General features: G+C 48.9%; 31 protein-coding genes across 31 annotated transcripts in view; 17 read left to right on the top strand and 14 right to left on the bottom strand.

Moving 5' to 3' along the window:
• MYCTH_2135843 (uncharacterized protein) overlaps positions 1–2,346 on the bottom strand; it is a 2,573-nt gene extending 227 nt beyond the window's left edge. The window contains exons 1-6 of the mRNA XM_003666518.1: positions 1,222–2,346; positions 1,102–1,144; positions 999–1,039; positions 773–924; positions 541–666; positions 1–447 (exon numbers count right to left, since the gene is read on the bottom strand). The exon at positions 1–447 is cut by the window's left edge and continues 227 nt beyond it. Of these exons, the coding sequence (XP_003666566.1) occupies positions 19–447; positions 541–666; positions 773–924; positions 999–1,039; positions 1,102–1,144; positions 1,222–1,285 (855 nt within the window). The 5' untranslated portion in view covers positions 1,286–2,346 and the 3' untranslated portion in view covers positions 1–18. The remainder of the gene's footprint in view (positions 448–540; positions 667–772; positions 925–998; positions 1,040–1,101; positions 1,145–1,221) is intronic.
• A 270-nt stretch (positions 2,347–2,616) lies between these two features.
• Positions 2,617–5,445, top strand: MYCTH_112686 (uncharacterized protein). The gene is made up of 3 exons (XM_003666517.1): positions 2,617–2,801; positions 3,024–3,704; positions 3,999–5,445. The coding sequence occupies exons 1-3, from the start codon at positions 2,734–2,736 to the stop codon at positions 5,194–5,196; spliced, it is 1,947 nt and encodes a 648-aa protein (XP_003666565.1). The 5' UTR covers positions 2,617–2,733; the 3' UTR covers positions 5,197–5,445.
• Positions 5,446–5,736: 291 nt separating this feature from the next.
• MYCTH_2311356 (uncharacterized protein) lies at positions 5,737–7,028 on the bottom strand. The gene has a single exon (XM_003666516.1). The coding sequence runs from the start codon at positions 6,772–6,774 to the stop codon at positions 5,929–5,931; it is 846 nt and encodes a 281-aa protein (XP_003666564.1). The 5' UTR covers positions 6,775–7,028; the 3' UTR covers positions 5,737–5,928.
• Positions 7,029–7,569: 541 nt separating this feature from the next.
• Positions 7,570–10,549, top strand: MYCTH_2311354 (uncharacterized protein). The gene is made up of 4 exons (XM_003666515.1): positions 7,570–7,983; positions 8,086–8,322; positions 8,387–8,907; positions 8,967–10,549. Exons 1-4 carry the CDS (start codon positions 7,758–7,760, stop codon positions 10,536–10,538), a joined length of 2,556 nt encoding a protein of 851 aa, XP_003666563.1. The 5' UTR covers positions 7,570–7,757; the 3' UTR covers positions 10,539–10,549.
• Positions 10,550–10,945: 396 nt separating this feature from the next.
• MYCTH_85534 (uncharacterized protein) lies at positions 10,946–13,328 on the bottom strand (the record flags this gene model as incomplete). Its single annotated transcript, XM_003666514.1, has 4 exons — positions 10,946–11,121; positions 11,198–12,964; positions 13,020–13,183; positions 13,249–13,328. 4 exons carry the CDS (start codon positions 13,326–13,328, stop codon positions 10,946–10,948), a joined length of 2,187 nt encoding a protein of 728 aa, XP_003666562.1.
• A 446-nt stretch (positions 13,329–13,774) lies between these two features.
• Positions 13,775–15,220, top strand: MYCTH_2311349 (uncharacterized protein). The gene has a single exon (XM_003666513.1). The coding sequence runs from the start codon at positions 13,962–13,964 to the stop codon at positions 15,105–15,107; it is 1,146 nt and encodes a 381-aa protein (XP_003666561.1). The 5' UTR covers positions 13,775–13,961; the 3' UTR covers positions 15,108–15,220.
• MYCTH_2311348 (uncharacterized protein) lies at positions 15,221–18,270 on the bottom strand. Its single transcript, XM_003666512.1, has 4 exons — positions 18,013–18,270; positions 17,467–17,916; positions 15,678–17,410; positions 15,221–15,620 (listed from the first exon to the last, which is right to left on the bottom strand). Exons 1-4 carry the CDS (start codon positions 18,102–18,104, stop codon positions 15,334–15,336), a joined length of 2,562 nt encoding a protein of 853 aa, XP_003666560.1. The 5' UTR covers positions 18,105–18,270; the 3' UTR covers positions 15,221–15,333.
• A 1,187-nt stretch (positions 18,271–19,457) lies between these two features.
• Positions 19,458–21,044, top strand: MYCTH_2311342 (uncharacterized protein). Its single transcript, XM_003666511.1, has 4 exons — positions 19,458–19,590; positions 19,667–19,881; positions 19,979–20,672; positions 20,732–21,044. Exons 2-4 carry the CDS (start codon positions 19,695–19,697, stop codon positions 20,835–20,837), a joined length of 987 nt encoding a protein of 328 aa, XP_003666559.1. The 5' UTR covers positions 19,458–19,590; positions 19,667–19,694; the 3' UTR covers positions 20,838–21,044.
• A 1,496-nt stretch (positions 21,045–22,540) lies between these two features.
• MYCTH_2311337 (uncharacterized protein) lies at positions 22,541–24,379 on the bottom strand. Its single transcript, XM_003666510.1, has 3 exons — positions 23,768–24,379; positions 23,516–23,662; positions 22,541–23,364 (listed from the first exon to the last, which is right to left on the bottom strand). Exons 1-3 carry the CDS (start codon positions 24,269–24,271, stop codon positions 22,561–22,563), a joined length of 1,455 nt encoding a protein of 484 aa, XP_003666558.1. The 5' UTR covers positions 24,272–24,379; the 3' UTR covers positions 22,541–22,560.
• A 790-nt stretch (positions 24,380–25,169) lies between these two features.
• Positions 25,170–26,540, bottom strand: MYCTH_2311333 (uncharacterized protein). Its single transcript, XM_003666509.1, has 3 exons — positions 26,010–26,540; positions 25,722–25,889; positions 25,170–25,652 (listed from the first exon to the last, which is right to left on the bottom strand). The coding sequence occupies exons 1-3, from the start codon at positions 26,309–26,311 to the stop codon at positions 25,319–25,321; spliced, it is 804 nt and encodes a 267-aa protein (XP_003666557.1). The 5' UTR covers positions 26,312–26,540; the 3' UTR covers positions 25,170–25,318.
• A 3,014-nt stretch (positions 26,541–29,554) lies between these two features.
• Positions 29,555–30,299, bottom strand: MYCTH_2311331 (uncharacterized protein). The gene is made up of 2 exons (XM_003666508.1): positions 30,217–30,299; positions 29,555–30,160 (listed from the first exon to the last, which is right to left on the bottom strand). Exon 2 carries the CDS (start codon positions 30,139–30,141, stop codon positions 29,641–29,643), a length of 501 nt encoding a protein of 166 aa, XP_003666556.1. The 5' UTR covers positions 30,142–30,160; positions 30,217–30,299; the 3' UTR covers positions 29,555–29,640.
• A 2,429-nt stretch (positions 30,300–32,728) lies between these two features.
• MYCTH_2311330 (uncharacterized protein) lies at positions 32,729–34,425 on the top strand. The gene has a single exon (XM_003666507.1). It carries the CDS (start codon positions 32,877–32,879, stop codon positions 34,236–34,238), a length of 1,362 nt encoding a protein of 453 aa, XP_003666555.1. The 5' UTR covers positions 32,729–32,876; the 3' UTR covers positions 34,239–34,425.
• A 994-nt stretch (positions 34,426–35,419) lies between these two features.
• Positions 35,420–37,642, bottom strand: MYCTH_2071908 (uncharacterized protein; the record flags this gene model as incomplete). The annotated part of the gene is made up of 1 exon (XM_003666506.1): positions 35,420–37,642. One exon carries the CDS (start codon positions 37,640–37,642, stop codon positions 35,420–35,422), a length of 2,223 nt encoding a protein of 740 aa, XP_003666554.1.
• Positions 37,643–39,982: 2,340 nt separating this feature from the next.
• On the top strand, positions 39,983–41,686 carry MYCTH_2084292 (uncharacterized protein). The gene is made up of 3 exons (XM_003666505.1): positions 39,983–40,787; positions 40,880–41,118; positions 41,179–41,686. Exons 1-3 carry the CDS (start codon positions 40,536–40,538, stop codon positions 41,249–41,251), a joined length of 564 nt encoding a protein of 187 aa, XP_003666553.1. The 5' UTR covers positions 39,983–40,535; the 3' UTR covers positions 41,252–41,686.
• A 23,596-nt stretch (positions 41,687–65,282) lies between these two features.
• MYCTH_2311326 (uncharacterized protein) lies at positions 65,283–68,115 on the top strand. The gene is made up of 2 exons (XM_003666504.1): positions 65,283–65,855; positions 66,394–68,115. The coding sequence occupies exons 1-2, from the start codon at positions 65,563–65,565 to the stop codon at positions 67,994–67,996; spliced, it is 1,896 nt and encodes a 631-aa protein (XP_003666552.1). The 5' UTR covers positions 65,283–65,562; the 3' UTR covers positions 67,997–68,115.
• Positions 68,116–69,245: 1,130 nt separating this feature from the next.
• MYCTH_2130467 (uncharacterized protein) lies at positions 69,246–69,644 on the top strand (the record flags this gene model as incomplete). Its single annotated transcript, XM_003666503.1, has 1 exon — positions 69,246–69,644. The coding sequence occupies one exon, from the start codon at positions 69,246–69,248 to the stop codon at positions 69,642–69,644; it is 399 nt and encodes a 132-aa protein (XP_003666551.1).
• A 154-nt stretch (positions 69,645–69,798) lies between these two features.
• Positions 69,799–71,609, bottom strand: MYCTH_2311323 (glycoside hydrolase family 61 protein). The gene is made up of 3 exons (XM_003666502.1): positions 71,297–71,609; positions 70,762–71,115; positions 69,799–70,606 (listed from the first exon to the last, which is right to left on the bottom strand). The coding sequence occupies exons 1-3, from the start codon at positions 71,346–71,348 to the stop codon at positions 70,320–70,322; spliced, it is 693 nt and encodes a 230-aa protein (XP_003666550.1). The 5' UTR covers positions 71,349–71,609; the 3' UTR covers positions 69,799–70,319.
• A 494-nt stretch (positions 71,610–72,103) lies between these two features.
• On the bottom strand, positions 72,104–73,194 carry MYCTH_85556 (glycoside hydrolase family 61 protein). Its single transcript, XM_003666501.1, has 2 exons — positions 72,736–73,194; positions 72,104–72,664 (listed from the first exon to the last, which is right to left on the bottom strand). The coding sequence occupies exons 1-2, from the start codon at positions 73,127–73,129 to the stop codon at positions 72,381–72,383; spliced, it is 678 nt and encodes a 225-aa protein (XP_003666549.1). The 5' UTR covers positions 73,130–73,194; the 3' UTR covers positions 72,104–72,380.
• A 2,211-nt stretch (positions 73,195–75,405) lies between these two features.
• Positions 75,406–77,911, bottom strand: MYCTH_58125 (cellobiose dehydrogenase; the record flags this gene model as incomplete). The annotated part of the gene is made up of 9 exons (XM_003666500.1): positions 75,406–75,494; positions 75,719–75,761; positions 75,847–76,046; positions 76,138–76,216; positions 76,282–76,331; positions 76,413–76,506; positions 76,656–76,777; positions 76,880–77,725; positions 77,860–77,911. The coding sequence occupies 9 exons, from the start codon at positions 77,909–77,911 to the stop codon at positions 75,406–75,408; spliced, it is 1,575 nt and encodes a 524-aa protein (XP_003666548.1).
• Positions 77,912–81,133: 3,222 nt separating this feature from the next.
• On the top strand, positions 81,134–82,200 carry MYCTH_72822 (uncharacterized protein). Its single transcript, XM_003666499.1, has 3 exons — positions 81,134–81,250; positions 81,339–81,499; positions 81,605–82,200. Exons 1-3 carry the CDS (start codon positions 81,228–81,230, stop codon positions 81,997–81,999), a joined length of 579 nt encoding a protein of 192 aa, XP_003666547.1. The 5' UTR covers positions 81,134–81,227; the 3' UTR covers positions 82,000–82,200.
• A 240-nt stretch (positions 82,201–82,440) lies between these two features.
• Positions 82,441–84,120, top strand: MYCTH_109373 (uncharacterized protein). The gene is made up of 3 exons (XM_003666498.1): positions 82,441–82,704; positions 82,759–83,428; positions 83,492–84,120. Exons 1-3 carry the CDS (start codon positions 82,612–82,614, stop codon positions 83,932–83,934), a joined length of 1,206 nt encoding a protein of 401 aa, XP_003666546.1. The 5' UTR covers positions 82,441–82,611; the 3' UTR covers positions 83,935–84,120.
• A 534-nt stretch (positions 84,121–84,654) lies between these two features.
• On the top strand, positions 84,655–87,803 carry MYCTH_2311306 (uncharacterized protein). Its single transcript, XM_003666497.1, has 4 exons — positions 84,655–84,852; positions 84,911–85,177; positions 85,259–87,220; positions 87,314–87,803. Exons 1-4 carry the CDS (start codon positions 84,759–84,761, stop codon positions 87,571–87,573), a joined length of 2,583 nt encoding a protein of 860 aa, XP_003666545.1. The 5' UTR covers positions 84,655–84,758; the 3' UTR covers positions 87,574–87,803.
• Positions 87,804–89,282: 1,479 nt separating this feature from the next.
• MYCTH_2121130 (uncharacterized protein) lies at positions 89,283–90,637 on the top strand (the record flags this gene model as incomplete). Its single annotated transcript, XM_003666496.1, has 5 exons — positions 89,283–89,859; positions 89,889–90,072; position 90,145; positions 90,208–90,459; positions 90,518–90,637. 5 exons carry the CDS (start codon positions 89,283–89,285, stop codon positions 90,635–90,637), a joined length of 1,134 nt encoding a protein of 377 aa, XP_003666544.1.
• Positions 90,638–92,870: 2,233 nt separating this feature from the next.
• MYCTH_72833 (general substrate transporter) lies at positions 92,871–95,270 on the top strand. The gene is made up of 4 exons (XM_003666495.1): positions 92,871–92,999; positions 93,054–93,659; positions 93,727–93,929; positions 94,023–95,270. The coding sequence occupies exons 1-4, from the start codon at positions 92,996–92,998 to the stop codon at positions 95,100–95,102; spliced, it is 1,893 nt and encodes a 630-aa protein (XP_003666543.1). The 5' UTR covers positions 92,871–92,995; the 3' UTR covers positions 95,103–95,270.
• Positions 95,271–96,404: 1,134 nt separating this feature from the next.
• On the bottom strand, positions 96,405–97,743 carry MYCTH_2311300 (uncharacterized protein). The gene has a single exon (XM_003666494.1). The coding sequence runs from the start codon at positions 97,617–97,619 to the stop codon at positions 96,633–96,635; it is 987 nt and encodes a 328-aa protein (XP_003666542.1). The 5' UTR covers positions 97,620–97,743; the 3' UTR covers positions 96,405–96,632.
• Positions 97,744–98,374: 631 nt separating this feature from the next.
• On the bottom strand, positions 98,375–100,082 carry MYCTH_2311299 (uncharacterized protein). The gene is made up of 3 exons (XM_003666493.1): positions 99,835–100,082; positions 98,972–99,293; positions 98,375–98,906 (listed from the first exon to the last, which is right to left on the bottom strand). The coding sequence occupies exons 1-3, from the start codon at positions 99,842–99,844 to the stop codon at positions 98,387–98,389; spliced, it is 852 nt and encodes a 283-aa protein (XP_003666541.1). The 5' UTR covers positions 99,845–100,082; the 3' UTR covers positions 98,375–98,386.
• A 225-nt stretch (positions 100,083–100,307) lies between these two features.
• On the top strand, positions 100,308–102,997 carry MYCTH_2311298 (uncharacterized protein). The gene is made up of 3 exons (XM_003666492.1): positions 100,308–100,425; positions 100,511–101,743; positions 101,802–102,997. Exons 1-3 carry the CDS (start codon positions 100,410–100,412, stop codon positions 102,719–102,721), a joined length of 2,169 nt encoding a protein of 722 aa, XP_003666540.1. The 5' UTR covers positions 100,308–100,409; the 3' UTR covers positions 102,722–102,997.
• Positions 102,998–103,128: 131 nt separating this feature from the next.
• On the top strand, positions 103,129–103,992 carry MYCTH_2311297 (TAF10-like protein). The gene is made up of 2 exons (XM_003666491.1): positions 103,129–103,392; positions 103,452–103,992. The coding sequence occupies exons 1-2, from the start codon at positions 103,195–103,197 to the stop codon at positions 103,857–103,859; spliced, it is 606 nt and encodes a 201-aa protein (XP_003666539.1). The 5' UTR covers positions 103,129–103,194; the 3' UTR covers positions 103,860–103,992.
• Positions 103,993–104,421: 429 nt separating this feature from the next.
• Positions 104,422–105,284, bottom strand: MYCTH_2311295 (uncharacterized protein). Its single transcript, XM_003666490.1, has 4 exons — positions 105,116–105,284; positions 104,990–105,005; positions 104,686–104,865; positions 104,422–104,613 (listed from the first exon to the last, which is right to left on the bottom strand). Exons 1-4 carry the CDS (start codon positions 105,156–105,158, stop codon positions 104,580–104,582), a joined length of 273 nt encoding a protein of 90 aa, XP_003666538.1. The 5' UTR covers positions 105,159–105,284; the 3' UTR covers positions 104,422–104,579.
• A 1,524-nt stretch (positions 105,285–106,808) lies between these two features.
• Positions 106,809–109,585, top strand: MYCTH_2071661 (uncharacterized protein; the record flags this gene model as incomplete). The annotated part of the gene is made up of 5 exons (XM_003666489.1): positions 106,809–106,868; positions 107,007–108,079; positions 108,236–108,351; positions 108,449–108,683; positions 108,808–109,585. 5 exons carry the CDS (start codon positions 106,809–106,811, stop codon positions 109,583–109,585), a joined length of 2,262 nt encoding a protein of 753 aa, XP_003666537.1.
• Positions 109,586–128,057: 18,472 nt separating this feature from the next.
• MYCTH_2072228 (uncharacterized protein) lies at positions 128,058–128,612 on the top strand (the record flags this gene model as incomplete). Its single annotated transcript, XM_003666488.1, has 2 exons — positions 128,058–128,267; positions 128,526–128,612. Coding segments are annotated over 2 exons (297 nt in total), but the record flags the coding sequence as incomplete, so codon positions are not given.
• Positions 128,613–131,941: the final 3,329 nt, after the last annotated feature.

Raw genomic sequence — 131,941 nt, 5'->3', positions numbered from 1 at the left:
TGTCAGTTTCCCGGGCTCTCAGCAAACATGCTCGATCTCCTGCGGGCCGCCGTCCTTCTCCCCGAGCTCGGTCCTGAGCACGCGGCCAAACAGCTCGAGGAGCACCTCGAAGCAGGCCTTGCTCACGGCGGGGTCGTAGCGGCCCTTGCTGAGCTCGTCGCGGATGAAGGCGTGCTGGGCCCAGGCGAACTCGTGGAAGCTGAAGGTGACGCCGGCCTCGCGCATCTTGAGCCGGATCAGGTCGCGCCCGGCGTCGGGCACGTGCGTGTCCTTGACGCCGAAGATGAGCGCCACCTCGCCGCGGATGCGCGACAGCTGGTCGATCGTGTGCGGGCTGTCGGGCGAGGGGGCGGTCGCCGACGAGTTGGGCGCCGTATAGGGTCCCAGCGTGCGCGTGTGGATGTCGGTCGGGAAGTAGCAGACCGAGGCGGTGATTCGGGGATCGAGCTTGGGGGGGAAAAGCAAGGGTTAAGTTAGCTCGGGCGTGCGAAGAGGCAGAAGAGAAGAAGTAAGAAGAAGAGGGGGGAGAAGGGGACATACACTGGCGCGCAAGGCGAGGTGTCCGCCTAGGCACATGCCGGTCGCGCCGATACGGCCGGTGCAGGTGGGCAGGGAGAGAAGGTAATCGACCGTTCGGTTGGAGTCTTCATCGTAGGATTCGAGGGTCTAGAGAGAAGAGAAAAGAAACAAAGGGCGGGCAGATCTTGTCAGCTTCTCGCGTCGTTGCCAACGTTGCGGACAGCGGTAAGGGATCATGCGTCTGCCAGCAGACCTTGGTTATCTTCCACTTGTTTCCCTGGTCTGTTCCCGGCACGTCGTACGCCAGGGGTTCGGGGCCGGTAAAATCATGGTAGCTGCTGGGAGCTGCGACAATGTAGCCCTGGCCCGCGATCTGCCTCGCAAACCGAGCAACAGGGCCCGTCACTATGCCGCCACCGACCCGCCATCTACGGTAAGCCGTCGGCCGCAGCCCTGCCGGGAAAGGGTCGTCGTCTCACCCTGGTAAATCTCGCTGAAGAGGACGACTCCTGGGAAGCGACTGCTCGGACGGCGTAAGTCGACTGATGCCTAACCAGCATCGCGGTCCAATGGGCCACTCACGCGTTGGGATATCCGGGGATGGTCGGGTGGAACACAAAAATTCCTTGATAGCGCTTTTCATTAGCTACAGTCTCTATAGAAGTCACACATATCGGGCCTCAAGATCTGAGCCGGGCATACTCATCGAGCTCTCTTTGCCATTGGCGGTGGTCTGCACGTCGGCAAAGCTCTCTTTGATCAGCATAGCGGGCAACAGTTATCTCGGCAAATTGGCTTTCGATTCGTTTCCGTTTTCGTTTCTTTCTACGAGGAAAAAAAAGTACAATCAGCCAGTGATAGCCAATTTATGAAGTGCTTTTGTTGACGGATTTTTTTTCTTTTGAGGAATATTCACATCTTGGAATCAACAGCACAGATGAACAAGTTCGTTCAACAATCTGGTAATTCTGCCCCTCAGCAACTTGAGTTCCCCTCCATGCCCCGCCTCGCCCGCCCAAAGTTTGTTCAGGGGCAGCGGTGAGTGCGGGGCAACTAAGCCTTATCTTATCGCTCCTGCTTGCATGACTTCATGACACTGGCGGTGGCGGGGAACATTGAAAGGGCTTCCGCAGGCTTCCACGTCTTCGTCCGGGGCGAATAGCTCTCGCAGAAAGAATGAGACGGGGTTGATCTCAGGGTGCAGTTCGCCTGAAGCAGCTTGGTACTAGCCTACAAGAAGCCATGCATGACGCATTGGGCATCCTGGCGAAGCGAATCAAGAGACAAAAAGATTTTCTCGAGGGCTGTGCTTCAGGCACCCAAAACTGCAATAAAAGCCCGCCCATGACGCTGCGAGATCGCCAGTGGGTCTTGGCCCAGTACTTTGGGGTACAAGTTGTGATTCATGCAGCAGCGCCACGCAAAGCGTGCCCCCTTGCGACCGCTGTGCCTCAGGCCCGTGTCGTCGGTAAATCCAGCGCCTTGTACAGTAGCACTTGGTGGAAATAGGGTCGCTACTGGGAACGATTCTATGATTGAGACTCTGTGGTCGACGTAAGAGTTGTGTATGATTGTCCTGAAACCGCCATCTGCGCATTTTTGCTACCCCACGAACCGAGGCGTTCTAGAACCAGGCACTCGTTGCTTGGGCATGGGGATTTCTCTCCCTCTCTGTTACTGCAAAGCTGGGAGAACACGCGAGAAAACTTGTCAAGCACTTCTCTCCAGCCCGTTTGATTCTGAGGTCGTGAGTTTTCTTCCAAGGCCATGGAAAGGTAAGGGTCTGTGCACAGCGACGGCGATCGAACCGGATGACCTGCTGGGCTGCGTACCTAACGTTCTAAGGGCTTGGAAACACAAAGATGCCCAACAAGGAGCACCCGCTGCTGCAAGAGCCTGGTGGAAGTTTCCAGGGCTGCGTGGAGGGATGTAGGGTTTGCGCGAGGTTGCCATGCCAATCGAGAAGTATCTTGCTGTACCTCCCAGTAGTGGGGTTGGAGAAACCCACCGAAGGTCGTGGAAACTGCGACCAAAGTCAACCTGCAGTTAAATTCTGAAAGCTCTTCTGCCCCTCCTTCCACTTCCACACTCTCAATTCACAGACTCGATTTTCAAATCACTTTCTAATTCCCATCTTTTCTTCTGGGAAATTCAACGAGCGTTCCGCAACTCTGTATTTGATTTTCATTCCCTTTCAGATTGCGAACACACAAGATGGCTCCCGCCGTCGGTATTGATTTGGGCACGACCTACTCGTGCGTGGGTGTTTTCCGTGAGGACCGGTAAGTTGAGACCTTCGAGAAGTCTTCGACATAGATCGCTCCTTCTCAGCACCCCTCGCAACCCGGATCGAGTCGGCGTGGTCGGATCTGTCATACGTCACCCCGCATGCTCGATCGATCGCACCAATTGGTCCCTGGTTGCTGGGGTCGGGTTGGCCCCGCGATCTTGTCGACATGGCTAGCATTGCCGACGACATGACACTAACCCTTGTTTGTTAACAGGTGCGAAATCATCGCCAATGACCAGGGCAACCGGACAACTCCGTCCTTCGTCGCCTTCACAGACACCGAGCGCCTCATCGGTGATGCTGCCAAGAACCAGGTCGCCATGAACCCTCACAACACCGTCTTTGACGCCAAGCGCCTGATTGGTCGCAAGTTCACCGACCCCGAGGTTCAGGCCGATATGAAGCACTTCCCCTTCAAGGTCATTGAGCGCAATGGCAAGCCCGTCATCGAGGTCGAGTTCAAGGGCGAGACCAAGGTCTTCACCCCCGAGGAGATCTCCTCCATGGTCCTGACCAAGATGCGCGAGACTGCCGAGTCCTACCTCGGTGGCACCGTCACCAACGCTGTCATCACCGTCCCCGCCTACTTCAACGACAGCCAGAGGCAGGCCACCAAGGACGCCGGTCTCATTGCCGGCCTCAACGTCCTCCGCATCATCAACGAGCCCACTGCTGCCGCCATTGCCTACGGTCTCGACAAGAAGGCCGATGGTGAGCGCAACGTCCTCATCTTCGATCTTGGCGGCGGTACCTTCGATGTCTCCCTCCTCACCATCGAGGAGGGTATCTTCGAGGTCAAGTCCACTGCCGGCGACACCCACCTGGGTGGTGAGGACTTCGACAACCGTCTCGTGAATCATTTCATAGCTGAGTTCAAAAGGAAACACCGCAAAGAGGTTAGTGTTTTTCACCCGTTTTTGAGCCCGTTGATCGTGTTTTGAGGAATTGTTGCTAACGGTGTTGGCAGTACGTGATACCTTTTCCCGGTGTTTTGGTTCCCCTTTTCCACTTTTCCCCTTTTCCCTGTCTGGGTCCACTTCGCTGCATATATTGCTTCCCCCCTTCGCTCCTTCCCATTTCACTGCACTGCAGTCAATGCACATGTCTTCCGAGTGCAGATTTAGGCGATTTCGAGAGAATTCGCCAGTCGGGAGTATCATGGAAAAATTGGTACTAACATTGTTTCCAGTCTCTCCACCAACGCCCGTGCGCTGCGGCGTCTCCGCACCGCTTGCGAGCGTGCCAAGCGCACTCTCTCGTCGTCTGCCCAGACCTCGATTGAGATCGACTCTCTCTACGAGGGTATCGACTTCTACACGTCCATCACCCGTGCTCGCTTCGAGGAGCTGTGCCAGGACCTCTTCCGCTCGACTCTCCAGCCCGTTGACCGTGTCCTGACGGATGCCAAGATCGACAAGTCTCAGGTCCACGAGATCGTGCTCGTTGGTGGCTCGACTCGTATCCCTCGCATCCAGAAGCTGATCAGCGACTACTTCAACGGCAAGGAGCCCAACAAGTCGATCAACCCTGATGAGGCTGTTGCCTACGGTGCCGCCGTTCAGGCCGCCATTCTCTCTGGCGACACCACGTCCAAGTCGACCAACGAGATTCTCCTGCTCGATGTCGCTCCGCTGTCGCTCGGTATCGAGACTGCTGGTGGCATGATGACCAAGCTTATCCCCCGCAACACCACCATCCCCACCAAGAAGTCCGAGGTCTTCTCGACCTTCTCCGACAACCAGCCCGGTGTGCTCATCCAGGTCTATGAGGGCGAGCGCCAGCGCACCAAGGACAACAACCTGCTGGGCAAGTTCGAGCTTACTGGCATTCCGCCCGCCCCTCGTGGTGTTCCCCAGATCGAGGTTACCTTCGACCTTGATGCCAACGGTATCATGAACGTCTCCGCTCTGGAGAAGGGCACCGGCAAGACGAACAAGATCGTCATTACCAACGACAAGGGCCGCCTGTCGAAGGAGGAGATCGAGCGCATGCTTGCCGAGGCCGAGAAGTTCAAGGCGGAGGATGAGGCCGAGGCTGCCCGTGTCTCTGCCAAGAACGCCCTTGAGTCGTACGCCTACTCGCTGCGCAACACTCTCAACGACTCCAAGGTTGATGAGAAGCTCGACGCGTCTGAGAAGGAGAAGCTCAAGTCCGAGATCGACAAGATCGTTTCCTGGCTCGACGACAACCAGCAGGCCACTCGCGAGGAGTATGAGGAGCACCAGAAGGAGCTTGAGAGCATCGCCAATCCCATCATGATGAAGTTCTACGGTGCTGGCGCTGGCGGCATGCCCGGCGGCATGCCCGGTGCCGCTCCTGGTGGCTTCCCCGGCGCTGGTGGTGCTAGCAACGACAACGACGGCCCTACCGTTGAGGAGGTTGACTAAACGGGTGGTTAACATGAGGGCCGGCGTTTCTGCTTTTCTTTGCGCTAGTAGATTAAATCCGTGTCGGCGAGATGCCAGATGCTCTCTCTCTTGGGATGCGGATTATCGGGAATGGGTTAACTCCTAGATCTGGTTTTTCTTTGATGATCATGATAAAGGGGGAAAAGGGAGGCTGCATGGGCTGTACTTTAGTTACGATTCCCGTTTTCCTTTCGATGAATTAAAGGAATTCTTCAAGACATTCATTCGCCTTGGTTGATGATTTGCTCCATGTGACTGTGTGTAGTTCCATGTCCCCTACATGTATTTGACTTGCGAGGCTCCATTCTAGACTTCGTTCTTGTTAACTTTCTGGAATTCACGTTTTTGTACCTGATACTCCCGACTGGCGAATTCTCTCGAAATCGCCCAAATCGGCACTGACGAAGAAAACTGAGAAAACACGGGAATGGGAATACTATCGTTACTAAGCTGTATGCTTTTGGCGGTTGGTAGGTTTTCTAGGAGAAAGCGGGCGGGATCTTGAAAAATTCGGCAGCGTATGTATATAAGTCGTGTGCTCGATGAGATTGAAGGAGAATGACACGGGTGTGAAGAAGGTTTACCTCTGAAGGGGGGGGGGGGAATCAAAATTTTGCGATTGGGCATCTAGTTGCCGAAGAATGCTTTATCAACCGTGTGACTTAACACGCTAGATAGGTAGAGACTCGACCACCATTTTTTTAAGATCCATCACTCCCCTTTCTTCTCACTACCACCGCCGTCCCTCCCTTCTATCCCGATCGCCTCCCGAATTCGCCTCCTCCTCTCGGCATCAACCCTCTGGAACTCGGCATCGTCCACAATGGGCGGGTCAAAGCTCTTCTTGAACGCGGTGCCCGGCGGCACCCTCTCCTCGCGGCTCTCCCAGACGTCCTCGCTGCTGGGCTTGCCGCCGCCGTACTTGGCCTCCTCCTTGGCGCGGTAGTGCTCGCGGATGGCCTCGGCCCGCAGCTCGGGCGGGTAGGACTTGGTGCGCATGCAGAACCAGAAGTCGTCCCACAGCTCGGAGCAGGTGCGCACCGAGCCGTACCGGTAGACGGCGTTCCACTGCGACCCGGGCGTGTGGCAGTGCCAGGCGTAGTCGAAGGCGTCGCGGCAGGACATGGTGGTGGGGAGGACGTGCTCGGACATGGCGAGCGACTGGGGAGAGCGTGTCTTCCTCCGCGGGGGCTGGGCTTGTTCCGCGGCAGGTTCGGCCGCGGGCTTGGTGGATGCCCATGGGAGCCAGGAGGAGCGTGTCGATTTGGAATCTGAAGAGGCTTGCGACGGCAACGACGACGGCAATGACGACGGCGGTGGCGGCGGCGGTGGTGTTTTGTGTTGGGCGGAGGAGGAGGACTGGGCGTCCTTCATGAGCATGTCCATGAACATGGCTATTTCGCGGTCACCTGGGCTGGACTCTGGCCCAGATGGTGCTGCCTTGGCCTGCGGTGGTGTTTCTGCTACGGACGAGCTCGGAGTGGTCGAGGTTGCAGGCGGAACACTGCTTGAACCCTCGGTTTTGACCGACGGGGAGGACCGCCAAAACCAGCCCATGCTGACGACTTCGAGTTCTGCGGGTTCCTTGTGCTCTGGAAATGTGAGTCGTTATTCTTAACAGAAGTTGGATGGTTCAGAGAACTGCTCAAGTGAGGGGAACGTGAGGAAAATGAGGGGCACGTCGCTGTCCAGCTTGATAGAGCGTTGCGCCAACTGTCGTGTGGTCTGGGGATGTCGAAGGCCCCTGCAGCTGCAAGCGGCCGATAAGATATTCCCGATCGGCGAGACAGGGCGCCTGGCAATGCCCGCAGCGCACGCAGCAGTGGGGCGCCGCGGCTTGACATTGTTGGTTGGCTGGATTGTGGGCCAGCCATTGCACAGTTAGTGGTCGTTCGAGCCCAAAATCGGGTAAGTACGGATCGTTGCTGAGCAGGACACGAAGCAGCTCAATGTCTATCGCCGGTCACAAACGGAAAAAAGGCTAAGAAAGATGCGGCCCTATTGAACTTCATCAAACATCTGTTTACCTCTTTAAGTACCTCACTCTCTTATCGCTTTTACATTGCCCCTTCCCTCCCTCTCCCTCTCTTTCTTCCTTTCCTTGTGCTTGTTTGAAACGCCGGCAACTTCGTAAGTTGCTTGCTGACAGGAGTTGAGTTGTATATAATATCAACACTGGAGAACAACCGACCGGCTATTCACCCGAGAGCTACAGACTAAAGCTGGGTACAAGAAAAAAAAGAAAATTAGGCCAACAAAAAAAACATTCAGAAAGTAATAGGAACGAAATTTTACGTACTATAGGATTTAAGAGTGCAAAGAGAGCGAGGGGTCTGCTTTCGGTTGACTAGTGCCTAGTCCATTTAGGCGGAGATCAGTGGTCAGCGATGACCTCATCGGGGACAGGCGGCTCGTTCTTTCCCGTCTGCACATAACTCACCTCAGGCATCCCCTGGGAATCTCTCGCCAGATCGCTCAAAAGCACCGAAAGAAGCGAGAGAAACACCTGGAACTCGTCTCATCCGCCCTGCCATGAAGCAATGACACCGGGGCGTGTTCCGCTTCGGCCACTAGCCCGGAATGGCTCAGCACCGCCATTCCTGGCCACGGCAGCCTCTGCATTCAGATACCAGTCCCTCGTGGCCGCAGGACTGAGCCCATGGAGGTGTCCTGCCAGAAGATGGGAGAGCACGTCGGGAGCCGCTGGCAGTGGCAAGACCGGCCATATTGACACGCACCCCAAGGAGTCCATCCTCTTCTTCGATAGTAAGCCCTCTAGCAATTGGCGAATTTTTCTTTCCTCCTCCTCCCCCTTCTTTTTTTGTGACTCGCTCCTGATTCAAAGTCAATATTGACTGACGCTGCTAGACATCTTTCCCTTGAAGCTCACGTCCGTACTGCTCATGAGAGCTTGGGAGACCAGCGACATCCTCGAGCGATTCAACAATGCTTCGTTGAGCTTCCTCAACCCTATCGGTCTTGTAAAGCGGGCGATTCCAAGAACTGCCCCGATCAAGGTTACCGAGATTATTCCCCGGCTCAAGGAAGGAGGGGCCTACGTCAAGTTCACCTACCCTGACAACATGTCTGCTGCTGAAATAGAAGGTATTCATGCCCGAGAGATACCCGGGCTCGTACCTCGGTGGCACTATTCTTACCAGCTTTCCAGATGAATTGGTGAGGTCACTCGAAAACAAGCCCATCAAGCCCTGGTTCAACCCTTTCCGCAGCATCAAGGCGCGTCTTGTGCTCGGACGGCCCTGGCTAGAGGACCTGCATCGGCTGCCAAAAAGCCGACTCAAGGTCGAGTTTGTACCGGCCAAGGACTCGGAACTGCCAGCCGAACTGTCGCAGGAATCCCTTTACAGCCTGTTTCGCCGATATGGGAAGATATCCGACATCATTTCTCAGCCCTCGGACTCCAAGGTCTTGCCCAGGTTTGCCTATGTCGACTTTGTCTTGGTCCGAGACGCTATTCTGGCCCGAAGCTGTGTGCATGGTTTCGTTCTCCAAGAGGAGGGCAGCAGGACCGCGACCCGCCTGCGGTTATCGTACGAACAACGGGTGAAGCCGCACCACATCTGGAACTGGATCACGAGTCATCCGCGAATCGTCATACCCATAGTTGCTGCCTTCCTGGCCGCCTTCACAGTGGCCGTCTTTGATCCTATTCGCGAATTCTTCGTCAAGGTGTGCCCGTGAATCTGACTGCGGGACCTACCTGAATCTTGTCGCTGACTTTGGCGCAGATTCATGTCCAAAAGTCATTCGAGATCACCAACAGTAGATTCTACAAATGGTTGAAGCGGCAGACCTGGGATATCTTCACGTTCCGCAAGCACAAAGATGACGACGCAGGCCTCAGTGCCTTGTTCGCACATCGGAAAGATCTGATTGACTCGTTACAGAATGCCCTGCTCGAGACCGTCGAGACATTTATCGTTGTGCATGGACCGCGTGGTTCTGGCAGCCGAGAACTCATCATGGACCAGGTGCTCGCGGGACGGCGCGACGTGCTCCTAGTCGACTGCAGACAGGTGGTGGAAGCTCGTGGGGAGGCGGGGACCATCCGAAAGCTTGCCAACCAGGTCGGGTATCGGCCTGTCTTTTCCTGGGCCAACAATTTGAGCAGCATGATCGATCTTGCGATCCAAGGCACTACAGGTGTCAAGACAGGCTTCTCCGAGACCCTCGAATCACAAATCGCAAAAATCCTCCAGACAACCGCCGGCGCTCTCAAAGACGTGGCTCTCGCAGGCAGGAAGAAAGACGATAAGGACGCAGCCCTTACGGACGACGCGTACCTCGAGGCCCACCCCGAAAGGCGCCCCGTCGTCGTGATCGACAACTTCCTGCACAAGAGCGATGAGAAAGGCATCATCTACGACAAGATCTCAGAGTGGGCTGCCGCCCTGGTGCAGTCCAGTATAGCCCACGTCATCTTCCTGACCACCGACACTTCCTATTCCAAGTCGCTTTCAAAGTCGCTTCCCGATCGCATGTTTCACCAGATCACACTCGGCGATCTGACTCCCGATGTTGCAAAACACTTTGTTGTGTCGCAACTGGAACTGGATGAGCCTGGAAAGAAAGAAGAAAACGGAAACCCACCGGCCGTTACGGGAAGCCAACTCCGGAAGGATCTACAGGAGCTCGACCAATGCATTGACGCCCTGGGCGGTCGCTTGACCGACTTGCAAGTCCTTGCCCGCAGACTCAAGCTTGGGCAGAGCCCCAAGAAGGCCGTCTCGGATATCATCGAGCAGAGCGCGTCCGAGATTCTGCGCATGTTTCTGCTCACCAACAAGGGCGCCAATGAACGCGAAAGGAAGTGGTCGACCGAGCAGGCCTGGTATCTAATCAAGGAGATCGCCACCAAGGAGAGCCTCCGCTACAACGAGGTATTGCTGTCCAGCACCTTCTCCTCGTCCACCACCCCCGGCGCCAGCAATGCCGAGGCTGCCATTGAGAGCCTCTCCAATGCCGAGCTCATCACGGTCAAGTCGCACCACGGCCGTCCCTCCACCATTCGAGCCGGCAAGCCCGTCTATCAAGCTGCCTTTAAGAGGTTGCTCGAGGACGCCGTGGTCAGGGCCCGTATGGATCTGGCGGTCTTGAGTGAACTGGCAAAGATTGAGGCTAAGAATATTGACAAGGCCGAGGGGGAACTCAGCTTGCTTGGAAGCTTGCCCTCGCAATCTTACCAGGCTGAGGACCGGGTCAATTATCTGCTGGCGAAACTCCAGAGCAGTCAGCAGAAGATTGCAGCATATGAGAAAGAGATGGCCGTGCTGAAGGAGGTTCTCGCTGAGGAGGCATGAGAGTGGAGCAATTCGGAATCACTTACCTTCTTCTCATGCAAACAGTGCGAGGGATGTTCGAGATAATGAAGCATACTTGTGTGTAGTGTCGTTCAGAGTCACGCGGGATACCCTTCTCAATTCGTATTCTATCCAGGGTTCGATGGGATGACCACGCGATCTTATTCCCACCGTGTGGTCTCAAAAAGTTTCCACGTGTGAACGAAAACTTGGCACTTCGATTCATCAGTGAGCCAGGGTTGTCATGGGTTACCAACCCCCTCACAATTCGCCCAGTATGAGGGCCATACCCGTCCCTGGCAGGACACAAAAACAAGCGCAAATTACTCCTCCAGAAATGACGTTGTACTCCTGACAACTTACACATCGGCCTGCGCGTGTTTCGAGGGTTTGAGTGTGCTCGTCCCCTATTCCTCCCCACTGCCCACCTCCTCCCCTTCGCTCACCTCGACCTCCTCATCCGCATCCTGGTCTTCCTCGGCCGCTTCTTGCTCCGGCGGCGGACTTACCGCTACTTCCTGCCCCTGGGCGAAGAAGATGCGGGCCGGCTGGTCGTAGTCATTCTCTATTGTGTATTCGTTGTCTGGGGGGAGCACCGGTCAGCATCGTACAGGTGGGTGGTGAGCCGAGGCCTTGCAAGAACAGGAAGAGCGACTTACATCTGGGCACGATGAACATCCCGCCCTTGCTGATGCGGAAACTCGTCTCCTGAACGGTTACCCGCACCCGCCCAACGTGCATGAAGAAGATCATGAAGACCTTGCGGGAATTCTTGAGCCGCTTGACGGCTCCCGGCGGCAGGTCGACCACGCCGGCGCCGATGAACCCCTCACTAAACACCTTTGCGTACCGGAACTCGCCGCCCACCACCTCGGTCGTCTTGATCGCCGCGGAGCTGATGGCGAGCTGCTTGTCCATGACGCTGACGAGGTCGTTGGGCGCCGGCGGCTGGTATTCGTACTCCGGCTGCCAGACAACCACCTCACCCGTGACCGTCCCCGGGTCTAGCTCCCACGGTTCGGCGGGTCCGTAATCTTCGTCATCGAAATCGCCGCCGCCGCCGCCGCTACTCCGCCTCCTGCCTCCCCTTCCGGGCGCCTTCTTGCCACCCCGGCGAGATCTAGCCCGCATCTCCGGCTCCGGCTCGTCCACCCTGTACACCTCCTTGACGCTGGGCAACACAAACTTGCCCTTGTGCTTGCGCCCGACGAAGGCGTCCTCGGCCTCATCCTTGTCGAACTCGACGCGCTCATTGCGCCACCACGCGAGCGGCTTGAACGAGGTGCGTCCGGACCGCGTCCGGTGCATGGACGAGTTGGGGTCGCCGGGGACTTCGCGGCGGCTGATGAGCAGGCCGCGGGACTTGGGGAGAGGTGGGCGGCGGGCGACGGCAACCTGGGAGACGTCGCCCGGCTCGACGGATGATCTGCGCCTGCGGCCTCTGGGCTTCGGCGCGGCGGCCGCCGGGGGCTCGGGGGTCTTCCTGGCCGGAGCGGCTGCCTTCTTAGGGGCCGGCTTCTCGGCATTGGGCGCCGCAGACGCGCGCGGACGCTTTGGCTTGGGCTCGGACGACGGTTCCTCTGCCGCCCCTTCTTGATCCAGCGAGCGGCGCTTCTTGGCACCACGGGGAGGAGCCTGCGCGGGGGGAGCTGAAGGTTTGCCGGCCTTTGGGGGCCTGCCGCGCCTCCCTGGCGTCGGCTTCTGCGGCTTCGGTGTTGGTTCCTGCTCCTCCTCCTCCTCCTCTTCCTCCTCTTCCTCCCCCTCTGGGTGTTCCTCGTCGTCTTGTTGGTCCTCCCCGTCCTCCTCTTCCGCAACAGGTTGTGCAGTCTTCTTCCGGGGTTTTGCAGCCCTCGCTGCTGCGGTTTGCTTCTGTTTCGGTGGTCGGCCCTGTCTCTTTTTCGGGGCGGGAGCAGGGGGATCCTCAGTCTCGTCCTCCGCTGCTGAACCGTCTTCTTCCTCCTCTTCTGCCTCATTCTGCGCTGGATCTGGTTCCGGGGGGTTGTCATAGTCGTCGCCGTCGTTCAGCATGGCCATAGATTCCTCTACAAAGTTATTAACTTCGTCATCTTCCCTGCCATGATCGCTTTGTTCCCCTTCTCCTTCCTCCTCGTCATGCTGCAGGGGCTGCGGGCGATGGCCATGAGCTTGCGGCCGCGACAGTGAGTGCGGGCCTCCGTTTGCGACGCTCTGAAAGTCGAGCCGGCGCTTGGTTGAGGCTTGGTCGCCCGTGGGCTGGCTACTAAACCTGAAGTCGTCGGTTCTAACGGCGGCACCGCGGGCGGGCGACGACGAGTTGCGTGCAAGGAAGCGGTTGCGCTGGGCGGGGGAGTTGAGCAGCGTCTTTGCTGGCGAGCGGACGCGCGAGAGCGGCACGGGCAACCTATTCCCATGACCGTTGATCATCGCCGCCGGACCGATTCCAGATGCTGTAGCACGGTTAGTGACCGGAGGATCTTTGACCGTGTCCTGCCGCGCCCGTACTTGTAGTGATGTCCATTGCCTCCTCGCCGCTCCCATGCCCGTCTGACCCTTCCTCCTGCTGATCCTCGTTGTCGGACTTGCCGGGTGACGAGAAGAGGTTCTCGATCGGTTCCATTCCATGTTCGTCGCGGACACCTGAGTCTGGGACAGTCACGCCGGTTTTCCTGCGACGGCGTCAGCGATCATCGTCGGCCAGTCCCGTAAGCTTGAACACATCCCGATGACGTACCTCCCCACTACCCCGAGCTCGTAGATATGTTCACCCTGTGGCGCGAGGGTGCGACGCGCCAGGGACGGTCGGGGCGCCATGACGGCGGTGTTGGCGGTGTTGGCGGAATTCTTGCAGCCGAGACGCGACGGGCGACAGGGCTCAAGCTAAGGACAAAAAAGGCGGTTCGGAAAATGCGCACGCGCTGGAGCTCGGAGTGGGTATCCAAATGGCCCGAGTTTTGGGCCAAACAGCTGTCGACAATCGTATGCAGACAAATGGAATCGTGCGCCCTTTGTTGTTTACTTCATTCGGCCCGGGAGACGGGGACGCCCGGAGTCGCGTTCGCGTTGTCTTTGCTGCGGTGTTGCTTCCGTTGGCTCTGGTGGATCTTGGGTCGGGCGCTGTGATTAACTGGAGTGGCGGCACCGAGCGGCAGGTGCGATTGGCCAGAATTGCTGACTGATGGCCCGACGCGCTGCAGCACCAGCGCACACGCGTCGAAGCTTGGCCCCTCCCAAGAAACCGTGCTCACAGCGAGCAGTGAGTAACTACGTGGGTTTGGTCTTTGCAGCAGTCTGTCCCGGACGACACTTTCAACCTCTTGTTTTTCTTTCAATCGGAGCTTGGTTCAATAGAAGGTACAGTCAATCGGAGCTTGGTTCAATAGAAGGTACAGGGAAAAAAAGAAAAAGAGAAAGAAAGAGGGAAAACACAACATTATGGACACCGCAATGGGCGATTCACAGCACGCCGAGGACATGGCCATCGAGACCCCTCCGTCGTCCATCTTCGTACCCCCTTCCATCAACGAATCAGCCCTGCTCGCGGGCGACTCGTACTCGTACTTCTCTCCGGTGCCGACCTCCCTGCTGCCGCCGCCAGGCTCGCCGCCCTCCGCGACGGGACCCCCGTGCGCGCTCGGCGTCGACGAGGCCGGCCGCGGGCCCGTCCTCGGCCCGATGGTCTACGGCGTCTTCTACCTCCCGATCCCGCTCTCCGACCCCCTCCTGCGCGCGACCCACCACTTCGACGACAGCAAGGTGCTCACGCCCGCCGTGCGCGCCTCCCTCCTGCGGACCCTCTGCACGCCCTCGACCGACCTCCACGCCTCGTGCGGCTGGGCCGTCACGGCGCTGTCGGCCCGCGACATTAGCGCCGGCATGCTGCGCCCGGGCCTCGCCGCGTACAACCTCAACGCGCAGGCCATGGACGCCACCGTCGAGCTCATCAGGCAGGTGTACGCGCGCGGGGTCAACGTGCGCGAGATCTACGTCGACACCATCGGCCAGCCCGCCGCCTACCAGGCCAAGCTGGAGCGCGTCTTCCCCACGGCCAAGATCACGGTGGCCAAGAAGGCGGATAGCCTGTACCCGTGCGTCAGCGCCGCCAGCGTGTGCGCAAAGGTCACGAGAGACGTCGCGCTCGAAACGCTCTGGAAGGCCCCGGGGTGGAAGGCTGGACAGGTGGTAGGTGGGGGTGAGGAGGGGGAAGAGAAGGACGGAGTGGAGGAGGAAAAAGAGGAGGAGAGGAAAGAAGATGAACAGCAGGATCAGGAGGAGGAGCAGGAGCAGGCGGGAGAGGCGAGCATGGCTTGGGGCTCGGGATACCCGTCGGACCGGAGGTGCGTCGCCTGGCTGAAGGCTAGCATGCATCCTCTCTTCGGATGGGGACCCGAATGTCGCTTTAGCTGGGGGACGGCAAAAGACATACTAGAAGCAGCTCCAGCAAAGGGCGGGGGCGTCAAGGTGGATTGGCCGGCCAATGAAGACGACGACACCCATCGGTTAACCGACTTTTTCGTCTCGGGGCGCCACGAGAAAGCCGCGGATGAGCTGGGGGCTTGGTTTGGCACCCCGACCGGGCTAGAGGCCTTCTGATCTTGTTGGAAACATGTCTGTACTCGTAACCTTTTCTTTGCTTGGGTTTGGGATGGGATCTGCTGGCATGGGCGTTGGAGGAGTTCGGGGTAACAAAAGATTTTATATGGGAGTCGACAATAATCGCTTCAACCTTCTACGGAATAAAAAAAAAAAGGAGAAAAAGGACAGCCAAAGGACAGGACAGCTATATGAACAACAGTCTCGCTCCACTTCCAACTCTCGTCTAGATCTCGTCTTCGTCTTCCGTCGACTGCGCCCTCCTTCCCCGGCTATCCAACCTGTCCAAGTTGATCCCGCTGCTCTGCTGGCTGGCTGGCATTGCGATGGCTTGTCTGACCGTCTCATTGCTCTCCAGCAACTGGCGCAGCTTCTCCTTGCCGATCTCGACGGCCTGGTTAGACGCCGCGTTGGCCATCTGCATCATGGGACCCAAAAGGTTCAGCGTGTAGGCGACGTAGGTCCCGCCGCCCATGATAAGGATGAGCATGAAGAGGACGGGGTTGCGCAGAACTGGTCATTGTCAGGATACGATGCATTCCCGGGCGCAAATGACGGCGGAGGACTTACTCATGACAATTTCGTTCCATCCGAGGACGAGGAGGATGACATAGAAATAGAGAGGCACCTGGGTGATGCCCCCAATGGCACTACGTTTGGCCTCCACGTAGACACCATCGGCCATCTTCTTGAACCGAACGACCAAGTCTTGCCGCTTGCTCTCGCTCAGCACCGTCATCTCTTCTTCCAGACTCTTTCCTTCCTCCTCGTCCACGCCGCCGATGGGGACGAGATCCTCTTCGTCCTCCGGGTCGACGCCGGCAGGCTGCGGGCCGATAAAGCCCGGCAGGTCCGGGGGTGCGTACGTGGCGGCCAGTCGAAACCTGGCCAACAGCGGGATCAACCCCAACGTGGATTCCCGGGCCCGGGTATAAACACCCTCGATGTCGTCCGTGGGTCGCCAGATCCGGGGCACGCCCTCTTCATCGTACCGGAACTTTTCCTCAAAGTTCTCGCGCAGCTTCATGAGGATATTGCTCTCCATCATCTCCTCCTCGATCTTCTCCCTGAGCGCCACCCAACTCTTGCGTCTCAGTCGCCAGAGGCCGACCTCGACTTCCTCCGGGCTCGCCTCGAAGCTCTTGGCACGGTCCGTAAAGCGCGTCTCGGCCTCGGCCACGATGCCGCGGAAAGCACCCCACACCCGGTCCCAGAGATCCTTCTCGGTCGCTGGCTTCTCGCCGTCCTCGGGCGCGCCAGACCCGCCCCTACCGGATCCGAGCTTGTTGAACTCGAGACCGATGGAATCGCCAAGCCGAGACTTGACCCACCTCTCGACGCGGATGGCCAGCCTCCTCATCTCCTCCTTGCGCAGGCGCGCGCTGACCTGGTCGAGCTCCTTCTCGAAAAGCCGGTACTGCGGCTTGAAGTTGGTCCACGCAACGCCCTGGATCAGGAGGCTCTGTGCCTCCTTCCGGAAGACTTCAAGAGCCTTCTTCTTCTGTGTCTCGACGATCTCGGCAAACTCGTACGCGCCGCCGGCCTTCTGCCCGGCCTTGACCACGTTGGTGACGGCGTTGCTGAACGCCGCCACCCCGCTTTTGTGCGCCGCCGACAGCTGGGTCTGGTACAGGGTCTTGAGGCGCGTGTCAATCTTGCCCTCGAGCTCCCCGCGCTTTGTGCCGTACACGCCCTTGTGGTACCGGCTGGCTTGCGTCTCGAACGCCTTGAGGCACTTCTCGCGGGCGCCGGCGCCAGTGGCACCAAGGTCGGGCAGGACGGTGTTCTTGCCGAGACGGGCAGCCTCGGCCTGCTGCTCTTCGAGCGGAATGATGACGGTGTCGAACCCGACGAGGACTTCGCGCGAGATCTCGTCGCAGCGGAACTGTGCGAGGAGTTCTTGCTGGGTGGGAAGGTCGAGGTCCTTGTTGTTGACGATCTGGTCCCACACGCCTTGGGCGTAGACGGACAGCCCGTCGGCGGGAATCCTCCTGTGGTACTCGGGTAGGAACACGCCGCCGACGAATTCCTGATCCTTGGCGGAGCGGTGACCGGCCGTGAAACGGGTGCTGAGCTTGTCGACCTCCTCGTTGAACTTGTCGGGCTGGAGGATCTTGTGCGGGAGGGCGGCGAAAGCAAAGTCGAAGTAATCTTCAATCTTGGAGTTCTCGAGCCCCTGGGGCTTGGAAATGCTGGACCAGATCCTGGTAAGGTCCTGGATCAGAGTGTCGCGCAGATTGGCCAGGGGCGTGTTGCCGATGTGGTCGCGAATGACGAAGAAGAGGAGGGACCTTGTCTGGGACCTGCGGCGTCGCGTCAGCAACCTTCTGCATCGAGACTTGCGAGCAGCGAAACGTACTGCCGGTCCTTCAGGAACAGCTGCAGGTTGACCTCGAACACTGTCTTCAGCAGACCCATGTTTGCACCCTGATACAGACCGACCTGGTGCTCCCAGATGTTGACGATCAGGACCTCGCTCGTGGCCAGGGCAAAGAGGGCACTCTTTCGCTCAAAGTCCTGGTCCTCGCCGCGCTCGCGACCGTCGGTGCCCTCGACGTCCATGACGAGGATGTTGTCGGCCACGGCGGCCCCGTCCCCGTTGGCGCCGACTCGCTTGTTCTTGGCCATCCATATTCCCTTGGTCGTCTGGCGGCGCGCCGACTCGGACATGACGCTGAAATCGGTCTTGAACAGGTGGTTGAGAAGGGTGGACTTGCCCGTCGACTGCGATCCGAAGACGGAGATCAGGTGATAGTTGAAGCCGGCCTCGGCAACGCGGGTCTCGTTGAGGTAGTCATTGAGGTTGGTGCTGCAAAACGATAGAAAGTATGGTTAGCAAGCTGCCTCGAGTCGTTCCGGTCGCTCCCGCTGGGCGAGCGAACAGCGTGGCGGATCTCGCACGAACTTGAATGCTTTGTCCTCGTCGATGACCTGGATGCCGTGCTCGTACTGCTTGGCAGTCGGCCCATCGCCGACTGCCGCAAAGTGGCCGTTCATCGCCGCGGTGGATCTCTCGAGTCTGTTGGTGTGCAAGGCAATGTACGGAGTTAGAGGAAACGAAGAACTTGGGATGGCTCGTCCTGCGCTACAAGAAAGTCCGGCGCTGCAGAGATGCCATGATGCAGCGACGGCCGGGTGAAATGCAGGGGGTGGTGGGTTGCCGTAATTTCGGCCAGCTGCAACTCGGAGCTTGTGACAACCCCAGCAGTTGCTGCCCCAGCGATCCGGGCGCTTGTAAGGGGAGCCGCTAAACCCAATACGATCGCCCACAGCACCTTACTTGAGTTGGTAGTGCCTACACATCCCAAGGTAGGTACGCAATACCTCAGTGGACTGTTAGAGAGTTAATCCCCAATCACTGCTCCAAGTTGTCTCCGAGCGGGACCAGCGCCCTCTGGGCTACTCTTCGGGCAGTAGCATGGTCGGATGACGTCTTTGACAATGCTACGTCACGCCTTGCAACCACATGCTCAAATGTCCCCGTCACTTCAGAGGGAGCATCAACGCTGAGCAACTCGATGAAGTAGTCATCCAATGCAACTCCTGCAGGCTTCCACCATGACCACGTGGGACTCTCATTCACGTACCAGATCAAGCTAAGAGTCACTGGATGCATCCTTTCCGGTTGGCCGTTACCTCGCGCCCACGGTTCCCTTTCAGGTTGTGGTTTCCACTCCCCGCCAATGGTGTTTGATCAAAAAGTAGAAACTGGACACATCTCTATTAAAGGTTTCGTCACAGAAAATATAGAGACGAGCTTCGATGTGACGCCCCTAAGGCTGTCGTGGCTAGAGACCAGAAGCATGAGCTTTCTGGGAGTAGTTGATGTGATCCAGACGTTTTTCGCTGTCACGAACTGATTCGGCTGCCTTGCCTAGCGATACCGAGGGAAGGGAGTGCCAGCAGCCATTGTGCCGCCATCAAGGTGCTGATTAAGTCGATAGCACATTTTGGGACCCAACACTTAAGGTTCGACGTCAACAGAATTGAATGGAACACTGAAACCCTCATGGTAGCTGGAATTGCCGAATTTTGCTAGGTTTCAATGATCGGAGAATGGAACGTACACGTTGACCTTGAGCTGTTCATCCTCCCTATACAGCCGGGATACGGTGTAGAAAGCGGAAAGCAGTTATCATAGGACAGTACCCATGATAACTTTTAGCCTTGGGTGTGTGAGGCCAAGACGATGGTAGGTACTTCAGCAATGGTGCGCTGCGGGTTTGTGCAACCGAGCCCCACATCTTTAAATAGATCCTATTAAGGAAATAACTCCCTAGCTACTCCGTATGTACATACTGTACATACCTACTTGGGTAAGTAGTGCAGGTTAATAATAGGCAGCTTTCGGTAAACTGGTCATGAACCTTCCAAGAGCTTTGCCTCCTCCACCCGAGCCAAGCATCGACAGACATCTCACTCACCTGACCGGCTCATGGCTTGATTTCCCACAACGGCCAGAAACTGAATCTAGTAGCATTCTGTAAGCCGTGCTCTCTCGAAATCATTAAACACAATCTGTCCAACAAAAAGGAGCGTTTTGGCTGACGTCATTGAAGGATCCCGCATCATCGAGTTTTTGCAACAATGCTCCCCCACGTGGACGCGGCCATCCTCGAAGCTCTAGGTCTTGAAGCAACCAGCTCCAAGTTAGTGTCTCACGGAGGATCCGGCTTTTCCTCCACCCACAAGTTGGTGGCTACCAAAGATGGCCAGGAGTTCACCTTCTTCGTCAAGACGGGCTCCGGGCCTGAAGCCGAGATCATGTTTCGAGGTAATTATTACCTTTTATCGGCGTGATCCCCATCTCCCGCACGCCGTTCGTCCCGTCACCCGTGTGTTGTAGCCTGTCGACTAACGCCCCTTCCAAGGCGAACACGCCTCGCTGAACGCGCTCAACGCCGCCGACCCCTCCCTCCGCCTCGCCCCCCGCTCCTATGCACATGGAGCACTGCGCTCCTCCCCGGGCAAGTTCTTCCTCGTCACCGACTTTCTCGACTTCAACTCGTCCGCCTCGAACGGCACGGGCCTGTCGCTCGCTGCCAAGCTCGCCAAGCTCCACACGACGCCCGCGCCCATCCCCAAGGGCTTCTCCAAGCCCATGTACGGGTTCCCCGTGCCGACCTGCTGCGGCGCCACCAAGCAAGACAACACCTGGACCGAGTCGTGGGCCGAGTTCTACGCCGAGCACCGGCTGCGGGCCATACTCCGAGAAGGGGTCCGGCAGAACGGACAGGACAAGGAGCTCAGCGAGGCCGTGGAAAAAGTGGCGGCCGTGGTCGTGCCGCGGCTGCTCGGAGATGGGCATCTGAAGGGCGTCATGCCCGTCGTCGTGCACGGGGACTTGTGGAGCGGTAACCACGGCCGGGCAAAGATCGGCCAGACAGGCGGGGTTGAGGAGGTCGTGTTCGACCCGTCGTGCGTGTACGGACACTCGGAGTATGAACTGGGCATCATGCGCATGTTTGGCGGCTTTGGAAGCAGGTTCTGGAAGGAATACGAGAGCCTCGTCCCCAAGGCCGAGCCCAAGGAGGAGTGGGATGACAGGATCTCCTTGTACGAGCTGTACGTTTACCTGTCTGATCTCGCGGTGCGCGGAGTTCGCGGTGCTGACGGACGTGCAGATACCACCATCTCAACCACTATGCGCTGTTTGGCGGAGGATATCGCAGTGGCGCCATGTTCATCATGCGGAAACTCATCTCCAAATACGGAGGTGGTTCCGGCTAAGTTGTGAGATGAGGAAGCCGCTTCAGAGACGACTAACCATATGTTATAGCAACGATAAATAATGAGCACAATACGACATTTGGACGATATTATGTCATGGTGTGGCTGAGTCTTGATAATTAATAGGTACCTTGTGAATCTAACTGGCGATTTAAACCTGGTAGTCACAGCTTGTTCCGCTTTAATTAGGTAGCGGTTCTTTTGTCACCTCAAATTGTAGGGGGTTCAAGTAGACCAAGGTCACCATATGAACGCGACTTGGGTTTGTTGCTCCTATTTCAACTTCTCAACCACCCTAATTGTCCTCGCCTCTGGAAAATCTCTTCATAATACAGAGAATGGAGGCAACGGCGAGACCTAATTATTTGATTTTTGAACCTAAATGGTTTGCTGACGCATCATAACTTCGCTCTCATGGTCGTATTCTTGATTACCGAGCCTCCGAAGAACTCATTCTCCAGCCTTAGAGTTCACTTCGCCAGTCGACCATTCGCCTCTTCTTGTGGTTCGTGTTTTACCTACCTCACTCAAAACTTGTTGACTTGTTCACATGTCAACCGAGCCCATTATTTATCTTTCCAGAACCCTAGTTACAGAAAACGTCTACTTTGTGGGACGACAGATGTTGTCAAACGACAAACAGCTTTTCCTTTCTGACATTAGAAATCACGTCCTCTATCTTCCTAAGCTTCAAAAACATGGGTTTGGAAAGTCTATTTGTATGCCTATGCCTCCCACCCCGAATGCTTGCGTGGTACGTCTGGACATCACCTATCCGGTTCTGGGTTAATAGGGTCCATTTTCGACACATTTATGATCAATCCTAATGAGTGCCTTGTCATCTGCTCGAATGTTTCTCTCGGAGTCAGTTGGCGACTGATCACATTTGCTTCTTTTTGGGTGTCTGATTAGCTGTCCAAAGAATGAGCTCGGTTGCCAAGCTTCAAGTCGATAGCAAAGAAGGAATAATTAGACTCCTGAATCCAGTCATTTATCAACGGGCAAGTTCAGAAACTTGAGGATTTGGAGAGCGGGATTCATCATCACCACAACAGCCTCCTACGTGGTCGCATTAATTACCCTCAGTCTTCGTTAGGCAGCGCGAGCTAGAAACAAGCGGGCATGGGCAAGTGTGTACTGTATGTACTGTACATATATGCCTCCCTAGCCAGGATGTTGAATTTGAAGAGCTACTCTCAGCGTGGGTCCTATGAAGCAATGACCGAGACGGGTTGTCAGACGATCGTTTAGACCATTTTGTTTCAGCGGAGCACAAAACTACACTACAAACACCTGACGGTGGCGGGTATGTATATTCCTTCCCTGGCTTCTATTAATAGGTAATTAGAGATCTACATCGATCTTTATTAGTAGATTTGTTCCACAAACACTGCCCTAACTATATTAAAAAGTAATAAGGACAGGGTTGATACATTTGTAGCAGCATCACAACAAGGGTCCTACGCTAGGTAGCTTTGCAACCTTGTTGGTGTGTCCCATCACGAGGCGGGCTCTCTGAGTCTTGCAGCTCATGGCATTGGACTCTTCTCGACGGAAGCAATGCTGTCTGAGGTGGGCGGAACAATGTTAGGTTTCGGATAAGACGGCGATGCCGCAGCTGGGGACAGCAGGGGGTCAACGCTCGCGAGCATGCCATCCTGGCGAATCATCATGGATGGAAAGCGGATGTTGATCTGCAAAGTGTTAGTCCCGTAACGCCATCTTACAGAGGAACGAGGAAGGGACTCGCGTCGTTAACGATGTGGGCGTACTTCAGCCCGACTACTTCGGCGATATACTTGAGTCGACCCTTTGCCCACATCCGCTGTTCTTCTGTCGTGAAGTCGTGATTCTTGATGGATGTCAAGGACCATATCAAAAACAGGGCCGGCAACGCCTTACAAGGCCCCTCTTCGCCGCAGGCAAAGGCGGAAAGGCCAGGGCTCCGGAACCTCTTGCCGTTCATGTTCCATCCAAGATGGTAGGGTACTGAAGCAATGATATCCGGGATGATGTCCTTGCAAATCCGCTTCGCGATCTCGTATTCCGGTGTGGTGCGGTAGTCGGCCGGCGCGTGGATCCTCGCAGCAACCCGGATGTGGAGCGAGGCGAGGAGGAGACGCGAGGATCGTCCGATGTTCCAGGCCATTGCGGTGACAAAGTCCGGGTAGACATCGACGCGCCCCGGAAACACCTCAATCTCGCCAAAGCTGGTGCCTCTTGTGAGGTCACCGTCCTCTGGCACCCAGCACGCAGGCCAAAATTGGAACTCGGCCGGAATCGAGGCAAGCCAATCGGCAATCTCGCGATCCAAATTCTGGATATCCCCGGCTAACTCGTACATCTGCGCAAGGGACTCGGGCGACCTCGAGGCGTTGGCTAGGAGCTGGTTCGCTCTGGCCCTCAGGTCACAAAATCCCAGGGCGAAACGCTGAGACCTTGCCAGGAGGGACTTGGTATCTCCTCCTGACATCCACCAGTCGGTGCCAAGGGGTAGCGGCAACCCAGATGACACAACGCGGGAGGCCTGCCTGTGTTAGAAGCCAAGTGGTATGCAAGAAGCTCACTTTTTCCCTTCGAATCACCACCTCTCCGCAACCCCCCCTTCCCCCTCCCCCCTCACGTTTCACTTTCTCTTCATCCGGAGACGTTCAAATAGGAGAAAGGGTAAAAATTACCAGGTGTTGCCGCACGGCCGTGAACAGAAGATTCCCAATCCGGGTCCGGCACATCTCTGCCCGGCCACGTGTCTTGACGATGTGGACAGCGCCGTCAATATGGGAGCGCCAGGCTAGCGCCCTGCTCTCCTTATAGGCTGTTATGCTCTTGAAACAAAGACAGAGAGAGTCAATACACTAAGTTCCTCCCAGGGTTGAAATAAAACGAGAGAGGGAAAAAAACACGAGGAAGCCGTCACAGATACTACTTACCTCATACAAGGACAACAACAAAATTGCCGCTAGTGTCGAATCGGTACTGGCCAGAGCCGGGTGACCGAGGGCCTTGTGCGTCTGAGCCAAAGCCAGAGTGTGCTCTCTCAGTGAGAGCTGGGCGAGGTCGACGCCGTCGGCCCTGGCCCGGTTGCCCAGCAGGGCAAAGGCGCAGGCGTTGAAGGCATAACGAAGGGCGCTTTCTGGGGGTTCGGCATCCATGAGCGGGCCCAGGTACTCCATGAAGCCATGGGCGACCCTGCCGGCAGGCACGAGGATGAAATTGGAAGCAAAGTGACAGGAGGCACGATGGGCGAGCGGGATGGTAAGTGCCGACTGCGGGGAGGGGCCCGGCCGCTGCTGCTGTCGTTGCTGCTGTCGTTGCTGCTGCTGCTGCTGCTGCTGCCGCCGCCCCGACTGTGGTTCTTCGTGGATGAAGACTAACGGGCGGGGACCCGTGGGCTTGTGTTGTCGGGGGCCGGCGGCGGTGCGCAAGCGGCGCATTGTCGACCGGGTTTGGTCGCGATGGACGAGCTCAAACTCTTGCCGGTACCCGCCGCACTCCCTCCTCAACTTCTCGCATTGTTTGCATGTCGGCCTGCCCTCATCGCACTGGTCGATGGCGGTTAGAATGAAAACCATGTCGGGCGACGGCCGGTGCACTTGCTGCACCGCTGCCGCCATGACTTGTATGTGCAACCATGGATACGCTCTCCCGTCGCCACGGCAGAGCAGAGCAAGCATAAGACGGGAACAGGGCACCGGAACAGGGAACCAGAACTCACCTTGATGCGGCGAGCTCGGCAGGTCCGACAGCCCCGGGAGGGCTTCCCGCCATAGACCATCTCTAATTAGCGAGCATGTATGATGCAAGATCTACAGCTGCTCTATCCGTGGCTTGGCGACTCCCAGCCGCCTGCGTCGCACAATCCGGTCCTCCTGCTCGAGCTCGCAATCGTGTCATCGGCTGCCGGAGACGTGGATTTTGTCCCACAGGCCGCAACGGTTAGGACGTCGGCATCCCTGAAACACACTATACCCAGCCCCACCCACCACCGCGGTCCAGGGCTGTGCGCGGAGCCCAATCGGCTCGTCCCCCTGCTGCTAGCGGCTCCCGCTTTTCAGAAACCGGAGTCGAGGGCCGTGGATCATTCCCGACAAGGGGCGGAATTGGGCCGTGGCTGAAGTTGCGACGAGGCGGCAAAGCCTGTTCACATACTAGTAGGGGCACAAGGCCAAAGCTCCGCACCTAGTGTAGAAAGTGTACGTACGGTAGGTAATCCGTACATACAGTACTCTGTACATACCACCTCTGTATGTATCTACACAGTACCACCCCCCGCCGCCGCCCCAGATAGTCAGAATTAGGACTTATTCAGCACCGGGAATAGCCATGCTGTGAAACGCCACGACGATTACGATTTTACTCGTAATGCGTAAAGCTGCTCTTGGAGCCAAAGACTGGCCGAAGTTGGCTTCGAGACTTCTTAGTCCTGCCTGATCGTTTGGCGCCTCATGTTCCGGGTTGTCCCATCGCTGTGTATTAGGTCCCTAGCCCGCCTTCGAGTATGGTACTCGAGTATCGTGGCAACGGCGGTCGAAGGCGGGGAAGTCGAAGACACCCTTCAGTTGCTCCCTGACTCGTACCAGCTGCGCCTGCGCCTGTCTCACTCGCTCCGGCATCGTCGTCGTCGGCGAAGAATCAACCTTGGCGCGGACGTAGAGTATCCAGATGTTGCCGACAGACGTAAGCCCTGCTGGATTCGGAACCTGGGTTGAGACAATAGGATCCGTCTTCAATGCTACCACAAACATGCGAGTCAAAGCGTATTCGACGCCTTCAGACCACCAGCAGTACGACTCCTCGATCAGGTCCGAGGTGGGCCTGGATGAAAAAGAGTTAGGAGAAGAGGGTAGGCTCAGTAGAGGGCGTGGTTCTCCAGGGCGTACGAACCCAAAGCTGTTTTCGGCAAGAATGGCTGGGGCTCTCGGGTCATCGATGTCGACAAGCCTGCGCTGGGCGATAAAGGGGGGCCGTTGTGGACTTGGTGGATCAGGCATGTCGGCCCATCTGAGAGAACAGGGTTTCCCGGCAGGGATGATGACCGGTGGAGCCTCTCCCCTGGCGGAGCGGTCGAATGGGTTAGTTAGCAGCAGCATGAAACCGATTTCGAGAAGACACGCAGCGAACAGGCTCGGCCCGGCCCGGCTGCGATCCAGTGCAAGCTGTGCGGCGACCTACCCTTGACTGCGGCTGAGCGCGTTCAGAACCTCTTCCGTGATGTCGGTGCGCACTTGTACAACAGAAGGTTGCTTGACCAGAATCTGGTGTAATTCCTGCCACTGGGCTGTCGTCGGTCTCCGTTCCTTCTGCAGTTGCTTGACCGTGGAAAGGCCTCGCGAAGTAGAGTCCGTAGGCTTGTAGTGTTGGATACGCGTGAAATAGTGCCGTTCGTGAGATTCGGTCACCCCGCGAAGAATCGCCCGGGCTGTAGTCCCATCCTCCTTCAGGACGGTAGCAGCAAGAAAACTCTCGTGTGTCATTCTTGGGCAAACGCCGTTGGGAGCTGCTGCAAGTTTGATTTGGAGAATGATGTTGACGGGGCTACAGATTCGTCGTCTGGCGCGAATAATTTACGCTGCCGAAAAAATGAATGCCTGGTCGATCTGTTTGTTGTCTGGAGGTATTGGCCCTCTTTGGCCAGAGGCAAGGTTGCCGTTAGTTGACTGGAGAGGTTTGATGTTCATCTCACTTCGTCGGAACGGAATCCATCATTGCAGAGCTCGATGTGGTTCTAACACTGTGAGTGATCACGTGATGAAGTGCAGGCACCTGGGGACCACCGGCACCAACAACTGGCTTGTCAATCGATTAACTAGTTTTTGCCCATAAAAGTTGTGTGTCTGCTCAGAAGGGTCCAGAACTGGTAGCCACGAGGACAGAAAACCACACTTTCTGAACAATAACGAAGACTAGAACCTGTCGTTATTATAGGGAGGGCGAAAACCCGATTCCGGATTTGGTAGTTCACTCTCTTTATGGGGCAAGTTGCTGACTCAGCAGAACTTGGGTCACGTGTCAAAAACGCTAGATCTCTTACCCACACAGTTTTTCGCTTTACCGTTTCCCAAGTCACTTTCCCGACCTTGCAATGCCTTGTTCCGCCAACGCGTTGCGAATTTTATTCTTAGCCAACCAAACGCGTTTGCGACCCTGCTCTGGTGATGGTTGCCTGGGCATGCGGGGTAAAGGGATGACCCCACTTTTCCATCCACAGCATCCGGCGGCATTCGCCGAGTGGCCGACAGCTGGTAAGAGGTGTTTCGCTGCGTTCTAGACACTAGCGATTGCTATAGCGGAAAGTTCCAAGGGCTTGTCAAGAATGTAGTCTTTGCAGAAGAATCGGTCGCTCAGCAGTTGAGTCTCGTAGCCAGCTTCGGCTCCAGCTAATAGCAACCAGGTCGTGCACCTGCGGGATGTCCGACCCACCGCCCGCAGTCCCGCGAGCACCAACCAGAAGCCGCATATCTTAGAAGCCACTGCCAACAGATGCCCGTGACGGCGAACAGCGAGATCTCAGTAATTGACAACAAAACGCGTTTGGACCCTGCTCCAGCGGCGTTTGCAAGGCGCAACGGCTGAGTTGCCCCTGATGCAGGTAAAGCACCCCACTTTGTCCCAGGCATAGTCGCTTGCGAAACCAGTTTTACATCCGCACTACGGAGTATATAACGTAATCCACCATCAAGCGGCTCACCCCCATCGAGTGGCGCACTTTTTTAGACTTGACCACTACAAACGGCCAGAATTCCACCAAAAATAATGAAATCAATTATAACTACCCTGAATCGCTTGAATGATCTATTTCTCTAGCCTCTTGACACGTCCTTGCGTTGTGACCAGTCTTGCGGCAGATGCCACAGAGCCGCGAACCCGTCCGACGCCTCTTTGACGACCCTTCATTTTCCTCCTCGACGCGTCCTTCCTCTTCAATCACACCCTTCTCTGCCATTATTGCCCTAGCCTGACTCCCTTTAATGGCCCCTCCGTCTCGTAAACGCGTCCGTTTGGCTCTCCGGCGCTTAGAAAGCGCTTCGTTAGCCTCTTGCAATGTCCGTACCTCGGCCTCGAAAAGGACAACCCGATGGGAAACCGCTTGCATTCCTTTTGAAAGCTGGTCGACGGCGGCTAAAATCGGAGTCGAAGAGCTCGACTGATGTCTCGTAATCCGAGCTTTAATAAGGGCTGCAAGAGGGCGTCTTGAAGACCCAAGGTGTTGGTGTTAGAACGGAGTGGCCCTGCCAAGACCGCCCCTTGAGGACGAAGGAAAAGGAGACAGAAGACAGATTGAATTGAAGCTATCGCCACTCCTACCATCACGGTCGATCTGATCATTCTTGCAGTTATGCCTGCAGTGGTTCTAACAGATTTCGTCGGCGGTGTCGCTATAGCCAACGCTTGATGGCCAAGTTTCGGGAATGGCCTCGACGCCGCTGGCGGACAAGATATGAAACGCCATATCCAACAGTCGCTTGTTGTTGGCTTGGGACTCGAGGGTTCTCGATGACGGCGTAATTCCAAGGACACCAAGGTATCGAGGAACACCAAAGCAAAGTTGTATAAAGAGAGGTCAAACGTCCCCCAAGCCAGCTAAGAAAACAGACTCATCATCAACAGCTCAAACATACATTCAGAACTTCACAGCTCAGCTCCAACTCTCTTCAGACATCGGCTTATACATTTAAAACCCTAACCGCACAATCCCAAAGCCCTCTTTACCCAGCCTCTCCGCTACAGCCACTTTTCTTAACCCCTTACATTCAATCAAGGTAAGAATGTGGGCTTCTCTCGTTTGGCATTTACAACGTTGCTAACACCAAGGTGTTCTCTGCCTTGCCTAGGTAGCCACAATGTACAACTATTACGTCTACCTCTACACCTGATCAGGTTGCTCCACGAAAGTCGGTACAACGCAACGCCCCAGTAGGGACTGCAGTGGAGACTGCACTATGACCCAGTCGAATACCACCACCTCGCGAAATGCGACGGCTCTATGCGCCTCTCATGGGAATGTTGGATCGAGCTCGGCCTCCAGAAGCGCTGGTTCCAGCTGCGGCGCCCAGTCTGGCGGCAGTCGTCGCCTCATCACCCGCTCCAATGCTCATATACGCCGGTAAATCCATACAGTGGTGGACTTTCATGAAGGGAAGGTTGAGTGGCTTGAGCTCGAGCGCTGGTCGCTCGTTCGTGGGGCTGGAGAGAGTATAAGGGATGTCGTGTTATTGATAGACTTTTCTCTTGAAATGGAAGGTAGGCCGTTCTGTCACTATATTGTGTGCAGCTACTGCTTTTGTGTGCATTATGACCTTAACACAGTATCTACTTACATCGAGAAAAAGCCAGCAGATTTCCCTCCACCCATGTAGCGAACACAGCCTGCGCCGCCCGAAACACACGCAGGACATCACCGCCTACTCGTCGTCGATATACCCTAGTGCCGGTAGTATTTGGGTCTTAGGGAGAGGCCAAATCTCACTCGTCAGAACCACGGCCCAGCCAGGCCCTAGGCAGGCTGACTGGCGCCCACGGCCCTCCGTCCAGAGGAAGAAGAGAATGTCACATTATTGGAATTGCTACTTCGGGGTCTACAGACTTGTTAAAAGACCTAGGTACAGAGAAGAGTCTGGTCACTGGAAATAGGATAAAAAAGTCCGGCTGCCCTTTCCTACTGTCCCTCTATCCAAGCTTCTCTTAACCCCCTGTTACGCTCTGGCGATAGCGGTCCTTGCCCCTACCTAGGACCTAATTGGTATTGGGAGTACTCTTACAGCGCGGCCTAAGCCTGATCCTGAGCCTGATCCTGAGCCTGATCCTAAGCCTGAGCCTCTTCTAGGTGCGCCTCATCAACAAAAATGGACGCGATGGTGCGCACTTTGTAATCCTCGTCAGCAACCTCGACGGCGTGGAAGTCAAGGTAGTTATCGATAGGCTCCGACGCGGACGTCAGCTCAACTAGAGCCGAAGACAGGTGTTCTCCGGCTGGAATATGCCGCAGCCAGTAGAAACAGACGTATTTGGACTGAAATAGCGGCTCCGAGTCCCTAGGGCTGCGGACACCAGGTTGCGGAAGCACACGTCTGATCACAGAGGGCGCGATATCGTCACCAAAGAGCATGTCGCTCAACTGGCGGATGGCATACGCGACGGCGGGTTTGCCCTTTCTTAGGACGGCCGAAGCGCTATCGGATTCCGATAGGGGGTTCATGGAGGGAGCAAGATGCTGAAACGCCTCTCGGTCGATCTTGACCAAAACCACAGCTGGCCCGGTCGGCACGACAAAGTCGGACGGCTCAATCCTAATGGAAACGGCCATTTTTTAGGTTTATTCGTTCCTAAGTCCGTGTATTAGCGCCAGATTCGATGATATCTTATCCAAAACAAGACTGACCTAGGCTGCTTGTCAAAGATACTTCTGCCAGTACCTTGTGAAGGTAAGGGAGCAAGCGGCATGGCAAAGACCCTGGGGGACGCAGTACTCTCAAATAGTACTGAGGAAGCGGGGTTCCACGCCCGCTTGTACGCGCCAAACAGGGTCCCCAAATTATGCCGCTCAGAGGGCTCGGATGCCTCCGCGGCCGCATTCCGAGTGACCTGGCGCCCAACAGCATAAGGCTCTGTGGCGTATACGGCGGACTGTGACGAGGCGGGTATGGCCTGGAGGCATAGCCTATGTCGCTGGTTAATTACTTTCAAGAAGAGAAGCAGCCAGGCGATTAGATACAGCCTCTGAGGCGTCGTTGGGGTCTTGCATTCAGGTTGCCACCCACCAAACATGGTGCAGAAACAGCAACTCAAGGGTACGTGACAACAAAAGTACGGCCGAAGCAAATTTATTATTCCCAGTCCAACCACCCTTGGCACACTAAACCCAACCAGCGGGCCCAGAATGAGAAGAGACTCCCTCCCTTCCTAATTCCCCTCGGCTCGGACAGCCGACAGCCAAGATATCCAGCGGCAGCCCGACCTCAGCTCCTGGCGTATACCAGTCCGCCATCGTCCCCATCTCCCTCTCCGGCATCTTCCTCTCCACAAACCCCTCCATGGCCTCGACCTGCTCCAGCGGGAGCAGGCCCAACTGCGCCCTCCAATCCCCTCCCTCATTCCTCCCAAAGAACCGCTCGTCCAAAACCCGCCAGTAGATGCCATCAAACGCCCAGCGTCCTGCACGCCGCGTACACCACCCAGAAGTGGCCTGTCTCCTAGCTCCCGCGCATCCGCACGGGCAGGGGCACCTCTCCTTGCCCCAACCGGCCCTGCGCGGCGGCGGCGTGTTCCCGCTCCCTCCCCTCCAGCGCGCGCAAAAGCACCTCCAGCCGCTCCGAACTCTCCCCTAAAGGCAGGCTAAGCTAAAGCTAATACCTGCTGTCCTAGCAGCTTCCTTCCCCTCCACTACACCGTTCATCCCTCTTAAGTCACGCTTCACGCTTCTATTCACTGCGGCGTACGACATGCTGGTTAGCGAGCCTCATGTTCAGACGCTGTCTCCAGGAGCCGAGGCAGCGGCCTGCTCTGGCGCCAACCACCAACAACTAGGGGCAGTAGATAGTCCGAAATCATGGCTCGAGAAGTTAGAAGAGAAAATAAAAGTCTCGAGGCGATGTGATCGTGATGGGCGGAGAGGAGTACCGCGTTGGGAAGATGCTAGGCCATGGGTCGTTTGGAGTTTTTTACGAGGGTTACAAACTCTCCGAAGAAGGCTTGGTCTAAGTGGCTATCAAATTTGTAACTGACCCCCCTCGATTCACAATATGCGATGCAAAGCAGAGACTGATACGTGCTGAAGCCAGGAACTAAGGAGGTTTGGCAACCCTCAGCTACAAGACGAGTATCGTTTTTACAATACTCTTTCCGGCGGCAGTTAATAATAACCAATGTATGGTATTCTAAGGGTTTATTATTTTGGTCCCTCTGGCCTTTATAATGTCCTTGTGATAGACCTCCTTGGCTGTTCTCTAGAGGACCTCTTCTAAGAGCGTAAGTGGAATTTCACACTTAAGATAGTAGCTATGTTAGCCAAGCGTATAGTATGTGTATGTCTAGCCCTGGGGTACTAAAGGAGAGCTAGCGCCCGTGACCGCAGGCTGACTAACTCCATAGCTACACCCACACCATAACCACTGACAGGATACTGTGGTCTACCCTATCGAGAGGATGGCTTGTCTGCCTAAGGGGGGCTGGGCTGATTAGCGACGCAGGTCTCTGATTAGGACAGTCACCCTCAAAGACGGTGAGCTGTAGCTTAGAGGTTTCGGCCATCGTCTTCTTCAACAACCAAGTAGGGACCGTCGGGTAACAAAAGAATCTGTCAGCAGTTCTTAGCAAATGTCTGAGGTATAAAACACTAGCATGTAGCAATCATCCCATAATAATACACCAACCACTCGGATGAAGCCAAGACCGCCTGATGAGACGCCGCGGGTGGCCCTCGCAAACAGGATATTTGGCGGTGCCCTCGTTTCCTGAGGTTGGCTTTCTAACTATTAAACGCCGGATTGTGCTTAGCACACCCAGCCATCAACTCACCACGGCCCGCTATGTACCTAGGTTGGCGTCGTCGCAGTGGACTTTCCGGCCGAAGGCTCCCTTATCCTTGTCTCGAATGTTAAGCCAGGGACGGGGAGCTACGCGCCTGTGGTTCCTTCAAGAGTCATATAATTCATCCTCTCGTGATCGAAAGAAAATATGTTGATGTTTGCGAACTCATCAGGAGAGGTAAGCGATGGTCCATCAGAGGCAGCAAGCATCGAGACCCCCCCCCCCCCCCCCGCAAGTTGGGCCCCAAGTTGGTTGCCGTTGAACGGAAAGAGATCCATAAATAATTATTAATTAGTAAGGTAATTACCCTACCCCGCGTCAGCCGCTGTTGCAGACGTTGCGTTTTCAGAAAGCTATCATTGACATCTCGCTGGTCGCCACTCTAAGGAAATAATAATAATTCCTCAATCGAAGAGCTGACAAAAACAAGCGCATGCCTAAGATCTCGGCTACTTATTATTAATTATTGTCGCTCCTGCCTGGCTTCCCAACCTCAACGCACAACTTTCCAAAATGGCCCAGCCTGCGAAAGCATTCGTAGGTCCCATGATTCATTCCCTCTCGGCGTCCGAAATCGAGGTACTCCCTTATGCTCTGCTTGCAGTCAACAGTGAGGGGAAGATTACCTCCCTCCTTCGGGACGTCAACCCACAGCGGGCGCAAGACGCGCTTAAAGCTCTTAACTTTCCCCCGGAATTAGTCACGATTCATTACCTCGGTCCGGGTCAGTTCCTCATCCCCGGTTTCGTAGACACGCACAACCACGCCCCGCAATGGGCGCAACGCGGCTTGGGTCAGGGGATGCACATCCTCGACTGGCTCGACGCCATCACCTTCCCCAACGAGGCCCGGTTCCACGACCCAGAGTACGCTCGCCGCATCTACTCCAGCTGTGTCGACGGTTTTCTCCGCCAGGGCATCACGACCGCCTCGTACTACGGCTCCATCCACGGGGAGGCCACCAAGACGCTGGCCCGTCTCTGCCTGGAGGAGGGCCAGCGCGCGCTCGTGGGCAAGTGCAACATGACGCGCAACGCACCCGAGTACTACCGCGACGCGTCGGTCGAGGATAGCCTGCGGCTCACCGAGGAGTGCATCGACTACGTCAGGTCGCTGGATCCCGCGGGCAACCTCGTCAGGCACGTCCTCACCCCGCGGTTCGCCATCTCGTGCGACGCCGAGGTGCTGCGGGGGCTCGGCGACATTGCGCGCAACAACCCGGACCTCCCGATCCAGACGCACTTCAACGAGGCCGAACAGGAGATGAAGGCGACCAGGGAGCTATTCCCGCAGTTCGCGAGCGAGGCCGATCTGTACGAGCACTTCGGTCTGCTGGGCGAGCGGTCGATCCTGGCGCACTGCTGCCACATGACCGACTACGAGATGGAGCGGGTCAAGGCGTTGGGGTGTGGCGTCGCGCACTGCCCCATATCGAACATGACCGTCGGCGGCGGCTTCATGGCCGCCCCCGTCCGGGAGTTCCTGCGGCGGGGGATCAAGGTCGGGCTGGGCACCGACAGCGGCGGCGGGTTCTCGAGCAGCATCCTAGACGCGATGCGCCAGGCCATGATCGCCAGCTACGCGCGCGAGGTCATGTCCAAGGGACAAGACAAGGGCTTGTCCGTGGATGAGGTGTTCTACCTGGCTACTCTGGGCGGTGCCCAGGTCTGCGGCTTGGGTGACAGGATTGGAAATTTCGAGGTGGGCAAGGACTTTGACGCCATCGTCGTCGGGACTCAGGGGAGCGAACAGGGAATCATGACCGTGGTGGAGGAAAATGATAGCCTCAGAACCGTGTTTGAAAAGTTCATCATGACGGGGGATGACAGAAATCTCATCAAGGTTTATGTCCAGGGACGGCCGGTAAAGGGTTAATAGGTACTTAATCGAGGCGTAAAAAGGGCTGCGGCTCAGCCATGATGCGGAATTGCCCCGTCGTCGTCCATGAGGCATTTCAAGTGTGCGTTATAGTGGACTTTGGCTAATTAATTAGGTCAAACAGGATATTAATTATTACCAACAGGCAACATGAAAGAAGAAAAACAGTTCTTGCCGCGAACAGAGGGGTTTCCTACAGCGTCTAACAGCGATTAGTAGCATAATTATATAAGTCATATTACTTGCTACGGCACAATCATAGGTACTACTGGAAATGATTGTCATGACATGTTACTACCTAGATCACTATGGCTAGCTCCGTAGCGCTTCGAAAACCCGGGGTGGGGAGGGGTGGTTGCTCACACAACATAGGTAATATGTACAGTACGGAAGACTGGATATTATTAATTAATCAACCACACAGGGGTTCAGTGCTGACAGGCAGGTGGTCTTAGACACAAAGAGATAAGATAATAACCGTGCCCTTTCAGCAACCCCTGTCATGGAATAATAGAGAGAGAGAGAGAGGAAATAAGAGAAGGCGGAATAATGGTCAAAGTTCTGAAGGTCACCTTAATTACGTAGATTAATTAGACCACGAGTTCTCATTGCTACCGACAGCATTGGTAGAAAGATAATTGGAAGCAATAGCCTAGAAATTCATTAGAAACCTGCTTAATAGGGAAAAGGTGGTTTTAATTAGCGAAATCGCCCGATCAGTGGAAAGCGATATGAGTCCTCTTCGCCTGGAGGGAGGTTGTGTTCTATTTAGGTCCCTAGGTAATTAATCATGTGCATCCCATCCTGCCAAATAGCCACCCTTCTCTTGAGCAGCGTAATATGTTTCCAATGAAGGGCATCTTCCAGCCACCTGGGTCAAGATATGGTTACAAGTGTAAATAGCTGCCTCCCGTCGGCAGGTTAAATGTCATAAGACTTTATCTCAGGTTATTATGATACAGAGAAGACCCATAGTCACCACCCCCACACTTGACACTTCCGCTCTACTGCGTAATATACCACAAGAGAAAGAAGAATGGGGGGAGGGTGGGGTTAATAGAACCTGCCGTGTGAGCAGAGTGTGGATAGTCCGCAGGCTACGCACCGGCAGGCTGCGCATCTGTAATTCCGCTAAGTGCTGGTCGGGGCATACCGCGCGCTCCGGCCATCCTTCTCCCTCAGACAAGATTCACGCTTCTGGTCTCACAGCCGTAAAAGAAGCCTTTCCGGTTGGTATACCCAATGGCGACGCCCACACGCCGATAGGATTCGGGTCGGCCCCAGTCGTGGTCGGGAACCAGCAACAGCATGGCGAGCTCTCCCAGCTCGAGACACACAATTTCCCTCTCGTCGCCTTCCCGAACGTACGGCGCGGGATGCTGGTCCGGCTTGTCGTCCGCCGGGATGGTGTAGTCTAGTTGTCCGACCACCTCACCGCAGTGGGCATCCTTGGAAAGGATGGTTCCGTTGCCCTTGTTGCGGGCGTAGATGCTGCGGCCTGGGAACGCGCCAAAATCGAAACAGGACCGGCCGTCACGCTTCCGCTCAATGCCGTCCCATGAGACATTCAGGGCATCGTCGGATATGAAACGGCGAAAACGTCCCCGGACTTCGACCGCTTTGACGCCCCGGCCTCGCTCCTCGACAGCCCGGCCGCGGTTGATGAAGTCGGTAGAAGGGTCCCCGGTTTCCGTCCGAGCCAGCGCGTAGCTGGCCTCGGCAGCTTCGACGCGTCGAACCGCAACGAACTTGAAGTGTGCCGACGGCCTGAACGGCGCTTTCGTCTTGGTCTGCACCCGGAGGGGCAGGGACGCCCACGACCAAGACGGCGCAATGTGCCGCAGATTGTGTCGAGGTTCGACCGCGCTCGCCACAGACCAGGCCAGGTGCCTGGCAAAGTTGTCTTTCCACAAGCCGGCCAGGTAGTCCTCGGTAACCACGGCCCCGCCGTTGGCCGCCTTGGCGTTGTAGAAGCGGACGGCGAGGCCGGCGATGGCCAGGAACCGGTCCCTCGGAGCGACCAAGTCGCGGCGGGTGTAGGCTTGAACGATGTCCAGCCACTCTTCGTGGAGCAGCTCCTCGTCGCCGGACCTGCAGAGCTCCAGAAACCGCTGGGGACAGCTCCGTGAACAGGGATCGGCGGGGGAAGCAGCCCAATCAGACTCGCCCAACTCGGCCACCTGACGCTCCAGGCAGGACCAGTACCACCGCTGGCCCGCCCAGTACACGATCCGTGGTGATAGTCGCTCCTCCTGTAGCGTCCAGGCTCGTAGCGATACGGGCGACTCGAGCCGAACCCGGTCCAGGGGCATCGGAGTGTTGTGAAGCCACCACAGGTCGCGGAGCCGGCATGCCCCGCCTCGCTGTGTCCAAGCTAGCCTGTCGTACAACAGGCGGTCGGTTGCCTTGGTGCTCGAAGAAGCAACGAGCGTGAAGGCGGAGTTTCCGTAAACCTCGTGCATCAACGAGGCCTCCGTGTCCCAGTTGGTCCCTTTGGGGATGCAGACGTTGTCGATCCAAACGTAGAAGACCCCCAACGACGCCGATATCGCGATCGCGTCTTGCATCGTCTCTGGCAGTTCCCGGACCGAAAAGGGGTTCAGCCGCTCGGGGACAGGTCGGCCGTTGATCGTCTTGGTGCCCGCACCCTTGATCCTTGCCCATTCGGCCGCCGGCATGGTCGCGGGGTCGCCCCAGGAGTAGCTCAGCACGACGTAGTCGACGGGTTCCGACGGCCCTGCTACCAGTTGAACAAGGTTATCGGGGAGGATCCTGAGGAGCCAGGTAGGGTTCCGGTGGGACCAGCGGTATCTCGAAGAGCACTCATGGTTCCGATGGCAATCGTCGACCACTCTGCGTAGCGCGCTGAGATCAGGACGCGGGCCCGGGGCCGCCCTCCTCGAGTTCCGGGCGACTGCGCGAACGTCGTTGGTCAAGTGAACGGTCGCGGAATAGAGCACAGCTTTTGGCGACTTCACAGCCAGCGCTAACTCGCTGTCCCCGGAAGAACCGAGGTTCAGCACGGCGTAGATGGGCCATTGATTACCGGCGTGCCCCAGGCGCTCCGCACCATGGCTCGTGATCTGTTCTAAGAGGAAGGCTCGCCGGAGCGTCCGGCAGGTGTCACAGCCCGTCTCGAGGGCGCAGCGGTCGAGTTCGACATAGCTGTTGTGGACGATGCGAGGAGGCGACGAGCCCCGAAAGGTGCTGTCTCGTCTTCGTTGCACTTCGCCCCAGCGCAGGAGCTCACAGATCTCGCCGCATCCCTTGCATTGTAGTGGGAAGCCCTCGTCCGATAAGACCCAAAGGAGGCCGGAACCTGGAATTGACGCCCGTAACAGATTCCCCAAGGCCCTCATTGCGCTTAACACATGGCTCTCGGGCATCGGTTGTGTCAGCATAACCACAACCGGTGAAAGGTCTGCAGAGGGGTGCCGATGATGGTGGGATCTTGGAACAGCCTGGCGTTTTGAAGCTGTTCAAGCTAAGGTTGCTGGTCGTGTTTGAGTATTTACTTAGTAACTACGGCACCGCATACTGTAGGACGCGGAGGCACATACCGGGCTGCGACCAAGGGAGCCGGCGCCGTTGAGGCTTAGGTCCTCCATCCTGACCTAATTCGGGCGACACGGACATCTCGAGACCTGTTCATCCGGGCCGGAGGGGGCCCGTAACTGGGCCAAGGTTATTTTAGGTCAGCAGCTGAGAGAGACATTGTCTCAACTGGCATGCGCAAGTTTTTTTTTTGACGAGTCTTCGCATCATCATACGCCAGCGGAAAGCCCCGCACCCCCACGGCTAATTAGAGGCTGAAGCCCGTGGAAGCTTCTCGTTACATCAGGGAGATAGGCGTTGTTACACGCCCTTTTGAAAATCGAGATCGAAGGCAGGTACCTAGTCCAGGCCGTCGCGGCTATGCAACGGCGCCGTGCGGGACCCAGGGGTGTGGGAATTGGGGCTGTGACAGAATGCGGCACAAATGGGTCTCCTCAGATTCCGTGAGCGCCCTTCACCAGCACCTAATTCGTAATTTAGTCCATGGAAGATGGAATCATCGCGCGCCAGATCCGACGAATTTTGAAGCACTAATTAATTACTGCAAGGCAAAGAACGGGCCGCTCCCCACCGTGTTTCGTCGCCGCGCGGCTCCCTCCCATTTCCGATAATCCAAACAGAGTTTGTCATACAAACAAAGCCGTGGTTGCTCTCCATATAATATTTACTTTTCTCACAAGGAATTGGTAGCAGCGCTGTGCCGGTTTCCTGTGCCTGAGAAGAGACGAATTTACCTACGAAAATGGAGCAGAAAAAAAAAGTGACACTAGAAACCGAATAAACCAATGGGAAAAAGAGGTTATTTTTCCTGTTTTTGTTTTGTTTAAAAGAAATAAATAAAAGAAGAAGGAAGGAGAAGGAAAGGAAGGTGAACAGAGGGAAAGATCGATCCATCACGTAAGATGAGACCCGAATACATCAGGCACTGAACCAACAACACATGGCCGTTAAAATCGAGGAGTGAGAACAAAACACGGGTACCTACCGTAAGGCACGCACAGCATGATGACTGCACGAGTCTCCGACGCGCCCATCATGATGACTACGGGAGTACTGTGCCCGGCTTCTGCAGATTCGCTGCGGCTTGACAGATCAGCTCGTATTCCGAACTCGTTTCACCGTTCGGAGGCGGCCGTAATGGCGAAGGGCAGAAAACGGGGAATGGAAGCTCCGCTGGGGAGATTGCCGAGTTGGAATAGAAAGCCAATTGCACAGAGAGAATGCAACCGTTCCCAAACATGCCAGCTCTCAGCTTGTGCTTCGGTGACGGGATACACTGGCGTTTTAAAAGTCTCACGGTAGATAGCGCAGGCAAGTTCAAGCTGAGACGTGGAACGCCCCGCGGGAGGGATCTGGTTGAGCGGGGCCGCCACGCAAACCGTTGGGAAAGGGAGGCACGCGCTAACAGCCCTAAATTAAGCTCAGGTTTCAGCCCTACGCAGTAGTGTATGTATGTATGTATATACGTATGTATGTACATTACATACAGTACAGTACAGTACAGTACAGCCTGCCCAGCTTAGCGCAGCCCACAGCTCGGCCTCGGCCCAATGCTCCGCTCTGTGCCGCACAGGGCCGGGCTGTTGGCGGCGGCACTCTTGACCCGGCACGATGTTCTCTGTTTGGGCGGGCTGCCTTTGCCAGAAGGTTTGGTTCTCATCCATTGCTATCCTTGTAGGCAGCAAGGTCATCCGCTTACCACATACCTGTGTAACCGTGAGCTGCCGAAGCTTGTATTTTGGTGAGTTTACGTTCTTTCTCCCTCCTTTCGTTCGTCTGAGTCATTTCTTCCTTTTTTTTGACCCGACTGGAAGGATCAGAAACGGTACACTGCGGTAAGGAGTAATCTATACTTTGATCTCTGTGCTACAGCGAGGCAGACGGGACGGGCAAAACCGAGAGCAACCCACTGCTCACCAGCCAATGAGCAGCCATGTCGAGGCCTGGAACATGCCGATTGGAGGAGTCCGCTAGTGAAACACGAGTTGGGGGCAGGCAGTGCGCCCGTGGCGCTGGACCGCCTTGGCACAAGTCGCTGGTGGGCGAAGGTCCAGTCTGCACGCAGAGTATCCTCCGTGCTGTCTGATGAGGTAGCATCAGGGCCAAGTCCTTCTACAGTGTGGGCTCGAAGTCCATCACGTGTGGGAGCGCCGCGTCCCACAAGACAGGATCCTCCCGAGTCCTTTGGCCCCAAGACGAGGGCGGCGACAGACTCAGCGAGTGACCCGAGTGTGTGGCTTGTTTTGCGGCGAGCCCGGTTGTGGGCCAACCCGGGGGAGCAAGTGGCGGCCAGAAATACAAGGAAGGGGCTGGCGGTGGTTTCGTGATGGAAAGAATGTGGCAGCCTAGGAAGATGTCTGCGCTTGAGCCGCTTGACCGTCCTACCGCCAAAAGGATCCTCGCTACCTCAAGAAGCCAGTCCATGCCAAAGCAGCCATGGGCTCGAGAGTCGTCACAGCTTTTCTCGCTCTATGGGATGGTGAGCCGCTGCCCTGGTTCGCGGTCGACCCCTACCGATAATATCTTGCCTTCTCTAACCAGGCGTTTTGAACCCCGTCTGTCTTAAGAGAACCATCGCCAACACCCGAGTCCCTGTCATTTGATTTGTTGCTTTCGAATCGGCCAGAGTCACAAATCATCATCACCCCGGCATACGCTCGGGCCGCTCGTCCCAAGATCCCGATCCCGGCTCTTCCGTCTGGCGCATCCGCCGGACGCCCCATACAGACACAGACCGACATGTATCGGACAAAGCACTTCAGATGGAAGCTGATGCACCTCTGGGGCATCTCAGCCCACCTGGGACTCGTTGCCGCCGTGGCTATCGGCTATCTCGGCCAACTCGGGAATCCCGCCAGGCCGGAACGCTGGGGCCGCGCAACGACGGCCGCCGGAACGAGCCGTTGCACGGCCGTGATGGCGGCCGGGTTGGACGGAGGAGATACGCTCGACGTGGGAACCCATACACTGCTCAGAGCATGTCTGATCCTGGTAAGCTCCCTCTCTCTCCCCCACTGGACTCTTTCCCGATCCAATTGGAAATCCTAGTAGGTTGACCGAACTCTCGTTCCGTGCTCGCGCAGGGGTCACTCGGCTTCGTCATCAACGTTGCCCTTCTCGCCGCACTGCTGGCCGTGGAGCCGATCAAGATCACCTTGACCGAGGGAGAGCAACACTGGCGCAAACAGGTCGTCACGTTTTTTGGCTGCCTGCTCAATCTGCTTCTGGCGGGTGCAGGTTTCTGCCTGGCCGTCCACTTGGGTGTCAAGGCAGCAGATTCCAAACTCTTGATTGCTCCGCTAGTATGGACATACTTCCAGGCGTACGCTTAATAGCCCCTTGAAGCCCCTCTCCGCATTTCGAAAGACTGACCCGTGTAAAGGCCATTAGCGTTCGCAGTAGCCGTGTGCGACGCTTTTAAAAACTACCGGGAAGGAAAGGACCTTCTTGACTAGTTCCTCACCTCCGCACTTAGGGAAGTGACTGGGCTATTGGATGGCCAAGCTCGTTCCAAGCCCGACACTCCGAAAGGCGCAGTTTCATAGACTATTAGATTTACCTTTATCTGTTCTCTATTGGTTTTTCCTCCCTATCTTCTTTTATCATTTCACATTTATTTTTTTTATTTGGGTACTCTTTCTATATCTTTGTTCTTTTACGGTTTTATATAAGTGGTTGAGATTAGAAATAGGGGGCTCAATGGACCTCAAGGTCCCGGCGTTCTCGGTTGGTCTGATATCCTATAAATGGCAAATCCCGAGAGTGTTTTGTTTAATGGGCTGTGGCATCGTAAGCATGGTAGGAGCCTGTTAAGGAGGGCAATAGTAGTATATATACGGAATATATAATCCGTATCTATACTATAGACCTTAATATACCTATCAAACTAGTATTTAGCAGCCTAACCATACCTCTTTAGACTTAGCCTAACCACTCTCCCTCCTTAAGCAAGCATCATATAATATAATCTAACTAATAAGTCTAAAAATTTAGACTCGATTTTAAATTCATTCTAATCCTTGTCCTTACTCTTGTTATAGGCCCGGGCTGCACCCGGGCTAGACAATGCCCGGGCTTTACCCGGGCATAGAATAGACCTACCCTGCCCTACTCACCTACGCCCTACGGGTCCGCGGAGCGTTCGTTGCTCGTTTGTAACTCGTCCGGTGGACACGCGGCCAAGGCCCAGTTAGGGCCCGACCTAGAGCCTAACCGGGCCCTACCTAGGTTATAACGTATATACTTAAAAGGCGCCCCTCTATATAACTCTTGTATTCTTTCTCTTTTTCTTCCTTAAGGTAGTTAAATAGAATATTATACGCTTATCTATAATTGCTATAAGGCTAGTATATTATATTTTGACTACCTTCTACTAGTAGTAACTCCCTAAGGGAGTTATTAATAATGTAGTTATAATGGATTTGATGGTATATAGGCCCTTGGGCTTAGTAGAATTATAGGAGCTTATTTACTCCCTTTAAGTAGTAGTAGAACAGTAGAACGCGACGATTAATACTTTCCGAGCATCCTAAACCTAACCTATCCTAACCCCTAAGTTAGCTAAGGTGCCCCTTAAAGCTTAGTAGCTATAGTAGAAGCGTCTCCTAACTAGTTAACCTTTTAATAGTAAAAAGGAACTCTTTATAGTATAGAAGAGTACAATAGAATATATCCTTATAGCTAATAGAGATTTTATTGGCTCTAATTACGACTAATAGGTCTTTATCTAGGGAAACCTTACATACTAGGTATAGACTTAGGTTATAGCTTACTATAAATTTATAGGCCTAAAAGTTAGGTATAACCTAACCGAGTTCTTCTAATATCTCGAGAGCATCTTCTCTAACCTTTATAAGAAGACGGTAGCCTTATTAGAATTAGAATTCCTTTAATAGAGAGACGACAAACCGTTTACTACCTTTATTATTTGGTTTAAGGCTAAGCTATCGAAGGTAGGCGGTCTCCTTTAGAGCGACGAGCTATATCTAATCAAATTATAATAATGCCTCTCTCCGAAACTTAAATATATGGCGGTCGGACAAGGGATTCCCTGGGATAATTACGTGATGGCGGTCGAGAAATACTATGAGATTACTATAGATCTTGAGGCTCTTCGGCTTAGTAATAAGTATTAGTAGATACGGGGGTAGTAGGCAGTACCTAAACTGTAGAGAGAGAAGGATGTAGAAGGAGATATACTAATGACTAGAATTAACTTATTATATACTAACCTATAAAGGAAGGGACCTAATAAGGATAAGGTAGAAAAACGTAGGGGTAACGCCCTATAGGCGAAATAGGTTAGTCTAGAAGTATATATAGCCTAATAGGTAGCTAGAGTATATATCTAGTATAGGTAGAAGGGTTATTTTATTGCTAAGTATTACTTTGCTGTGACGAACCCAGCTCAGACTTCTTCTGAAAGGGTTCAGATAGAGGTGAATTAAGCGGGACAAGCGTGCAGGTCGTCTAAGGGATTCGGTAAAGCCAAAAGGTTCACAACAACACTAGAGTTGTCTCCTACAATGGTCAGTGATGCTTGGTATAAATACCGGTGATTGTGGGTTAGGGTTGCTATCACTGGTGAACTCCCAGAGTCCACCATAACGAGTGGCTATTTACATGTATATATACTTCTGCCGATCGCTCATAGTCCCCTTCTATCCTGTCCTTGGATCGCCTTTGGTAGCTAGCTATCCTCTGCTATCTTTCTCTTTTTGGTAATCGTTCGCCTGTGGTAGCCCGCGCTCCCTAGCGATCCTGTGTCAGCCTCGCTTCGTGCCCTTCTTGATTGATGGCTCATTTAGCCTTCTGTGCCCTACCGGGTCGTGGTATATAGTTAGCTTATAACACGATGCCCTCTCTTTAGGGCTTTTGACCCGAAAGCTTCTTATGACTTGTTTTAAATACTATTAACACCCCCTCTTTTTTTTCCCCTGTAGGTACCGTCCCTCTTCTGCTAGCTTTCTTCCGCCATAGCTAATCCTGTTCCTAGGAACCGTCGCGATCTTAAGCACGAACGTTATACTGTTACGATCAAGATTGAGCAAGAGGGTTACGAGGTCACTATACCTTGTGAGCGTTATTAGAATATGAAGCCGTAAAAGCATTATATAATAATAAAGGGTTTAAACAAGTGTCAGAACTATATTCGCATAGGCAAGAAGTACAATGGCCCGAACGTTACAGATGCCTGTAGGTTCCTTGTTATTTTCCTTCGTAGTCCTAGGTTACTAACTATCTTAGTCCTTTTGAATTTGTCGGAGCAGGAGAAGGTTTTAAAAGAGATTGCTAAGACTAAGGCGCTTCTTGCTTAGACACTAAGCTGTTTAAGTCGATTACGTCGTTTGTAGCAATCCCTGCGCGATCGTGGTGCCGAGGTTTTTCGTCGTGGTGTAGCTCGTCTAGAGGAGGAGGAAGAACTAGATACTCCTCTGCCGATGTCGGAGACGTAGACCCTCGTGGGTTAGGCTTAGGCGTTAGGTACTTTTGACGCGCTCGATTAGGAGTCGATTGGGTTAGATCCTGGCCTTAATTCTAGCAGGTTCCCCTCTTTTTCTATTAAGGAATAGGCTTTAGAGCTAGTTCTTATAGCCGGTTAGGATTCTGCTGGTAAAACTACTCTAGTTTCTTAGGGTAACTTAGGTTCTTAACTAGTTCCTATAAGTTGTCTTCTAGTCTAAAATCAAGCTATTTGACTAGGTACTATAGTTCTCTATTAATAATATATAAATCTAAGATTTCTTCGACGTCCTATTCTTTCTCTTCGTCCTCTGCTTTGATATATATAATAACCTTAACGTTCTTCGGTGCTAGTTCGAGAAGTGAAATATGAAAAACATCTGTCTATAGTCATATAGATGATGGTAACGATAGTCAATAGTTAAATGTCGAGATTCGTTCTTTGATAACGAAGGGTCCGACCTTCTTAAAGTCTAGCTTTGTACTTAGTCGTTTGGTTTACAGGTTTCGTACGATTAGATAGACTTTGTCTCCCCTCTCTAGGCAAGGTCCCTTAAGCCTATATTTGTCGTAGTAGTTCTTTATTCTGGTTCTAACAAACTCAAGTTCGTTTTTGAGCTTCTTGTATAGTATGTATATTTGTTCTACTTTGACTGCTACTCTTGGCATTGTGACCTTTAGTCCTTGCCTAAGGTCTGCTTTATATTTGTAGTTCGTGAAGAACGGTATAACTTTGGTCATTTCTGTTAGTGTTATATTATAAGCGAGTTATACTGTTGGCAATAGTATGACCTAGTTGTCTTGCTAATAGTTAACGTAAGAACGGAGGTACTACTTGATAACTTAGTTTAGTCGCTCCGTTTGTCTGTTAGTCTATAGGTGAAATGCTATTAATAGCTTGCTATTAATGCCTAATCGTTGTATTAACGCTTGCCAGAACTTCGATACGAACTTAGTGTCTCTGTCGGTAATCTATTCTTATAGCTAAGCGTGTACTAATATAACTTGCTGATAGATTATATCTGCTAACTGTTTAGCTGTCTAGGACTCCTTATAGGGAAAGAAGTATGCCTATTTAGTTAGGCGGTCTACTATAGTAAGAATACTATTATAGATTACCCCTATAGCCGTGTCCTTAGATTCTAGCAGTTTCGTAATAAAGTCTATTATAACTAAACTCTATAGTTTGTTAGCTATTAATAGTAGCTAAAGTAGCCTATACGGCTTATATTATACCATTTTGCTTCGATTACAGATGTCGTAGTTCTATATGACTTCCTTAACTCGTATCGTTAGCTATAGAAAGTCGTAGTGTTTCTTGACTTGTACGACAGTCTTCGTAACTCCTTTATATCCTCTAAGTTTCAATTTATAGAGTTCTCGAATCATTTATAGCTATTGATTTTTATTATAGATATACGCTTTACCTTGGTACTAGAGTTTCCTATCTTTTTCTTCTACTCTGTCAGGTATTACTAATCTAGGTATTACTTAATACTATACCTTGTCAATCCTTTCTTCTCAAAAGATTACGTAATATTCTAGGAACAAGTCGAGTAGATCGTCTTCTATAGGTGTCTACGTTTCGTAATATAGCGTTCCGTCTATTTGTTCCTTAAATAACGGTGGCGTTGTTTCCGTTCGTCCTTCTATATGATTTGTTTATTAGCTTAAGGTGTCTGCTTGTACGTTCTCTTTGCCTTTCTTGTAGCAGATCTCAAAATTAAATTCTATAAGGAATTCTGCCTATTATATTTGTCATCTGTTAAGCTCCTTTATTGTTATAAAGTATTGTAAGTTCTTATAATCTATATATACTTATACTAGTTTAATTATGCTACTAAGGTATAGTTGCTATTCCTTGAAAGCTTCGATAATCGTAAGTAGTTCCTTATTATAGATTAGATAATTGAGACGTAGTCTATTGAGCTTCTTTAAAAAGAAGGCTATAGGATATAGCTTCCCTTGTTTGTCTTATTATCCTAATTGTCCTCCGATGGCGTAGTCTGAAGCGTCCGTTTCTACCTTAAATAGCTTCTTAGGGTCTAGTAGCACTAGTACTAGATCTTTAGTAATGGCGTTGTAGATCTACATAAATGCTTGCTCGTGCTATCCTTCCTATTAGAATTTAGCGTTCTTCTTAGTAAGTTCGTATAAAGGTCTTACGATCGCTCTAAAGTTCCTAATGAACATCCGGTAGAAGTTCGTAAACCCGATGAAACTTCGTACTTCTATAACTAACGTTAGTTATAGCTAATCCTTGATAGCTTTGACCTTTAAAGGTTCTATCTAGATTTGTTTTAAGGATATTTTGTATCCTAAAAATACTATCTTCCTAACGTGGAATTCGCTCTTTTCCTTGTTAACTAATAGCTTGTACGCGTATAATACGTCTAGCACTACTCTTATATACTTCCGATGTTTATCTATCGTCTTAGAGAAGATAAGTATATTGTTAAGATAATATACTATAAATTTATCGAGAAAGGATCGGATAGCTTAATTAATCAAGGCTTAGAACATTACTAGCGTGTTTGTAAGTCTAAATGGTATAATAAGATACTTATAGTAGCTATAGGGTGTCCTGAAGGCTGTTTTCTACTCGTTGCCTTCTTTGATCCGTATATAGTTATAGGCCGATAGCAAGTCAAGATACGTAAAATATTAGGCTCCTACTAACTGATCTCGGAGCCGTGAGATCAGTAGTAACAGGTATTAGTTTTTTACGGTCTGTTCGTTAAGTTACCGATAGTTAATATATAACTGTAGCTTTCTGTCTTTCTTAAGTATAAACAGGATTAGGTAGCCTACTAGCGATGTCGACGGGCGGATATATCCTCTTTAAAGGTTTTCCTCTAAATATCGTTTAAGTTCTTTATTCTATATCTAGCTCGTATAGTAAATCTTAAAGAACTTTAGTCGTGCTCCTTCCTTAAGTTTGATCTTATAATCCTATAGGCCGTACTCTAGTAGTCCTTTTAGATACTTCGGTTCGAATGCTAGGTATCTTTTATATTCCTTCGGTACTTCCCTAGTCTTATCTTGTCTCTTGGCTTTCTAATAGTATATAAACTTGGTTCTGTCTATAGCGATGCTAGCGATTTCTCCTATCTTAACCTATTACTCTAGTTATAGTGCTCTACATTCGTTAATAGAGAGAATAGCTATTGGCAGTTTAGCTCGTTCCTCCTATCGTAATGTCAGTATTGTTATACCGCTTCTTCTAGAGTCTATAGTGGTCTGCCTGCTACTATCTGTCTCTTGTAGTAGATCTATAGGATATACCTTCCCCTGAGCATTGTCTGCTCGCGATCCTTATATGCTCCCTATCTCGCTGGTCAAATATAACTCCGTTTAGGGTCGTAGGTGGCTACTATTCTTCTAGCTAATATCTAGGTCGTAATCTTCATGCTATAGTAATCCTAATATTATATCTTTATCGTTGCCTATATCTACGATACTAAATATGACTACTATAGTTTTCCTTGCTATAGTAATGTCGATCGGTTTGGTCTCCTTATATACCTATTATATTAGAAATAGCCCTTTGACTATGCTATGCTTCCGCTTTATTCTCTAGGGTATTTGTAGCTAATTTATAAGTATTGGCAAAATAGGTTCATCTCTGCTCTACTATCTACTAGTACGAGCATTTCGTGCTATTTCTATTATGCTATTGTCTATAATTGCTCATCTTGCCACTATTGTCCAAAGATTACGGCGATTTCCCATATTTCTGCCAGGAGGTCTTAATATAGTAGTCTCTTGCGCTAGTTCCTCTTGTACTACGCTACTACTCGCTGCTATATAGGCGTTAATGGTTTTCGAGCCCCTCGAAGGGCCCTGACCTATTTCCTAGGTCAGTGCTAACCTCTTTAGTTATTCGGCTAATAGTAGCTTGTCACGGAAATATGCATGTAGGACGCCGCCTAAGCCGCCTTCCCCGACAAGCCAATGGGACAGCAGGTACAAACGGACCAATCAGGAAAGGATCACGCTTGGCAAAGTGATCCATACGCTATAGGATCACTATCGCAGCCGTGATCCAGACGACAAAGGATCACTAGATGAAGAGTAATCCCAGGATTATATATACATATAGATAGTCACTCGTTATAGTAGACTCTAGGAGTTTACCAGTGGTAACAATCATAATCACAGTACTTATACCAAGCATTACAGATTACTATAAGAGATAACTCTAAGTGTTGTTATAAACCCTTTAGCTTTACCGAATCCCTTAGACGACCTGCCTACCTGTCCCGCCCAATCTACCTTCGTCTAAACCCTTTCAGAAGAAGTCTGAGCTAGGTTCGTCACACGTTATTACCACTCCCTTTGTTCTATCATAGTTTAGAACGGAGGTGACCTCGACCTCGATATTGATATAGCTACTAACGTTACGGCCGAATAGCTACTTGCCTAGCTTGGTCAACTCTAGTAGCAGATCTAGGAGTTGGACTAGAGAGATAAGGTTGCTCAAGCCTAAATTAAGGAACTCGAGAATGGCGAAAAGTACTTGTAGAAACTGGTTAATAAGGCCTATACCAAAATCGAAGCGCTCGAGACTGCCAAAGCGAGCCGTATTAAGATCGAACTACCTGGCAAATACGGAGGAACTAAGGAAGATCTCGTAGGATTCCTAACAAACCTCTGATCCTACTTCTGGCTTAATAATGACAAGTTTCCAGACAATAAAGCTAAAGTTCTCTATATAGCTACAAGATTAGAGGGTAAGGCACTTAGATAGTTCGAGCCTATATAGAACAACTATCTCACTAAGAAAGACAAAGACGACCGAGACGCATTTATATAGGCAGTCTTCTAATCTTATAACCGTTTCGAAGAAGAGCTTTAGAAGGTTTTTAGCAACAAAGATAAGAAGATTTATATATAAGAAAGACTTGCTAATCTCCGATAGACTAAGTTAGCAGCCTCTTACGCTGTATAGTTTAGATAGAATATATTTAAGTCTTAGCTTAACGATAAGGCATTAATATAGCTATTCTATAACGGCTTAAAGGAAAAGGTCAAAGATAAGCTATATAAGTATAATTGGCCTAAGACCCTAGACAAATATATTATATAGGCTATTAGAATCGATAATCGACTCTATACACAAGAGTAATAGAAACGAGGACAAATAAACGGAACCGCGGTTAAGGCTAACGACAAGAAAAAGCAAGTATACGTTAATACCTCGTATGGGACGTATCCTAGAGCTATAGATATAGATATAGTATAGAAGTAGGACAAGAAGAAGACAGCCAAAGACAAGTCTAACGTTACCTACTATAACTATAGAAAGAAAGGGCATTATAAATAAAAATATCGAAGCCTAAAGAAAGATTAGAAACTAGTCCCTAGAAAGGAAATTACGGCTATTAACGAAACTACTAAGGATGTTATCGAAGTAGCGGCTACAAGCTACAAAGACAGGGATAGCGATACGGACAGTCTCAGACATAACGACAATGGTAAAGATAAACAAGCACCGTACTCCGAACTAGTCACTATGGACCTAGAGATAGGTCTCGCCGAATAGGACATGGCAGGAGAATATACACCACCAGTTTCGATTCTCCCGGCCTTGAGATAGTGGGGTTTTATGGTCACGTAGAGGTAGGATAGATCGTAGACGACCGATACCTAAGGAATTAAAAGACCCGGACCTAATGTTCTATTCCTCTAGGAACGAATCGAATGGTATCGTAACGAAGTTTCCTGGCTTAATATAGAACTACGCGAATAGGATAAATGCTTGATTCGACTTACCTAGTAAAGCGATAGAATGAGGGACAAGATAAGGGAACTCCGACGTATCGTAGAAACTATTAAAGGGGAACAGCCTATGACGTATAATAGGTCTGACAGCTATACTAAGCATTTTGACAATTAGTAACTTAGCTATAACGTACGGAACCCCGAGTACTAGTTTATATACGCAAACCGTAGAAAAGACAAACGTATATAGGAAAACTATTAGAAGAAACATTCCTACCTTAGCATTAGAGTACCTATAGCCTACATATAGTAGGAAGGATTTAGAAAAGAGTTCTAATACCTTCTAGGCGACGCTATATGACTATACCTACAACACAAGGCACATATACAAGTGCCCTGGTTCTAGTATATAGTATACAAATGCCAATACTACTTTCGCGATAAATTCGAAAGCAATCACTAGCCGACCTGACAAGGAAATGAAGATAGAAGCCTCCGCCCTATAGAATAGGTCTATGATATAGGAAACAGAGCGGCCGAATTGCTTTGGAAGATCGAAGCCCGCGATCTAAAAGGCATTACGATAGTACCAAAACGAGCCTAGCCTAGGTACTACAGAACAGGACAAGACATATAGGACTCGTGCCGGAGTAACGACTATCTCTACCATACAGACGAAAAGAAATCGCGGATCTAGGAGCTTTAGATGAAGCTATAGTATATACGACGAAAAGCAGAACGGACCTAATGGTAGGAAGCTATAAGTACTTAATAGCTTATAGAAATAAGCACGATCGACGAAGCCGCTATTAGCCGAACAACTAAAAAGGTTAGTACTAACCTAGGAAACGGGTCAGGGCCCTTCGAGGGGCCTAGAAACCATTATCGCCTACGTAGCGGCAGGTGGTAGCGTAGTATAGGAGGAACTAATATAAGAGACCACTATATCGAGACCTCCCGGCAGAAACATAGGAAATCGCCACAATCTTTGGACGACAGTGGCAAGACAAGCGATTGTAGACGACAGTATAATAGAAATAGCACAAAATGCTCACACTAGTGGATAGTGGAGCAGAGATAAACCTAATTTCACCGACGCTTGTAAATTAGCTATAGATACCCTAGAGAATAAAGTAGAAGTATAGCATAGTTAAGGGGCCATTTCTAATATAATAGGTACGTAAGGAAACCAAACTAATCGATATCACTATGGCAAGGAAAACTATAGTAGTCATATTTAATATCGTAGATATAGGTAACAATAAAGATATAATACTAGGGTTACTATAGTATAAAGATTATAACCCGGACATTAGCTAGAAGAATGGTAGCTACCTATAACCCTAAACGGAGTTATATTCGACTAGCGAGATAGGGAGTATACAAGGATCGCAAGCAGACGATACTTAGGGGAAGGCATGTCCTACAGATCTACCATAAGAGACAGACAGTGGCAGGCAGACCACTACGGACTCTAGAAGAAGCGGCATAACGACACTAACGTTGCGATAGGAGGAACAAGCTGAATCGCCGATAGCTGTTCTCTCCGTTAACGAATACGGAGCATTGTAACTAGAGCAGTAGGTTGAGATAGGAGAAATCGCTAGTATTGCTATAGACAGAACCAAGTTCGTATACTATTAGAAAATCGAGAAACGAGACGAGACTAGGAAAGTACCAAAGGAATACGAAGGACACCTAGCATTCGAACCGAAGCATCTAGAAGGATTGCTAGAACATGGCCTATAGGATTATAAGATCAAGCTTAAGGAAGGAGCATGACTAAAGTTCTTTAAGATTTACTATATAAGCTAGATATAGAACAAAGAACTTAAGCGATACTTAGAGAAAAACCTTCGAAGAGGATATATCTGCCTGTCGACATTACTAGTAGGCTACCTAATCCTGTTTATGCCTAAGAAAGATAGAAAGCTATGATTATACGTTGACTATTAGCAACTTAACGAACAGACCGTGAAAAACCGATACCCGTTACTACTGATCTTACGGCTCCGAGATTAGTTAATAGGAGCCTAACATTTTACGCGTCTTGACTTGCTATCGGCCTATAACTATATACAGATCAAAGAAGGCAACAAGTAGAAAACGGCCTTTAGAATACCCTATAGCTATTACAAGTACCTTATTATGCCATTTAGACTTACAAACGCGCCGGCAACGTTCTAAACCCTAATTGATCAAGCTATCTAACCCTTTCTCGACAAATTTACAATATATTATCTCGATAATATACTTATCTTCTCCAAAACTATAGACAAACACCGGAAGCACGTGAAAGCAGTACTAGACGCGCTATACATGTATAAGCTATTAATTAACAAGGAAAAGAGCGAATTTTATGTTAGGAAGACAGTCTTTTTAGGATATAAAATATCCCTAAGACAAATCCAGATAGAACCTTTAAAGATTAAAGCTATCAAGAATTGGCCACGACCGACGTCAGTCACGGAAGTACGAAGCTTTATTAGATTTACAAACTTCTACCGAATGTTTATTAGGAACTTTAGAGCGATCGTAAGACCTTTATACGAACTTACTAAGAGGAACGCTAAATTCCAATAGGAAGAATAGCACGAGTAAGCATTTACGTAGATCCGTAATACCATTACTAAAGATCTAATACTAGTGCTACTAGACCCTAAGAAGCCATTTAAGGTGAAAACGGACGCTTCAGACTACGCTATCGGAGGACAATTGGGACAACGAGACAAACAAGGGAAGCTATATCCTATAGCCTTCTTTTTAAAGAAGCTTGATAGACTATGTCTTAATTATCCGATCTATAATAAGGAACTACTTACAATTGTCGAAGCTTTTAAGGAATGGCGACTATACCTTAGCAATACAATTGAACTAGTACAAGTATATATAGATTATAAGAATTTACGATACTTTATAACGATAAAGGAGCTTAACAGACAACAAATATAATAGGCAGAATTCCTTACAGAATTCAATTTTGAGATCCACTATAAGAAGGGCAAAGAGAACGTATAAGCGGACATCTTAAGCCGACGAACGGATTACACAGAAGGACAAACGGAAACAACACCACCGTTATTCAAGGAACGAACAGACGGAACACTATATTACGAAACGCAGATACCTATAGAAGATAATCTACTTAACTCGTTCCTAGAATGTTACGTAATCTTTCGAGAAGAAAGGATTAACGAGGCATAGTATCAAGTAACACCCGGATTACTAGTACCTAACGAAGTGGAAGAAAAAGACGGGAAACTCTAGTACCGAGGCAAAGCGTACATCTATAATAAAGATCAATAGCTGCGAATGATTCGAGAACTCTACAAGTCGAAACTCAGAGGATATAAAGGAGTCACGAAGACTGTCGTATAAGTTAAGAAACACTATGACTTTCTATAGTTAACGATATAAGTTAAGGAAGTCGTACGGAGCTACGACATCTGTAATCGAAGCAAGACAGCACGACACAAGCTATATAGGCTACTTTAGCTACTACTAATAGCCGACAAACTATAGAGTTTAGTTACAATAGACTTTATTATAAAGCTACTAGAATCTAAGGATATAGCTACAGGGGTAATCTACGATAGTATTCTTACTATAGTAAACTGCCTAACTAAATAGGTATACTTCTTTCCCTATAAGGAGTCCTAGATAGCAGAACAGTTAGTAGACGTAATCTATTAGTAAGTCGTATTAGTGCACGCTTAGCTATAGGAATAGATCACCAATAGAGATACCAAGTTCGTATCGAAGTTCTAACAAGCGTTAATATAACGATTAGGCGTTAATAGTAAGCTATTAACGGCATATCACCTATAGACCGACAGACAAACGGAACGACTAAACTAAGTTATTAAATAGTACCTTTGTTCTTACGTTAACTACTAGCAAGACAACTAGGTCATGCTATTACTAATAGCACAACTCGCCTATAATATAACGCTAATAGAAACGACTAAAGTCATACCATTCTTTACGAACTACAGATATAAAGTAGACCTTAGGCAAGGACCAGAGGTTACAGTACTAAGAGCAGTATTTAAAGTAGAACAAATATACACACTATACGAGAAGCTTAAAAAGGAACTTGAGTTTGTCAGAACCAGAATAAAGAACTACTACGACAAATATAGGCTTGAGGGACCTCGCCTAGAGAGGGGAGACAAAGTCTACCTAATTATACGAAACTTATAAACCAAATGACCAAGCACGAAGCTAGACTTTAAGAAGGTCAGACCCTTCGTTATCAAGGAACGAATTTCGACATCTAACTACCGACTATCGTTACCGTCATCTATACAATTATAGATAAATGTTTTTCATATTTCACTTCTCGAACTAGCACCAAAGAACGCTAAGGTTACTATATACATCGAAGCAAAGGAAGAAGAGGAAGAATAGGACGTCAAAGAAATTCTAGATTCACGTATCATTAATAGGGAACTATAGTATCTAGTTAAATAGCTTAATTTTAGACTAGAGGACAACTTATAGGAACTAGTCAAGAATTTAAACTGCCCTAAGAAACTAGAATAGTTCTACTAGTAGAACCCGGATCGACTAAAGGAAAACCTAGGACAGAATCGAAGACGGCGCCCTAGTTAACAATGTCAACACCACCATTGAGCTATACACCCAAAACCGCCCCCGATTCCTGCTACTCTACCTCTTCTAATTTATCTAAAGATGCAAGACCCCGGCAAACTATCTCCGACCCCCGAGATAACAACGATCGCTTTTGACGACGAATACGGTCCAAACAAGCTAGAGACTCGTCTAGACGATGCTACGCTTTTGCCAATGAATCGCGGTCGGCACGGAGAGCCTCCTTAGTATCTTGTTCTAATTGGTCAAGGCGCTTCGATTCGTCTATAATATAGGATACTATAGAAGTTAGTATAGGAAAAATACATTAACAAGGGAACACTAATAAGACGAGACTAGAACCCTAGAACCATTATACGACCTCCCGCGATGAATACATTCGCTATAATGAGAAAAACTCTCTATTATATAGCAGTAGAGGCCGCGAGAAAAACAAAAAGAACAAGGCATCACTTCAAACCCTAGCTCGTTAATAGCAGTAGCTAGGGCAATACGCTCCTTAGTCTTTACAGACCTTTTTGTCGAACGCTTTACTACACGAGACATATTATCAACAGTATACAGAAGAAAGAGGGAAACACAGGAGACAACTCACTAAGGGTTGTTAGCGCTATTTGAAACGGCCTAAGATAGGCTTTCAGGTCGAAAGCCTTGAAGGAGGGGCATCGTGTCACGGAAATATACATACAGGACGCCGCCTAAGCTGCCTTCCCTGACAAGCCAATAGGACAGTAGGCACAAACGGACTAATCAGGAAAGGATCACGCTTAGCAAAGTAATCTATACGCTATAGGATCACTATCGTAGCCGTGATCTAGACGACAAAGGATCACTAGATGAAGAGTGATCCTAGGATTATATATATATGTAGATAGTCACTCGTTATGGTGGACTCTAGGAGTTTACCAGTGGTAATAATTACAATCATAGTACTTATACCAAGTATTGTAGATTACTATAAGAGACAACTCTAAGTGTTGTTATAAACCCTTTGGCTTCACCGAATCCCTTAGATGACCTGCCTGCCTGTCCCGCCTAATCTACCTTCGTCTGAACCCTTTTAGAAGAAGTCTGAGCTAGGTTTGTCATATAGCTTCGTTAATTGTGCTTATTTCTATAAGCCATTAAGTGCTAGTAACTTCTCACTATTAGGTCTGTTCTGCTTTCCATTGTATGTGCTATAGCTTTATCTAAAGCTCCTAGATCTGCGATTTCTTTTTGTCCGCGTGGTAGAGGCAGTCGTTACTTCGGCACGAGTCCTATATGTCTTGTCCTGTTCTGTAGTGCCTAGGCTAGGCTTATTTTGGTACTACCGTGATGCCTTCTAAATTATAGGCTTCGATCTTTTAGAGCAATTCGGCCGCTCTGTTTCCTACATTATAGACCTATTCTATAAGGCGGAGACTTCTGTCCTTATTTCCTTATTAGGTCGGCTAGTGATTGTTTTCAAATTTGTCGCGAAAGTGGTATTGGCATTTGTATGATATATACTAGAACTAGGGCACTTATATATATGCCTTGTGTTGTAGGTATAGTCGTATAGCATTATCTAAAAGGTATTAGAACTCTTTTCTAAATCCTTCCTACTATACGTAGGCCGTAGGTACTCTAATACTAAGGTAGGAATGTTTCTTCTAGTAGTTTTCCTATATATATTTATCTTTTCTATAGTTCGCGCGTATAAACTAATACTTAGGGTTCTATATATTATAGCTAAGTTACTAATCGTTAAAATATTTGGTATAGCTGTTAGGCCTATTATATATCATAGGCTATTCCCCTCTAATGGTTTCTATAATATGTCGGAGTTCCCTTATCTCGTCCCTTATCTCATCGCTCTACTAGGTAAGTCAAATTAAGCGTCTATCCTATTCGTATAATTCCGTATTAAGCCGGAAAACTTCGTTATAGTACCATTTGATTTGTTCCTAGAGGAATAGAACATTAGGTCCGGGTCTTTCGATTCCTTAGGTGTCGGTCGTCTACAATCTATCCTGCCTCTACGTGACTAGGAAATCCCACTGCCTTAGGGCTAGGAGAATCGAAATTGGTAGTATATACTCTCCCGCTATGTCCTATTCGGCAAGACCTGTCTCTAGGTCTATAGTAACCAATTCGGAGTACGGTGCTTATTCGTCTTTATTATTGCCGTCGTGTCCGGGACTGTCTATATCGCTATCCCTATTCTTATAGCTTATAGCTACTACTTTGATAATATCTTTAGTGATTTCGTTAATAGCCGTAATTTCCTTTCTAGGGACTAGTTTCTAGTCTTTCTTTAGGCTTTGACATTCTCGTTTATAGTGTCCTTTCTTTCTATAGTTATAGTAGGTAATATTAGACTTGTCTTTAGCCGTCTTCTTCTTATCTTACTTCTATGCTATATCTATATCTATAGCTCTAGGATATGTCTTATACGATGTGCTAACGTATACTCGTTTTTTCTTATTATTAGCCTTGATTATAGTTCTATTTATCTGACCTTATTTCTACTACTCTCGTATATAGAGTTGATCATCGATTTTAATAGCCTATATAATATATTTATCTAGGGTCTTAGGCTAATTATACTTATATAGCTCGTCTTTAACCTTTTCTTTTAAGCCGTTATAGAATAGTTATATTAATGCCTTATCATTAAGCTAAGACTTAAGTATATCCTATCTAAACTATATAGTATAGGAGGCTATTAACTTAGTCTATCGGAGATTAGCGAGTCTTTCTTATATATAAATCTTCTTATCTTTATTACTAAAAACCTTCTAAAGCTCTTCTTTAAACTAGTCGTAGGATCGAAAGACTACCTATATAAATACGTCTTAGTTATCTTCGTCTTCCTTAATAAGATAGTCGTTCCACGTAGGCTTAAACTATCTAAGTACCTTGCCCTCTAGTCTCGTAGCTACGTAGAGGACTTTGGCTTTATCATCTAGAAACTTGTCATCATTAAGCCGGAAGTAGGATCAGAGGTTCGTTAGGAATCCTATAAGATCTTCCTTGGTTCCTCTATATTTGCTAGGTAGTTCGATCTTGATATGGCTCGCTTTGGCGCCCTCGAGTGCCTTGATTTTAGCGTAGGCCTCGTTAACTAGCTTCTACGAGTGCTTTTCGCCGTTTTCGAGTTCCTTGATTCGAGCTTGTACAACCTTATCTCTCTAGTCTAACTCCTAAATCCGCTGCTAGAGTTAACCGAGCTAGGCAAGCAGCTATTCGGCCGTAACGTTGGTAGCCATGTCGATATCAAGGTCGAAATCACCTCCATTCTAAGCCATGACAGAACAAAGGGAGTGATAGCAACATATAACGAACCTAGCTCAGACTTCTTCTAAAAGGGTTTAGATAGAGGTAAATTAAGCAAGACAAGCGTATAGGTCGTCTAAGGGATTCGGTGAAGCTAAAAGGTTTATAACAATACTAGAGTTGTCTCCTATAATGGTTAGTAATGCTTGGTATAAATACCGGTGATTGTAGGTTAGGGTTGCTATCACTAGTGAACTCCTAGAGTCTACTATAACGAGTGGCTATTTATATATATATATACTTCTGCCAATCGCTTATAGTCCCCTTCTATCCTGTCCTTGGATTGCCTTTGGTAGCTAGCTATCCTCCGCTATCTTTCTCTTTTTGGCAATTGTTTGCCTGTAGTAGCCTGTGCTCCCTAGTGATCCTATGTTAGCCTCGCTTCGTGCCCTTCTTGATTGATGGCTCATTCAGCCTTCTGTGCCCCATCGGGTCGCGGTATATGGTTGGCTCGTGACATTTGCCCCTACTTTAAGGCTAGTATAGTAGAACTAGCTAAGAACTAATATTAATACCTTAGAGGCTAAGGATTAGAAGGAAGACGATAACCTATCTAATAAAGAAGATAGTAAGTAGGAAAAAGAGTAGCCTTTAAGCAAAGTCTTATAAGAGGGCTAAAAGATTATAACTACCTAGAAGACGAGTTTATAAAGATTAGTAAAAGAATAGATAGATCTCTTTTTCTTATTCTAATCTTCTTTAACTTTGCTAGCTTTGTAAACGCTTAAGTAGATAGTAGATATTCTAGCTATAGTATTATTAGCAAGAGAATGTACTAGAAGCTTAGAATTAAGTAGATTAGTTTGCCTACTGTATATACCCTTGGGACTATGACTAGGCTATAATAGGACCGGAAGATTACTTAGATAGCCTACGTTACGATAGATATCGATGGCTAGGAGAGTTAGGCTACGTTTTATATAGTCCTAGGACTCGTATATAACATTATACTAGGTTTTCTATAGATAGAATACTAGGAGGTTAGATTAGATATATATATAGGCGTTCTTAAAATTAGGACGTAACTAGGATTACTTATCTATAAGATCTCTTTATAGACGAGATGGATAGGAATCTCCTAAATTATAGGTATAGTCTTTATAGGCATAGTTTGGAAGGTATAGAAGAAGAAGACTTCTAATACCTTCCTAGTTACTAGTATCTAGGAAATAATAACTATCCTAGAATTAAGACGCCAATTTGACAGAGAAAATACAAGGAATAGGGGTACCTAATTAGGGCCTAGTATAGAGTTAGAGGTTACCTTACTAGACGAACTTTATAACTTTACTAACCTCTTTGATAAGGAGAAAGCTAGTAGACTTCCCTTATATTATAGTACAGCCGATCATTATATCAAATTAAAGGAGGGCCTAGACAGAAAGATCTCTAAACTCCCTTAGAGACCTCTCTATAACATGCTATAAGATCATTTATTAGAAGTCTAAAAGCAAGTCGTTGACTTACTAGATAAGGGATAGATCTAAGCTAGCTCCTCTTTAGCTACTGCCCTTGTCTTCTTAATGAAGAAAGCAGATAGAGGTTAGAGGTTCTATATCGACTATCGAGCGTTAAATAAGATTATAAAGCAAGACTAATACCCCCTCCTACTTATTAAGGAAACGCTTTACTCCTTAGCTAGAGCTAAGTAGTTTATAAAGTTAGATATCTAGGTAGCCTTTTATCGTATCTAGATCATGGAGGGCTACAAACATTTAATAGTATTCTAGACCTAGTTTGGCCTCTTTAAGTGGCTTATCTATCCCTTTAGACTTATAAGTGTACCTATAACCTTCTAATAATATATTAATAACGCTCTCGGTCTAACGCTTAGAGACTTTATAATAGTATACCTTAATAATATCTTAGTTTATACTTTAGGTAGTAGGAAAGATTATATAAGGTAAGTAAGGGATATACTCTAAAGGTTATAAAAAGTAAGACTTATATTAGACCTTAAGAAGTATACGTTTACTATGAAAGAAGTCAAGTACCTTGGCTATATTTTAGAGGTAAGGGCCTAGGTCTGTCTAGACCTTAAAAAGCTAGCCGCTATCCGCGAGTAGGAGGTACTACAGAAGGTTCGGGGAGTATAAAGCTTCCTAGGATTTGCCAATTTCTATCGAGACTTTATCCCTAACTTTTCCGGGCTAATGGAACCCTTGACACGGTTAACCCGTAAGAATACCCCATTCTAGTAGGGGACTAAGGAATAGAAGGCCTTTGATGCCTTTAAGATGGCCTTTATATTAGAACTTGTCCTTACGTAATAGGACCCTAAATAGGAGATAATACTTAAGGCAGATTGCTCTAGGACGGCGCTAGGAGGGTACCTATCCTAGTAAGGAGAAGATAGGGTTCTATACCTTATAGCCTACTACTCTATAAAACTAACCCTAGCTAAATAGAACTATATAATCTATAATAAGGAGTTACTTATAATTATCTTATACCTAAAGGCCTAGTTAGCTAAGCTCTATAGTATTATAGCTCCCTTTTAGATTTTAACTAACTATAAAAACCTTAAATACTTTTCCTAGCCTCGTTTAATTAGTAAGTAATAAGCTTAATAGGCCAAGATACTCTCCCTCTTTAACTTTAAGCTCCATTACCAACCCGGGTCGCAAGCGTCCCGCCCTAACGCCCTGTCCCGTTATAAACAAGACTTTCCCGAAGACGTATAACATATAGTATAACTTCTCCCTACTATCCGGATAGATACGACAGATTCCTCGACATCATCTAAAGCATCCTACCTACTAAAGGGGAGCACCATTTTTGCAGACAAATAGCTAGTAGCCTTATAGGATAAAGGAGTTATTAAGGACGAACATTATATATACTAGCTCTAGGCTATCTAGGACAGGGCCCGAAAATTTCCAAAGGAAGCGAATATAGCGTAGACCTAGATTATAGACTGCTCCCTTAATATATAGGGTACTCTCTAGTTCCGGGGTAGACTTTGGCTCTCTATATAGGACCTACTTACTACTATTATCCTTTAATATATCTATAACTCCCCTATATTAGGCTACCTAGGGAGGAACAGGTTATTTAAAATACTCTAATAGGATTACTATTAGGACTTTATATCTCCGGACGTAAAGAGATTTACAAGGAACTATTATACGTATTAGAGGGCTAAGGTTTTGTATTAACTATAATAAGGACTCCTCTAGCCCCTACCTATCGCCAACTACTTCTGAAAACAGATTTCTATCGATTTTATAGTCGATCTCCCTACACGAGACAAGAATTCTCCCTAGTACCTTATGGTAATTACCGACCAGCTGTCAAAGTATATCTAACTCGAAGCTATATCCTTAATAGGAGCCGAGGCATACGTGCTCCGGTTTCAAGATATAAAATGGCGGTTTTACAGATTTCCGATACAAATTATTACTAATTGCGGTTTAGACTAGCTTAGCTAGTTTTAGACTACTCTCTATGAGACTATTAGGATCGAGTAGCTACTATTAATAGCCTATCATCTATAGATAGATAGAGGTATAGAACGTATAAATTAGGAGGTATAGACTATCTTATAGACTATAGTTTCCTTTATATAGTATGACTAGCCTAAATATCTACCTATATACTAGCTCGCGATTAATAACCGTAACTCGATAGTAACTAGGATAAGTGTAAGCTACCTCCTCTATAGTTATAATATAAGCCTAATATAGTTCGCCGACCTGTTAGACGCTCTTGCCTCGACCTTATAAGGAAGAGCTACTAATTTCTTACGCTATCTAAGAGAAGGTATAGAATAGACCTAGGCCGCTATCGTATACGCGTAGTAGCACTAGTAAGAAAACGCTAATCGTTCTCGATACCTAGCTAAGAGATTTAAAGTAAGGGATAAAGTATAGCTATCCTTATATAATATTAAAACTAATCGCCCTAGCTATAAACTTAATTAGGTTAACGCTAAGTACAAGGTAATCGCGGTACCAATACTACTAATAGTAACTCTAAATGTTCCCTAGGGCCTCTACCCTATCTTCTATATTAATCTTATTAAGTATACTACATCTAACCTACTACCTTTATAATATATATTAGATTTCTAACTAGACCTAGTATTAGAACTCTCCAAAGAGGGACTACCATAGGAAAAATATAAAGTAAAAGCGATCCTTATAGCTAGGAATATAAAGGGGAGAGGAAACTAATATAATATACTAATAAAATAAAAGGGATATAATATCCTAACTTAGGAACTATTAGAAAATCTAGAAAATACTAAGGCACTTAATATATTTAAACAGGAATAGGGAGACATATATTATAATGATAGACTAGTTATAAACAAGAGGTAGGGAAGAGTATAAAAGCAAACAATTTAGAATTTATATATAGGTAGGCAAACCTAGGGCAAATAAGCGGCAAACCCGGGGCAAATAAGCGGTAGACACGTTATAGATATATCATAAATACGTTACAGACGCGTTACAAAGATAATCTAATTATAAAAACAAAACAAACACATTAACTAGAGTATGACACGCTTACTCTATAACCTCCTCCTCCTTATCCTCCTCCTCTAAAACGATAGTTATAGCGTTAAGGGTAGGGTCTTTGTAATTGTAGACTAGGCACGCCATACGCTCGATAGGCGAGGAAGAGTAGCAGGCGTAGGAATAGCCGAAGTCAATCGGTATAGGTATAGGGCACGTAGAGGCGCTCGAGCAGGCGTAGGAGGCAGGCGATGGGGTGCCTAGGACATAGGTAACGAGGGTAGTATTAGTGTCAACCAAAGTCAATATATTCTCGTTTATATATTATATCTGGCATAGTATACTATCGTTCTACGCTATAGCGTAGCATATAAGCTACCTAGTAGCTTATAGGGTAGGGTTAGGGCCGGCGATAGGCTAGACGATGTTACTGTAATGGGTAGGGGTGTTGGGGGCGGTAGTGGTAGCGACTAAGGCAAAGTCATTACTAGAACGATGAGAACTTATGGCCGGGGTAGGGGCGAAGGCGGCTTATCCGGGCAAACGGTTAGACTAGGTAGCCTCGAAGAGCGTAGAGAACGAACGTACTAGTATAGAGAACTTAGGCATTAGGACAGCGCGATAGGCGCCCTAGTTAGCAGTCTTATAGTAGGCAGGGGAGGCAAGGGTAGTACTAGCATTATAATAACCTATAATTTTCTTAATACCTTTATATAGGTAGGGGTTGTTAGCCTAGAGCTATAGATCCTAAATATAGCTTTTATAATTCTTATAGCATATTATTTAGGAGGCGCCCTAACCCTGGATATATTTAACCTTATTACCTTTTAAAAGTTAATTAATATATAGTAGGTAGTATTATTACTTCTTAGGCTATAACTCTAACTCTTTATTTATTAGAGGAGTTACCCTTAATAATATACCTATTAAGGGAGAGGTTAACATTCTTATACTATAAAATAAGGAGTTAATCTATACCTTATATATATATATAATAGCTAAAATTAGTATAGGTAAGGGAAAAACTTATATAGTAATCTTCATTCTTATTACTACTAGGGTAATAACTACTACTACTACTACTAAGTAAACCAATAGCTATTAATATACTAGATAAATACTAATTAAAAAAAAAAACTTAAAGGTATAATAGGGGTATAGGTAATAAGCATAGTTAAAGGAAGAAGAAGGCATATTTATAGGTATAGGAAGAGGGTAGTAAGGGAGCACGCTAGGCCTAAGCAGACTACTTATCATATACGTAATTTACTACTATATATATAGGTCGCGTTATTCTAATAACAAAAGAAGAAGGTATAGGTTTCATCTAAACTCAAATAGCTACCTATTCGCATATAACACGCTATTATATATATAGGTCACATTGTCATAGCAACAAAGAAAGGAAGGCACAGAACCCGCTCACGGGACCGATATATAGGGCGCGACACAGGGCAGGTCGGCCCGACGACTACAAAAAAAAAGAGGGGGGGTATATTATAGGCCTAGGCTACACCCGGGCTAGACAATGCCCGGGCTTTACCCAGGCACGGAATAGACCCACCCTGCCCTACTCACCTACGCCCCACAGGTCCGCGGAGCGTTCGTTGCTCGTTCGTAACTCGTCCGGTGGACACGCGGCCAAGGCCTGGTTAGGGCCCGACCTGGAGCCTAACCAGGCCCTACCTAGGTTATAACGTATATACTTAAAAGGCGCCCCTCTATATAACTCTTATATTCTTTCTCTTTTTCCTCCCTAAGGTAGTTAGATAGAATATTGTATGCTTATCTGTAGTTGCTATAAGGCTAGTATATTATAACTCTTTATAATATTAAATCTATTTTAAAATTATTAATTAAAAATTAATTCTATATTAATTAGAAAATAATACTTATATAATTATAAATAGACTTAAAAAATATAAAATTAAAATAATATAGTAAATACTAATATTTATAGCTTTAAAATATTTAGACTTTAATATAAAGATTACTTTTATAATTAATTTAAAATTAATTCTAAATAACTTCTAAAATATTAGAGTTGGCCTAAAGTCTAAAAAATTAAGTTTGAGATCTAGTCAGATGAAATTATATAATGCTCGCTTAGGGGCGGGGGTTGGTCAGGCTAAGTCCGGGGGGTATAGTCAGGCTACCTATGAACTCCCTATCAAAAGACACCGCAGGATATAGCGGTAGCTGAGCGATCGGTGACCTGATCACTAGGGAAGGGTTGCAGAGCTGAAAAGTGCTTAATCACGGAATACCTACCACTAGTACTAGAGTTTATTGCAGCTGCCCCTTCTGTAAAGAATGAGCAAGGGCTTCGAAGTGCACCGCCCGCCTGCGTGATGCATTCATCGCCCAATCAAAAAATCAGCAGACTTGCACAAGCTGGGGTTCGCTTGAAAAGAAAAGAAAATAAAAAAACTCACGATCGAAGCCACGAAGCAATTTTTTTCGTCGGGTTTCTAATTCAGCTGACGCCGCGGTCAGCCCATGTCCCTACATCGAGTTGTTCAATCAGAGACGTGATTGTACATACATACAAACATACACCGAAACACAGTTGGTTCCGACCTGGACATAGCCTCTTTAGAAGCTTGTTCTCAAGGCCCCCGAACTACAGCCTCTGTCCATTTTGCTGTCTGTGTTCTGCAAGATTCCAACGTCTCAAGTCCTGACACCGGCAGTTCCCAGCTTTCGCAACAATATCAAGTTGCGGCCGGGTCAAATAAACGATCAGCGCAGGATCAGAATTGGAGAGCTTCCATACGGAGTACGTCTCGCACGGAATGAATGAAAGGCCCTCCTCGACCAGGCCGCAGATGGCACCTTCCCGGAATTTGTGTCGGTCAGCCAGCTGAGTGGTCTGCACCGGCATGGCGCGCCAATCAATGATCTGCCTGATGGTGGCAGCCTAGCGGGGTGTCAGACGCCCCCTGCAAGGTTCTTTCTTGGTGAGCGCGATCTGCTGTGCCGCACAGCACAACCCCTTGATAACCACCACCCCGAGGACTGCTTGCTGCAAAGACCTCATTCCACGCCCCCACCTTCTTCCTGACGTGATCGCAATCGTTGTTCTCCTGCCTGTAAGGATTTCCGCGAGGCATGAGAAATGGGGGCGTGTATTCGCCGACCTCCGCTAGACTTTCCTTGGCCGTTTGCGATATGAAAGAGAACCGAACTCTGCCACCAGCGCGACCATGATCGTGCCCGAGAACCGTGCAGTAGCGCCCGTCTGGCCGGGCCCGACGAGCACTGCGTTCTCGACTGACTCAGCGCCACCGGCACCGAACCCGACCCTGACTTCGGCGCCAGATGCCCATGCCCGCGCCATGCCGGACAGCGCAGGCTTGGAAGGGAAATCCCGCACGCTGCAAGGTCCCTCAGCAAAAGAATGGGCAAGCCACCGCGAGACCATCATCAGCCTCTACAGGCAATATCCTCTGAAGAGAGTGAGCGAGATTATGAGAAAGCAATATGGCTTCTCGGCAAGGTATGCCAGAACCAGACCGCGCCGAAGCCGAACGGCCCAGCGCGTCTTCTTTTGTCTCTTCCTGAACCCAGATTCTCTCCGCAACAGCACCGGCTGGCGTGGACCGAGGTACGACAGCACGGGGTAGCCATCGGGCATGAAGAAGGAAGAGGGAGAGAGGAAGGGAGGGGGGTGCGCTGGGCAGCATCCTCTCTGCCGTCGCGGCCTGCATCCTGCACGCTAATATTGCCCTGCATCTTATTCAGTTGACCGGGAAGTCTTAGTGGACTCATCTCGGGCCACCCATCGAGGCCAATCGAAGCATTTCTCTCTCTTTCTCAGGCCCGGTCAGTGCGGTCTGTTTATTAGCCCCCGATCGCGCGACTCTCCCCCTCAGCTTATTCCCCCTGAAGAGACACTTGCTTGTCACCCTGCTTCCCAATTGCCTTCGTCTTGCCTCTATTCCAGCCGCATCGCGCCCAGTTTCTACCTTCAAATTCCACCTGATTTTCCTTTCCTTCATCATGACCCTGATCCACCTCGCTGATTCCCGCGACAGCAAGCGCATGTATGACAAGCGATTTAGGGAGTGGCACGTCTTCAAGAATGCCAACAGTGACGAAAGGGCGCGGGCGGCGCGGCGAGCGCAAGGATCTGGCCCTCCGTCGCCTGCCCGGCAGACGGACCAAGGAAACAACTTCAGCCCTGAAGACTTGCGCAGGACGATCCGCTGTGCCAGGACGGTTCAGCAGTCTGTGCAGCAGACGCCACCAACAACGTCTTCCTCCAGCCCCGCCCAAACAGGGAGCGCAAGCCCACCACAACCCTCACGGCAACCGAGACGGAGTATCAGCATCTCGGACCTAATTAAGCAAGAAGATGAGCCACACTTGCCCGCCTCCCAGCAGTCTCCCGGTCAGGAGGTCACCCCGCGGGCGCCTTTCTCACCACCCAGCACCCCTAGCAGTACCTCCGGCTCAAGTCTAGGGGCCTCGGACGAGAGTAGTCAGGAACAAGACGACCGTGGTGCACTCATTGTTTCCGGTGCTTCAAGTCCCAGCATGGCTGCTTATACGGAGCAGCTGCGGCGGCTATTCAACAGCCCGCCCCCATCCATGTCTCCGGACTCGCAGATGCGAACCCTGAGCACCATCACGTTGAAGCTGCGCGAGTATTACGATTGGCAGCTCAATAACATTCCACCAGGTGTTAGCCCCGACCATTACCTAGGAGAAAGATCTCCTGACGAATCCACACGTTATTGGAACACCATAAAAAATGCCCTCTATCTCGTCAAGATATCCGCTGGGTCCGTAGAAGACCCTGAACATCGTCCAGACCGGCGAGCCTGGTCTGCCTTTTCGGAGGCAGGCCAACTTGCAGCCGGGGCGATGACGACCCAACCGTTTGACTTTTTACGGAACGTGTTCGCTACGCTCTCGCCAGTCAACACCAGCGCAAGACCTGAACTTCGAGCCATAATCCTCCAGTTCCTCGCCAAGGAGGCCCAGAGGAGCCTCTCATCCAACCACCCAATCACCCATATCTGCAAGGAACTGCTGCAGGACGAAAACTGCCAAGAAATTTCGCAGCGCAGCCTACAGTGCATGCTCGACATCTTCAACACCCGACTTGGGCGGTCTCGAGCAATCACCTTCAAACTCCTCGACTCACTGGCCACGCTTCTTCGCCGAAGTGGTGAATATCATGCCGGTCTCGAGATCATTACGGAGCTGCTCAACTCGGCTCGCCCGGAGTTCGGGCCGGACTCGGACCAAGTGCGATCGGTCGAGAACGAGCTCGCCCACTTTTACATGCTGACCGGCGAGCCTGACCTGGCGCTCAGCCACTGCATGTCAGTGGTCACAAGACCGCCGCCCTCGACAGCGCGGGCGCAGGGGGAGCCCACCTTTTATCAAGACGGCATCGCTGCTCACGCTATGGAGGACATCGCCGAGATACATCAGCGCCGCGGAGATCTGGAGCAATGCATCGTGTGGCTAGAACGCGCCGCCTCGATAGCACTAACTGTCTGGGGACCCAAGGCCGTAGCGACGGGGCATCTGATTGATAAGATGACCAGCCTGCAGCGGCAGCTTGGCAAGGATCTCTTGGAGAGCGCGACGCTATGGGAGGCTGCGCTTTCCAACCCATCTGCCTGAGTTTCTCTCTAGCTATTTTGCTAATGACCCTACCCACGAGCGCTGGAGTTCATTCTCTGTGGATCGTTGTATCCTGTCCCACTCGCTGCGGAGGGTGACACGGTCCAACATGATCTCCACCACCCCTTCACCCCTCCCCCTCCCCCCAACCGTTCTTGCTTTCTCTTCCTTTCTTCCGAGGGCACCAAAAGATGTGAATGCCGCGATTTGGTCGTAGAAGCATCTAGTTCAGTGGGCTATGCGAAAGGGACTCGAAGCCAACGGAGCCGTCGTCTCCGGGGCCCTAGTCCTTAGTAGAGTCTACCCATTCTTCATGACGGACATGTCTCAGCTGAGCGAGATGGTTTTTCACAATATGTATCATGAGGCGCGTCTCAACTTCCCGTCAGTCCAGTCTGGTTGGTTGGGGTGTTTCTATTTGGATTTGGGTACCTATTACCGTAGGGAGATACAAACATGGACCATGTGCGACTTCCATGAGTGTTAATTATAAGCTCTCTTGCATAGCGAAGAGCACAGGCAGATTACAGGACAAAGACATCCAGTATTAATCAAAGCAAGAGAGAGGAGCGAATGTAGAGGGGGAAGAGTCGGGAAGGGAAACAAAATGGGAGATGAAACAGGCACGACGCGCGAAGAAGCAAACAATTCCGTCTCACCTCTGCTGCCTCCCGTCTGCTTTGTAATTAATAGTGGGTTGAATTTCCCGAATTCTAGCTATCATGGTCACGCTACCACCCCTGATTAGGTACATTATGCGGTTTCCCGATGCGTCGGGATCCCATGGGTCCAAAAACGCATAGGGACTGACCTGTTTTGGTGTCACCACCTCGGGAACGTGCTGTCGGAGCATCCGTAATTCCCTGGTGGTCCACGGTTGGTGTTGCCCCAAGATTGGCACACTAAGCACCTACATACAAGCCATTGGCAAAACCAGTCGCGATACAGACATACAGGTGTGACATGGACGTTGCCCGGAGAGACGATGCCGGAAACGACGTGCGAAACCGAGACACCGCTGAGGAAACTAATAATATCATGGCTATCAGGCCTTTCCCGAGAGTTATATTAGCCAAATAGAACTGCATCGCGTTTTTCGATCGGCTGATCTCGTGTATTGTTTGTTACTGTCTGATGCCTTGTGTAGAATGTTCACCTACCTACATTAATAAGTAGTATCTTCACGAGATCTTCGTCGACCGGAGGAACACACCATAATTAATAACATCAGACGCCTCAATTAAGAGCCATGAAAAGCAACGACGCGCTCGCCCTCATCATTGTCGCCTACACCGCCCTCGGGTTCTTGGTCTCCTTCTTTATTGCCCGGTTAGCCCTCGCCATGCACCGCCGGGCGCACGGCTCCTCGACAGGATCGTCCGGGTCGTCCGGGTCGTCCGGGTCGAAATCGACGGCGTCATCGGGTTCGGTCCCGAGCCGCTACCAGAGCGGCGACGCCAGCACCTCCACCCCTCGGCCCGCATTCGAATCCTCGGCAGTTCCCCTGTCCCAAGCCCCGCCTCCGCCAAACGTGCCGCCCGTAACTCCCGTACCGCCCCCGGTGGGCGCATTCGGCAATAACGGGTATTATTCCCCGGCTCGACCGCATTCGTTTCCGCCGCCGCCGCCGCCGCCGCCTTTGAACTGATCAGGCAAGAGAACTACGGTTGAAACGAACAAAGATTGGTGAATCGAACGGAGAAAGAAGAAGAAAATGGAAGTAAAGCATGAGGAAAAAGGAGAAAATCCAGGGCAAGGGGCGAAGTTACCGAAAAGAAGGGGAACGTAAGAATGACGAGAAGTAATGGGTGAGAAGGATGGGGAAGTGAGAAGAGGTTATGTGTGCTTGTGTGTGTCTGTGTCCTCAGGGAATATTGATGATCAAGTTACACGTGGGCGGCTAAGTCAGATAGGTACCGAGGTACTATAATTACCTAGTTGCGATCATCGTGGATAAGAGATGGGGTGTAATTAGAATCTAGTAATTACACGTTTGTTGAGGTGAATCTCAGTCTATTGGGTCCATCTGCCGCTTTGAGTTCTGTCGCATGGATCACGGTTCGCACAAAGAGACGTCGAGCAAAGTCCGCTTAGAATTTGATTGGCATTCAGACCGTCCTGACTATACATCCATCCTCCCTCTCCCCTTGCCCCTCCTACCTTGTCGTTCTTGGGAGTACGCCTGACAGACCGAAGTCAAGGAACGAAGGGACAAAGCAGCTCAGAGAAACATTTGGTGAACCAGACCGGCTTGCAACTGGCCCTCAAGGCACCGGGAGAAAGAGGATAACAGGGATACCATGCATTCCTACTCATCGACTGATTAGCCGCGCCAGACGGGCGGCCCGGGAGGCTGGTACGATTCGGGCTTCATGGAGTAGATGTCGACCAGGATGCCGGGGTCGGTGCTCTTGTAGGCTCCGGGCAGCGCGACCAGCGGGCTGGGGGTGCCGTTGCGACCACCGGTGATCTTGATCTGGGTGCAGGCGAGGTAGAACTGGACCTTGTTGGGCTGAGACGCCATGTGGAGGGCGATCTGCTTGACGCGAAGGAGGTACTCGCCGTCCGGGGTGTTGGCGGGAATGGTGGTGTTTGAGGTCTCATAAGTGTCTGCAACAAGCGCGTACAAGAAAATAAGAAAAAAAATATTAGTTGGCACTAATATTTGGACATGACGGGTTATTACGTTCTCGGACTGCCGACTCATCACCGCAGTCGCGGAAATCTGCTCAGCCCCAGAGAAGAGAAAGAGAGGGGTTCCATACTCTGCCCTGGCCAGAACATCTGCTTGTTGCTGTCCACGGTAGGCATCGTGGTCGAGATCTTGAACCAGACGGCGCCGGACCCGTCAAAGGTCTTGGCCGACGAGCCGGGGGGTACCTTGGCCAGGTAGTACTGAGTCGGGCCGGGGTGGTTGATCTGCTGGGTCGAGATGTAGTGAATGGTCGAGCCGGCCGGCACGGTCACGACGTTGGCCGCCGTCTGCGAGGTGTAGCAGCGGATGTCGCCGCTTGTTGGGTTCTCAACGCCCTGCTTGCTCTGCGCATTCTTGGTCATGCGCGTGGCTGACCAGTCACTCTCTTCGGGCTGTCCGTTAACAACTAGTCTCGGGAAGGTGTCTAAGAAAAGAGAGATGAGAGGAGAGCAAAATAGTGTTAGCCGTCAATCTCTCATGTTCCTGCGGTTGGCGCGGAGGTGTGGGAGAAGAAAAATGCGACATGAATATTTGGTAGCTAACATAATTATGTCATGGCAGGTGGATGTGTAAACAGATGTCAGGCCTGGGAGTGGTGAGCGTACAGTGAGCTTGAACAGCCGTAGCTGCGAGCAACAAGCTTGCGAGAAGCCTCATATCGATGACCTGATGTCAATGGCCTCGACGGTCTCAAGAGGCGCTGTTATTCAATAGGTTCTGGCAAGATACGAAGAAGTAGTTCGTGACACTGGAGCAGCTCCACGAAGCGAGCCTTCACTGAACCACATCTCTCTAATATTATGCCTCATGGTGATGCTCGTCTTATATAGGTAAAGTATGCACCGTTTGGTGAACTGAGTAGGGATTGGCTCAGGAGACGACCCGCATGGAAAGCGTATTCGAGCCGTATCATAACCTGGTTGGTATCATGGGAGTTAGATTATTGATTGGAGGACAAGGGCTGGCCGACCTTGCTCCATCCGGGAACCTAGGTTCCGGGCCTAGAACCGGTCGACTCGCGGCGGGATTCATCAGTCACCAAAGTTACTTACCTATAATCCGGTTGTAACTGCCGAGCGTCTGGGGAGCGTCTTAACGTGGACGCTCGAGGGGCGGGTCACGGACGACACAGAGTATTAACTTATATTGCAACCCCTTCGGCACTCGCTGGCTGGCTCCCCCTTTTGGGTGCAGCGCCAGTCCCAAAATGTCCGCCGGCCACACCAACTAGTTTTTAGGTTGCAGAATTAAAGGTTCAAATCTTCCTCCTTAGGTGCCAAAGCAAAGTATTTCGATGTTCTAATTGCCTCCAGCATGTATTAATCTCCAGTACGTGTGAAGTAATAGTACAACATGACCTACGTGCCTTCGCGGTGAGAAGTATTCTCGGGTGTGGGCAAGAATGGGAAGGTGGTGTGACTGTCGTGAGCTCCATTGGCACTATGTTCATCGTGAAGGATAGGCGTCTATGTACAGATTGGGTTGCTCTCCTCGATCTGAGCCGGTCAACCACGTCAAAGAATTCTCCCCCGGCTTCCCAAGTTGGTAGGTTGGAATCTTCCCTCCCCCGCCCTTCCTTGATGTTTTGCTTGGCCCTGATTCGTACGAACGGCGAGGGTAAGAAAACAAGGACGCAGGCGGCTCCAGCCCGCCCCCATTGCCCCGTTCCAATTCCCTTGTTGTGCCCGCTTAGCAACGGAAGACAGCCGGACCCGGATTCTGGTACGAGGTAGGGACGGGGTAGTTGATGTTGATAAGAATGCCGGGGTCGGTGGACTTGTAGGCACCCGGGAAGGAAACCTTCTGAGAAGGCTCGGTGCTGCCGCCACCAGTGACCTGGAGCTGGGCGCACGAGATGTAGAACTGGGCGCCGCCCTGGCTTTGGGCAACGTGCAGGGCGATGTGCTCAGCGCGGAGGAGGTAGTTGCCCGCCCGAATGCAGCTGGGGATAGGAACCTCGAACGAGCTCTTGCCTGCAAGCAAGAGAACAGTTAGCATATGCAACGGAAGAAAGAAGGAAGAAGAAGGAAAATGATCAACGCACCGTTGCTAGGCCAGGTCAGCTGGGCGCCAAATTGAGGCTGCTCCTCGTACACCTTGAACCACACGGCACCCTCGCCGGTCCACGACTTGACGTCCTGTCCGTCCGGAACGCGGGCCAGGTAGAACTGCATGGGGCCGGGGTGGTAGATACTGGGGTTGGCGTGGTAGGTCACGGTCGATCCCGCCTGAACAGTGTAGACGTCTTGGGCGCCGGCAGGGGTCGCCTGGAAGCACCTGATCTGCTCCGAGTTGACGTCGCCGACGAAGCCGTTGTTTTGCCAGTTGTCAGCCCGCCGCACGTGCTGCCAGTCGGAACCGGTCCCGACCCTGGGGAGGGTATAATGGGCGCTGACGCCGAGAGCGGCCGTCAGGAGGGCGAAGGTTGTTGTCAGCATTGCAGATGGCGGAAAGAACTGGAAGAATCGGGGGTGCTAATCAACACGACCTTGGTATGCTTGGGTCGTCTTCGTTAGTTCTGTTCCTCCTTTTCAGAACGCCGCTTCGCTACGAGGCCTTATTCCCGTCCTTATATGCCCTGGCCCCTGGCCAAGGAGCCTGCTTCTCTGCTTTCTCCCCTTTCCCCCCACCCCCGGCCGGCCGCCGGCCGCTCGTCGTCGGTATTTGCAAATCCTCCCCAGATCGAGAAGGTTTCCGGTCCATGGCCCCGACTTACTCTCCTTGGCAAGACCTGGCATTCCCGGATTCCAGCCAGGGTTACACCGTCCTGGGTTTCGGGAGCGCTCTGCCGCCTTGGCCCGGCCGGCTAAAATGCAGCGGCGACCACTCAGGCGCCACGCCGATATTGTTGACGATTCCAAACACATCGACGGCATTTGGCTCCGCCGCCCAGCTGGCCATGCCCAGTGGCCCGCGGTCCAGTCAAACGACTCCTGCGGGCGCCGTGTGGAGTGCATGAATCCCGCGCAGGCGACGCGGTGAGAGTCTCGGTTCTTCAAGTGAAGCAGAAGTAGAGACTATTATTTCGAACCGAGTCTCCGGCCGCTGCGTCATCTCTCGCTCATGGCCTTTGTCATTCTTGATGAACTCCTGCGCGCATACAACGTGTGCCCGACCTAGATTTCCCATTCCCTCGGGAGCCGGGGACCCTCGGTCGATCCACACGTCCGGGCGCCAATGTATTTAGGCAGTCCTGGACACTCAGGTACCTGCATGCTTTGCTGTCCTTGCAGTCCAAGAGAAACACAACCGCTGTCCGCGGTGTGTGGTGTGCGATGGCGCATGATACGTGCTCCACAAGGCAATACCCCTTAAGGCCCCCTTCCTTCTTCACCATTCCTCCGATGCGCGGATTCGCTGCCAACCTGAACCGGTCCGAATACCAGGACAACTTGGTGGCCCTCCGTCCCGTACTTCCGCCGCGTGCCAGGCAGGGGAGCTCCCGAGATGTGACGACTTCTTGCCAGGAGAGAAGGGGGGAGGGGATTGGGTCGCTACCGACGCGCGCTACACATAATTAGCAACCATCGAGCTCAAGACTGAGGAGCTAACCAGGGACACACAGCCACGGCCGTTTTTGGAGACGCGGTACTGGTGTGCTGTGTACGAACGGTTCATGGCAGCCGGCTTTGCTCGTCATCCCGAAACAGTTACACTAGGTGTACCTGACTTACCCTTCCCGTAGCAAGTCAATGATGGTGCCAAATGGAGGTACCTAGGACCTCAAGCGTCGGCAATAATCGAAAATGACGCAAGTGCGTTGTATGCTACCGATCCAAATCCGAACCATGGGCGCGGAAGACCTTGTCACGCTAAAGTAGCCCGTGGGGGCGGGTAGTCATCGACGAGCGCGACTTTGGGCTCTACTTAACTATGGTGTTGCGTTGAAAGGAGGGTAGCCTCTCTTTGCTACCTAAGGCTCCATGTAGTCCTGGCAGTTTTCATGTAATTAGTCTTCGCAGTCACGTCACGCCCGGAAAATCCGGGAACGGCCCCCGAGCCAAGCTGGCTGGGTTCGATCTCCTCGAACAACAGCCCACTCACCCTTTCCGCCCTTCCCCTTTTATTTTTCGTTCACCACCTCATGTGTTGCTCGAAAGTGGCGAATTGCTCAGATGCGCATTTATTGATGCGCTTCTATCTGTAAGGAAGCGGTCCGTGGAAGCGGTGATTCGCTCATGCCGGGGTCAATGTTGTTTCCAGGAGCTGTGGAGGGTGGGTTCCATACTGGCAGTTTCAGACAGTTTCGGGAGGGGGGAGAGAGAGAGAGGGAGGGAGACTATTCCTTGGATCGATCCATCACCAAAAAAAAATGACCTAGGATGGTACCGCCAAGTTTCTTATAGCAATGAGGCAGTGCTGCGGAAGGCGCGTGGTTTCAATCGCGTTCATTTGGAAGGAACTGACCGGAGCTCCGGAGAAAGAGCTCCACCACCTTCCCAGACCGTGACTGCACGCAATACCGACCAACCGACCCTACACTCATCCACCCTTGAGCTCTCGGTTTGGCTGTCAAGACAGGGCACAAAAGTCACACAGCCGGACACTGTCGCGCAATCTATGGATTACTGCAAATCAATAAGTAATAACGGAAATCAACTCTCGGGCGGTTCAACAACTTCCCGTACAGCCATGGAAATGCCGATAAACCTCCCCTCTCCACACCTTCACCCCTCCGACCCCAGATTTATTTGAGAGCTGAAGCAGCAAACCATCACGATGCCGCATCCTCCGGGGCCGGTAGCGCAAGTATCTTGGCCGCCGCATACTCGGCCGCGATCACAATGGCTGCCGAGGGATTGCCTGTGATGTGGCCGGGGAAGATGGATGCGTCGACGACAAAGATATTGTCAGTCCCGTACACCTTAGTGTTAAGGTCCACCACCGACGTGCCCCCCTCCCGCCCGTCGTCGAGGCCAATCTTGGCCGTGCCTGTGACCCGAAGTTGTCAGCAGTTTGTGTCTGCGACGAGAGAAATGCAGGACTCATCGCCGGAAGGAAAGGGGATAATTATATATCTCTCTCACCTATCCAGTGGTTGGAGCAACGGCGCGCCGGAGTAGCCGGGATCTGGACCAAGTTCCTTCGTAAGTAATTACAAGCTCTGGCTGGACGTAATCATATTCATAGTAACCGATTGTGTCGTTTCGCTTACCGAGTCCACGAAATCCTCCACCGTCACGTTCGACGGCGGAGTAATCCATGTCAGGTTGGCCACCCCTTTCAATGACTCTCGCAGGTTGGCGATGCCCTGGATGACGGCCTCCCTGTCATACTCATCTCGGAGGTATGGAGGGGTCGAGACTACCGTATTCAACCGCCTCGTGATAGTCATCCGGCCTCGAGATCGGGAGCCTGTGCCCAAATACTGGGTGATCGTCATGGAGGCTACGGTCGTTCCTGTCAGTACTGCCATTTACCACCCTACAGCCATTGGGAAACTCACTGTTGAGTTTTCCCTCGACCCTCGCCTGCCATTGCAGGTGACGAGAGACACCGTCGCTCCCCTTTATGGTCTCCCAGAACTGGACCAAATATGATGAGCATAACGCCGGCAAACATCCAGCGGAAGAGGTAGGTCCTAGCTTACGATCGGGCCAATATTTGGTGCAGCTTGCGCCAGAGGACCGGTCCTGTTGGCTGCGCAACATCAGCCCTCACATATAACCAACTTCGACCCTGGTTCCGCCGCGATCGGACGGGCGTTTCGGGGCAACTCACCCACATATCTTTCGGTATCCTCGACGATGGGCTCGTCCCAAGCCCCATAGTAGTCGTAGAAGACGACATCCGGGTGTGCTATTTCAATGTCGGTCTCGTATTTTACATCAGCATCAGTACGAGCTGGTCAGCGATAATACCCGCACAGGAGTCCCACGTCCTGCACCCGGTGACAGACAGACACACACACCCACATGCACGCACGCACGCTCGCGCCAGGAGTCTACGTCAGGAATTACTCACCCCGACGTGATCATTGAGGTTGTAGCCAACCGGCAATTCGATCCACTGGTCCTCCGAAATCATGCTAGGCCCATCGGTTGAGTTCTTGACAATATTGAGTTGGTCCTTCGGTCCGATACCGCCTGGCGTGAATCCTGTCAGCCTTTCTTGCCAACAAGATCACCAACCTCTCCGAGGCCCACTGCCCACCCCCGGCAGGAAGGCGGAAGACTCCAAGAACCTACTTCGGAAGAGCAGCTTCGCCGAGCCGAATGCTCCCGCGGAGACAATAACCCGGCCGGTCTTGGGGGTGAGCGGGACGATGCCGGCCTGACCTGCCTCGCTGTTGCTGCACTGCACCTCGACGCCCGTAGCATGGCCGCCTTCCCGGATGATGCGCGTCACAGTCGTGTTCATCCACAGCGTAAAGCCCTCGCGCTGAACCGCCGAGACGAGGTATGTGGCCAGGGGCCCGCCCCTCTCTCCGCCCGAGTACATGAAGGTGCTGTGCCCGTATGTGCGGTTCTTCCTGTCCGGGTGCTCGTTGGGGACGAGGTACTCCCAGCCGGCAGCTTCGAGGCTGCCGCCCAGCATGTCGAAGCCCTGCGAGAGGTACCGCTTGCCGTCCATCGACGGGGTGATGGTGCCGGGGATCCGCTCAAACACGCGTTCTGTGGCCTCCGCCATGTCCTCGCTGTGCCAACCCTCGGGGAAGTTGACGTCCCAGTCGGCAGGGTGCGGCTTCCACCACAGTCCGGCGTTGACCGCTGTCCCTCCTCCTAGCATACACCCCGCCATCTGGTCGACGTCGGTGCAGATGGCCCCGGTTGGGTCGGCCCAGATCTGGTTGCAGAGACCCGGGACGTCGAAGCGGGTCAGGTTCGTACCGATTAGCCACTCCGGTTTCATTATTCCACCCCATCTCCCCGTCGACGGCGGACCCTTCTCGATCAGGAGAACCTTGTGGCCAGCTTCGCTCAGGCGATCCGCAACAGGGATACCGCCAGCACCGGATCCCACAACGATGTAATCGTACGTCTCGGTGGAGGAGATGTTGGTACATCCTTCCTGTGCTGCCACTGGATGTAGCCCTGAGGTAGGAGAGGTTAAGGGGAGGTAAATAAGGTCAGCAACGGGTATATGCGTGCAGACAAGCATCCAGTGGCTCTTTGGCTCTTGAGTGGTGACGGCCACTACTGGCTGGGGGGTTTGTTCCTCTACTTACAGAGCGCCAGGGCACCGCCAGTGACGGCTACCAACTTTGAAGCAACTTGCATGCTGCCCGACACAAACGACCGAAACACAGCAGACCAGACAAGGGGATAGGCTCGGCGAGGAAGTCAACAGAAGCAGGCGAGTGCGAGTGGGCGAACTGAGTTTACGTCCATCTGACCGATGCGGACGAGGATTTCAGAGTTGTGAACCCTCTTTAAACCTTCCAACTCAGATCTGTTTCCCCTCTTTCGAGATAGATCCCCTGCTCTTCCCCAGAACCACGACCGCCCCTTGTCAGGATACAAGGGTTCGTGGGAATCTCACACGGTGTCTCTCGAAGTACGGATTACTTGGTGCAACCTCCTCCACAATTTCCCCAGACTCGGATGCGGAGATTTCTTTCTCGAAAGCTTCTCTGCCAAATGGAAGTCGGGGAATTCTATTAGCCGAGACTGGGGGAACCCGCCAAAAACGTGGCACACCGGCTGTAAGCACGCCACGGCTCGACCCAACGAAGCATGTACGGGGTGCATCCTCTCAAATTTACCGGAGCGGGGAAACCCTCCCAGGTAGCCAGGGGGATAGATTAAAGCTACACTGGCAGCCTGCTCATAGTATTAAGTTCCCAGGTTTCCTACCTCGCGCCTTCTCCCCGAGCCCCCTCGCTCCTCTTCCCCTCATGATGCTGACGCGCCGGGTCCTCAGTCCTACCATATCGGTCTGTCCGGTAAATCTTGCACCTTCCTATTGGTGAACCTCGGCCTGGGCGCAGGAACGAGGTTGCATTTGCTGATGAAATTGCTGCCTCTGCACTGGGAGGGGCTTTCTACGCAGCACCACTACTTGGCGAACAACGTCAGGGGAGGAGTGAAGATTGGTTGCATGGAAGCTCGCATGGACTGATGGTGCACTCTATCCTCTTCTTGGCTTCCCTGACTTTCACCCGCGAACACCGGGCGGTATCTTGAGTTATTCGACCAGGGAAAGGTTACCATGCGTGGACCAGGGGCTGTCAGCCTTGTCAGAAATGTCGGGATGGCTGGCCCGGCGTCTGCCTGGACCTACACATTTGGTCCTGTAGTCAGAAGCAAATCGAGGAGGGCGGTGGGTGGAAGGGCACGGTGGGGAAAGATTCTGTAGGTCTGTGTCTGACAATCATGGGGGTCGTCTTAGATCCGCCGATCTTGCCGGCTGAAGGACAACCCAGTAGGTTACTACCCTGACTTTTCCCGATGCGCGGCAAAATCCGCGTTGCTGGGATGAGACGTCCGGCAGTCCGTCTCGAGTTCTCGGAGGCGTGTCGAGGTTTGGATTTTGTGATTATTTGCGGCGGCCGCGGAGGGTATGTCCGGTCCCATCTCTCTAGGCAGAGCAACGTCACAAAGCTCCCCATGAATCCGTTGGTGCTTCCCTGCATAACTGGCCAGCTGCTCGTGCCACGGTGAATAAGGCAGCGTGATAGATGAAACAAAATCACATTGGTACTGTCCGCACATATATGCCATTGCGGAAGTATGTAATTATCTTCTGGCGTTGGCCAACGCCCGTAGTGATAATGGCTCTCTGTCTACAACTCTTGCTTTCCGATCTGTTGTTAAGCGGATCCGCCATCTCTAGAAATGAAGAAGCAGCAGCCCCAATAAATATATATTATATTTGGGCTTTTAGGGGCTATCCTCACCTGACCTAGTTCGGCCAGCAGCAAGGGGGGGAAAAAAGGGGAGGGTGGAAAGCTCGATAGGTAAAACCTGTGGTAACTCCAGAGAGGAGGAATACCATCAAGCTGTCCAGTCTAGGTATGTATGAACACCATATAGATTACAGGCATCCCGCTTTGGCTGTGATAACTCCGTCTCCTCCTGTCTTAGGTCGAGACGAGAAGAGGGTGGATTGACAGCTCATGTATCAACTCGGTCTCTATTGATACGGAGTTTGTTCTCATAAAGCGGCAGAGTATAAGGATAAAAAACGTTAGTTCAGGCACCAGAGAAATTAAGTGTCGGGTTCTCTCAACTGACTTGAAGCGACATTCCACGCCATTAACGTTTCGCTGAAGAGGGGACGTTGGAGCTTCTTTATTTAGGCAATCTCGAATTCCTTGAATTTTTTTGGCGTTCCGGCGATCTAAAACTGGAGACAACTACTTATGTTGTGCGCACATTTTCCTGGAAGCTAAGTAGGAGATAGGTTCAGAAGACTCAGCTAATATACTCTACTATAGGTTTAGGCTCAAGCTGTCTAATCATATGATTCCACGCTCTAATATAACAGTGGCCAAGTACGATCGCGAAGTTTTGTTTTTATTCTTTCTTACCTTCTTTATAGTTAGGTTGAGAAGACAGAATAATTTACACTTAGAGTTCTTCCAACCTGACTTTTCAACGACAGCCGAAGACCATCGCCCCTCTCTTAATTAGATGTTTGGTTATGTCCGAAACAAGCTACATGACTACCTGTCTTCTGCCTGCCTTGATCTCCCCGTTCACTACGCTAGCAACGAGTCGAAACTTACAATTCGGTGTGCACTCAGCTACCTAATTACCGGGTCCCTAGGTAGGTAATAATTAGGTTTGTCGGTTTGTCTGGCCCCTAGTAAAAAGGGCAATGCGAATTCATCGTACCAGACTGGGCACTCGCATAGAGGGTATAATTGCCGCCGCAAGCATGACCTTGTTCTTTGATATCTTCATAAGAGCAACTTTCTTAACAACAACCTTTGACTAAAGCCAAGTTTCGAGACAGGCGTGCTGGCGTCTAGGTCGACAAGGCTGGCTGCTTATCAAGTGGGGCCAGTTGACTGCCCCATCTAGGACGGTTTCCTTACACTACGTTTTAACGTAGTATATACCTATGTATTACAGGTATTTCTGATCAGCTGAGTTGCATCCTGCGTATTTCGTACAGTCCCCTACTACTCCGTAGCGGAGGACATCGGGCACCACTGTACGGATTATGTATGTAGTGTATCCATTGCAATACAACCCCCACAGAGAGAAAGCGGGAACGTGGTCTTTTCTCGTCCCTGGTGGGTCCGCGGCAGCGCTTGGAAATCATTGAGGCCAGTCCCGGTTGGTAGGGAGAGCGAGGGAAGCGCCCCAACGCCCAGGAACAATGTGGGCGGGCTTGGAACTGCAAGTGGAGCTGCCCAAGACCCCTTTTTGACAAGTAAGCTCTCGGTCGCCGAGTCAAAAAAATAGCCCACGGGCCCATTGCGTGTCTACAGCAGCCTCCCATTTGTGGGGAAATCTCTAGATACTGAAAATCTCGCGGCATCCCCCCTGATACCTTCCGGTTCGCAGCTCGCAAAACCTGTCGCCGCAACCCACTCCTTGGACAAGATCGAGTCAATCTCGCTGCGCGCGATCTACGCAAGCTAAAATGGCCGGCCTCAGCCCCCAAGTGTACGGACACGCCCAACCCCCTCCCCGATCGAGCCAGCACATGCAATCGAGATGGACCATGGGAATGCTAACGTGGGTTTTGGCGCAGAACAAACCTGATCATCATTCTCGGAATGATGCAGGTCGCGAAGAGGATTCCTTTCGATGATCCGAATGTGCTCAACATCTGCCGCGCCGTCTATGTCGCTAGCAACTTGATCGTCCTTAGCATCTACCTTTACATAAAATCCGTTATCGACAAGAAGAAGGGTACGTTGGGACAACCCATCAGGGGAATCACGCGCGCACGCGCGCGCGGGGGCATTCGCCGTGCGTTATTGGGAATTCAGAACAGCTAATTGTGACCCTCGATAGACATGACGACGCTTAAGTACGTCGAGCCGGCACCGATGGGCTCGAGTGAAGAGGGCAAGCTCGTCACCACGACCGTGCACGCCTACGACCTTAGCCAGCTCAAGAACCTCATACGCTCTCAGGGCATGGGTGTCCTCATGATGGGCGTGATGCACCTTTACTTCAAGTACACCAACCCTCTGCTCATTCAGAGCATCATTCCGCTCAAAGGTGCGCTTGAGTCGAACCTGGCCAAGATCCACGTATGGGGCCAGCCAGCGGTCGGCGACCTGAAGAGGCCTTTCAAGCAGCCTGCGGGTTTTATGAGTGGCCTCCAGAACGGGCCCGCCCAGGCCGATAAGAAGGCAGTTGAGGCTGCTGAGCGGGCCGGTCGCGGTGGCGTCAAGGAGGAGTGATCGATCTGAGATTGCGACGGGAATAAGCCGCAGAGATCCTGTATAGTAAAGCCCAGGGCCACGGGTATATCATGACACGGTTACTAGACGGTGGGGTGTGTGGTGAGGGCGGAGGCGGGATGCCATCTTTAGGAGCAGATAATGGAGCATTCCGTTTGGTTACGCGATGATTCAGGAACGGGCCATCCGCCACCTTCAGAGCATCATTATATTTCGTTTTCGATTCAGCGGACTTCGTTATCAAGTGATGCGAACACGTATTCGGGAGTTCTGTCCAGAGCCGACCTTGAACTTCCAAGGTGTAACTGGTTGCAGGTCCGGGCCCACGGGGTGGCTGGACCCCTGCATCAGCGTCATTCCCTGAAGCATGGCACCTGCCTGGTTCCCTGAATCTTAACTGCTTGACAAACTTTGGGTTCCTCTGCACAGATCGATCTCTTCGCGACCCTGACAAAGAAGGAAAAAAAGAAAACAAACGAAAACGAGAAGGGCAAAAGGTGAACGGTGTGCAACTTAGGCGCTCAGAGGTCTTTCGCACGCTTCCTTTCAATTACCGAGTTCCCGACGCACGACACTTTGCATGTCTAACTCGCCCGCGGGTCCCGCTCTACCATGGACCGTCCAGGCACCCCACCACAACCACAATCACAATCCGCTTCAAGACGGTCGACATCCCCGCCGACACCAGAAGTCACCCGCCGCATAGTGAGTGCTTGCATCCCTGCCATTTTGTGGCTTTACTAATCGCTTGGCCTACAGGAAGTGTCGCGACTGCGTGCCAAAGCCATCCGCCACCAGCGCGAAGCAGAGCAACGATCCGTTCAACCCCCGGCCGAGCCGCGGACAGCCTCTGGCTTTGTCGACGCGGGAGATATTCAACTGACTGGCCCGGCCGGAAGGAAGCGGCCGTACGCATCGATCTCACGATCCGAGGTACCCGCGACGAACCGTGATGCGCGCGCAAACCCCTCCAAAGATGGCGCCAACACAGACAACAGCGATCTGCGGCCCGTGTCGCGCAAGTTCAGCAAATATGTCGACTACAACTTCAGTGCCATGACCGACACCAAAGGCGGCTTTTTGAGCACAGAGGATGACCCATGGAGCAAGAGCATGTCGACGGGTGCCTCCTCTGCCCCGTCCGGATCCGAGCAGAAGCCAGCGCACATGACGGTAGCCGAGTGGGAGCGGATGCAGCTGATCAAAAAGCTGCAGCAGAACAAGTCTGGCCCCTTCGGGCCAGCCTTAAGCGTTCTTGCCGACGAGAAGACGAAGAAAAGGTGTCGCGAGTGCGGCACCGTAGAGATCGACTTTGTTTGGGAGGAAGTGTTTCACTGCGCAGTGTGTAACACGTGCAAGGAGAAGTATCCGGAAAAATACAGCCTTCTCACCAAGACGGAGTGCAAGGAGGACTACCTATTGACGGACCGTAAGTCGATCCGCTGGCGAACGTCGAATCAATTCAATACGGCCTGCTGACCGTCCTTCGTAGCCGAACTCAAAGACACCGAGCTTCTCCCACATCTTTCAAAACCAAACCCTCACAAGTCTCACTGGCACGATATGATGCTCTTTCTCCGATACCAGGTCGAGGATTACGCATTCAACCACAAGTGGGGTTCGCCCGAAGCCTTGGACGCCGAGTTTGAGAGGCGTGAGGCGGACAAAAAGAGGCGTAAGGAAGCCAAGTTCAAGGAAAAGCTACTGGATCTGAAGCGCAAGACAAGGACCGAGGCCTTTAGGCGCAACAATACAAAATCAGGAAGTAGCACTGGCGTCCTGGGAGGGATAGGAAAAGCGACCAAGTTCGGAGACACAGTCGGCGGCAGCGGGAAGCACGTGCATGAATGGGGCCGGGCGGTAGAGAACGCAGAGGGGATAACGGTTAAGACATGCGTGACATGTAACATGGAGGTTGAAGAGTTGGAGCTGTGAAGGTATCAATGTGCCATTGTGATCTTGATCCGAAGTGGAACAAAACGTTCTCGGATCCTGGTCTGGATGGAGGACATCATGCATGGTGTCCAGCACACCAACACACACACGAAAAAAAGGTTCAGCTTGGAAGTAATTATTGCAAGACACGTGAAACACTTGAGCAATGCAATTTGATATGTTATGATACAGCCCTCTCTTCTTGCGCACTACAGAGTTGGTGCAATAGGCTTTCCGCCAAAGTTCCGTGTTCACTACAAGTACTCCGTACCCAAACGGAGTTCAGCACGCCCGCATGAGAACAAGCCCCCTTGAGGGGGACTGGATGCCTTGTAGCCTCATGAGCATGTAGCGATGGACTGTGATTCGTCAGCCGTGCCAGCTCCCTCGCTATCTGTGGGCCGCCCAGGGCCTATCGCCTTTGGCCAGCACGACATCTCCAAGCAACAGGCGAGCATTGCCGCCCTGCTTGCGGACCTGTCGCAGTCCAAAAAGGGGAAAAAACGAGAGAAGGAAAAAAAAAAACCACCCTTGCCTATCGATCTCCGGCACGAAGGTCCCTATTCCCCATTCCGTCGTTTCGAACCAGCGTTGCGTGCTTGATTTCCCGTTCATTGGGTTTCTGCTTGAGGTGCAAAAGCAATCAGATTCCCAGGGGCCAGGTCTTTATTTTTTGCCGGCCTGGGCCACGAGACTCGGAGCTCCGTGCAGAGAGCTCTGGCCACAACCCCACAACCGCTCATCGCCCGCGCATCGGCCTGTCCATGGCCGGATCGGTCTCCTTTGTGGCTTGCGACGTCTAAACTCTTGCCCCGACAACCGCCATGGGCACGAACGGAGCGGGTGGATTGGGTGAAACGGGCGGCATGATGGGGAACAATGCCAACCAGCCGCCAACGACCGAGTACACCCTTCAAGGTTGGTGCAGCAGCCGGCGCGACGGAGCGTGTCAATGGTTAACGTCTCGCCTACACAGGGGTCATGCGCTTTCTGCAGACGGAATGGCATCGCCATGAACGCGACCGCAATGCCTGGGAAATCGAGAAGCAGGAAATGAAGAGCAGAATAGCCAGTCTCGAGGGACAGGCGAGGAGAGCCGACGCGACGCAAAAGGCCCTGAAGAAATACGTCGCGATACTAGAGAAGAAGGTCAAGGACCAGGCCGCCCTGCTGAAGTCCGGCAAGACGGCCGAGCCAGAGCCCAAGCTGGATCGTGCCTCGTTACTTCAGGAAAAATTACGGCGTGAGTCCTCCACGAGAGCCGCCTTTGCCCCTCCCTCCTCTCTCGGGGGTCGTCAGGCTAATGTATCCACGGGAACTGCAGCGTCATCAGAGAAGCCAAGCCGCCCTTCGATGGAGGGAGGCTCACTCGAAGCCAGTCTTGCCGACGAAGAAGCCTCACGAAACGAGCTCAAGTCTTTCCTCGACCAGTGTCAAGCCGAATTTACTTACCTGATGATCACTCCCGCCAACCCATTACCCCCAAGGGAGTCCCCCCCACTACCCATGATCGAAGATTTGCGGGAGGGTGATGGATTGGGTCAGCCGCTCTTGGACCAATCCTACCAACAGGGCCTTCGGCAGCAGCAACAGCAGCAGCAGCAACAGCAGCAACAGCAACAACAGCAACAGCAACAACAGCAACAGCAACAACAGCAACAGCAACAACAGCAACAGCAGCAGCAGCAACAACCCCAACAGAACCATGTCCGCGAGTTTCTTGCTTCGCAAGCGCGCCCGGTTCCCACTCCGAACAACCAGCCGCCTGCGCCTCCCGCACCCGGAAACATCCCGGTGAAAACGCTCGAGAATCATGCTGCGCAAATGGCTCGCGCCTCGAACAATGAACATGCCGCTGCGGGGTACGGATATTTTGCGGAGTGGCCAAGTCAAGGATCTACATCAGGAAAGACGGCGACAGAGCAGGGATCTGACCTCGCTAGCCAACCCACACAAGCCAGCAGGAACGAAGAAAAGAGAGATGGCGCCGAGAAACGTGGCGTCTCCGAGATAGATAGCTGGGACTTCAACGACGCCAACTTCCCGGACGCCTCTGCGCCTACCCAACCACAGCAAGTTTCGTCCAACCGCCCCGATACCGATGTGTTCCCTACAGCAGACAACATCCCCAAATCGCCAAATCGCGCACCGCTCGCGCACCGTAGGAAGAGCTCAAACACAATGGCCCGCAGGAGGAGTGCAGAACACGAGCTGTCGCTGCATTCGCTGGGCCCGAAGACCGAAGGCTCCAACTTCAAGCTCAAGTTCGGTTTACGCGGACATTTGGACACGGTTCGGACGGTGATCTTCTCCGGGGGTGGCAGCCCCGGAGAGCCCGAGATCTGCACGGCCGGGGATGACGGGACGATCAAACGGTTCCACATTCCCGACCGGCACCCGGGGCACGTGAATGCGGGCAGCTCCGATCTCGATGTCGTAGCCGACTTCACACATCGCGGCCACGTCGGAGCGGTCCTCTCGCTGACCTCGTGGTCTCCCGCTCCAAACTTCTCAACTGGCGGGCGGGCGCAGGGCGACGGTTGGATCTTTTCTGGCGGGCAAGATGCCACGATCCGGGTCTGGGAGCGGGGCAGGATAGACCCCAAAGCGACGATAGACGCTCACACTGACGCGGTCTGGGCGCTATGCGTTCTGCCCACCAATCTGGGCGCCATTTTCGGTCAATCCAATCCGTATGGAACACCAGACCGCATCCTTCTCGTGTCCGGCGCAGCGGATGGCAACGTGAAGGTGTGGGCAGTCAGCTCGCCGCCACAGCTTACCTCGCCCCAACCCGCCGCCGGGCGTCGCGCACAGGGTGGTCGTGTCAGGGGCAACTCGATGAGCTCTGGTTCCGCATTCCCCAACTCGCCGCAGCCGACAATAGCGTCGAACTCGCCGTTCCATCATACCCTGATACATACCATCTCGCGCCCCAATTCAAAAGCGAGCCCTACGTGTATCACGCCATTGAGCCTGAACGGCGAGACATTTGTGGTCAGCTACTCAGATGCCGCCATCATTGTGTACGACACGCGCACCGGCGAGGAGATGGGCACTATGGCAAGCTTGGAAACATATGATGGCACAATGTCGACCAGCGTGAACGCGGTTGTCGCGACCACCGCCGGGCTGGACCACCAGCCGCATCAGGGGATCAGCGAGGAGGACACAGCCGGTGGCGGGCCGACGGGAGGCGGTAGAGCCATGGCTGGGTCTGGGGTTGAGGGTGTCATCATTTCGGGTCACGAGGATTGTTACGTGCGGTTCTTCGATGCCAACAGCGGTAAGTCATCCTAGAGGCACTCTCTCTCCCGCCTCCCCACACACACCCCCTGATGGCAGGGGGCGTTCCTGAGCTTACTGACCACCCGGGCAGGCCAATGCACGTACAACATGGTCGCTCACCCAGCCTCCATCTCCAGCCTCTCGCTCAGTCCGGACGGCCGGGAGCTAGTCAGTGCGGGGCATGATGCTTCCCTACGGTTCTGGTCTCTAGAAAAGCGGTCCTGCACCCAGGAAATCACAAGCCACCGCGTCATGCGTGGCGAGGGTGTCTGCACTGTTGTTTGGAGCCAGGACGGTCGTTGGGTCGTCAGCGGCGGCGGCGATGGGGTAGTCAAGGTTTTTGCGCGATAGTAACAGCAATCGCCCAGCTACGAAGAGAAAAGGGCAAACGACTGTGCCGAACGCTCTCGCAGGCGCCCACCTAGTGTGCTTGACGGAGTTGCTACTGCGGAACGGGTGGCTTGAATGCGGCCTCGTTGCGCAACCCGCTTTCCGAGGACTGATAGTGGAGCTGGAGGGTTTGGGTATTCCTGGGAGAGGAGCTCAGACCGGGCCGCGCAGCTGCATCATCCAAACACGGAAAGGTCGGAGCAGACCAGCTCTTTTAACGCTTGCTTTCTCCCCACGGTACGATTATCGGGGGGCTGGCTGGTCCGGCGACAAAATGTTTCTCAAGATCCGCCCATAATGGAACGATGGACAGGAATATAGTGTAACGGAGTGTATGATTGCTGGGGTCTCTCGAACCTTCAAAACCTAAAGGTCAGTTATTATTATTCTAGGTTGTGTCCGGTGTCGGTGTCAAGGGCTATGATCCGAGGAGCGGAGGAGCACGTTCTACCTTCTCTGTTCAGTTTTTTTGTGTCAAATTGTTACTCGATACCTTGTCCGTGTAATTTAACCCGTCTTGTGAAGACGGGTGATGCATATATGCATTTCTCTCTCCGAGACTGGCCGAGAAGGCAGCAAGACGGAAACTCGGACAACAACCAGTATGGGACCTTATTGCAGAGATAACAGCGTGTATCAACCATTACCGACTAGACGACGAGGGCAAGATATTCCACCTACAACAACGAGGTTGTCGACGTCCTTGGAAGGGGGCCAAGGGTCACAAGATGCATGCAGCCAAGCGGCTCTTGGCACTTCTCGCAATACCAGCAATTTAACCCGGTAGTTTGAGCACGAGTTCTAGTGCCGAGGGGCCCCAGAGACCGCACAGATTGACGCACACTGGCGTTGGTTGCCTTCTTCGGGGCGTCCTTTGCTGACAAGCCAAGGACAACCGTGACCCTTGTCGCGTGAGTTCTATAAAGCACTGCCGGTCTGGTAGGCGGCGTTTGGCTAGCAGTGTTGCCGGAGTGCAATAACCCGCACCGCCGTTTGATTCGCCGCTAGGACGTTGCACAGAGCACCTCATCTCCAACGCTCGCTTTGGCAACGTCAACACTCTCGACTGTGCTCCTGCATGTTGAGCGTGGCAATCGGCCGAATCAGGAACAGCACCGAGTCCGGCCATTCAAGGAAGTGGCTGGCCAAAGGGACACGCGAGGGGCACTGCAACCGGCAACCTGCGCCGGAGAGGAGGCGGCGGCCCGGACCTCCCTCCTTCATCGCTCGATCCGCTCGTGGGGGGAGTTCAGATAACCCAATGAGATCTCATTCCTCGCCTGCCTGATCACCTGAAGAAGCTGGAGTGGGACGGCTTTCTCAGCCTGCTTCGTCGAGTTGGAGAAGGGCCTCTGAGGGACGGGTCGCTATTCGTGTTCCTTGCTCATTGCGCGGAGTATCGCCATCTCAATGTTGAGGAAGGGGGGGGATGCCAGCAGAAGCGTAGATCCAGATATAAGCTGGCTTCTTCTGGCGCAGTAACACCGCTCCCATGGTCCAGACGTGAGATCAGAGATGTTCCCGCCTTTTGTCTCCTGTCTTCGACCTCGTTCGGAAGCTGCGCAACCCGAGGCTGCTCGAGGTTGTGCCAACCCCTCTCTCTTTCTCTCTCTAGTCGATCCTCGCCCCTCTCTCACTGCTTCCGGCCTGGCCCAAAAAAACCGGCCGTGATGGTGACGGTGACGCAGCTTGTGGTGACGTCCGTCCTAGCGGGACTGAGCGTGGGCTCGAACCTGCCGCCGCGAATCGGTACAACTAGTGTCGGCAACGACAACAGCGCGACGCCCCGTAGCGGTAGGGTGACGCTCCATCAAGTTCGACGGCGCAACTACCGCTTCAACGGCGCTCGGGCAGTGTATAGGACGTACCTCAAGTACGGCGTTCCAGTGCCCGAGTACATTGTCGAGGCTGTAGCCTACACGGACGCGCTCAATGCCGCCGCAACAAAGCGCGACACGGGCAGTGCGGCCGCGGAGCCGATCGACCCGAGGTACGACGTTGCATACGTCACCCCCGTCAGCCTAGGCACGCCTCCCCAGACCCTCCATCTCGACTTTGGCACGGGCTCGTCCGATCTCTGGGTGTTCTCGACCGACACGCCGCCCGAACAGGTGAGCGGCCAAGACATCTACGCTCCGGACAAGTCGACCACGGCCGAGCTGCTCGAGGGCCACACGTGGAGCATCAGGTACGGTGACGGGTCGGCCTCCCACGGCAACGTCTACACGGACAACGTCACCGCGGGCGGTCTGATCTGACGGTCGGACACCAGGCAGTCCAATGCGCTCAGCAGGTGTCGTCGAGCTTCACCGTCGAGAGCGAGATCGACGGGCTTGCCGGTTTGGGCTTCAGCAGTCTCAACACCGTCAGCCCCAAGAGCCAGCTGACCTTCTTCGACAACGCCAAACCGCAGCTGGATAGCCCGGTATTCACGGCCGACCTGAAGGCCAACAAAGGTACGTGGCACCGCGCCGGCCCCTGCCCGGGAGAGGTCCCGTCGGGAACTGCGGTGATGAGAAGAGGCTGACCTAGCGTCCTCCCCTAAAACGCGCAGCCGGTACCTACGACTTTGGCTTCGTCGACGAGGCCAAGTAGACGGGCAACATCTCCTACGTGCCCGTCAACCCATATCCCGGCTACTGGACCTTCACGGCCTCCGGCTACGGCGTCGGGTCGACGGGCACCTCTCTCTTGTATCTGCCTACGGCCATTGTCACGGCCTACTACCGTCAGGTGCAGGGTGCCACCAACAGCCGGGTCTATGGCGGATATGTATTCCCCTGCAGCGCAACGCTGCCTTCCTTCACCTTCGGCATCGGCGGGGCCAAGTTGACTATCCCCCCCCTCGTACATGAGCTACGGGCCTGCGACGGATGGTTCGTCTACGTGCTTTGGCGGGCTGCAGAGCAGCAGCGGGATCGGTGTGAACATTTGGGGCGACGTGGCCCTCAAGGCGGCCTTCGTGGTGTTCGACGGCGAGGACCCGCCGAGCATTGGGTGGGCTACCAAGCCTTTGGACGAATGATCGGTTGGGTTGGTGGCCGGACAGGCGATAGGCGTCATCCCCTTGAAACTCTCAGGGCACGCCTTGTTGGCGGGCGGGCGGTCTTCGGCAAGGATCGTGGCTACCGAAAGCACAATCAGCAGCAGGGCATGCAAGAGGGTGTTGCAGGAATGCTCCTAGTCATATAATCCGGACGTTGAATAGAAAATGAATTACCCTCTCTGGCTACCTAATCGGCCATATAGTTACTGTGTACTGGCCTTCACTGCTCGCTCCCCTCCTCCCCCTACTAGAAAAAAAAAGGTGGTGAGGGAGGCGGGTATTCGCGGCTGAGGACGCCGTCAAAGGCCGCGAAAGCATGTTGACATCCGAGCATCGATGGTCTGCACAGCAATGTTCAGACTGGTATGATGCATCGACCGAGTCATTCCCGAGACCTACTAGTACAAAATCCGGTAGCGTAGGTACTGTACTTGACAAACGGAAGAGGTAACAGTTCGTGTGCCCAGCAGCCTTCCAAGGTACCCGACAACCTCGCACGAAGCGTACTGTGGTATCATCGCCCCAAAAAAGCACGTGGCAAAAGCACAATCACGAGAACAATCCAACCGAACCCACTAGTTAGTGTATCCGTATATCCGATGCAGTTGAACAACCCGCTAGTGTAGTGTCCCGCATAACCCAGGACTGATTGTGGGGGAAGTCGTCAACCTGCAGTGGGGATCCGCGGGGCTTGCCTCCTTTCTGGTTGGATACTAGACCGTTGCATGGCACGCTTCAGAGATTTCGAGAAGGCGGGCTCGTGCTTGCCCCCCCCCGAGCTGGCGCCGACGCTTGGACTGATGCGGAAGATTGGGAAGATGGTGTAAGTTGCCGGAAAAGGAAGGCGCCAAGATCACCAAGAGGGGTCGGCCAAGCGTCGCGGCACGACTTGGCAGACCAAACAAGCCTTTTCTCTTTCGCCTCACCTTCAGCTGTCGTCTTGTCTTCAACTTCTCGCGCTCGGCAAGGCTGAGAGATGCGTTGAAAACACGAATTTCTAGGTTCCAACAGACCACGCCTTGAACATGCTGTGCGTATGCACCGATCTTCCACAGGCGACCCTGGACATTGGGGTTACTGCGACCTTCCTATCCGGGAATATGCCCGATTTGCCAAATGTGTTGGATCCTGGCCTGTTGGGGTTCCGAGGGTTCAGCGCACAAAGGATCCATAGAGACTCTGGCCCGAACAGAACCCGTGGGCTGATAGCAATGCAAAATGCGATGCAGACGCGAAGGCTTGACACAAAAACTACAGGTTTTTTTTGGCAAAACCTGAAGAAGAACGGCACGATAACGTGATAGAGCACCATGCCCCTGCGGGCACTTCCTAAAAGTTCCACGGCTCTTACCAACGCGTACTTGTACGCAGAACCGAACTGCGGGACGTTGGCGCGCTGGTGGACATACCAGAAACGCCAGGGGTGCGCCCACTTCCCACCTGCTGAATTGACTGAGAGTAAGGAACTGCCTGTGAGAACTCAACCAAGTTATGTAGGGCGTGACGGCGCGCTCCGGGTCGCGTCAGATTCCAAACCAGTGGTTCGGTCCAATTGAGACCAGTCGAACGAGACAGAGCCGCGTAACGGTCGGCACCACTATGCAACGCCGAGAAAGCAAGGCCGACACGCCTGCACTACCGCCGTATGTAGTGATTTCGTCCTTGTAGGTTTACGGCACCGCACGGTATGTACTCGACAACTGGCGAGAGCAGGAGGATTGAAGAAACGGTGATTGCAGCGGTCCCACCTGCCCAAATGTGGCTGACATACCGAAGGCACCTTACTCGCGCAGCGTGATTCCGCTCGCGTTGATTGTAATCGCGGTTTATGGCAAGGGTGCCGAGGAGGGAAGGCACTATCAACGGGAGGGGGGAGGGGGGCCACTAGGACAGGATAGTAAGGTCGGGAGCGGGAGGGTATCAGGGCAACAACCGGGTTGGCTGCAGCTACGGACGGTCTGGAGTTGTATTCCCTTTCCTTGCACTCCACAGAATACCCCATTCAAGCTTCGAGTCGACGAAATGATACCATGCATCGAGCTTCGGTGCAGACCCTTTCCCAACATGCAGCCTCCAAGCCCATATTGGTCCATTATTGCTTCCACTTGCCCACCCCAAGTTTATTAATAGCTTTTCGCTGCTGAATACAAAAAGTCCCCCTTCAACCCCCCACCACACAACCACCCAGTCGGGACTCTCGTTCTCCTCTGCGCCCGCCCGCTCGCCTTTTTTCCCTTCCACGAACCGCGCGCGCGCGCATTTGCTCTAGAGGGTGCTTGGAGTCTTCATCGGCACTAAAGCTTCGTCGACGCGCATCTCAACTTTTGGGGTCAAAAGATGGGTAAGTGATCGTAGCATATCAACTCGGTGCATTTTGCTGACTTCTGTCAATCAGCGGAGAAAGCGCCTTCGTCGGGTGCGGACTCGATCACCCCTCAGTCTCCCAACATGGCCGACTTGGAGAAGCAGCGGAGCACCCCTCCGGGTGACAAGCACGCGCCGTATCTCGACCCGTCGGTCATGGAGGAAGACTATGAAGGCAAGCCGACCGAGGAGGAGCTGGCAACCCTGCGCCGTGTGCCCGGCAAAATCCCCATTATCGCCTACCTCATCTGTGTCGTCGAGTTCTGCGAGCGAGCCTCGTATTACGGCGTCCAGCCTCTAATCAGCAACTACGTCAACCGGCCGCTTCCCGAGGGCGGTAACGGCTGGGGCGCACCCCCTCGTGGGAGCCAGGCTACCGGTGGTGCTCTCGGCATGGGCACCGTCGTCGCCAATGCTGTAACGCAGTCCTTCAGCATGCTTGCCTATGCACTTCCTCTCGTGTTCGGCTGGCTCGCTGACGCGAAGACGGGCCGCTTCCCGCTCATTTGCTGGGGCGTCGCTGTATTCGGCGTTGCCCACGTTCTCATGGTCGCCGCCGGCGCAAAGGACCTGCTGGCGAATGGGAACGCGAAGGCTCCATACTTCCTCTCGGTTTATATTCTGTCTGTGGGCGCTGGTAAGCCTCCCCCGTCATATGAGTTGCCGCAGGGTTTGGTTAGCATTGTATTGACCAGCTGCGGTAGCCATGTTCAAGCCGAACGTCTCGCCTCTTCTGCTTGATCAGGTCACAACCACCGTTCCCAAGGTTATCACGCTCAAGTCTGGCGAGAGAGTCATTGAAGACCCCGAGTCGACCACGGAGCGGGTTATGCTCTGGTTCTACCTCATGATCAACATTGGTGGTTTCATGGGTGTCGCTACGGCGTACTCGGAAAAATATGTCGGCGTAAGTGCTGCAGCGTCAAAAAAAAAAAAAAAAAAAAAAAAAAAAAAAAAAAAAAAACCGAGAGTTCCCGGCCCAGGCGCTAACGGCATCCAGTGGTGGCTCGCTTTCCTCATTCCGCTCATCCTTTACCTTCCCCTGCCGCTGCTACTCTGGTTCCTCCACAAGCGCCTTGTCCTCCATCCTCCCGGTGGCAGTGATCTACCCAACGTCTTCAGAGTTCTTGGTATCTGCTTCCGCCGCGGAGGTATCAAGAGAATCGGTCGCCACGGCTTCTGGGATCTTGCCAAGCCGTCTAACATTGCCGCTGCCGGCCTCAGCGGCAAGTTCAAGACCCAGTGGAACGACGAGTTCGTTGACGATGTTCGCCGGACTTTCCAAGCGACGGGCATCTTCTGCTTCTTCCCGATCCAGTATCTGAATGACAACGGCATTGGCGCCGCGGCCAGCTTCTTGTCGACCATGCTCGAGACCAACGGCGTGCCTAACGACGTCATCTCCAACTTCAATTCTCTGAGCATTATTGCCTGTGCGCCCATTCTCAACTACGGCCTGTACCCGCTTTTGCGCAGGTTCAATATTCACTATGGACCCATATCGCGCATGACCACCGGCCTGGCCATGTCCACCCTCGGTGGCGTGGGTTACACTCTGCTGAACCACTTTGCGTACCAGAAGTCTCCCTGCGGGGAATACGGCTCGAGTGACTGCAGGATTGGCACTGGTGTCGCTCCCATCAGCATTTGGTGGATGGCCATTCCTTTTGCCATTGGCGGCATCTCGGAGCTGTTTGTCAACGTCCCAGCCTACGGTATCGCTTACTCGCGTGCACCCGTCAACATGCGAGGCCTTGTTTCAGCTCTTAACCTTTTCAACACGGCTGTCGCTTATGCTATTGGCCTGGCTTGCTCGAGTGTCATTACGGACCCGTATCTTACTTGGGACTTTGGAGGTACTGCTATTGCCGGTGGAATTCTGACCGTTCTCTTTTACTTCACCTTCCGCCACATCGACGATGAAGAGTATGTCTTGAGCAAGAACCAGCCCGACACCGATTACCACCTGGAAATGGAGGGCACCCGTAACGTCGTTGGCGAGAACTCGCTCAACAAGAGCATCAACAGACCGGCGCCAATCGCGGAGAACGAGGAAATGATGATCTCGCAGAAGCAGTGAGAGAATTGATTCGATAGGGCAACGGACGGAGTTTGGCGTTTCTAACTTGCTCGGCAACGGGTTGTCTGGCGAACAAGGGGAGAGCTGGTGTTGATAATGCCTAGGGATATTAGCCTTGTCAGTTGTATCACACCTTAGTTGATTTGATGGAATTCGCATCAGGCTGTCATTCTGTGTTCATCCGACCCCTGTGCGTTCTTAGGCACTCCTTTCCTCCCAACATCTGGGTTATCGTGTGGATTCGAGCTAAGAGTTCGGACCGTTTGAAGCTGAGACCGGGATGTTATGCCGAAAAAGAACCCATGGGTGGTGGGTCAAAGAGCAATGAAGCAAAACGAGGAGGAAATACCCTTCAATGTCAGAAAGTGTGGGGCACATGTTGAGACTGTTAACAGCGATCGAGACATGGGTTTACTTGCGCCACAGAGACTCCGATGCTGTGTAAAAGATGAGATTCGCGCGAACCAGTGCCATCCCTTGGTTTTGGGTGTGCATTCCGTGGCCACGACAGCGGTTTGTGGGACAAAATTTCCAAGCAGAGGCAAAAGCACCTAACACTCAGATACACTTGAACTCTTGAACACGTCTACTGCTAAATGGTACATGCATATTCGAATTTGTTCTTCTTCGCGCCCCAAGACAAGCTCAAGATCGCAATGAAAAACGAGGGAAAAAGGCCGGTCAGACTTCCATCGACACCCACCCCGCCTGAGCGCCCGAAAGCAAGACCTCAGGGAAGCCGGGGTACAGATCATCGCCACTCTCTATACAGCCACAGCGCGAGGCCAGCGACCGCCACCTTTGCAGGCAGATCGAGAATAAAAAAAATCTCACTGTAGGGTGCCGAGGATATCGTTCATCAACCCGGGTGGGATCTGTGGCTCCTTTAGGGAACACAAAAGAGGACAACTACTATAGAAATGATTCTCTGAAGTATTGTCGACATGAGGAAAAAAAAGAGAAAGCAAATCGAAATGATGGGAGGAACTCGCAGAATATATAGGCAGTGGCTCGTGGCCCGTGCACAACTGCAAACTGCCCAGACCCACTCAAGCTGCAGCCCCATTTTGCAGAGATTTTTGGGCGGGTCTGCCGCAAGAATGGGTCAAACCATTCTGCCGTGTGAGACCGCCATAATTTCTCACGAGGCCAGGGTTTTGCTCCCAGACAACCCACGTGTAAGAGCAAGGAGAGGGAGACTCATCATGGTATATGGGAGTTTTGGTATGTAGATGTTGAGATCGAAAGGGGGAAACCCTTGATCTTCTCGACGTTTGGTCCCGGCCGTGTCCCAAAGCTTTGGCAACGGGTTACACGTCCTCGCCTGGAGCAAGTCGAACATAGACCGTGACAATCATGCCACCACCGTCCGGCAACGGGGCCATCGTGAGCCAATAGAAGCTGCAAATCTGTCCGTTTTGGTTTCTTCGAGACACGGGCGACCTGGAACCTAACATCCAACCACCAAATGAACACTGGCAAACATGCTACCGGATGAGGCCTTTTGGTGGTGATGGGGACACCCCCGTATCACTCGAGGTACAGGTTTTCTTGCTCTATCCACCATCTCACCCGCGGAGTAACCATCAGATCGAGCCTTCCCAGATCCCTTTTCTTCGCCGCGGCCCGCGCATACGTGCTACTGATGACTTCGGTCCCGGCCTTGTGTCCATCGGCCATCTCGATCCTGGACTCCCAGGCCCTAATACCTCCTACCTTATTCAGGCCCTCCGCGTGTAACAAGTTCTCAAGGTATGCCACCTGTTCGTTCGCTCCTCCCCATTTGTCGTCCGCCCGCATTGTTACTCGTAGCTTAGCACGCCCGAAGAACGGGTCAAGCGCCTTTTGCAGAGGTGTAGGCTCCGCCGTGGCAACCTGGCTGGCCATCTCAAGCGGGCCGTAGTATTTGGGGTTGAAGATGCGAACGAGGGTGTCATAACCGACAAGGAAGACCTGCTCCGTCTCGGCCAGATCGTCGTCCGGGTCCCTTTGTCCCTTGTAAAACCCTGCCTCGGCCAGCGCAGCGCTCTTCTCGTGGAAATAAGGCACTGTCGCCAGTCCCAGGTCGACGCTCAAGCCCTGGGCTTCCGGGGCTGCTTGCCTATTCCCAAAACTCATCCGCAAGTCGTGCTGAACATCCTGGGCAAAAGCCCACATCATGGCCAACCGCTTATCAAACGCAGCCGGTTTGACTCCCTTGTCCGCGTTATTGACAGAGAGGAGGAGGAGCAACCGGATTGCGTCCGGGCACTGACCTTGCTTTTGCAAAAGCTCCCGTATCGCAGATGTGGCCATGTGCAGGTGTGCCCGTGTGGGCGGATTGAAGGATGAGTCGAGCACAACCAGAATTTGCGGCCGAACGCGAGGCGGAAGAGCTTCCGGCTCGCCCTCATGGGACAGTGATGGGGGAGCGGTGCATATGACTTGGAGTTTGGATCCGGAGCTTTGGAACGCCGAAAGAGCTCGGCTGAAGAAGCTGGCAGCCAGGCGAGCGGAGGGGGACAGCGGAGGAGACATCGAGCGATCGGACGCAAAATGATTGGAATATGAACGCATCACCTGCCTTTTTAGTGTCGACGCTCTGTCGCGTAAAAAAAAAAAGAAAGAAAGAAAGAAAAAAAGAAAGAAAAGGAACAGTCAGGCTTTCGCCTCGGGGCGGCATTCGACGGAGCGCGGGGTAACCGAGTCCCGTCAATGTCCCGCCGTTGCCAAGATCCGGAACGGAGCCAGTCGGAGCCTTCTGTACCCGGCATGTCAAGTAGCTCGGCCAGGCAGTTCGGACCACCTTTACCATCGTTCGCCGAATGACCGACGCTACCGGGCCGTTTCAGCTACATATTACTATCGGCCTCGCTGTCAATGTAGGCCAGAGTGTCGTTTGACATTGCACTTCCGTGAGCCGCGGTGCTACAACCGCATTCCTCGTCCTGACGGCTCGTCACGTTGCTACTTGATTTGTCGAATTCCACAACTACTGTGAATTGAGAACATTGCCAATGAATACCCTGCCACAGAAGGTATGAAGCCACTTCAGCTGGGAGGCCAAGCCCCCAATACCGGTCCGTCAAATGCCGCTGCAGTGTATAGTCATTGCGGCGCGCTTATCGACTTGTCATCGTTGTTTAGGCATAATTCGCACACTACAATTTGCGATTGGAAATAGCGCGTTCTCCCCATGCCTCTTCAATCGCCTGTGGCCAGACAGCGCCGTGCCTCACCCAGGTGCTCGGTTCATCGGGGAATGGCATGCCCGGCCTTGACTACATCGACTAGAAGATCATTTTTCAACGGATCACCGGTTCGCGCACCGATTCGGTGTTCGATATGGGATGGCGTTCAAACGCATCCAGAAGCTCTCGGAGAGACTGCTCGTTCAGACCGTGTGCCGCCGGCGCAGGGACATGGTTCGCGCTGAGGTCCATTCTTGGGCCGCGGGCCGGCTCGCGTGCGGCGCTGCCTAATGACTGGTCATCTAGGGCGTATATCTTGATGCCGCGGATATGAGTGTCCTTGCCATTCTGGTGATTTTCTTTGATGTGCATCTGCACTATCCAGCAGCACAGGGAGTGGCCATCGGCACCTCCGCCACTATTGGCGATGGGTACATCCTGCCACCCGACTGGATTGGTGAGCGTGAGTTCAGCGAATTGGATGAGGTCATGATGACCTGTGCCAGCGTAGAAGACAATATGGGTCGGCGTGTAGGACTCGTCTTGGTTGTAATCGACATAGAAGCGAATCGCACGGATCTCGACACGGCGCAGAAAGTGGATTGTGAGTTGGTGCGGCTGCTGACCATCCGACCTGCGATATCCTGGTCAGTCAAAAGCCTGGGCAAGTTCGAAGCTCGGGGAGAGACATGTACGCACTGCCAGTACTTGTCAAGGTCGTCGCTGAGCAACTCGGCTACGCCACTTCCTGGCCGGTGGCTGCTGACGCCGAAGTGGGCAAGGTTGTTGATCTCCTTCAGCCCCAATTCAACTGGGTTGAATGGATCGTCGCCCATACCTTCGTCGTCCTCGGCCTCGGAGTTGCCATCGTCGTCCATTTCGTCGCCCAAATCTTCTGTCATCGCGTCTCCAAGCAGCTCGTCATCACCCTCCCCAAGATCTTGCATCAACTCCTCTTCGCTCACTTCTCCAGACCCATATCTACCACCAGCAAAGTGGACGCGGCGATCGGTAGCAGCGGCTATACGAGGCGCAATGAGAGAGTTAGTCAGGTGAAAGATGAACAACGGTTAAGACTGCGGATTCCGGGTAACGTTCCATCCCTCCCCCCTCCCCCCCCCCCCCGGCAAAAAAAAAAGGCCTGTCGTCTCAATCGAGCGTAACAGGATCCTGCCTGTTGTAAACATAAGTCGCGCGGCGCATTGGACTGGCCCATGGAGCCAAGCTTCCCTTGATTGTGCCGTGGTACTACAGCGCGGTAAACCAACATAGGCGTTATCATGATGTAGGGGAGAGAGATGATATATGATGACCGAAGCAAAAAGACAGCTTCATGAGAGACTTTGGGTGCAACAGTCTTGCCAAAGGGGGAGTTGGCCAGCGAAATATTGGGGAAGCAGTGTCAGAAAAAAAGGGAACTAGCTTGATCCCACCACGTCTAAAATCGAGCAGTGGCAGGATTTCGTGAATGGCCAACGTATAAAAAACGAAAATAAAGCAAAACAGAGACGAGGAACAAGGTTTCTAGGCTAGCATTTGTGAAAGAAGCGGGCGTGACTTACACCGGGGCATGCCGGGACACCAGAGTTGTTTGGGCTTCTCTTCCCTAGTTCCGGCGATGGAATTCGCGTGTACAGAGGGTGTTAGCGGACGCGACCGTGATCGGCTCTTCGGCCGTTTCTAGTATAGTATTGAGGTGGTGTAGACATTGACCAAGCCGTTCTGCCAGCATGAGATGAGGTCTTGTTTGCCTATGCTGCGCGTTGCCTGCCGAGTCGCCAGCAGAGGGGCCCGAAAATGTGCCAAGAACTGCCCCGCGAAGTACCCCCAGATGTCAGTTCTCTAGGTTTATTACAAAGCAAATTCGGGAATACCTTGTAAACAACTCGTACGGTACGGTACGAAACACATACGAGACCCGCCCACTGCACGCTTTCACCACCCCGTGGAGAATAGCGCCAAATTGATCAGCCTGCGCATGTGACCGCGTGCTTCGTTCGCGCCTCCGTCGACGCGTGGAGCTACACACCAAAAGGACCAGTTCTCGGCCAATCTGTCAACGGCATTTCTTCCGAGTGTACAACACCCTACGAAGTACGCAACAGCAACGCTTGGTTGGCCTGTGGACCTGCTAAAGATGCCCCAAAATTATGGTGAGTGCCTTAGGTCTCCCATCGATGGCCTCTCTCGCCCTTCTCGAATCCAACGATAGAGCTAACCCCCGCACCGTGTACGCAGACCCAGACACGATACGTATCTTGGTGTCAACCGATAATCATGTTGGTTTCGAGGAACGAGACCCCATCCGCAAGGATGACAGTTGGCGCACCTTTGACGAAATCATGCAGCTCGCCCGAACTCGGGATGTCGATATGGTTCTCCTAGGTGGTGACCTATTCCACGACAATAAGCCGTCTCGCAAGTCCATGTATCAAGTTATGCGTTCACTTCGGAAGAATTGCCTGGGCATGAAACCCTGCGAACTCGAGTTCCTCAGCGACGCAGCCGAGGTTTTTGAGGGCGCCTTTCCTCATGTCAACTACCAAGACCCCGACATCAACATTTCAATACCTGTGTTCTCTATTCACGGGAATCATGATGATCCCAGCGGTGACGGCCATTTTTGCTCACTCGATCTGCTACAGGTGGCAGGCCTGGTCAATTACTTTGGTCGCGTCCCAGAGGCAGACAACATCCATGTCAAGCCTATACTTCTGCAGAAAGGAAAAACGAAGTTGGCTCTCTACGGGTTGAGCAACGTACGCGATGAGCGCATGCATCGCACATTCAGGGACAACAAGGTTAGGTTCTACCGGCCGGCCCAGCAAAAGTCTGATTTCTTCAACCTCTTGGCGCTGCACCAGAACCATTACGCGCACACCCAGACCAGCTACCTTCCCGAGAATATGCTACCAGATTTTCTGGATCTCGTCATCTGGGGGCACGAGCATGAATGTCTCATCGATCCCCAGCGGAATGCGGAGACCGGATTCTACGTCATGCAGCCCGGCTCGTCAGTGGCAACATCCCTTGTGCCCGGCGAGGCCGTAACAAAACACGTTGCGATTCTCAGTATCAGCGGCAAATCCTTTGAGGTGGAAAAGATTCCGCTGAAGACCGTTCGACCGTTTATCACTCGTGAGATCACGCTGGCAACCGACAAGCGTTTCAAGGGACTCGAAAAGAAACAAGATAATCGCCAAGATATTACCAAGCGCCTCATGTTGATCGTTGAGGAGATGATTGCGGAGGCCAACGCGAAATGGCGGTCGATTCACAGCGAAGACGAGATACCAGAGGATGAGGAAGAACAGCCACTGCCCCTCATTCGACTCAAAGTGGAATACACGGCTCCCGAGGGGTCAAAATTTGAGGTCGAGAACCCACAGCGTTTCTCTAACCGCTTTGCAGGGAAGGTAGCAAACCAGAACGACGTGGTATACTTTTACCGGAAGAAGACGGGGACTTCAAGTGAGCGCTTCCGCGTCCTTCGTAATCAGTTGAGTTGTCTGACGGAATTGTACTCTAGGAAAAGCCAAAGACGTGAGCACATTCCCAGCAGGCGTCGCGGAAGCTCTTGAATCTGTCGACACCATCAAAGTCGACACCTTGGTGCAGGAGTTTTTCGCCCAGCAATCTCTCAAAATCCTTCCCCAGGCACCTTTTGGCGACGCCGTCAACCAGTTCGTTAGCAAGGATGACAAGCACGCGGTTGAGATGTTCGTCATAGAATCGCTCTCCTCCCAAGTTAAGGGTCTGCTACAGCTCGATGATGACAAGATCACGGAGGGCCTCGATGCCCATATCGATGATTTTCGAAAAATAATGGAGAAAAGCTTCATTTCGGGGCAGCAGAGACAGGCCCAGCGCAGGAAGCGGTTCAAGGAAAAGCCCCTGGATTGGGATTCCGACTTGGACGGCCACTGGACAGCACAACCAGGGGCAATTGAGGAAGTTCCAGCGTCTCCTGAACCCGCTATGGAAGGCTCAGGTGCGATGCCTGCTCCGAATGCTGCATTCAGCGACAACAACGACGAGTTACCGGACGACGACGAACCTCCGTTGCCAAAAGCTCCCGCCAAGCGGGCAGCGGCGAGAACGACGAGAGCCACAAAGAAGGCTCCGACTAAGAGGGCCGCCGCCGCGAAGAAGGCTCCCGTGCGAAGTCGAAAGAAAGCTAATTCGTTCCAGGATAGCGAAGAGGAGGAGAACGACGACGAAGATGTAATCATGGAAGACGATGCCGCACCAGATCCACCTGCGCGAGCCGCACCAACCCGATCTACTCGAAGCCGTGGTGCTGCACCCAAGACTCGGCAAACAACAATCAACTTCACGCAGTCACAGAAACCCAAGGCGTCACAAAAAGCTATCGAGATTAGCGACGACGAAATCTCGGAAGACGATGCCTTCGAGACGATGCCGGCAACCCGAAGCAGAGGGCGATGAGCAACGCTCTGGGAGGCAGATACTTGGGGGAGTTGCAAATGACCGAAGACATGAGGACGCCTTCTAATGGTTTGATACCTGATGAAGACAACCCGCTTCTTGCCATTACGGTGAATTCAGTCGTATCTCTGTCGTAAGGCAGTACTTTCGCCTTTGTGAAGTTCTTACAACTTCGGTGCATGACAGCTGCCGGTCATGATCCATATACTTGACATCCTTGCACAAATTGTAAAGCATCGCCGGTTCCTGTTAGTAACTTCTAAATATCAATATCCCTCGTGTAAACATGTAGAGGATTCCAAGGTCAGAAGGAGAGCAAGAAGAGGAAGAATACTGACCATGAGCCCTGTTGATAGCGTGTCACGTGACCACCCTTGCAGGTGACCAACCCTTGGCCTTTGAACCCCAAGCATACATTACAAGCCATCTGCTTACAGAGGAAGACCGCAAAGCTCGACTCATCCTCTACAATAATGGCAAGCAATCAGCCGACAGAAAATACAGAGCAGGCGGCCGCCCCGGTCGCGCATGCGAATGGCATGCAGACGAGCGAAACCTCTGGGGTTGCCGCGAACCTCCCCACCCCTACCATCCCGGAGCCCAGGCTGCCGACGCGCAAGGACGCATCGCTCAAGGAGTTTCTCAACAAGATGGACGACTACGCGCCGATTGTACGTAACCATTGTATCACTGGCTGGACGTGTGCTGACGCCCGCGGGTTGACCGATAGATTCCCGACGCAGTCACCAATTACTACATGACGCGCGCCGGCCTCCCGCCGCCCCCGCAGACCGACCAGCGCCTGGCGCGACTGCTCGCCCTGGCGACGCAAAAGTTCATTGCTGACATTGCGGCCGATGCGTACCAGTACAGCCGGATCCGCGCGAGCAATACCAGTGCCAACAACCCGATGGGCAACCTCGGTGCGGCCGCGGGTTTCCCGATTCCCGGGCAGCCGGCCGGCCAGCCCGGCAGCAAAGAACAGGGTCGCGGTGGCCCGCTGGGTATCCAGCGGCCCGGGTACGGCGGCGGTGGGCAAGGCGGCAGCCAGAACCGCACGGTACTGACCATGGAAGATCTCGGAATGGCCGTGGGCGAGTTCGGCGTCAATGTGAAGCGGAGCGAATTCTACCGCTGATGGAGGATTCCACGTCTCAATTGGCTGTCTTTGTGGCACCATCGTCACTTTCTGCCCGCCGGGGGGGGGGGGGTGTAGGCCTGTCTGCTATGCTTTGTTTGGTTTCAGTTTCACAGAGGTCCCCTCGAGGAGAGGTTACGAAGTTGGCCTCGATGGCTTTATACCCACTTTGCCATCCCGAGGTCCCGAGGGGGCAAGGGGTACGCACTAGGTCCTTACTTGCTCTATCCGTTCTGGGCTACCCGGGCTAGCTCACACCGGGAGTTTTGCTTTACATATCTGGAGGCGTGGATAATGGCGTTGGGAAGGCAGGTTTTCGGCGTTGGCACTGGGGTGGTCGGTAGCATGGCCCGACGGAGAGCTCTCTTCATATACATATATACCGACAAATCATTTGATGTCATGTTTTTTGCTCATTAAACAGGCGTTCTATTCCTCCCCGACAAGAATCATTATCTGTTCTTTTCCCCCCTTATCCCATCGTCATCATCCTTCCTCGGTGCCATGAAGCGCCATTGCGAGGCGCAGCTGCCGTCGTCGGCTGCGAGCAGCAGGCCACCTCCCGTAGGAAGAATAAGACCACCATCTTAGCTTCCCGATGAAAATGCTCACTGTTTCCGTCCCAGTATGGTCACATATATGGTACATCGCAACGCAAAACGTCCCTTGAGCGCTCGTACAAGTTGGAGTTATCTCGATTCCTGCTACAGGGGTCGCCCTTTATTTCTTGTTCCAGATGAAGGGCTTCCGTGTCCTACAGCAACCACCTTGTCAGTGTCTCCTCATTGGGCGCTCCGCGGGGAAGGGTGGCAGGTGTGTGGCATACGGAGAGAACTCGCCGAGCTTGTGGCCCACCATCTCCTCGGTAATAGTCACGTCATGGTACACCTTGCCGTTGTGAACCTGGAACTTGAGGCCGACAAAGTTGGGCAAAATGGTTGCTGATCTCGCCTGGGTCCGAATTGGTGGCACTTTCTTTCCTGGCTCGGGGCGCACGATGGGGAGTCTAGGAAAGAACAGATCGTTAGGCCGCTTCGCCGGTCGAACAGACGGTAGTGGTAGAGTTTTGGGCCCCCCGGGACAGGAAGGACTTCGGGACAGGTCGGAGAGATCAAGTCAAGGGTGCTTACGGGACGATGTGTGGCCCTAAACACAAGTCGGTCAGTCAGAAAGTCCTGCGGAGGCAAGGATACGCAGGCCCGGTGGAGCATGGATTGAGGTGAGGAAACATATAGGGTATATCAGAAGCACGTTACCTTTCCACACGGACCGCCTAAGCAAACACCGCGTCGGCTGCATGATGGGCGGGTGCAAGACACAACCTTGGACGTCGTGGAATCCTTCGAGAACGCGGTTCCAGGAAAGGCGTCGATCGCAGACGGACGAAATTGATAAGCGGGCGGCCCGAAAAATAAGTGGGTCTGTAAAATCACGTGTCGTGTATCAGTGCTTCCCAGCTTCTACTACTGGTAATTACGCCGGGAGTAGAATACCGTGCGATGCCAGCACGCAACACGTCAGCACGGTGCCCGGGTTTCCAACATCGGAGTAGTTCTGGAGGGAAGAAGAAAGGGTATAAAAGAGAAGCCTAGGGGGAAGGGGGGGAGGGGGGGGGGTTGAAAGAAGATGTAAAAGGAGAGGGAGGCAAGGAAGCGCGTATATGTAGTAATTACGTCTTATTGAAAATGAAAATGGTACCGGTAAAGGGAAAGATCGTGGCAGATGTAAATGAAAGAGGAAGCGCGAGGCATCAGAACCGGAAATAGAAAGCCGTCGTCCTCGAGCCATCGTCTACGGCATGTGGAACGCTCGGTATCCTGAGATGGTGGAAGCGCGATAGAGGGCTGAAATTCGATATTTGATTTATTCATCGTCACAGACTCAAGGTCTGCTGGATGTGGCTTGGGGCCTGGGACCTCCCCTTTCCTCTCAAGCCCATGTCTTACTACTGCTGTGTAATCCATACCTTAGCTGCCTTGTTACAAAGCCCGCTTGTACTCCGTATAGGCAAACTATCCAGTGAACGAGACTAGGTCATCTATCATCAGTCCATCGGTCCGTATGTCCATCACTTGGCAAGTGCACCATACTGGTCCAGGTGGGCAAGGTGGGGGTGGTTGGTGTTCGAGGTTCCAAAAAAAATTGGGTTTCATGTGAACGGTTCCATCTTCCCTGTCATATAGTATATGGGTGGAATATGATACCGGGTAGTACGGCTACAGTGGCTCGGCCAGCGACCTCCCTCTCTAGCAAGAAATCCTTCTTCCTCTTCAAGGTAACCTTCGGTCCGTCGATTGGCAATCTAAGAGCTCATTGCCTCTCCCCAGCGCAGGGCCGCGTCCTCGACATCGGAAGATGACCAACATGTGATCCAGGAGAGCCAGGGAATGGCACTTGCCGCATGTGGCGGCCTGTCTGTGCGGACTCGGAAATTGGTAATACGCTTGCGATAGGCTGGTTCAGCTTCGTCTGTGCTCGACAGCACCGACGTTGCTCACAAGGCATGTGCTCTGACAACATTAGGGCTCCTGGGCCGCGTTCCATAGTATGCCCACTTTCCACTTTCCAAAGGAGGTCGACGCTCCCCCCACCCGGGCTGCGGCTGGGGTCACCCGGGGACACCCACCATGGAGATGGGGGATCTGGCACGTATACGGGAACGCTGGGGCATTGATTGTCGACAGCGCCTCTGGGCCTGATAGTCGACCTGATCTTGGTCTCTGGAGCGGCCATGGATCCTGCTCGCGTATCTTTTTTTTTTTTCTCTTCTTATACGAACATACGCACATGACGTGGGTTTATATAAGTAGTGCTTGTTCAAGGTAAACCTCTAGACGACTACGTGCGCTCGATGTCTCCTCTCGAATGAGCGCTGCTGACGTCGCCTAGACCAGCCTTTAGCTGTGCCGTGCTCCCCAAACTTCTGACATCTCTTCTGAGCCGCTCGCCATGCCCAGGCAGCACCTAACTCCGAACGCGTGTCTCGTGTGTCGGAGAAAGAGAACAAAGGTATGATTGATCCGAACAAGCCGGTCACGCCAAGTCAACATGGGAGATGACCCGTCTCTGGGAGCTTGCTCCTCGATCCCAGCCAAGTCCCACCATAGGGCCCATGAGAACTTCCGGGCTAACGCGTCTCTGCGGCAGTGTGACGGCCAGCTCCCCTGCCGTAGGTGCAGGTCGAGGGGGGAGGAGTGTGTGTACGAGGACAAGAAGTGGCGGACGAAGGACCACCTGCGATCGGAAATCGAGAGATTGCGAACCGAACAACGACAGGGCCAGGCCCTCCTCCGGGCCCTGACAAACAACGACCCATGCCGTTGGAGAACGGTGCTGGATCGTATGACGGCAGGCGACCCTCCAGAGGCCATCGCGGAATGGATCCTCGCCCAGCCGTCGGCAAGGTTGGCCGGATCATCGGGGCGACCGCCGCCGTTGGGCTTCGCCGATGGCCAGGATGGCAAGCCTTCTCGGGGCGGGCCGGATGCCTTGATCACCACCCTGGGCTCCGGCCTCGCTGAGAATTCCCGAACTTCTCGGCACCCAGGCCCGTTGGTCGCTGATACACTCCGACCCCAGTCCGCAGCCAGCACACGGCCGGAGAGGACTCGGAGGTTTTCTTTTGACCCCGGGCCCTCCATATTTCCCCCCGGGATCTATACCCCCCCAGCCGAGGCACCAAGGCGTCTGCATTTCCCACCCCCCGACTCATCCCCGGACCCTATTCCTCACACGTGGACGAAGGTCACATCCGACAGATGCCTCGTCCAACGGCTGCTCGCCAGGTTCTTTGGAAGCTCGCTGCCATATCTCTCCATCGTCTCACAGCGCCACTTCATGAACGACTTCAGGCAAGGCAACCCGCGGTTCTGTTCAGAGGCTCTCGTGAATGCCGTCCTAGGTCTGGCTTGCGTCGCCGCGACGCCGATATCCCAACCCGTTTCCAGGGTCGGCTTCGGTGATGCCTTCTTGGCGGAGGCGAAGAGACTGCTAGCGAGGGAAGAGGAACTGCCCAGCCTCCCTTACATCCAGGCACTCGGGGTCCTGGCTGTTGCAGAGATGACCCGGGGAAATGAAGAGGTCGCTGGCGATCTTGCCCGCGAGTTCGCAAGGGCCGGCATTCGTTTCCTCCTCCAGACGCGGCAGCAAGAGCACGGCCATGATGACGACTTCAAGACCGTGCGGGCTTTGGCCTATTGTGGGGGGCTTTCCTTGGTCCGGTATGTCCATCGATGCTTGCGCCCTCCTCCCCTCCCCGCCTTAATTTTTTTTTCCCCGTTTGTCTCTCGCTTCATCTCTTTCTTTTTTTCGGTCGCTGGTTTTGGTTTTATTTTCCAGTCGGCACTCTTTCATGCTCCTAACGGCAGAACGGGCAGTCTTCTCAGGCTCTTGACCGGAGACCTCGAGCCGAAAACGGGTCCCTTATTCATGAGGATTTATCCCGACTTCAGGGATGTGGAGGATGACACCCCCGAGGCACGCGTTGAGAGAGGTCCGCCACTCGCCCTAGGCAGGGAGGCATCTTTCCTGCATAAGCTCTACACCTGATCGGCACACCCGAGCAGACGGCCGGCTAACCTATTAGCCAGGGATCTCCTTGCAGGTTCAGTTTTTTGCAGAGCTGCAGCACTGCCCTCCCCTGGCTCGCTTCATCTTCGAGGTTACCGAGGCAGCACACACCTTCTCCTCGTACAACCATTCCAAAGCCATGACCGCTAGTGACCTCGAGGGGGCCTTCGGCAAGTGCACTGGTTATTACCGCCAGGTTGCCGAGTTGTCCGCGTCTGATGCGGATGGTGTTGGACCTGACGTTCTTCTTGCGCGGTAAGCAGTCACCTTCCCTCGTTTTGCTTCTTTTTCCCTTTGCGCTCTGACTACACGCGGCTCGAAGCAAGATGGGAACTAATCGTGCAACCCCACCTCTTTCTCTTTCCCTGTGCCCTTCTAGAATATGGTACAATTTCTGCCTGCTCAGTTTGCTCCAGCCGTTCGTCGCCAATTCGGCAAGCCTTGTCGACGGGTTACCTCCCAGCCTGACCGGGCATTCGACCCCCTATATTGTGTGCCGACAGTCTTCTGAGGCCATCATCTCGCTCACCAGCATCTACCAATCCCGTTATTCCCTCGACTATCTCCCACCACTGCTCCCTTACATGGTCTTCGCAGCAGTCCTCCACCAGCGATCCCTAGCCGCTCCCCAGCTCACGGCCGGGGAGGTCACACAGGAGGGGGTTGTTCTGTCACCCGAGCCACGGTCCCCCGATGCCGTGTCCGACCCGTCATACTCCCTCTCGGACCGCAGACAGAGCATGTCCCAGCCAGGGGCGTGCTTGGGCCCAGCAGCGAGGCCTTCCACGTACGGGCGGGAACCACCATCCCCCGCCGTGGTGGCCGCCACGGAAACACCGAGGTCCGCTGGCCACAAAGCTTCCGCCTTCCCGACTCCGCCAACGTGCCTTTCTAGCGAGAACCAAGCGTGCCGCTCGGGAGCTTACCGCGCCGGTTCCAACGCCCCTCCCTCCGATACAGGGCAGCATTTGTCACTGGCGCACCCGAACGCCCAATCAGGTGCCCTGCCCACCTTCACCTCGCAGCCTGCCGATCTCGTCGCCCTAGGCTCCCTGCAGCTGTTTTCGATGGGTGCTCAACACCGTGGGGCTGCTGAAGCTAGTCACCTATTACGCACCTCGGGTTCTACTCTAGACATAGTAGAGTCAGGTAGCTAGCTTGCCCTAGAAACCGAATAGCCACCACCACCTTCTTTAGATAGCCTCTTAAATACTCGGCTAGGGCCTAATACTAGGGTTTCCTTATAACCTCTCCTTAGTATATAACTATTTAGATCCTTATATATAATAATTTCTATTTATTAATATTAAAGATTTATTTAAAGACTAGCTTATAAAATATTATTAGAGTTATATATATATATATATATATATATATATATATTAAAGAACTTATTTTAAGTAATAAAATAGATTATTATTATCATTATTATTATTATTAATCTTATATTACTATACTAATAAGTATAGTAAAGCCTCTCTAGTTATATATAAAGGAAACTATACCTAATAGGCTAGATAAAAACCTCTATCCTACCTTTAATGCCTAATCTAGAATACTAATTTACTATAAAGAAAAAGAGAAATAGCTAAAATAGCCCTTTAAAGGCTTTACCTCCTAGTCTAACCTCCTTATAAGGTAGTATTTTAGAAGCCTCCCTAGGTCTATTAGCTACTATAGAACCCTCCTTACTAGATAACAGTTATAGGCTCCTATACCTTATAAAACAATGTCTAGGTCCCTTTATGACTATATTTCCTAGGATTCCTATATTTGGCTTCTTAATAGGTTTAGGCATTAAATAACTATGTCACGGATAAGCATATAGACGGCCTGGCAGGCTACAGCCAGGACATGGGACATTCCGACAGCCAATCACTTGACGGACCAATTAGAAGATTATCACCGCCAAGACTAAGGTCTTCACTAGTGATAATAACATGTCACTGTCGATAATACGGAATTACAGGGTGAAAGGAGAAATAGTACTAGTAATAACTATTGAAAAAGGACAGACAATTATATATATATAGCTAGCTAATCACTTATTAGATAGACTTTAAAAGTTTACTAGTAGTAATAATTATAATTATAATACTTATACTAAGTATTACTAATCACTATAAGAGATAACTCTAGTATTATTATAAACCCTTTAGCTTTACTAAATCCCTTAGACGACCTGCCCACTTGTCCCACTCAATCTACCTTTGTCTAAACCCTTTTAGAAAAAGTCTAAGCCGGGTTTGTTATACGTTGTTACCACTCCCTTTGTTCTATTATAGTTTAGAACAGAGGTAACTTCGACTTTGATATCGATATAGCTACTAACGTTATAGCTAAATAGCTGCTTACCTAGCTTAGTTAACTCTAGTAATAGATCTAGGAGTTAGACTAAAGAGACAAGGCTACTTAAGCCCGAATTAAGGAACTTGAGAATGGCGAAAAGCACTTATAGAAGTTGGTTAACGAGGCCTATACCAAAATCAAGGCGCTCGAGACTACTAAAGCGAGCTATATCAAGATCAAACTACCTAGCAAATATAGAGGAACTAAGGAGGATCTTATAGGATTCCTGACAAACCTTTAATCTTACTTCTGGCTTAATGATAATAAGTTTCTAGACGATAAAGCTAAAGTCCTCTATATAGCTATAAGATTAGAGGGTAAGGTACTTAGATAGTTCGAACCTATATAGAATAACTATCTTACTAAGGAAGATAAAGACGATCGAGACACGTTTATGTAAGTAGTCTTTCGATCTTACGACCGTTTCGAAGAAAAGCTTTAGAAGGTTTTTAGTAATAAAGATAAGAAGATTTATATATAAAAAAGACTTACTAATCTCTAATAGACTAAGTTAATAGCCTCTTATATCATATAGTTTAGATAAGATATACTTAAGTCTTAGCTTAACGATAAGGTATTAATGTAATTATTTTATAATAGCTTAAAGGAAAAGGTTAAAGATAAGCTATATAAGTACGATTAGCCTAAGACCCTAGATAAATATATTATATAGGCTATTAGAATCGATAATTAACTCTATATATAGGAGTAATAGAGATGAGATCAAATAAACAGAACTATAGTTAAGGCTAATAATAAGAAAAAGCGAGTATATGTTAATACCTTATATAAGATATACCCTAGAGCTATAGATATAGATATAATATAGAAGTAGGACTAGAAGAAGATAACTAAAGATAAGTCTAATATTACTTACTATAACTATAGAAAGAAAGGGCACTATAAGTAAGAATATTAAAGCCTAAAGAAAGAGTAGAAGATAGTCCCTAGAAAGGAAATTATAATTATTAATAAAACTACTAAGGACGTTATTAAAGTAGTGGCTATAAGCTACAAAGACAGGGGTAGTAATATAGATAGTCTTGGATATAACGGTAATAGTAAAGACAAATAAGTACCGTACTTTAAACTAGTTATTATAGACCTAGAGATAGGTCTTGCTAAATAAGATATAGTAGAAGAGTATATATTATTAATTTCGATTCTCCTAGCCTTAAGGTAGTAAGGTTTTATAGTTATATAAAGGTAAGATAGATCATAGATAACCAATATCTAAGGAAACGAAAGACCTAGACCTAATGTTCTATTCCTCTAGGAACGAATCAAATAGTACCGTAATAAAGTTTTCTAACTTAATACGGAGCTATATAAACAGGATAGATACTTAACTCGACTTACCTAGTAGAGCGATAAAATAAGGGACGAGATAAGGGAACTCTAATATATTATAGAAACTATTAAAGGAGAATAGCCTATAATATATAATAGGCCTAATAGCTATACTAAGTACCTTAACGACTAGTAACTTAGTAATAACGTACGGAACCTAGAATACTAGTTTATATATACAAGCCGTAGAAAAGACAAGTATATATAGGAAAGCTACTAGAAGAAATACTCCTATTTTAGCATTAGAGTACCTATAATCTATATATAGTAGGAAGGATTTAGGAAAGAATTCTAATACTTCCTAGGTAACGTTATATAACTATACCCTTAATATAAGGTATATATATAAGTGCCCTAGTTCCAGTATATAGTATATAAATGCTAATACTACTTCTACGACAAATTCGAAAATAATTACTAGCTAATCTGATAGGAAAACGGGGACAGAAGCTTACACCTTATAGAATAGGTCCATAACATAGGGAATAGAGCAGCCAAGTTACTCTAGAAAATCGAAGCTCGGAGTCTAGAAGGTATTACGGTAGTTCCAAAACGAGCCTAGCCTAGGTACTATAGAATAGGACGAGACATATAGGACTCGTGCTAGAGTAACGATTACCTCTATTATACGGACGAAAAGAAATCACGAATTCAGGAGCTTTAGATGAAGCTATAGCATATACGATAGAAAGTAGAATAGACCTAATGGTAGGAAGCTATAAGTACTTAATAGCTTACGGAAATGAGCACGATTGACAAAGCCGCTATTAGCCGAATAACCGAAGAGGTTAGCACTAACCTAGGAAACGGGTTAGGGCCCTTCGAGGGGCCTGGGAACCATTAACGCCTATATAATGGCGAGTAGTAGCGTAGTATAGGAGGAACTAGTGTAAGAGACTACTATATCGAGATCTCCTAGTAGAAATATAGAAAATCGCTATAATCTTTAGACAATAGTAGTAAGACAAGCGACTATAGATAATAGTATAATAGAAATAACACAAAATGCTTATACTAGTAGATAGTAGAGTAGAGATAAACCTAATTTCGCCAATACTTATAAATTAGTTATAAATACCTTAGAGAATGAAGTAAAAGCATAGTATAGTCAAAGGGCTATTTCCGATATAATAGGTATATAGGGAGACCAGACCGATTAATATTATTATAGTAAGGAAGACTATGGTAGTTATATTTAATATTATAGATATAGGTAATGATAAAGATATAATATTAGGGTTATTATAGTATAAAGATTATAACCTAGACATTAGCTAGAAGAATAGTAGCTACCTATAACCCTAAATAGAGTTATATTCGACTAGTAAGATAGGAAGCGTATAAGGATTATAAGCAGACGATACTTAAAGGAAGGCATATCCTATAGATCTACTATAAGAGATAGATAATAGTAGGTAGACTACTATAGACTCTAGAAGAAGCGGTATAACAATACTAACGTTATAATAGGAGGAACGAGCTAAACCGCTAATAGCTATTCTCTCTATTAACGAATGTAGAATACTATAACTAGAGTAGTAGGTTAAGATAGAAGAAATCGCTAGTATCGCTATAGATAGAACCAAGTTTATATACTATTAGAAAACCGAGAGACGAGATGAGACTAGGGAAGTACCGAAGGAATATAAAGGATATCTAGCATTCGAACCGAAATATCTAGAAGGATTGCTAGAATATGGCCTATAGGATTACGAGATCAAGCTTAAGGAAGGAGCATGACTAAAGTTCTTTAAGATTTACTATACGAGCTAGATATAGAACGAAGAACTTAAGTAATATTTAGAGGAGAACCTTCGAAGAGGATATATCTACCTGTTGATATTGCTAGTAGGCTACCTAATCCTATTTGTGCTTAAGAAAGATAGAAAGCTATGGTTATATGTCGACTATTGGCAACTTAATAAATAGACTATGAAAAATCGATACCTATTACCGCTAATCTTATGGCTCTAAGATTAGTTAGTAGGAGCCTAATATTTTATATATCTTAACTTACTATTGGCCTATAACTATATATAGATTAAAGAAGGCGATAAGTAGAAAACGGCCTTTAAGATACTCTATAGCCACTATAAGTACCTTATTATGCTATTCGGACTTATAAACGCGCTAGTAATATTCTAAGCCCTAATTAATCAAACTATCTAACCCTTTCTCGACAAATTTATAGTATATTATCTCGACGATATACTTATCTTCTCTAAGACAATAGACAAACACTGGAAGTACGTAAAAGTAGTGCTAGACGTGCTATACGTATATAAACTATTAGTTAATAAGGAAAAGAGCGAATTCTACATTAGGAAAATAGTATTTCTAGGATACGAAATATCCCTAGGACAAATCTGGATAAAACCTTTAAAGGTTAAAGCTATTAAGGAGTGGCTATAACTAACGTTAGTAACGGAAATACGAAGCTTTATTAGATTTATGAACTTCTACCGAATATTTATTAGGAATTTTAGAGCGATTATATAACCTTTATATAAACTTACTAGGAAGAATACTAAATTCTAATAGGAAGAATAGTATAAGTAAGCATTTATATAGATCCATGACGCCATTACCGAAGATCTAGTACTAGTATTACTAGATCCTAAGAAGCCATTCGAGGTAGAAACGGACGCTTCAGACTATACCATCGGAGGATAATTAGGATAATAAGATAAACAAGGAAAGCTATATCCTATAGCCTTCTTTTTAAAGAAGCTCGATAGACTATATCTTAATTATCCGATCTATAACAAGGAACTACTTATAATTATCGAAGCTTTTAAGGAATAGTGACTATACCTTAATAGTATAATTAAACTAGTATAAGTGTATATAGATTATAAGAATTTACAATACTTTACGACGATAAAGGAGCTTAATAGATAATAAATATAATAAGTAGAATTCCTCGTGGAATTTAACTTTAAGATCCGCTATAAGAAGGGCAAAGAGAACGTACAAGTAGACATCTTAAGCTGACGAACAGATTATATAGAAGGACAAATAGAAACAATACTACCATTATTTAAGGAACAAATAGATGGAACGCTACATTACAAAACGTAAACACCCGTAAAAGATAATCTACTTAACTTGTTCCTAGAATGCTATATAATCTTTTAAGAAGAAAGGATTAACAAGGTATAGTATTAAGTAATACCCGGATTACTAGTACCTAATAGAGTAGAAGAAAAAGATAGGAAACTCTAGTACTAAGGTAAAGTATATATCTATGACTAGGATTAATAGCTACGGATGATTCGAGAACTCTATAAGTCGAAACTCGGAGGATATAAAGGAGTTATAAAGACTATCGTACAAGTTAAGAAACATTACGACTTTCTATAGTTAATAGTACGAGTTAAGGAAGTTGTACGGAACTACGACATTTGTAATCGAAGCAAAACGGTATAATATAAGCTATATAGGCTACTTTAGCCACTGCTAATAGCTAATAAACTATAGAGCTTAGTTACGATAGACTTTATTATAAAGCTACTAGAATCTAAGGATATAGCTATAAGAGTAATCTATAATAGTATTTTTACTATAGTAGATTGCCTAACTAAATAGGTATACTTCTTTCTCTATAAGGAATCCTAGATAGCTAAATAGCTAGTAGATATAATCTATTAGCAAGTTATATTAGTATATATTTAGCTATAAGAATAGATTACTAATAGAGATACTAAGTTCGTGTTAAAGTTCTAACAAGCGTTAATATAACGATTAGGCATTAATAGTAAACTATTAATGGTAAATTACCTGTAGACTAACGGATAAATAGAGTAACTAAACTAAGTTATTAAGTAGTATCTCTGTTCTTATATTAACTACTAGCAAGGTAACTAGGTTATACTATTACTAATTTTATAACTTGCTTATAATATAATACTAACGGAAATAACTAAAGTTATACCGTTCTTTACGAACTACAGATATAAAGCAGACCTTAGGTAAGGACTAGAGGTTATAGTGCCAAGAGCAGCAGTCAAAGTAGAACAAATATACACACTATATAAGAAGCTTAAAAAGGAACTCGAGTTTATCAAGACTAGAATAAAGAACTACTATAACAAACACAGGCTCGAGAGACCTCGCCTAGAGAGGGGAGACAAAGTCTACCTAATTATACGAAACCTACAAACCAAATGACTAAGCACGAAGCTAGACTTTAAAAAGGTTAGACCTTTCGTTATCAAAGAACGAATTTCAATATCTAACTACTAACTATTATTACCATTATCTATATAACTATAGATGGATATTTTTCATATTTTACTTCTTAAACTAGCACCAAAAAACGTTAAGGTTACTATATATATCGAAGCAGAAGATAAGGAAGAGGAATAGGACGTTAAAGAAATTCTAAATTTATATATTATTAATAGGGAACTATAATATCTAGTTAAATAGCTCGATTTCGGACTAGAAGATAACTTATAAGAACTAGTCAAGAATTTAAACTGCCCTAAGAAACTAGAATAGTTCTACTAGCAGAACCTAGATTAACTAAAGGAAAACCTAGGACAGAACTAAAGACAACGCCCTAGTCAATAGCATCAATAGTATTATTAATCTCTAACGAGGGCATAGTAGGCGCCTCTTGCCGCTCTTACCGCTTAACCGCCTCTAACTCGTCTAAGGTCGACAAACTACGTGCCACTATATCGGCACCTTTCTCTACTAAAAACTCCTTCTACTGACGAAGACGCCGGAGCCGTGTAAGCTTTTCGGATAACTCGCGCTAGGCTTCTTCTAGATAGTATTAGGATTTATCTAGCTTAAGTTCGGCACGACGTTTAACATCCTTAATATAATACTACTCCTGAAGAATACGATTTATTAGAACGAATATTAGGAATTATAGTACTAAAAAAAAGAAAAAAAGGGAGACGAGCTTATAAGAAGAAAGCGGGATACTAGAGCTATTATAAGAACGACCTTAACAAATATAAGCCTTATAACGCTTTATATATATAATTATTTTATAGACAAGGCCTTATAATACGTACTAAGAGCAAGGTATAATAATAAAACCGTTTTTAGCGATATTCTAAGCAAGGGAAGTATAATAACGTATAGAATACGACTTTTATTTCTCTATCGGTATTTTATTAATATGGCGACTATAACGTAGAAATAGGAAGAATATAATACTTATAAGCGAAAGGTATTAGCACTATTTAAAACGGCCTAAGAGGGCTTTTAGGTCGAAAGCCTTAAAGGAAGGGCATCGTATTACAGATAAGCATATAAATAGCCTAGCAGGCTATAGCTAGGACATAGGACATTCCGACAGCTAATCACTTAACAGACCAATCAGAAGATTATTACCGCCAAGACTAAGGTCTTTACTAGTGATAATAACATGTCACCGTCGATAACGCGGAATTACAGGGTAAAAGGAGAAATGGTACTAGTGATAACTATTAAAGAAGGATAGACAATTATATATATATAGCTAGCTAGTTACTTGTTAGATAGACTCTAAGAGTTTACTAGTGGTAATAATTATAATTATAGTACTTATACCAAGTATTGCTGATTACTGTGAGAGATAACTCTAGTGTTGTTGTGAACCCTTTGGCTTTACCGAATCCCTTAGACGACCTGCCCGCTTGTCCCGCTTAATCTACCTTTGTCTGAACCCTTTTAGAAGAAGTCTGAGCCGGGTTCGTCACAAACTAGGTATTTTATAGTCTCCTTCCTTTAGCTATAGATATAGTAAGGGGTACTAACCCCTAGGACTTAAACCCTAAATAAGAAGTTATAGAGGCTAATAGCTACTATATAGGCCTATACTAATAAGGAGCTCTAGGCCTTTATCAGGCCCTAATACCTTTATAGGCTTTCCCTTATAAAAACTAGATATAGGGGGTCCTTATCTAATATATACTATATCCTCTTATTAGCTTAGTTAGCCCTCTAGTAGTTGCTCTAACTAGCTATTATAGCTAGTTCTATAGCCCATAGCCTCCTCTATAGGGTCTATAGGGGGGGTAGACCCCCTCTATAGCCTTCCTAAACCTACTACTAGACTATTAACCTTACTACCTCTAAGGCTATAGGCTTTAGCTCCTAGCCCCTTGCCCTAGCCCTTCTTTTCTAGAACCTCTAGCTTAGCCTATTATAGGCCTATTAGATAAGAGCCCTTATAGGGACCTAGGAAGCCCCTAGCCCTACCCTAGTCTATAGGAGTAGCTAGTCAAGTTTAGCTTTAAAGTTAGCTAACCTCTTATTAAGATAGAGGTTAAAGGGTAGTACCTAGGCTTCTATTTTAAGGCACCAGATAAGGGTAGCCTTATAGGCCCTAATAACTACTTAAAGGGCCTTATATTAGGCCTTTAATAGTTCCCTTATAGGGCCTTCTAGCTTACCCCTAGGCTTAGTAGGCTTATAGAAGTTTAAGGCTATCAAGGCAGCCTACTACTAGGCTAGTTATCAAAGGAGGTAGCACTATTATAAAGGCCTTTCTAAGCAGGTTCGCACTAATCACGGGGGTAAGGGGAGTCAATTGTTCTAGGGCTAGCAGGCTGCCTATTTATATCCCTCTCGAATCGTAGTTATGAAAACTAATCCTTAGGGAGGAAAACCTCCCTTTTAGATCTATAGGCTAATAGATATATCTTATACTATAGATCGGCTATCCCTTTTTCCTAGCTATACCCTAATCATGCCTATTATAGTAGGGTTATACCTATTAGTACCTAGGTATAGGCCCTCCGGCCGCTATAGCCTGGCTATAGGCGTGGGTTGGCTTACGTTTGTAATAACTTACTCTCCCCCTTAGTAGGCCTATCTATAGGCCTATAGGCTCTATTAGAATAGCTTTATCCTAGACCTATTCTATAGTAGTAGATTGCTATTATTTTGGTACTTTATTATTATAGCTTTGTTTATAATTATATATAGAATAGGTAAATACTAGGTACCTTCATTTTTATATATATATTACTATTATTATAGTTATTATTCGAGTGTTTTCGTCTAAAGATTTGCTTTATTATAAATATATCTAGTAGTTACTATAGTCTTAGGAAGGTCTCTACTATAGCAATAGAAATAATATTTAACTCTCTTAGAGAGCTGCTCTTTACTTTTGATTTTCTTTTAATCTTTAACCTTATCTTCTCTAGAATATTCTTGTTTCGGCTACCTATAATATTTTTGTAATTTTTAAATCTTTATTCTTATATCTATAGTAATATTATAGAGATTTAGTAACTTAGTATAACTAACTTACTACTATATATATAGTGCTTATATAGCGCTATTGAAGAAATCAAGGCAAATAATAAGGTTCCCTTTGACGTTTAGTATATATATCTTATTTCTAGCTCGTTTAAGTGTTTTTAGTATTACTAGGGCTATTAGATAAGCTACCTCCTAGTAAGTATACGTTTTAGGAACAATTCTCTAGGTATTAATGATTATTTAGGCTACTAGTACTATAACTAGTAATATAGTTAATTTTATAATTATTATTTAGTCTGCCTATAGGGTTATTTTGGCCTTAAAGCTAGATATAGCTAACTTTAAGGATTTGCTTATACTTAGTAAGCGTTATTACTACTATATTACTATATTTATAAACGATATAGCTATTACTTTCGAGGTAGTTAAGAAGTATTACTAGTCTAATATAGGCCTTATTAATAATAGTAATAAGAAGATTACTTCTATAGGAACCTATTTATTTTTACTTATAATTTAGTATAGATACTAATATATTTATAAGAGTAATAGCTAGTATATAGTAAGTTTATAACTAATTATAAGTATATAATCATAGCTATTAACCTATAGCCTAAGTTTAACACTAGCATAGTACGTTTAGTTATATTTTAATCTAGCTAATTATTTATTAATATAATATAAGTATTATATAATCTTATAATTTAATAGCATTTGCTACTACCTTATCTAGAGCCTATTAATAAGGGTTATATTACTTAGTAAATAGCTAAATATAAGTTTATTACCAAACTAGGTATATTTATAATAAGAGCCTTAGGTAGTAAAGGTAAGGTAGCCTAATTTTTAGGTAAATATATAATAGACTTAGAATTTATTTCCTATAGTAGTTTTTAATAAGGTTTTTAAGGTAGTAGAATTTTGTCCTATTTTCATTTTTTTTAATTATATCGAGTAGATACCCTTTTAGCCCTAGATCGATATTATAGATTCGCTCTACTAGTCTATAATACTATAATATAAATGTTTTTTACTAATTTTAGTATCTCTAGTAAGGCCTTCTTTACTATAGTTTTAGTATAATATCCATTTAAAATATAGTTCTTTATAATATAGCTTAGGGCCCCTCCTAGGGCGCCCTTCTCTAGGCCTTTTCTACAGTATTTTGATCGCCGTTTTAAGGCATATTACTATAGTAACGTGCCGCTCTACCCTACGTGCTTTTCCTTAGGATATATATCTAGGCGTTTTCTAGGGGCGCCCTCTTCCTAGCCTCTTCTTATACTTCTCTATACCGTATTATAGGCGCTCTATAGTCGTAGTATATCTCCTAAACTTATATACTTTACCTTATATATTAGCGATATCTTCTTTATCTACCTATTAGTTAAATTTAGAGGGCTACTCCTTCTATTTTACTAGGAACTATTAAGTCTTATTATCGGCCTACTTTGCTAAAACTTCTTCGACTTCTTACTTATTATTGTCTTTTAACTTAGGTATTAGTATCTATTTAGCCTTATCCTAACTATATAGGTATTATAGTTTAAGTAGGGAAATAGAGAAGATGTTATATAACTAGGTATACTATATAGGTAACATTAGCTAATATATTAGTAAATTAACTAGGTTAAGTACCTAAAATAGGCCGATAAATTTAGAGGTTAATTTTTTTAATATCTTTAGCTTAAGATGTTAGGTTAAGAGTAAGATAAAGTTACCTCTCCTAAATACCTTTCCTTAATACTTTTAGTTATAATAAATTTTATAATCTTAGATAGCTTCCTTCTAATACGCTTCTAGTTATTTTTATAGTGCTTGTAATTTTCTAATTTATTTTATTATATTAAGGTAGTACCTCCCTTTTAGCGAATCGTCCCTAATTTATAATAAAATTATAGGGTTATAGCCTATTAATATTTAAAAAGGGGGTAGGCTAATAGTTATATTAATAGCAATATTATATATAAACTTTACTTCTAAGAGGATTTATATCTAAATTATATGGTTTACTATAGTAAAATAGTAAAGGTATTATATAAATGTTTAGTTATTCTGCGTAGTTTAGCTATTAGTTTAGGGGTAAAATATTATAGAAAGCCTTCTATTAATATAGTTTAGGTAATAGAGATCGACCTAAAATCATAAAGTAAATATAGAGCTATAATTACTTATATAGCCTTTTAATATACTATATTTAAGTTTAATTTCCTTATAAATTAGCTTAGTAAGCCGCTAACTTATAATATCCAAATTAATAATAAAGAATCGGTTTATTTTAATATAGTAGTTTATAATTATAAGTACTATATTCTATTCTTCTACTTAGAAATTTACTATAGGAAAACCTATAATTATATCCATATTAATCTCTTACTAAGGTTAGTTAGGGATTAGTAGGGATTCTAAGCTACTATAATTTTAATATTATCTAGGCTTATTTATTTAGCAAATATAGCAGGTTTAGTACCAATTCCTAACGTTTCTTACTAAGCCTTACTAGTTAAACTTTCTTTAAATAAGTTTACTAGTTCTTTTAGAGCTAAAGTGCCTAGCTCTAGTATTATTATAATATAATTTGAGGATTTCTTACCTTATAATTTCTTCTATAGGAACCTAAAGCACTCTCTTATAGAGTAGCTTATTACTATATCCTAAGGACTATAGTTTAGCTTTACTAATACTTTGCTAGTCTTTTATTATACCCTTTTCTAGGCCTTGCCTTACTTCTTAAGTTAAGGGGTCTAATCTTTAGAGCTCTAAAATATACTCTCTAAGTATTTATAATGGCTAGATAGTAGAAGCTAATTCTAGTCTTATTACCTCTTTAGCCTATCTTTGTAATATAATCGGCTTCCTTTTAAGGTAGGTTTGTTCTAAATCGTATAATCTTTTTAGATTGACTTTTAATAACTAGATTCTAATCTAATAGTAAAAGGATTATAAAACTTTCTATACTTTTTATACCTTCTTATAGTTTATTATCTTATTTTAGATTATAGGTAACTATTCTTAGTTCCTAAGAAGATTATCTTCCTTATAATCTAGTCTTCTTAAAGGGCTATCTATAGGATTTTACTTCTTTAGCTAGTACTTAATAATAAAATTAAAGCCTAATAGATATATATACTATCTAACCTAGTAACTATTAACTTAGGTCTATCTTATAAATCCTTATAAATCATTATAGTCTAAATAGATTATAATTTTATAAGGATTTCCTATTAGATAGTATTACTAATACTTAAAGCCTTCTATAATTACTATCATTTTTTTATTAGGGGTACTATAATAATAGGCTAGTCTTAAGAACTTTGAATATAATAAGATGTTTTTAAGAGTCTTCTACTTACTATAATAAGACGGCCTCTATTATAAATGTAGAAGCGTCTGTTTCGATGGTTATCGGCTTTTCGGGATTAAAATACCAGAGAACCGGTGCCAATTTAAAATGGTTTTTAATTTCTTAAAATGCTCTTTATTCTTCAAGGTTAAACTAGACTCTTCCTAGTTTCTTCCCCTTTTCTAACCCCTTTAGTAGACTTGTTAAGGGGTAGGTAATCTATAAAAAATTACGAATAAATTTCTAATAAAAATTAATAAATCCGAGAAATACCTAAATATTATAATAGGTCTAGGGTTCTAGTTATTTCTCTATTATTTTAATTTATATTAGATCTATTATAACTCTTTACTAATTTACTATGAATCTAAGGAAGTTAATATAATCCTTATAAAATGAATATTTACTAGGTTTATAATATAGTTATACATTCTATAGTTATTTAAGGACCTTTTAGATATATTTTATATATATTTTATAGTTAGGTAAAAGATTAAGATATTATCTATCTAAATAAACTACATAAAATTTATTAAGTAATCTACCTAATACTTAATAAATATAATTCTAAAAAGTAGCTAATATATTTATTAGGTTAAATAGTATAATTAAGTATTTAAATAACCTATAATAAGTTTAAAAGGCGGTTTTCTACTTATCCCTTTCTTATATTTAAATCTAATAATAAGTATCTTTAATATTAAGCTTAATAAAAAATTAAGTACTAGAAGTATAGTTAAGAATCTCTAAAATAAGGGGTAATAGGTAGCAATTCTTCTAGGTAATCTTCTTAAGCCCTTAGTAATTAATATAACGATAAAGGCTCCTATCTCTTTTAGGTATAAATAGGACTAGACTAGCTACCAAAGTCTTAGAAGGTCAAATCCTCCCTTTAGTAAGGTTTTTATCTAAGTATTCCTATAATATACTAAGTTTATACTAGGATAGGAGGTAAATCGGTCTAACTAGAGGTATCGTTCCTAGTTATAGATCGATTTCATAGTTAGTTACTTTAAATAAGGGAAGGATACTTAAATTTAATATATCTATTATATTAGTAAAGTCTTATAGCTTAGAAGGAATTTCCTCTAGGTTTCCTAAGGGTTTTAGTTCTTCGTTAGGGAATAGATCTATAGGGATATCTAAAATAGTAATTAATATAAAGATCTAGGCTCCCCTTTAGCAGTCTTTTTCCATTCTTTTAGGATGCTAGAGTCGGGCTATCTCGGTTTCTAGCAGAAACTACTAGTAATTCTCTATTAGAAATAATAAGATAATAAGATCACTAAGTATAGGCATTCCTAATAAGATTAGTAAAGTTTTAATATTATAGTTAATAGTAATATAGGGGTAATTATATTAATATATAGTTTTATATTTATTAGTTGATATAATTAGTATTTAATATACCTTATAGGATATTATAATTATTTCGTTAAATTATCAAATTATAGGTAGAATATAAGTAAGGTATTTTAGTTAGTATTTCCAAAATAAGGTCAAAATCTATAATATTTACTTTTATATAAGAATCTATGTCTATTATTATTAAAATACCTTTATATATATTTATTATAATAGTTATATATATATACTCCCTTTTTATGTTATCCCTTAAGGCTATTCCTATAGATTTAAGGTTTATTATAAGTAATTCCTATTTCCTTAGTAAAAATGGCCTAAACTTTAGTAACTAGGATATTAGCCCTATTAGTAAGAGATAACCTATACCGTTTCTAGGTAATCTTTTATAAAATGTCCCTCCTTTCTATATTAGAAATATAAGCTACTACTTTATATCTTAGGAGTAAGGGTTAATATAAGGTTTAAAGTACCTTATAAGGCTAATTACATCTTTATTATAAGTCTAGTTTAATAGTAAGACAATAATATATAGAAACGTAATATATTAGGTATATAATATGATTAATCTTAGGTTAGTAGTAAAAAAGGGGTAGTCTAATTACGATTTAGTTACTAGAAGCTATACTAGATTTATAATACTAATTATACTATTTCTTCTTATATCTTTAGGTAATAGGTATAGTAATAGTTAATATATGAGATAAGGAAAGGTAATAACTTAATATAGAAGCTTAAAGCTTAGCTTTTCTTATCCTAGTAAGGGAACTAAGCTTTAAGGGATTTAAGGTAATAGTAAAGATCTTATAGGGATTAGCCATTTTATTAATAGGCCGAATTTAAAGCCTTAGCTACTTAGGATACTTAATCTATAAGATTAATTATATAGGTATTTATCTATTCTTTAAATAAAGTCTAGTTACCTTTGAGCTAATTATATTCCTTAGATAATATATTTTAATAATAGCTATATTAATAGTTCTAAGGTTACTTATCTATATAATTAAATATAAATAGGATATAGTTTCATAATATCTTAAACTATTTAAGGTCTCCCTAAAAAATATATTATAAATCTTAAAGCTACTTTTACTATTACTAGTAGGTTATTATATTAATAAATTAAATTAGATTAGTAACCTTAATAGCCTTAGAATAGTATCTTAAATTATTAGAATTAGAAGATTCAATAGGTAATTAAGGTTATTTCGAGACCTTTATATAATCTAATAGTCTTAGCTTCTCTAGTAAGAACTTTTCCTAATCTTATAGCTACTATAGCCTTTCTAGCTCCTTGGTTCAGCCTTCTAAATTCTAGATAAGCTCTTTATAATTAGGGCCTTATATTAAGGGCTCTAAATCAGAGGGTATTAGGATATAAAGAAGGGGTTTAGAATGGTTTCATAGCTAATACTAGGCTAAAAGAGTCTTACTTTAGCTCGAAGGTTCTTCCTCTAGTCCTATAGGCGTTAAACGGCTAAATGATAGTACTATCTCGATTAATAAAGGGTAAGAAGGATTAGAAACTATTAGGGCAGCCTACCATTAGGCTAATTATTAAAGGAGGTAGTACTATTATAAAGGCCTTTCCAAGCAGGTTTATACTAATTATAGGGGTAGGGAGAGTTAATTGTTCTAGGGCCGGTAGGCTGCCTATTTATATCCTTCTCGAATCGTAGTTATAAAAACTGATCCTTAGGGAGGAAAACCTCCCTTTCGGATCCGTAGGCTAATAGATATATCTTATACTACGGATCGGCTATCCCTTTTTCCTGGCTGTGCCCCGATCGTGCCTATTATAGTAGGGTTATACCTATTAGTACCTAGGTATAGGCCCTCTGGCTGCCGTGGCCTGGCCGTAGGCGCGGGTTGGCTTGTGTTTATGACAAAGGCCTTATAGGCTAGGGCATTATAGATATACTTAGTATAGACCTTATAGGCTAGTAGAAGGCTAGGGCCTTAGGTCTTTGTAGTAAGCCTAGTTAGGGTAAACTCTTAGGTTTCTAGCTTCTTAGCTATCTTTATATAGTCGGGGCCTTATTATAGCATCTAGTCTAGCTAGACCCTAACGAATCTAGCCGACTTCGAAGGGGCTATAGTGGTAGTACCCCCCCCCTAGTTATAGGAGCTCTAGCGGTTATAACTATTATCTCTGGCCCCTATTAAAGTGGATAAGTTCATACTTTTCTAGGGTAAAAGCTATACCCTAGGTCCTTGCCTACTATAGACAGGCCTTCTAGGCCCTCTATAGCTAGCCATTATAGGCCTCCTTGGCCCTCCTAAAGGCTAGGAGGTTCCCTTATCCTATAAGGCTATAAGCTATCTATCTATAAAAATAGTACTTTCATTTAGTAGATAGGATACTTTAGGTAATATCAAGGTATCTATTATATTTATCTAAATAGTAAGGAGGAGTTATATTATATACTATATATCTTTAGGGTAATCTTATTTATAGTAAGATAAGATATTAAGATAGGAAGCTTATAATCCTAGTTAGTAATAAAGGTTAGAGTTAAAGAGGGAGAGTATTTCGGTCTATTAAGCTTACTATTTACCAATTAAATAAGGCTAAGAAAAGTATTTAAGCTTTTTATAGTTAGTTAGGATCTAAAAGGGGGTAGTAATATTATAAAGCTTAGCTAACTAGGCCTTTAGGTATAAGATAATTATAAGTAGTTCCTTATTATAGATTATATAGTTCTATTTAGCTAAGGACAGTTTTATAAAATAGTAGGCTATAAGATATAAGACATTATCTTCTCTTTATCAGGATAAGTACCCTCTTAATACTATCTTAGAGTAGTCTACCTTAAGTATTATCTCCTATTTAAAATCTTATTATATTAGGATAGGTTCCAATATAAAAGCTATCTTAAGAGCTTTAAAGGCCTCTGATTCCTTTGCCTCCTACCGAAATAGGGTATTTTTATAAGTTAACTATATTATGAGTATAGTTAATTTAGAGAAGTTAGGAATAAAGTCTTAATATAAGTTTATAAACCCTAGGAAACTCTATACTCTCTAAACCTTCTATAGTACCTTTTATTTATAGATAGTAACTAGCTTTTTAGGGTCTAGGTAGACCTAGGTCCCTACCTTTATAATATAGCTAAGGTATTTAACTTCTTTCATAGTAAATATATACTTCTTAAGATCTAATATAAATCTTACTTTTTATAACCTTTAGAGTATATTCTTTACCTATCTTATATAATCTTTCTTATTACCTAAAGTATAAATTAAGATATTATTAAGGTATATTATTATAAAGTCTCTAAGTATTAGGCTAAAAGTATTATTAATATATTATTAGAAGGTTATAAATATATCTATAAGTCTAAAGGGATAGATAAGCTATTTAAAGAGATTAAACTAGGTCTAGAAAGCTATTAAATATTTATAGCCCTTCATAATCTAGATATAGTAAAAGGCTACTTAGATATCTAGCTTTATAAACTACTTAGCTTTAGCTAAGGAGTAAAGTATCTCTTTAATAAGTAAAAGTAGGTACTAATCTCACTTTATAATCTTATTTAATACCTAATAATTAATATAGAACTTCTATCCTTTATCTACTTTCTTTATTAAGAAGATAAAGATAATAGCTAAGGAAGAGTTAGCTTAGATCTATCCCTTATCTAATAAGTTAATAACTTACTTTTAGACTTCTAATAAATAATCTTATAATATATTATAGAGAGGCTCCTAAGGGAGTTTAGGAATCCTTTTATTTGGGCCTTCCTTTAATTTGATATAATAATTAGCTATATTATAATATAGGGGAAGTCTATTAGCTTTCTTCTTATTAAAGAGGTTAGTAAAGTTATAAAGTTTATCTAGTAAGGTAATCTCTAACTTTATATTAAGCTTTAATTAGGTATCCTTATTTCTTATATTTTATTAAATTAGTATCTTACTTCTAAGATAATTATTATTTCCTAGATATTAGTAATTAGGAAGGTATTAGAAGTCTTCTTTTTCTATACCTTCTATATTATATTTATAACTAGGTGCCGCCTCTCGACCTCTATCTTAACAAGAGGCTGGCCGACTTCGAAGCTAAACTTGACCAGCCGCTCCTACAGACTAGGGCAGGCCCGGGGGCCTCCCGGGTCCCTACAAGGGCCCTTATCCAACAGGCCTGTAATAGGCTAAGCCAGAGGTTCCGGAAGAGGAGGGCCAGGGCGAAGGGCCGGGAGCCGAAGCCTACAGCCCTGGAAGTAGCAGGGTCGACGGTCCGGCAGTGGGTTCAGGAGGGCTATAGAGGGGGTCAACCCCCCCTACAGACCCTACAAAGAAGGCTACAGGCTACGGAACTGGCCGTAGTGGCTAACTAGAGTAACCGTTAGAGGGCCGACCAAGCTGGTAAGAGGATATGGCGCGTGTCAGACAAGGACCCCCCGTGCCTAGTTTTTACAGGGGAAGGCCTATAAAGGCACCAGGGCCTAACGAAGGCCTAGAGCTCCCTACTAGTATAGGCCTATATAGGGGCTATTAGCCTCTATAACTTCCTATTTAGGGTTCAAGTCCCGGGGGTCAGTACCCCCTACTATACCTATAGCTAGGGGAGGGAAACTATAGAGCACCTAGTCATATAGTGCCCGAACCTACTAAGAAGCCGGACGTAGGAATCCTAGGAAATACGGTCCTAAAGGGACCTAGACCTCGTTCTACAGGGTATAGGGGCCTGTAACCATCGGTTAGTAAGGAGGGTTCTATAGTGGCTAATAGACCTAGGGAGGCTCCCGGAATACTGCCTTATAAGGAGGCTAGACCGGGAGGGAAGGCCTCTATAGGGCTACTCTAGCCACTTCTCCTTTTCTTTGTAGTATATTAGTACTCCGGATTGGGCGTTAAAGGTGGGATAGAGGTTTTTATCTGGCCTATTAGGTATGGTTTCCTTTGTATATAACTAGAGAGGCTCTGGTATACTTATTAGTATAATAGCATAGGACTAATAATAATGATAATAATAATATTATTATATTTATAAAGATTATATTTATAATTTAAGAGATTCCTATTTACCTTACTTATAAAGAGATCTTATAGATAAGTAGTCTTAGTTATATTCTAATCTTAAGAATACCTATATATATATCTGATATAACGTTCTAGTATTTTATCTATAAAAGGCTAAATATAATATTATATATAAGTCCTAGGATTATATAGAATATAGCCTAGCTCTCTTAGCTATTAATATCTATTATAATATAGGCTATCTAAGTAGTCTTCTAATCTAGTTATAGCCTAGTTATAATCTTAAAAGTATGTATAATAGGTAAACTAATCTACTTAATTCTAAACTTCTAATATATTCTCTTATTAATAGTACTATAGCTAGAATGTGTATTATATATTTAAGTAAACTTGCTTTCTAGGCTTCTCTTGCATCTTTGCGAATACCCTACCAAAATATATGAAACTACCATCGCTAGAAAGCTCTTGAAAAACGCTATCTAACGGTACCACTCTTAACCACACGCGAGCCGTTATAGGTGTACAATAGGCATCGTAGGCATAGGAACCGGACCCGACCGTAACCCGACCGTACCTCGCACGCCTATCAAAATTTTGACCGCACAGACTACCTAGCGCCCCTAAATGTAACGTTAATTTAAAGCCTACCGCTAAGCTACTAAGCGGGGAGGCCTATAGCTTTGAACTAATTATAGGGGGGCCTACTATAGGCCTACCTTGCCCTAGATATTAAGGAACTAAAGGGTCTTATTATATAACTAGTTAACCTTATACTAAGCCCTAAATAGGGCAAGGTATAGGACCTTACTAATAGGCTCTTATAGGGCCTTATAATTACTATTATAGGCCTAGTTCTAAACCTATAGGAACTTATAGCTAAGGAAGTTAAAAAGGGGCTTAAAGAAGCCTTTAAAGCTACCCCTTGCCTTACTTAGGTATAAGTAGCTATAGGCTTATAATAGGGGGCTATAGGCCCCTGGGGAGGCCTACTATCGGCTAAGGTAGTGCTATTATAGGCCTTATAGGAGGTTATAATATAGAATATAAGCCTATAGGAGGACCTTAAAGCCCGAACCCCGGCCGAGATAGTCTAAGTAGTTAATAGGGCTTCTAGCTACTAGAGAGCTATTATAGCTAGGAAGCTCCTAAATAGGGATATAGTAATAGTCTTTAAAGATAAGGCTACTAAGGATTAGTATTTGGCTAATAAGCGATAGGTAGCTACGGCCTTTAGAGAGGAGGCTAGGGAGGTTAGTAAGGCCTATATAGTCCTAGCTAAGGGAATTCGGAAGGAAGAGCTATAGGGGGTTAGTAAATAAGACTTTAAAGGGGCTATAGGCTTATACTCGATCGAAACGGTCAAGTTCTAGCTACTAAATAGCCTATAAAGGAAGTAGGCTATGGTACTTCTAGGCTTATAGGACCTTGAAAAGGCCTAGAAGGCCTATAATAAGGGTATAGTCTAGGATACCTAGGTACTAGATTATAAGCCTTACTAGGATACTCTAGAGCTAAGGTAGTACTATAGGTATTAGAGCTTTAGCTATACCTAGTAATACTACTAGTAGCTAGCCTATTATAGCTATTATAATATAAAGGCCTATAGGGAGGAGGGGAAGACTAGGAAGGCCTAGTACCTTACTTACTCTAACTAACTCCTTTATAAGTATATAGCCTGTAGGGGCCTCTATACAGCCTAGTATAGGGGCTACCTAAAGAAAGTCAAAGCCTAGGAGAGGGCTAGGAAGGCCTACTAATATAGACTCTAGACCTTCTAACTACTAAAGTAATTATATTAGAAGGTAGCTTTCGAGTTTAATAGCTAGCTAGAAGATGACAACTATTACTAAACCAGGGCCAAATGCCCTTATAAGAGGCTTACCCTAGCCTAATAGGTAGCTAGGAGCGCCTTATTTAATACCTAACAAACCTATATCTCCTTTCTATAGCCTATAGCCCCCTCTCTTTTATAACCGGTCGAAGGGGTAATAGCTATAGAGCCTATTACTACTATACCCTTATCCTCTGCTCTAACTACCTCGAATATAAATTAAGATCCTTTAATAAAATATCTAAGGTAACAAATAGGCCCTTAAGGTCCTACTAAAGGAGGCTAAATATAATCTACTAGCTATCTAGGAACTATAGATCAACCGGTTTACAAGGTTAATATACTACCCCTAGGCTTCGAAATACTACCTAGTTTATAAGCCTAAGGGTAAGGCGGCTATTCTAATAGCTAAGTACTTCCTAGTTAGCTAGTAAGACTATTTAGCAAAGGAGAATTAGTATAAAGTGACCTTCTTAGCCCTAGGAAAGAAGGGGTTTAAGCTCTAGTTAATCTATAATAATAAGGGGGAGTAGGCCCTCTTATAAGACCTATTAGCCTTACCTTAGCTAACCTACCCCCTAGTTCTAATAGGTAACTTTAACCTCTACTATCTAATCTAGGACCTGTTTAACAGGCTTAGCCTAGGGGCTAGGGACCTCCTTAGCCTTATAGACTAGTAGGACCTTGACCTATATATACCCTATAGCTAGGTTACTAGTGCCCCCTAGGGGGACTAATATAGCCGGCCTTTTATAATAGACCTATTCTAGGCCTTGGCTAGACTAGAAGTAACCTATAGGGATATTATAGAATGGGAGAAGTCTAACTACTACCTATAGGCCCTATATATCTTCTTTTAGGGGACTAATAGGCCTATACCGGCTAGTATAGGGTAGGACTAGAATAGCCTAGATAGGGAGGTCACGTAGGCTAAAGTAGCCTACCTCCTACTCTAGCTTAGTAGATAGGCATTAGCCTAGGCCGGGCCTGTCTTCTAGGGCCTAGAAGAGCTTCTATAGGCCTTTGATAGGCTTATAGAGGCCTTCGAGGAGATAGCTTCGGTCTTAGCTCTAGCAAAGA

This window comes from Thermothelomyces thermophilus, chromosome 7, assembly GCF_000226095.1.
Source record: "Thermothelomyces thermophilus ATCC 42464 chromosome 7, complete sequence".
Lineage (NCBI taxonomy): Eukaryota > Fungi > Ascomycota > Sordariomycetes > Sordariales > Chaetomiaceae > Thermothelomyces > Thermothelomyces thermophilus.
The sequence above is the reverse complement of the archived record's forward strand: the minus strand, read 5'-3'. Positions and strand labels throughout refer to the sequence as shown.

Coding starts and splice junctions, on each gene's coding strand:
- MYCTH_112686 (XM_003666517.1), top strand. CDS start 2,734: ATGGCTCCCGCCGTCGGTATTGATTTGGGCACGACCTACTCGTGCGTG. Junction 2,802..3,023: donor GGTGTTTTCCGTGAGGACCG/GTAAGTTGAGAC, acceptor GTTTGTTAACAG/GTGCGAAATCATCGCCAATG. Junction 3,705..3,998: donor AAAAGGAAACACCGCAAAGA/GGTTAGTGTTTT, acceptor CATTGTTTCCAG/TCTCTCCACCAACGCCCGTG.
- MYCTH_2311356 (XM_003666516.1), bottom strand. CDS start 6,774: ATGGGCTGGTTTTGGCGGTCCTCCCCGTCGGTCAAAACCGAGGGTTCA.
- MYCTH_2311354 (XM_003666515.1), top strand. CDS start 7,758: ATGACACCGGGGCGTGTTCCGCTTCGGCCACTAGCCCGGAATGGCTCA. Junction 7,984..8,085: donor GTCCATCCTCTTCTTCGATA/GTAAGCCCTCTA, acceptor TGACGCTGCTAG/ACATCTTTCCCTTGAAGCTC. Junction 8,908..8,966: donor TTCGCGAATTCTTCGTCAAG/GTGTGCCCGTGA, acceptor ACTTTGGCGCAG/ATTCATGTCCAAAAGTCATT.
- MYCTH_2311349 (XM_003666513.1), top strand. CDS start 13,962: ATGGGCGATTCACAGCACGCCGAGGACATGGCCATCGAGACCCCTCCG.
- MYCTH_2311348 (XM_003666512.1), bottom strand. CDS start 18,104: ATGAACGGCCACTTTGCGGCAGTCGGCGATGGGCCGACTGCCAAGCAG. Junction 17,411..17,466: donor CTGTTCCTGAAGGACCGGCA/GTACGTTTCGCT, acceptor GCGACGCCGCAG/GTCCCAGACAAGGTCCCTCC. Junction 15,621..15,677: donor ATGGAACGAAATTGTCATGA/GTAAGTCCTCCG, acceptor GACAATGACCAG/TTCTGCGCAACCCCGTCCTC.
- MYCTH_2311342 (XM_003666511.1), top strand. CDS start 19,695: ATGCTCCCCCACGTGGACGCGGCCATCCTCGAAGCTCTAGGTCTTGAA. Junction 19,882..19,978: donor AGCCGAGATCATGTTTCGAG/GTAATTATTACC, acceptor GCCCCTTCCAAG/GCGAACACGCCTCGCTGAAC. Junction 20,673..20,731: donor AGGATCTCCTTGTACGAGCT/GTACGTTTACCT, acceptor ACGGACGTGCAG/ATACCACCATCTCAACCACT.
- MYCTH_2311337 (XM_003666510.1), bottom strand. CDS start 24,271: ATGCGCCGCTTGCGCACCGCCGCCGGCCCCCGACAACACAAGCCCACG. Junction 23,663..23,767: donor TGTTGTTGTCCTTGTATGAG/GTAAGTAGTATC, acceptor CTTTGTTTCAAG/AGCATAACAGCCTATAAGGA. Junction 23,365..23,515: donor CGGCCGTGCGGCAACACCTG/GTAATTTTTACC, acceptor TAACACAGGCAG/GCCTCCCGCGTTGTGTCATC.
- MYCTH_2311333 (XM_003666509.1), bottom strand. CDS start 26,311: ATGACACACGAGAGTTTTCTTGCTGCTACCGTCCTGAAGGAGGATGGG. Junction 25,890..26,009: donor GCGCTCAGCCGCAGTCAAGG/GTAGGTCGCCGC, acceptor CCGCTCCGCCAG/GGGAGAGGCTCCACCGGTCA. Junction 25,653..25,721: donor CTTGCCGAAAACAGCTTTGG/GTTCGTACGCCC, acceptor TTTTTCATCCAG/GCCCACCTCGGACCTGATCG.
- MYCTH_2311331 (XM_003666508.1), bottom strand. CDS start 30,141: ATGGCCGTTTCCATTAGGATTGAGCCGTCCGACTTTGTCGTGCCGACC.
- MYCTH_2311330 (XM_003666507.1), top strand. CDS start 32,877: ATGGCCCAGCCTGCGAAAGCATTCGTAGGTCCCATGATTCATTCCCTC.
- MYCTH_2084292 (XM_003666505.1), top strand. CDS start 40,536: ATGTATCGGACAAAGCACTTCAGATGGAAGCTGATGCACCTCTGGGGC. Junction 40,788..40,879: donor TCAGAGCATGTCTGATCCTG/GTAAGCTCCCTC, acceptor GTGCTCGCGCAG/GGGTCACTCGGCTTCGTCAT. Junction 41,119..41,178: donor GTATGGACATACTTCCAGGC/GTACGCTTAATA, acceptor ACCCGTGTAAAG/GCCATTAGCGTTCGCAGTAG.
- MYCTH_2311326 (XM_003666504.1), top strand. CDS start 65,563: ATGATCGTGCCCGAGAACCGTGCAGTAGCGCCCGTCTGGCCGGGCCCG. Junction 65,856..66,393: donor CAATATGGCTTCTCGGCAAG/GTATGCCAGAAC, acceptor TTCCCGCGACAG/CAAGCGCATGTATGACAAGC.
- MYCTH_2311323 (XM_003666502.1), bottom strand. CDS start 71,348: ATGAGGCTTCTCGCAAGCTTGTTGCTCGCAGCTACGGCTGTTCAAGCT. Junction 71,116..71,296: donor TACGGCTGTTCAAGCTCACT/GTACGCTCACCA, acceptor CTCTTTTCTTAG/ACACCTTCCCGAGACTAGTT. Junction 70,607..70,761: donor GATGTTCTGGCCAGGGCAGA/GTATGGAACCCC, acceptor CGCTTGTTGCAG/ACACTTATGAGACCTCAAAC.
- MYCTH_85556 (XM_003666501.1), bottom strand. CDS start 73,129: ATGCTGACAACAACCTTCGCCCTCCTGACGGCCGCTCTCGGCGTCAGC. Junction 72,665..72,735: donor GCTGACCTGGCCTAGCAACG/GTGCGTTGATCA, acceptor TCTTGCTTGCAG/GCAAGAGCTCGTTCGAGGTT.
- MYCTH_72822 (XM_003666499.1), top strand. CDS start 81,228: ATGGCCGGCCTCAGCCCCCAAGT. Junction 81,251..81,338: donor GCCGGCCTCAGCCCCCAAGT/GTACGGACACGC, acceptor GTTTTGGCGCAG/AACAAACCTGATCATCATTC. Junction 81,500..81,604: donor CGTTATCGACAAGAAGAAGG/GTACGTTGGGAC, acceptor GACCCTCGATAG/ACATGACGACGCTTAAGTAC.
- MYCTH_109373 (XM_003666498.1), top strand. CDS start 82,612: ATGGACCGTCCAGGCACCCCACCACAACCACAATCACAATCCGCTTCA. Junction 82,705..82,758: donor CAGAAGTCACCCGCCGCATA/GTGAGTGCTTGC, acceptor CTTGGCCTACAG/GAAGTGTCGCGACTGCGTGC. Junction 83,429..83,491: donor GGACTACCTATTGACGGACC/GTAAGTCGATCC, acceptor CGTCCTTCGTAG/CCGAACTCAAAGACACCGAG.
- MYCTH_2311306 (XM_003666497.1), top strand. CDS start 84,759: ATGGGCACGAACGGAGCGGGTGGATTGGGTGAAACGGGCGGCATGATG. Junction 84,853..84,910: donor GACCGAGTACACCCTTCAAG/GTTGGTGCAGCA, acceptor TCGCCTACACAG/GGGTCATGCGCTTTCTGCAG. Junction 87,221..87,313: donor GTTCTTCGATGCCAACAGCG/GTAAGTCATCCT, acceptor CCACCCGGGCAG/GCCAATGCACGTACAACATG.
- MYCTH_72833 (XM_003666495.1), top strand. Junction 93,660..93,726: donor TATTCTGTCTGTGGGCGCTG/GTAAGCCTCCCC, acceptor CAGCTGCGGTAG/CCATGTTCAAGCCGAACGTC. Junction 93,930..94,022: donor ACTCGGAAAAATATGTCGGC/GTAAGTGCTGCA, acceptor AACGGCATCCAG/TGGTGGCTCGCTTTCCTCAT.
- MYCTH_2311300 (XM_003666494.1), bottom strand. CDS start 97,619: ATGTCTCCTCCGCTGTCCCCCTCCGCTCGCCTGGCTGCCAGCTTCTTC.
- MYCTH_2311299 (XM_003666493.1), bottom strand. Junction 98,907..98,971: donor GACCTTGACAAGTACTGGCA/GTGCGTACATGT, acceptor AGGATATCGCAG/GTCGGATGGTCAGCAGCCGC.
- MYCTH_2311298 (XM_003666492.1), top strand. Junction 101,744..101,801: donor GAAGAAGACGGGGACTTCAA/GTGAGCGCTTCC, acceptor ATTGTACTCTAG/GAAAAGCCAAAGACGTGAGC.
- MYCTH_2311297 (XM_003666491.1), top strand. CDS start 103,195: ATGGCAAGCAATCAGCCGACAGAAAATACAGAGCAGGCGGCCGCCCCG. Junction 103,393..103,451: donor TGGACGACTACGCGCCGATT/GTACGTAACCAT, acceptor GTTGACCGATAG/ATTCCCGACGCAGTCACCAA.
- MYCTH_2311295 (XM_003666490.1), bottom strand. CDS start 105,158: ATGCAGCCGACGCGGTGTTTGCTTAGGCGGTCCGTGTGGAAAG. Junction 104,614..104,685: donor AAGCTCGGCGAGTTCTCTCC/GTATGCCACACA, acceptor TGGTTGCTGTAG/GACACGGAAGCCCTTCATCT.